Here is a 131,533-nt window from a genome sequence, read left to right as displayed (position 1 = left end):
TCTATTATGCATACAAATTACAAACTTTTCTCAAAGTATCGAGTCGTTTTGTCTTCTCTAATAAAAATTCAAGTTATTTGCATCCTGAAGTGTACAAATTTGTATTCAATCTCAGAAGAAGTTGGTCGTCGCTGGTAGTAGTACGCAATAATTGAAAATACGTTATTTTTAGAGGAGAAACCAGTATAGAATTGTATGTACCATGCGTATTGCACTTTCCAAGTTGGTTTCCATTAATCAGAAAATCAGACAGTGCAAGTTTCCTCTGTACAAAAAGCATTTATAACGCGATCCTTTAAGAAACAATTTAATTTGAGCATGTTTTCCTCATAATTGTACAAGCTTCTAAATAAGCATTAAAGGAAACATGGAAACAAATTGCACAAACTACTCTCATTTCTTCTAATTGCGATTGACGAGTTTTCTTTGAATGAAATGTCTTTACTGATAAGTAGAAAGTTGTTTGTTGTTGCTTCAACCGTGGATAAATACAATAGTTGTTTATATTGATTTGGTATGAGCAAGATCTACTATTGTTCGTATGAAGTTGTAATATTTGTACATTTATGTAGGTAATACGAAGAGCCTAAGTGATAATTGAAGATTTACTCGTTTTTCAGATGCTCGAATATTTATAAATAAATACGATTCAAGAACAATTTTATTTTAAACGATATAATATCCTGCTGTGAAATATGAACTCCAATTTTTTGCTAGCTTAAGAATTATGAACATCGTTCAATCTACCGTATTGCAAGTAGTATACGAAATTTATGCTAGCACGTTGCTTTTATTGTCTTCACAATACCACCTCCGAAGTATTGTATTTTATTAGTCACGAATGCTGATGCAGACATTTTTAACTTTAATTCATACCGCTATCCTTAACAAATTTTGTTAGACATTTGATTATAGTTAATATGTCAGCATTCAATGAAATATTCATAATAAATAAATATTTCTTACAGAATTTAACTCTTCACATTGATACATACATGACTATTCTTGATATTATTTTGTGTCTGATAGTTATCGATGAATGTCTGAAATTATCAGCAAACATGTGAAGTAGGAATCTTATGGAATTCTAAAAACTTCAAGAAAAATTGGTAGACTATTATCTTTTTACAAAATATAACAAAATGTGTTATTTAAAATTATTCAAAATAGTTTCTAAACAAAATAGTTAATAGAATAAATTTAATTATGTATTTTATATAATTACATAATGCATCATTTTTTGATGTTGACAAAAATGAAGCAGCACAATTTTACATAAAGAATTTAATATGAGTTTTCCAAGATAGAAAATCTGTTTAAATATCATTGTATATTGAACGCGATGTTTACCTATGTATTGTCAGATATTATTTTGAGACAAGTTATGCCGCATAATGGCGGGAAAAATATGTTTGCGATAAATGAGTTGCAAAAGAAATTATCCAGCAGTTTATTCCCTTCTGCCAATTTTCTCTAGTTGTTATTATAATAACAGAATTCATTTAGCAGTTAAGCCTTATCAGTTTTTAAAGAACGATTATGCCTCGTTTACCGTTCGAGTAATCGTTTAACTTTTACAAAACATGCAAAATCGTGTTTCGCTAGTTTCCGTGAAATTATATTTTTTCCCCTGATAAGAGTCCACGAAGTCGCAACCATTTGTGGCTGTTTCTTGCTATCGACCGGCTTATACTCGACTTTAACAAACTTGTAAGTACAGTACATCGGGAAGTTTAAGTTGATCCTGAACGTGGCTCGATACCAGAAGAGCGGCGAGTTGTGACAACTTCCTGGAAAAGATTAGGCGTCGTTAGCGGCCTTCGCCGGGCGTCGACCCTGTCGGTAGTCAGTAGTCTGTCTCAAGCTCGATGCTGCTTGAGTTTCAAGATGTCTAAACATCGGTTTCTTTCGCGTCATAACACCGCTTTACAGAATCCCGTCTTAAAATCTCGATTCCGCCAATTAAAATGTAATCAAATGCTTCGTTAGTCAGGTCAAATAATTCTAACGACGAGGGGGCAACCTTTTGAACGCGCCATTTTGGTACCGCTCGGTCATAGCGCGACAAAAAGATATACTATGCTCCGAAACTGATTTAATTTTTATTCATTAGACGTCACAATTCTTTTCTATATTTTCTTGAAATTAAAGCTTGTTTAGTTTTACTCAAAAATATAAAATTATAGACCAACTATTTTACAATACCTCCCGCTGAGGTGACTACTATTGAGTGTTTATTGAATCCTACCTTCCAATTTATATCTCATTATTACTATTTCTTAATAGTCACATTAGAGGGTTAAAGGTTGAGTTCTCTAATTTTACATCCCTCTTTTAAATTTCTTCGAAGATTCTTTTACGCTAGGTAGCAAGAACGCGAAGATGATTCTAGGCCAAAGACCAATATTTACATTTTCTCTCACAACATTTCTCTAAAATGTAAACTATGTATAATCCTTAGCATATCTGTCTTATCTTTTTGTCCCCGACTGTATGACCGGTAGTGCACGTCACAGAATATTTCCGACGGTTAGGCGTGGACGAGTATGTCACGTCGCTGTACGTTAAGCGGTTAATGATACCGGCTCGTGCCGTTTGTAAATTTCGTTCGACGCTGTTCAGATGCACTCCGAATCGAACTCCGGCGCGTCGATTGGAAACAAAATGTCGCCGGGAATGAGCAAACGAGCGCCTGTCGTTCGCGTTTGGCTGCGAGAAATGCTCGAATCCCTGTAAATCCGTCCGGACAAATTCTGCAGAAGAAGAATGAAAGTAATGTCGTAAATCCTTTTGCGGGAGGTTTTCGCTGCTGCATTAGCGGTGCTTGTGCAAGAATCTCTCGTAAGTCAATTCACTTCCCCTCCGATCGTTGGTCGGTTTCCCACTCGAGCACCGTTCCTCCCACCATGTACCTCCTGTAGGAATCCATGGAACGTTGGAAGGGATGGATCTGCCCTCTTTTGCTTCAGAAATATTTACTTCCATCGTCGAGGTGGAGGCGAGCCTTGTACTACAAGATCAGCAATTTGTTGTTTTACCGTCAGTGCACGCCAACGCAAAAACCTTTCCCTCTAACGAAACAACAGCTCGCTAAATTTGGTTTTTGCCCGCGTGGATATTATCAGGATTGACATATTTCTCGGAAGAACGTGGTCCTGTGGCCCTTCCGGATTTCTCTCGGACGTAACGCCGCATTTTTTTATTGGACAATTCGTTCGAACGCTATCGTTTCACGTGCATTCGACTGTGGTTAAACAATTCGGGTTACGTTCCTTCGACAGTAACATAGTTGTATTAGGTTCGGCGCAGAAGGTTCGTAACGGCATATTCTAAATAAAATTCTTCTTGCACGTTGGTGAACGTCTGTTCGAACCATAATTTACTCGTTCGTCGTCGTCGTGTGATGATTTCTTCATCAAGATCTATGTATTATTATAGTAATATGTAAATAATGTTACTGAGATACAGATTGTCCTATTCTGTTTGAATAGTGCGTTGTACTTTAATTTGTGTATAGTGAATAACTTCAATATTCGAATACCTCTTCTCGATCTATACACAACGCTAAAATAATTAATTATAACCAGAACACGTCCAATCATTGATATGAATTTCAGATATCTCGGTATTTCTAATTAAATTTGTTTATTTTTAAGTAGAAGGATGTTTCGCTTAATTTAACTGTTTGAATGTAGAAATAACGGAAAAAGGAATCAATTGCAAAAACGTATGTTTTAATTCATGTTTGGAGACTAGAACGTTTTACTATTTCTTGACCGTTACGCTAAAGAAACACTAGAATTGTAGAGTTGTAAAATATGAAACGACGACAACTAATGTTTTTCATTTTTCGAATACTTTAATACAATTCTTAAAGCTTATGATGTCTGTGCTGATCCAACAAAAAAAGGAAATAAATTTAATTATTTTTTTCCCCTGCTTGTAGACGTTTAAACGTAAATGTAAACTCAATATTAACGTTATTTATTCGCTATACATAACCGACAGTCCGAGTCGCTATGACATCAGAAGTTCATATGACGCAAAGAATATGCAAAAGTATCCAATGTGCCGCATCATATATAAATGAAAGGCGCTAAGGGCGCGTTTCTGCGTCGCCTAGTTAATTAGAAGAATTAATTAGCATCGATAAGTAGCATAATTAATATGCGCAACTGAGGCGCCTTCCTCCGGATGTCGATGCGGTGTCGAAGATATCGCGATTTTCGGCATCGCAATACGTGCCCCGCACCAGCATCTTCGACCACCTACGCTGATTCGTGCATTACATTAAATTAGCGGAATTACAACAAATATAATCGTAACACGTATCCCGAAAAAAGTTTCCAAGAAACGACAAAGGAAAGTTTCGAAATTGTTCCTAAAAACCTGACGAAATTCATACAGTCGAAAACATAAAAGAAATATCTTCTTTGACATTTTATGTGATGAAAGAAGTATACGATTATGGATTTTAACGTATATGGATAGTAATGAACAAGTTTAGATAATATTTATAACATTATTATAATATACAGATTGTAAGAAAGAACTTCGTTATAAATATGTCTACTAGAAATAGGATTATCGATCAAAATATCGATAAGATATGATTGAAGAAACTGAAACTATCGTTAAGGCAAAAGTAAATAAGGAATTGAGATATAAATGTATATGAATGTATCAATTATTATATGAACTAATTGCAGAGAAGATATCTGTATAATTTGCAATTGAATTTTTCTTCCAAGAAAGTATATACCTAACCATAGAAAATAAACGTTCACAAGGAATGGAAAATTTTTCAATTTCAATAATTCGATTATTAAATGTACACGTATTAAATAACTGACATTAAACACATACTATAAAACGTGTATTGGAATTATTGGACAGTAAATGTAGATCGAAATTCATAATCTACGTCAATTACTGAAGCCTTATTAAATAGAAAGACGTCCTAAGACTTTCGAGCCAATTTATTAAATACCACGTCTCGATTTCGAAACGTAATTAACGAACAGAGAGGAAAAACGAGTAGTCATTAGTCACGAGTATCTTTTGTACCTTAATTTGTAGCTGTAAACTTGAAAGTATCTCTATAACTGTTACGTAGGCGTAATATCGTCGCTAATGATATCACATTGTGTTGAATACTTCTCAATGACATTCCGCGCAAGTCATTCATCGATCCGCCTGTTGTCACACTTTATATTAGATTCTGCGATTGCACAATGAAAAATATGTTACGTCTATTATGTCCTTTTTAATTTCTAATTCCGTACAGTTAATAAAAACAGGGTTATTACGTACTTTTTGATCTGACAATGAGACGCGACGCAAAGAAGATCTTCCCAATCGTTTGGCAATATGTTGAAGAAACTGAATTGACATTATTAGTTTAAAGCAGCGTTGCCCAACCTTCTTCGCGTCACGACCTCCTTTCATAATAACCAAACAACCTTCAATCTCCCTACACCAACAAAATTCCATAAAGAAACGTTTTTAGTAATGCAACGAGAACATTAAATATACGTATTTCAGTACATGTAGCACTAGCTTAAAAATTCACAACCAAATTTTTGCTGAAGCCAACCTTACGCCTTTGATCTATCGAAAATCAGACGTTGAAACGAATAAGATTGAGAAGCCAGTGGTTTGGACTAAAGTAAGCGAACAAATCCATCATTCGGTACGTTCGAAATGATATTTTGGTATTTCGTAGTCTGCCAAAAGGTCTTCTATACGAATAGCTCGAATCGAAGGTCGTTCCGGTTAAAATACAAATTGTTCGCGATCGAAAGGTCGAGATAAATCTTTCCAATTAAGATGATCGTTTTAAATTGGAGCCTAATCGATGGTGATGGATGCAACGAGTGAACTTTTCAACGAGTAGAAAGCGATTCGGTCTGGCCGGCGGTTGCTCGATCTCTGGAGACGATCGAGAGTTTAATCATAACATTGGAATGAGCGCTCAGCCCGCGCGAATCGCGACAATCGTTTCCGACAGGAAGTCTGGCCAAAGAGGAAGCCCCGGACTGCGTCAGCAGACATCGCTCTCTACCGTACGCCTTTCGTGCTGGCTCGTGCCGTTTCAGCTGCATTCATGCCTTTTGCATTTGCTCGTGCAGGCTTGCCGACAAAGACCGCCGGCGTGGCACTCGCATCGCATTTTCGATTACCTGTCCGACTCCACTCGCTCGTGTTTCACACCCGCGTTCTTCCATTCTCACTCTCCGTCCTCCAAACGAATGATCCGTGTGCCAACGACTTGCCTAACGCTAGATTCACGGAACCCCCCAATTTCACAGATTTCAGATTCCTTTCTCGAAGGACGATGCTAAAAATCCTCCATTTTTCCCCTTTCTCGACATGTTTCCATTAAGATGGCCAAAAAATTCGTACGGTTTTAAACGTGCAAATATATAAGAGATATCTTCTTCCAATAATAAATTTTACGTTCCAACTTATAACCCATTGTTTAATGACCTTTCAGGAATCGAACTTTTGTCCATTGAGGAGATTTTACAGAGAGTGTATTTTAAATAAAATAAAAATGTTTGAAAAACTACTCTTGATTCGGTTTTTGGTGACGCTCTCTCCATACATTTTACATTTATAAATAAAGTAGTTCGTTGCAAACAAAGTCGTTAGTCCTGTTGGCACAACTGGTGTCTTTGGGAGACATTGCTAGCAGTTTATGAGATATTAATAAGTATGATTATATTCGCCTTACATTCGTGAGGGCCGTGCGATTCGCGATCGGCAAATACTGCCACACCCTTCCGTGCCGTTTCCGCCCTTCATTGAGCGAACTTAGGAGCAAATTGGAGACTCCCTTGCCATTCCTTTCAGTAATTGGCAAGCGATACACGGGGCGTTTTTCTCGGTCCGGCCCCGATCCATAATTGCATCCGACCGACGAACGGATCTGCTGTGTACTACACGCATAGATGGAGGTAAGCTATTCCCGCCAGGACTGGCTTAACCCTTTGCACACCTTTGTCGAATGCGACTTGACAGCGATTTTCATCGTAGGAACTTCTTACGTCGAGTCATTTTTACACATTCGTACACGTGCTTATTTTTTTTACTGGTTGAACCAGCCCCGATTCTTGCGATAAAACGAACTAGAAACTTCCAACTACACCGTTCGTTCATGATCGCTTGTCAAACGACGAGTCCTAATGGTAGCGTGCTTGCTAATCTCTAATCTTTGAACTTTGCGAAACGATAGTTACAGTATTCTTGTAGCCAGAAGTATCGATCGAAGAGCGTCCTTGCTACCACGAGAAAAGAAATTAACTGTTGCGCGTGAACTAGTTCTGAAAATAAGCAATATAAACCATGGCCACCGACGGCGGGAACTTTGTAATTCTGTTTTCGTTACCACCATTGGCTATCTATTTTCATTATTCGACGTGAAATTTTAGTTTTTAAACTTGCAATTCCTCCGCACGATGGTTTGATTAAATAACAAATCTGTCAAAGTCAGTCGTGGTGGAAAAATTAGTTTACTTTATAAATGGATTCAATTTAACTTCTCAGCGAGGTATTCAGACTTAGTAAGTATATGTTTGTCTCTCTAATTCGTGGTATAAGCTTTTCTCCATAAAATAAGCGCAATAAGTCGGTTAAATAATTCCTTTTCGAAAAGTTTCCCCCACGTGGAAAATAAGTTGTACAAGAAGAAGAGTATTTATAGAAATGTTAGGGAGAGCATATTATAGAAGACACGTGTCGATTCTATAAAATTGTATTTATGATGTATTCATCATTTTACTGTGCTACGTGTTATTATTCGTTCCCTGAATGGTGAAAATTAATGTCACGCATAAAGGGAGCAGAGTTTTAAAGAACATGTTACACTCGACTCGATTTACGGTCGTCAAACCTGGACTGACCTTAATTATCTCATAAAGACAAATAAACGAGGACTGGCCCAAAATTGATTATAAGGCTGCACCTAAAGTTTCTCATGCTCGTAAAAGTATGGTGGCTACGAAAAGAAAACGATTGAATCATCATAAAAACGTACAATTTTATGAAATTAACACATCGTGAGACACTATTTCGAAGAAAGCAAATATTTTCTATAATATGCAAAATATCGAAATGCACGTTTATGCAAAAATCAATTCTACAGAAAAATAACCAATACGTGCTAATATTTGAATCTTTGCATTCAATATAAAATAAAATTCTCACGAATTTACGGACTTAGGGTTGTTCCTGGCGAGGGTGAAAATGTTACGTCTGCACCTTTGCTAATTAAACGACCCTCGTATTTCCTAAAATAGCAAACGATATTTAATTAAAATTTTCGCTGCCGAACGCGAGGGGATTTGATATGTGCTGAACTAATATCTTCTTCTTTCTTGTTCGTACGAAAACATTGTAAAAGTGATTTAATCGTGCCGCACAAGTTGTGTTAAACAGTGCATAAAGAATTCCCTGGATTTTCAGGGGAACGAAGAAAAGGAATGGCGAGCAACATGAAAGTGGTGGTCGGAAGTTGGCAGTCATAGTTGCGCCCTGTTATTTCGCGACTCGTAAAGGCTGCTCCTTCTTCACGTTCTTCGTCCTCTTTATTTGGTTGATTCTCTTACTCCAGGATCGTCGGCCGATGACAGGTGAAGCCAAGCGGCAGAAACAGAAGGCGATCAGAACGGACCGTTCGACCGGATATAATTGTTTCGCTACTGATTGACTTTTACCGAGTACCTTTTGTGCGAACCTTGCCGCCTACTTGTCTTCTTATGTCGACAAGGCTGATTTGCTTTACCTCGGGCTTCTGTAATAAGCGTTAATTCGCAGAATAGCTTGAGCAAGTAGGCCGATTCACTTATTACCGGATAGTTCATTATAAAGGAAACACAAACGACGACAGAGTATTTCCGTTTAAATTTAACAAAGCTCAATTAAAAAGTTTTTAGATCCAAGTACCTCTCTTTCTCAGTTTTGCTACAATGTATTTACTTCGCTCGCCGATTTTACGAAAAATAATTCGCTTGTTAGAGTCTCTAAAATTTGTTTACAAGCAATACTAACAAAACATAAAATAATTGTCTTTCGTTTCGAGTTCAGTTTTCGAGAAAAGTTTGAAGATCCGTTTCGTAAACAATGTTTATGTAGGATTTACAAGCTATTGAATTCACGAAAATGCACGAAGAAAATATTTTATTATATCAGTTACCAAATTGGTGAAAAGATCTTCTATACCGATCAACGAGAAAAACGAAAACTTAATTTTTTGAACCCAGTTCTCAAGAATTTTTCTTTAAGAAAGAGGTATATTTGGGATCCAAACCATTCTTTATTATGTGTGAAGTGCAAGAAATTCAACAAATGCACTGAATAATATCCTATAACATCCTGATTCGTAAATCACGAACACCGTTTCTACCCCCTGACTCCACCATTACCAGAGGGTTATTGAACTCAAAATAACTAGCTCCCTCTTCGTTATCCAAGTTATAAAAGGAACGAATCTTCAGACGATTCACTTCTTCGTAACGATGTCTTCTCTTGGCTCTTAACGATTATCGATCATCTCTTCCAGGGATGCTTAATAGTTTTATTACTATCTTTCACTGTGCTACTCGAAGTATGTTCTATTAAATTTCTTTTCAGTGGATTACCTTTACATTTCACTGACAATTCTCATTTGTCGCTGTCGACTTCCGGTGTATCTAATCATTGCTTTTCATTCGATTATTAATAATATGTGTACGTGTCTCCCTCTAAGCAATTACTTCCAGTAGGTAGGAGAAAATCCTCAAATTAAGAAAAGTGTTTTATTTAAATATATGTATAATTTAATCCACTGTACTTGAATTGTTTCCTATTATTTCCTATTTTAGTGTACATAAATAAATGAGAAGGCAGCTGAATCGTAAAGAATACGAATTATTCGTCGATAAGCATAGTCGGTGGAACGATGATCGAGAAAGTAATCGTCGCGTCGGTGAGATAAAGGTAACCCCTTTTCAGCGTATTATGGACGCGATCTACTTTTGAAATCGTTCGTTTTTTAGATTTTCGAGATAACAATTCTCTATTCGCTAGACTTACGGCCTCCACTCGATCGATCGACGACATATTGCTTTCCGTTGAGCTATTTTCTTCGCGGAGTTTTCCTTCGACAGTCATAAAGGATATACACACCTGCAAAACTCGGAAATAATCATTTCTAATGATATCTTTCGAAGAAGTTTCGTTCATTAACAGCGATTCTTCCGACTACAAAGATTATTAGATCAATAACGCACAGAAAGTAGAAATACATCGAAAGTTTCCCGATGATTGAAGCATTTTCGATTACGATTCCTATTAATACATAGAGCTCTACAGAGCTCGCGCTATTTTGGACAAAAATTTTGATCGTGCAAAACTCGACAACCACTTAATTTCTTACTCTTACGGCGAAGAATTTAGATAAAGCAAATGGAATATATCCTTAGAGCAGAAAAATATTGCATATCTGTATTTCTAGACGTTTTTTAATCTGTCTAACTCGTTCCTAAATAATTTTAGCAATCATTAACAATCTGCCACTTACAGCATAGTTTTCCAGTTAGAAAAGCGAAATTCTTGCATGCGATCCTTATTCGATGGCCAAGGACTGTAGTTAAAAGAAGTATAGGGGAAGATTTCTTTGAAGTACTACTTTCATCCCTTTCCTATGTAAAATAGATTTGTTTGCTATGTTTTACCATACGTGAAAAAGTACATACTTCGGGATTATTGAAATCCATTTACACTCGTGCAAAGAAGTGAAGCTCGACACTTCATCTGCTACAGAAACACTTTTTTATCGAGATCAAAACAGAGCATACTTATGTTCGGTACTAAGACCCCTTTTGCTAGTTCAGATAACGGTCGAATACCGATAAAAATGAAAACGGTAAAAGTAAACTGTACAAAAAAAAACGAAACTCGTAACGTTTAATGAACAAAAATTAAATTAATTCCAAAGCGTGCTATCATTTCGTCCTGCAGCGTATCGTGCTTCCGTTATTCCTTGAATCATAATTTCCATCCAGCTTAGCTTAGACACCTCAACTACAATCCTCATTACAGTCATCTCGGGGGACTTATTTCGATTGATCAACTTAAACTATCGTACCGGTGATTAGGTATCGCAATGACAAAAATTCGAGGGGAACCAAGTAAAAAGATCACGCACGTGATCGTGTGTGCCGTGCCGTCGTGTGTTATTAGCAGGTAGCTTGTTAGGCGGTCGGTTTGTGGATAATGGCAGGTATTACAACACGCGACCGTTATTAACCCCTCGATCGGTCTCCCTTGCTCCATTACGACCCCTTTGAATCTATCCTTATTTCGCTCTTGTAGCGCGGCTTGTTCACTCGACAGAGGGGAACACCCCGACAGACAAGATATAAATCATTATTCATAATAAGCTGTCGCGACAAAAAACTTGTACCGACAGATCTTAGCTATGCTAAGTGATCGCCATCATAGTTCTCGCTCCATCGATTCTTTGGAAGACCTCGAGATGATCGCATCGCAATTAAAGAACGCCGGTTTCACTAACCGTACGACCTTTTCTCGGCTCAGTTTCAAATCTGATTATTAGGAGAATTAAGTGTTACGATATCCCGAGCAGATCAATCCGTCTACAGTATTTCCTCCTCACAAATTACGCTAACAAACAATTTCAAATGTTTACTGTTGGCTTACGAAAACTTAAAATGATGGACAGTGTGATTAATTTAAATTTATTTGCATTAACATCCGCGTACTATTCAAAAACTATCTAAACTCCTTTTAAAGACGATGCATGCCATGAAAAGCACTACAACAAATAATAAAGCTTCGATCGCAAATATCTTAATAACCATCGAGTATGCTATAACTATCGTGACGAGAGTGACAAGATCTACAAGTGTACAAAGTTTCAAGTATTTGTTAAGCAACCAAGCGAAGTGGCAAAAGTAGCCCCGTTGGTATGCAAATCTGTGATTAGGACGATATTGATAGAAAAGGTTGGACGAAATAAGATTGTCGAAGCATGGTGGAGTATGCGGCGAGGGCTATGCCCGGGGAATCATATCGGGCCGTTCGAACATGGTGAAGAACACGTCTTCATTTTAGCAGTTAGAAGGTGGCGGTGACATTCCAAGAGATCAGGACGTGGGCCGAGCGGAAAAGACACGATATTCCCGTGCACGAGAGGATCGATGTCCTGGAGAACGTGGTCTTCACCGTCTTCGTCAGGCAGCACTTCGTATCCCAGTGGTCTTCGTCGTGTGGGTCCGAGCGTGCCGGACATAGCACCGCGTCCCCGCGATCGCCAGGGTTTTGCCGTTGCGCGACCCGAGTTTTTCGCCCGACTCTCCTCTGGCGGCAACTCGAGGCCTGGCAAGCCGGGAGTGCATTACACGTAATTAGACGCCAGGGTGGCCCCAAGGTATGTCCGACAAACGGTCCTCCTCTTCCCTCCTCCGCCATCCACCATCGCCTTTTCCTTCTCCGGTTCTCTTTCTTCATCTCTATCCTTCTTTGTTCGTTTCTTTCTTCCTTTCTTTCACTGTATTTCTACCTACGTACCTGTTGCCATCTCTTTCCTCTTTCTTCTTCCTCGCTGCTCCCCCTGTCTCTTTACCATTTTGTCGCTCTCTCCCCTACCTTAATCTCTCCTTGCGTCCTCCGATACCTCCGGAGCACGGCTTGAGAAACTGACTTCGTGCCCAGCTTCGTTTCATGTTTCTACGCCTCGAGTTCCTCCCTTCCTACAGCTGTTCCTGTTTCGTCGTTTCGTCCTCCCTCTGACCGACTCTTTCATTTTCGAGGGACTCTTCTTCCAGGGCAAACATTGTGTAGTTACCTTTGTAACTCTCTCTGAAAATCACCATTATTAGGAACGTCCAGGACCCCCGTGCGCGGCTAGTTTTCTCCACCTGGACACCGAGGACACCGTCGACGCGACCACGACACTTGTCCACCGTCCTGAGATCGAACGATTTCCAGGGGGATCTGGCCCAAGATGGGATCATTGTTTAATCTCTACCTACGAACTGTGAAACGTAAGGAAAACAACTGAATTCTACGCGGCGACGATAGTCTTATTTTTTGAAATACAACAGCTGATGATTATCATTTGATGCAAAACATTTTACCAAACACTCGATCCAGAAACATTCTTTGCAATTCAGTAAAATACAAGTAAAATCAAATCGAGAATTTAAAAGACTGTCACAATAAAAATAAAATAGTTTCTTAGAAGTCTATTATATTTTTAATTATTTAATATTATTATCCAAATTTTTACCATTATTTCGAGTGTGAATAATAGTGTTCTCATAGAAACTTCGTCCACTGTATAATTTCGATTAACTAGTTCATGATTGCCGCTACTTTGAAGTACCGAAAGCAGAAGATACGTTCTGGAAGTGCTAAGGACTCTTATACAAAGAGTGTTGTTCAGCGACCTGAAGTTTTTAGGAGTACCTGGGCCATAAAGCCTACAACCTTCTGGTTCTAAGTCCATGAACGTGTTCTACCCCCTGGCGCTCCACTACCAGTGGGTTATTGGACTCTGAATAACCAGCCCTCTCATAAAGAGATGGGCGCGTAAAGTCCCACTTGACTCTAGTATGCAATGGTTGTAAGGAAGTTTACCCTTGGATCTTTCTTATTGACCGACTCTGGACAACTACGCGACCCTTAAGGTCATTTTCCACTGCCCAGATTTCACTAAATTTGTTCTAATCCCGTGCTGGACAAAGACGAGTCTGACGCTTTATAAGTTCTTCATACCAAACATCGCAATAACTGATCGAGAAATCTCATATATTAAAATATATTAAAAACCGAGGCATTCGAAAAAGGAATCTGTTTTCTTTTGTGAAAAATTACTTGTAATTTCATCAAATACTATAAAAGAATATATGTCATAAAGGCAATATAATAAATTGTATAAACAGTGTTTCGCAGGTGAAAATTACGATGCTGTATTAAAACGTCACGAGGGACAGAGAAGAACGAATTTCAAATTCAATTTCACGTTTCCATTCTCGGAAAAGATAATGATGTCTCAACGGTGAACTGTTGATCGCATTAATGACTATGAAAACTGTACAGAAAACCGGAACACGTTCGATTAGCTTGAATAGCACCTCCGACGACAAATACAATCGTGGTATGCGTGTCGCGGAGTGAAAGAGGCGAACGAACATTGTATCGCCTCGGTCTGCGCAAAAATTTCCAACTAATTATATTTGTGCGTGTGCGAACACGTGTTTCACGCTTGTACGGACAGTCAATGGAAACTGTGACTATCGTCGAACAGGTTGGCACACGGGCCTGTCGTTGTGCAAGAGACTGGTACACTTAAGAAGAAGGGAATGGGAGGAGATGGCGAGAGCAAGAAAAGGCTCATAGAAGAAGTGCTAGCACCGTTTAAAGCAAGATGCACCGGCGCGTTCTAAGTGTAATTACCATTGGCGCAATTAATTTAGTTAAAGAGCCCCGGCATTAATTTACAATGTGAATCTCCCTCTTTTTGATGTCCTTTTCTCTTCTATTTAATGCCTTCGCGAAGCGTACCGGCGTGTATCGACATTCCTTTCGAGACGCGCACGTCGGTGTACACTCGTAAATTTCAACTGGTTTTTAAATTATTTTGCAAAAAATAGGGACACCTTTGAAATGGTTTTACGTTAACGTGGTTTCGCCGTGTCTCACTGTACAGTTGACAAATTTATTCCGACAGCCGCTTTGCAGCTTTCTTTTAACATTAAATGCAACGAACGGAATTAAACGATATTCATTTTCAATTTGTTCGCTGACTTTATAATATCTTGATTTGAAATTTTAGATCGAGGAAAGGTTTTGTTTTTTGAAAACAATGTTGCCTTTTTATTTTTAAAGAACATGGTAGAAAATATATTTTGATTGAAATCATATAACAATTTCTTTCTATTTTTTTAATTTCCATACAATTGCTTCTTTCAGATGCTTTTATTTTACTAAAAATAACAATAATTCTTATATTTGAACAAAATTTAATAAAATCTAACTTTCTCAGTTTCATGCCTTATTAAAATTAATTGTAGCTTGATGTCACTCATTATAAATATGTTTTCTACTCTCCGCTATATTTTATTATTTAAAACCTGTACAAAATTTGAAACAAGAATGCGACTATTATTCTTTATTTTACTATCCCATCAACAAATGTATTTTCTTCAATATCTCTACAATCTAATCTAGATCTGTTTTATTTCCATCTATGATTTTTGTTTGTGTTTTTTGAATCTCCATTTTATTTCTAACTATTTGTACTTTGGTTGTATATTTTTCCACGTATTTTAGCTTCACTGCTATTCACTGGTGAATATGGAAACATCTATATTTATATTAGAACTTTGTAATTTATTTTGGGCCTCGTGCATTAGGCCCTGTGAATATGGGTCTCCCTTTTTGGGCCCAAATTCTGCGCACAACGTCACACCGGTGTAGTAACACCATCTAACGTCTCAACCGTGCAACAGCTGGAAACATATCGTGACAAAGAATGGGTAGAACAAATGAACATTAGGATAGTTTTGATTTCTTTTTAATGTATTGCTAAAAATTGCAACACCACACGAGAAAATAATTTCTACTAAATTTTAGAGTAATTGAATAACGGGAATTCGTGCAGAATTTGAGTTAAAGTTCTGAAATTTTAACGATCTTACGTCAATTTCGAATAAAACTATGATCAAATAGTTTTCATGTTCTACGTTTCTTTGTATGTAAGCGATTGAGTATAAGGAAAGTGGAGTTCTTCCTGATGGAACAACATTACAGCAACATCGATTTTGCCTTTCCAAGCTGTAGTTGTTTCAGTTACAAAGCCTGTTTTATAACATTGGAATGTTTGGAATACCTAACTACTTTGCTGCATTAATGATTCAAATGCTCCACATTCTTTTCTAATTGCTTTATTTATTATAAGTTACTAATTATAGCAACTACTTTGTTAGTTATTTTCCACCATCATTATGATAAATACGTATATTAATATTTCTAGCTTTTTCTTTATATATTGCCTTTTTCTTCAATGTATGTCTACTACAAATAAATCCAAGAACTCAAACTAAAATAAACTCTGATTAATCGATGTCCTCTCACGTTCTATTTTCGCTAATAATCAATTACTATTGCGATACAAAAATTTGTTAAATACGTTTATAAGGTGACTCGAAAAATTTGTAAGGAAATATTAATTTTTATAATAGTTTTAAAACATGTATAACTTTATGAATTTTTAATTGTTAATAACTAAAATACGTAGCCTCTAGCGCAATTTTGTCGCTGTTTATTCTCGCCTTATTGCGAACTATAGAATTTCCCTTTAAAATATTTACCAGCAGTAGGTAATCTCTCTACCGCACTGCAGACGAGGTATACGAGTAGATCTTACATCCAATGTATCTTTTTGGCCCATTTATATGGGGCTCTAGAGTCCCAAATCATTTTCAGAATAATTTGATACTTTTCAATTTCGCCGAAAAGTTTCAGCACCAACCCCCCGTTGATTTTTCTTAAAAATTCGTTTTTCATTTTTAGTAATTTTGTTTGACGCCCTATAGAAAAGTTGTCTAATATCTTTTTGTAGGTACCCATGAGCTCTACTTCAGAAAAAAGTTTCATTGAAATATATTCACTATTGTAGAAGTTATGGCTGTTTGAAACTTGGACCATTTTTATGTGGTTTTTCTCACTTTACCGGGGTTAAGGAACAACTTTTCGAACATTCTTAGAATTTCTAAATATTCTTCACCAAAATACGCGGCGTTTGCAATTTGAAACATTAAAATCCTCCAATCCGTTCAGAAGTTATGATTTTTTAAACATACGCATGAAATTTGAGGGAAACGTTCCTGGCCAGAAATTATATTTTCGGTAAAGAATTTTTTTCTCAAAAGTGCGTGGAATTTCGGAGGTATATGTTCTCACAAAAAATAATTGTAATTGATCCCCGCAACTAAAAATAATTTTTTCAGAATGATTTGAAATATTTTAATTTCGTCGAAAAATTTCTGCATCGACCCCCTATCGATTTTTCTTTACAATTTGTTTAACACTCTGCAAAAATGTTGTTTAATACGTTTTTAAATACTTCACTATCTGGTTTCCATACTAGTTATGCGCTCAGCTTTGTAGAGTAGTTACAGAAGGGGTAGTTCTTTTGCGCTTGAGTGGAACAGAAATGTAGGGGAAGAGATCACAACCAGCTCGCGAGCCTTTGCTCTACATACAATCGTACCTCGGTAATTCGATGTTCGATAATTGAATAACCTCTATAAGACGAAAATTTTGTTCACTTCCTTCCACTGATCTACGAAATTTCTAATCTAATTATTTAGTTATCAGTAACTCGTACTTGTATTTTTATATTCGCAATGTACAGCAAATAAAGATCTTCGGAAATTGAAGCACACTGAAGAAAGTCAATGTTGGTGGGAAGTGTTTGCGAAGGCTGAAATCATTGTCTATGATTCAACATCCAAGAGGTGCAATCACTAGGAGTTCATTGGCATTTGCTGATGGTCCAATTAGCGTAACATCCGATAAACGAACGCGCGACGGGGTGGCTGCGCAATTACAGGTAGGCCGTCATATAAATTTCTTAGTAGGAGCCGGTACGACCGGGCTAACTGTGCTGTAGACGTTGAGCTGACTTTCTTGCGTGGTCGCGCGATACTCTGTGAGCAGACGCGCTCACTAAAGGGTATTAAACGCCTTCCTCGTAGACTGGTCGATGATTGCACCAACGACAGTTACTATCTGGAAACTGCCGTCTTCCGTCAAACGGCAAGTAACAGAGAGTAACTATACAGTTAACCGTTGCACAACGACGAACCGCACTTTCAAACGACTATTGCAGCTTTGTGCAGCGCCCTACCCTTCCATTGCCTTCTAGTCGTGTTTTACCCTTATTTCACATTCGATATAATTTGCTCGAACCTTTCTCGGTCTACTTCCCAGATTAACCGTCTATATAAAACCCAGCTTGACTCAGAAGTGACTCTCTGGATGTAATCTTATATTGTCAATATGTTCCAATTAAGATTTTAAAGCTTTAAGCAAGCCATTAAAAGCGTCATCAAACACCACGATGTTGTTTTTTTCTTCTAACCTCTCCTCCTCTCTGCCTAACCCTAAACCCCTTTTTCCTTTTAATATAATTTGTTCTCTCTACTTTATAGTTTCCCAACATTCTACCTTCTATCTTACAACCCTTTTTTCTCTCTCTAGTTACAATATACTCGTACGCAAAATTACCTAACTAATGTTTTCTCTGCTTTTACTTGATCCGATAATTCTGGATGGGAGAAGAAAGACGAACTTGGAACTCGTGTATATAGGATCGAAACTGAGAGCGAGTGTTTGCGAGCATTATTAGGAGTTAGAAGACCTCTGTTGGGAGCTAATACGAACTACTGGTAATATACACGTCAAGTACGCGCGAAAGAAACGTTCGAGCGAAGCGTGCCAATAATAGATGAACGTGTTTGTGCGAAACAATTAATAGGGAAACGCTGGTCCATAGAGTCATCAAATTGCTTGTGAAGCAAATATCCCTAGGTCGAGTGACGGAAATCGCGTGCTGAACACCGGCTATTGGAAAACGAATCGAGTATTCCAAGTCGTGGAGATCGTGTGCGTCGTAACTAGTTCAGTACAATTAGACACGAAAAAGGAAAAGCTCAACAAAAACTGGTAAGGTAGTTGACCCGGTAATGGATCAGAATCCAGTAGTCGATCCTTCAATAAATAAAAAGATTTTTTTTATTAAAAAAAATTGTATGATATAGTAAAATATCAAACCTTGAAAATGAAATATCACACGTGTGATCAATTTAAAAAGCTCAAGTAGGGAACAAATTAAATTATTATCCGGTTCACGATTTTAGATGCTTTTGACCCTCATTAACAAGCAGAGCTAAAAGTCATGATAAATAAAAAATAAATTCTTTTTGGAGATGCAAAATAGTTTTATGAATTAAGTGAGTTCCATATGATCGAAACAAAGGAAATACAAGATTTATTTTCTTTGAATAATATCCACTATGTGATCGACAATACCGTTTCGTTTTTTACAGGTAATCTTATTCTTAGCCACACTACAATCAGAATAAACAGACTAATAGTAGCCAAAGATATTTTGTGCAGTATCTTCGATAGTAAAAACGTTGCGGATGTACAGAATAGCACTGATGAAATATAGAATAGCAGTTTGTGGGGTACTGATTACCATTACCACAGACGAGGTATACGAGTAGACCTTTCATCTAATGTATTTTTTCGGACCGTTTCTCTGGGGTCCCGGGACCCCATTTGCATTTTCGTGTCACTCGCAACGTTACCAACAGATTCAGAAATGAATCTACAGCTGTTTGCCTATCAATAGTAATTCAGTGAATAGTTTCTCAACTGACCGCCATCCATGTGAAGAGGACGCTAAAATCACCTCCGAATTTTCAGGTCGGTATGGCAGTCAGATTCGGCCGCGAAAGTCCATAAGGTGAAAGGTCTATTCATATATCTCGTCTGTGTTTCAAGCCTGTTCAAAATATTGTTGACGGGGGTAGGTGCAGAAATTTTTCTGCAAAACACAAAAAATTTCAAATCGTTCTGGAAAAATTATTTTTGGTTGCGGAGATGCACTCTTCCAAAGTGGAACAAAATGTTAAAAAGATCATGCATCAAATTGTAAGGGGCTCCTCGTAAAAAGGCTTTAATCTTCGTAATGGATCGGTTTTAATGGGTCGATGATCAACAATGACTAGCTTATGGTCACTAGTGGTCAACAGTGAGGTTGACATCGAGGTCAGCATTCCAGTGAGGAGCCAGAAATGATCAAGAGGTGGGACCAATCGAAATAGTTTCTTCGTAGACAAGCCAGTCTTAACTGTTAACTCCAGCTTTGGCTCTGACTGGTCTCCCCACCCTTCCATCACCTTAGACGTATAAGCAGGGTCACTGCGAAGAATTCTTCAGTCGCGTCGCGGATTCGGGAGTGTACAAATCGCCTGAAGTGAACCGGGGACCTCTGCTGGCCGCTGCTGACCACTACTGGCCAGCGCTGACCATGGCTGACCAGGGCTGACCAATACTGACCACTACTGACCACTACTGACCAGTGCTGGCTCGCGTTCCTGCCACTACTGACCACTGCTGACCTCTACTGACCAGTGCCGGACGGTGATGACTACGGTAAGAACTGTTTAAAAATTCTCTCCCCTCTTCTATTCTATCGTTTGATACCAATTTCGTTTGAATGAACTGATTTTGCCTTGCTTGCCTAACTGACGTTGCTATAATATGAATATTTTCTTACTTTACAGCTGATCCAGTGGTAACTACCCTATATACTGACAACAAGTAGTAAGTCCACTCCACTTATTTATATTTTATTATTTTTATTTGTTTGTTTGATGTGAATTCAACTTTATTTATGTATCTGACTGCTTTGATATGTATAATATTGCAAGATATAATAATGTAATATTATATTCTTGCTCGAATTCTCGTAACATTCTACGGAGATACTTTGTTTGATTTTTCCATTTCGTTTGATTGTTTGGTGTTGATTCAACTTGGTGTCTCGATGACACTGATGAATATAAGATGTTTATTTTTACGTTTCAGCTTAAATTCTTGTAACATATTGCCAATATACTCTGTTCAATTCCCTTTAGCTAGGTGATAGATCATTTTTAAGTGTTTAAGAACCTCCTTTTTAATACCTCAGCTTACAATGATGTTTCAGAGAAGCGATAAGTCTACCGGGCCAAACATGAACAAGACGTCTCAAAGATGTGATAAGTCTACCGGACCTATGGACCTTGGACCTTTTGGCACGCACAGTTGGAAATTAAATCGTAAGGCAAGGGGTTAAACAAAATAATTGCTCGGTACAATTAAACTAGATTTAAGCTTCGACTGGTTGTATACGTGCTACCTTTGGCAAGTGTAGTGACCGCGGGTATGAATGTTACCCGTGAATAGTAACACATGTATATTGTTTTATCTGAGTATCTTTTGTTTAAAATTATAATCTTCTTGCACACCGCGATTTTCAAGATGACGAATGTCATAGTAGATTCATTTTTAATTTGACACTGATTTTAAAATGAATATATAATGAGTACATATACATATATGAATAGTACAACTTCCTCTCGTTCGCTTGTTCTCTGGTTCTCGCTTTCCGAGATTATGTCTCGACCGAAAGGATCGGAGAGTTTTGCTCGATCACCTCTGTTTGATAGAATGAAACATGTGACGCCTGTGTAGTAGGTGTGATAGCTCTTACCGCTTCAACCCCGGTGCAGCTTGGTTCAGCTTAAGTGGGGCCTCGCCGAGCGCATATATTCTCCTCTTTATACGGAAAAGAGAATGACCTCCGGTGAGAGTTCTTGACCCATATCCGTTCTCGAGTACTAAGCGGGTCCTGTTGTGACCGTGTGTCCTCCAGGGCCCGGCGGTTGTACGTAGAGAGGTCCGATCGACGTGGGTCAGGGGCGCGACTTGCTTTTCTGATAATCAAGGCCGGGGGGGATCAATCTGATACCCACACTCACTGCACGCTTATGAGCACGTGTCGCGTCGCGTTTTATTCAAGCGTGCGATGCTTTTACACGCCGCAATTTTCAATATGACAAATATCGTAATATCGATCGAAAGTAGAGTCATGATTTTAAAATCATTTATAATACTTATAATTATATTAACTTTAGAACGAGTGTCAAATTAGTAGCTTCCGATTGTTCTTTACATTCTTCGATAATTAAATTCATTTTCATAATTTAGTCGACGACTTTGGGTATCTTCGATATCGAGGATACCCAAAGTCTTTCTATACTTATTAAAATATATCATTAGATTTACGTGCAAGAAGATATTTAGCGATAAATATATTTTAGAGTCAAAGTAACCTCGTATATTATCTACTATTTTTACTTTGTCACTGCACTTGCCTGTAGTTGTAGTATTTGTAGTTTTACAGATTCAGTGTTGTTCTCTTACTAATCTATTAAACAAGTTTCTGTTACAGAGCATATTCCTATGGAAGTTTTAGGTCTATAAAGGTAACAATTAAGAATTCTTACAATTTTGTTTGATATTGCTTTGTTCGTGTTTCAGGAAATCATCGTGGGATAAATAGAAGATAGAAGAAAGAAGAAAGAAGAATGTATTTCATGTATTTTGTTTCAAATTGCTCAATTTATCTTTTAATAATTTAGGTTTATAGTTAGGTAGAATGTAACGGTATGTTTCAGGAAATCTTCGTCGAAGGATCAACAAGGAAGAATATATTTACTATGTATTTTGTTAGATGATTAGATAGGTAGGATGTAAATGAATTTAGATTTATAGTTAGGCAGGAGTTTGATTTTCTATATTAATCATTATATCAGGCAGGCAATATTTTGGTCTATTTCTCTGTTTTGTTGATGAGGATTTAGAAACAAATTCTTTCTCAAAAATTCTTTCGTTGATTGTTTCCATCGTTGATTGCACTTTCGTTTGTTTCTTCTTCGACCAACGATTGTTGGTCACAGATTTTTATTAATGGAGGGTGGTTGGGAATCGGTTAGGGCGGGTCTCCATTCGCAGCAACCTCCTCGTGGTGAGACCTGGGTAATATTATTTAGCGTTTAATTAATAATCGTATCACTCTTAGCTGGGTAATGCAATTATTAATTAAAAACTAAATATTATTAGCAAATTGGCTGCGATCCGCTTTGCATAGGTCATCATAAATATAGAGCTTCTTCGCTAGGCTAGTTTTGATTCTCATTGATTCATCAAAGATTCTAGAGTGTTGTCACAGATGTGGTATAGAAGTAGATCCTTCATCCAATTTATTTTTGCGGCCTATTTTTGTGGGGTCTCGAAACCACATTACCATTTTCGTGTCTTTTGCAACGTTACCAACAGATTCAGAAATGAATTTTAATCTCTTCCATAGTCGCCTCACATGTATTTACGCAACCACAGACGAGATATATAAATAGACCTTTCACGTAATTCACGTTTCATTATGGTATTTTGCTTATACATTGTATACGCCTACATAGGTCGGAAAGTCAAAAATGCCTGGGCAGTCGAGAATCTCGGCTCGAGATTATGCGAGATCGAATTTCGGCTGTGTTAAGAGCAAGAAGGATAGACTGACATTCGCCGCCTTTCTCGAATCCTCGAAGAGATACGAAACGCCAGAACTCATATACAAGGAGGTTGGCATTAGTGTGTGTAAGTGGTGGGGTAGCTCCCTTTGGGCACGGGTCTGCCGTCTGATAATACTGCACTGTCTTTTTCAATCCCTCCCATAATCAACTCACATGTATTTACGCACACACTCAGCTGACTACCCATCAATCCTAATTCAGTGCCTAGTTTCTCAACTGACCGTCATCCATGAGAAGAGGTCGCTAAAATCAGTTCCGAATTTTCAGGTCGGTATGGCAGTCAGATTCGGCCGCGAAAGTCCATAAGGTGAAAGGTCTATTCATATATCTCGTCTGTGGTATATGAGTAGACTTTTTACCCAATGTATTTTTTCGACCCATTTTTCTGGGGCTCTAGAACCCCATTATCATTTCAGTGTCGCTCACAACATTACCAACAGGCTAGAGAAAGCGACCATAGCGCTTCTTATGGCAGGAAATGAAATTATAAGAGTTCTTTTGTTTCCCAACGGAGTGAAAGAAGACTCAGGTTGCAGAGATTCACAGTTGACTCCTGGACCGTACCTGGAATATCAAACGCGAAAAAATAATCGCAACACTAAAGACAATCGCGATCAGATTCATATTACTTGCAACTTGCAACGCGATTAATATTCGTATTTCGCAACGCTACTGCAAACCGAGATTAATGTTTACACGCAACTCTACCCTGGAAAAACAAACGCGAAAAATGTCATTATTCGCAACTCTAAAGTTAACTATAAAACTAATTATTTGCAAAAATAACTAGACAAGCAACGCGAATAACATTCATGTTTCGCAACTCTAACGCAAACCACGATCAGTGCTTACTCGCGACACTACTCTGAAAGCAAACGCGAAAATATTCAGTTCGCAACGCTAAATGGAATCGCGATAAGTTTCTAATATTCGCAACGCTATCTTGAAGGCAAACGCGATCATTTGTATTTCGTAACACTAATGCAAATCACGATTTGCCCAAAAATATTGGACGTTGTGGTACAAGTACCATCTGAAAAACTACAACTACTACTACTACAATTAGAGGCGAATTCAGTGACATTAGTAGTAACAAAGAATGACTCTCCATCCTCATCCGGAGATGAAGATGAATTGCCATTTGTTGTAACCCATTCTTGCGACAGTTTGTCAGGGTCTCTTCGACTCCATCGAGTCTTTTCTTTCTTCGGCGGTCCTGCCGAAGCCTGAAACTTAATACTAGGCTCGAGATTCCGTGCAACATACAGTTCTTCAACGATTCTAGGAATCGTTATCAGAACAGATGTAATGAAACTCGAGCGGGACGAGCGTCTCGGGGAACCTACCGCGGCAGAGAACGCGACCGCGAAGAGCGACTGTAAAGTCGCGCGATTCCAAGAATCGAAACTAAAACTAAAACAAACGGAACAATCCGTTTGGATTGGCTAACGTTTCGACTCCTCAAATCGAACTACAGGCAAGGGACCTGTACAGTCCTGACCTGACCCTACCTACTTACAACTAACACACATACCAGAAAGCAAGTTACCTACCTACTTAACCCTATATTTAAAAAATTGCAAAACTCATTCTCGCAAACATACGCTCCACGGTTCTCACACATAATGTCCGGGCGCAAAAGCCTACACTAGAGAGGACGCCCCGGGGTTCCTCCGACACCCGAACATTTCACACAACATTCATACTCTAAGGTACGTACCATTTACTGAAATCGTCTGGCAAAAACTAGCGACCATTGCGTGTTTTTATTATATGTATATATAAGCATTTATACAGAACGTTTTAATATTGTCTTTAATAAAATATGATATGTGTAAAATTGAGAAGTTAATCTATTAAGCATTTTATGATATTACTGTTGTGTATGCAATATCAACTATTGCCAAATAAAAGATAAATAGAAATTTCATATTATTATTATAATTGATGAGAATCTAGTGTTAGAAAATTCTAAATTACAAAATAATGAACTTTTGAAACGACGCACTTCCACAGCCTAATCACACACACATGTAGAAAGTACGTCGTGCACGATACACTAGCATTGCCAGCCGCACATACATAGATTATTGTTATAAATCTAAGTCATCTTGCACATTGCCTTCGCTCACGCAAGTAGCACCTGGGCACTTGGGTGAGTTTAGGCAATGAACACGGAAAAACAACCTGAAAATCCTGAACTAGACAAATGATTATAGTGAGTACTAACGAATAACGATATATGATTTATTTATTTCTTTTACTGGACTTTCTATTTCTGATAAATGAGAAACAAACGTTTAATATACTTGAATAATGAAAAATATTATTAGCAATGAAAATTATTGTGATTAAAACTGAATTATTTAAGAGAAAATAATTTAATCAAGACTTTACGATAAAATAATTTACTTTGGAAATTGAAGATAAATTATTGAAGCAAACTAATTAAAATGTTCAACCCTCGGACAATTCTGTCATCACAGCATATTTTTTAAAGATGAGAACAGTACATGATGCATGACTCAAGAATTTATCCGTCGCGAAATATTTTCTTATGCAAAAATTAAAACATATTTTTCAATATGTACGGAAAAGCTTTGGTATCTTTGATACAAAGTTATTAAATTATATTTACATGCAAGACACGAGCAATATAAAAAAATAATCAATATTCAAAATTATATATTCAATAATCATTCTATAGTAAATGAAATTAATTTAATAAAATAATTTATCATACTGTGGAGCATCTATTTGTCCAATTAGAAATCGCGGAGCACAAGAAAACGCTAGCCTAGACTAAAAAAAATATAATAATACATGTTACTACTCACGAGTATGATTCATACTCGTGGTCACTGTATTCGTCAAAGATTGCACGTATACAACTGATCACCCGCGTCGATTCGGACCTTTTTGTCCTACGACGTGAGTGGTGACCAGAGGAATAAAAATTGGCATGCAACTCACCAATTGTAGAATGCAGCCATCCGCACGACGATGTTGGCTAGTAGGAGTCATCAGCGAAGTCATCACCAAAATCAGCAACGTAGTCAGCAGCGAAGTCATGCAAGAGGTCCCTGGATCCATAAGTAGGTATATGTATACGTTGATGGGATGTTAGGATCCTGTAAAAAGATACCGCAAATATAACACTCTATTTCTTAAATTGTAGAGATCTTAATTTTAATAAAAAAACGTCTGCTAATATTGAAAATTTAATGTAGCAACATTTCAAAGAAACAATTCTTTAATCTATAATGAAGTTAAGTTTACCAATATTGAATTTCGTATTCCCTCCATTTGCGATTTCCAAGCATCAATGGCGTCCATCCATTGCATACCGGTAGCGTTCCTTCCAGCCGAATTGCAACAAAGTCTGTAACAGAAATAAAACAAAAATGACGATCCATTGCGTTAAAATAAATGCATCCACACCTTAATTATAGATCGACTGAACCCGAAATATGGTCTATGAATCGATAATTACGTTTGCAGATGTCATAATTGGTGTCGATTAGACGCGTAAGAAAACGCACGAAACTGTCGCGACTTTTTTCGCAATTCCGGCAGAATGTCTAATAACTACGTCTTAATATGACATGAAAGCAACAATAAAGATTAACGGAGAGTACTACGAACGATTCGGGACATTCAAATGACAATAATTAAAAATTACGTACCTAATTAGACCGCGAAACTGTCAACGCACTTATCTCCCCACTTTCAGGCCGAAGAATGACGAACAGGATCGGACACGTCTGTCGCGTGAGGAGTGGGGAGTGGGGAGTGGGGTGAGAGAGTCACGTACTCCATCTCGATTCTCGATGTACTTCGAAGGAAAGATCAAGCCTTATATTTCGAATAACATCGATGATATACATATTTAGGATTTGTGGCTGTAAAATAAATACAAAAAGATATCAGAGAAACAATTAATTACTTAATTGACGTTATATTCTTGTGACGTCATAATGCAACCTACTCATTGGCTCTGCTTGAACATCGATACATTCGATAAATTCGATAGTGTCTCTTAAAAATTACATATCGATGTATTATAATATTCATGGGTAGTTAAATTGATCGAAATGTCTACTTAATAACATGTAAATATATTAATGTTTGATCGAAAAATTAATCAATGCTTCTCATGTAAATTTTGTAGTTTATGTATAGAATACACAAAGACATTAATACATATTCTCAATGTTTGACTAAATGACTGTTCTAATCTATTACTTGCCTGTATCTATTTCTTGTGTATTCTAAAATATTTCTTAAAAGTAATTTTATTCTTACCATTGCTAGCATTCGCAAGCCAGGGTCAGTGATTCGGGACACTTGTGCTTTGGAAACCCGATCGGTCCTTGTTTATATTTTTGGTCGCCGGCCTCTCGACTTCACCTTGGAGCTGGGCTCATGTTTCCTTGGTCGCGTCGCACGGAAAACTGTGATTTTTACACGTCTGTGTCGTTAATTCGTGTGTCACGAAAAAGTTATTGCTGCTGACATCTGCCTGCCCAACAGATTACCCAATGGTATCGTCATAGAATCACGATAGGCTTTTATGTAGATCTAGTGAAAATTGAAACAAATAACTTTAAAAAATATACTATACACAAAAGGAACATTTATATAAGAAACTGATTGAAATTTAGGTTGAAAACTAATATTAACACATGATATGTTTCTATGATTAGAATTAATATATTTGAATCGATCTAGTAACTTGTGCATCCAATAACAGGTCGATATTCAAAGTTCAAGCAGAACCAATGAGCGGCTTGCATTATGACGTCACAAGAATATAACATCAATTAAGTAATTAATTGTTTCTTTGATATCTTTTTATATTTAGTTTACAGCCACAAATTCTAAATATGTATATCATCGATGTTATTCGTAATATAAGGCTTAATCTTTCCTTCGAAGTATACAATCGAGAATCGAGACGGAGTACGTGACTCCCTCACCCCACTCCCCACTCCCCACTCCTCACGCGACAGACGTGTCCGATCCTGTTCGTCATTCGTCGTCTGGAAAGTGAGATGATAAGTGCGTTGACAGTTTCGCGGTCTAATTAGGTACGTAATTTTTGATTATTGTCATTTGAATGTCCCGAATCGTTCGTAGTACTCTCCGTTAATCTTTGTTGATGCTTTCATGTAATATTAACACGTATCTACTAGAAATTCTGCCGGAATCGCGAAAAAAGTCGAGTCACTTTCGTGCATTTCCTTACACGTCTAATCGACAACAATTATGACATCTGCAAACGTAATTATCAAGTCATAGACTATATTTCGGGTTCAGTCGATCTTTAATTAAGGTGTGGATGCATTTATTTTAACGCAATAGATCGTAATTTATGTTTTATTTCTGTTACAGACCTTGCTGCAATTCGGCTGGAAGGGGCGCTACCGGTATGCAATGGATGGACGCCATTGATGCTTGGAAATCGCAAATGGAGGGAATACGAAATTCAATATTGGTAAACACAACTTCATTATAACAAGTGAGTATGTACCTATATATGTTTACCAATTTTTGGGTTTTTATCGATGAAATTTAATACTAAATCGATAAATAGACAGATCTGTGTGTTTACTAAATTATTTTTGATTTCTAATCCCAAATTTTCATTTTTTCTTTTAGAAATTTTGATGACCGCGCGCAATGCGGTCAGTAAATTCAGTGCTTGCGTCATTTAAAGTTTCTTGTTTTTTGAAACACAGTGGCTTCTAGTCAATTATCGTTTCGATGAATTGCGATAGTAGAGTCAGTGCATTATTGAGCAGAAGTACAATTTGGCGATGCACACAAGCAAAAAATCCAAGTATCTTCGTACTTTGTTCCGGGTACGTTTAGAAAAGAATTGTTTCTTTGAAATGTTGCTACATTAAATTTTCAATATTATCAGATATTTTTTTATTAAAATTAAAATCTCTAAAATTTAAGAAATAGAGTGTCATATTTGCTGTTTCCTTTTACAGGATCCTAACATCCCATCAACGTATACATATACCTACTTACGGATCCAGGCTCCTCTTGGATGACTTTGCTGCTGACTACGTTGCTGATTTTGGTGATCACTTCGCTGATGACTCCTACTAGCCAACATCGTCGTGTGGGTGGTTGCATTCTACAATTGGTGAGTTGCATGCCAATTTTTATTCCTCTGATCCCCAATCACGTCGTAGGACAAAAAGGTCCGAAACGACGCGGGTGACCAGTTGTATACGTGCAATCTTTGGCGAATACAGTGACCACGAGTATGAATCATACTCGTGAGTAGTAACATGTATTATTATATTTTTTTTAGTCTAGGCTAGCGTTTTCTTGTGCTCCGCGATTTCTAATTGGACAAATAGATGCTCCATAGTATGATAAATTATATTATTAAATTAATTTCATTTACTATAGAATGCTTATTGAATATATAATTTTGAATATTGATTGTTTTTTTATATTGCTCGTGTCTTGCATGTAAATATAATTTAATAACTTTGTATCAAAGATACCAAAGCTTCTCCTTACATATTGAAAAATATGTTTTAATTTTTGCACAAGAAAATATTTCGCGACGGATAAATTCTTGAGTCATGCATCATGTACTGTTCTCATCTTTAAAAAATATGCTGTGATGACAGAATTGCCCGAGGGTTGAATATTTTAATTAGTTTGCTTCAATAACTTATCTTCAATTTTCGAAGTAAATTATTTTATCGTAAAGTCTTGATGAAAGTATTTTCTCTTAAATAATTCAGTTTTAATCAGAATAATTTTCATTGCTAATAATATTTTTCATTATTCAAGTATATTAAACGTTTGTTTTTCATTTATCAGAAATAGAAAGTCCAGTAAAAGATATAAATAAATCATATTTCGTTATTCGTTAGTATTCACTATAATCATTTGTCTAGTTCAGGATTTTCAGGTTATTTTTCCGTGTTCATTGCCTAAACTCACCCAAGTGCCCAGGTGCTACTTGCGTGAGCGAAGGCAATGTGCAAGATGACTTAGATTTATAACAATAATCTATGTATGTGCGGCTGGCAATGCTAGTGTATCGTGCACGACGTACTTTCTACATGTGTGTGTGATTAGGCTGTGGAAGTGCGTCGTTTCATAAGTTCATTATTTTGTAATTTAGAATTTTCTAACACTAGATTCTCATCAATTATAATAATAATATGAAATTTCTATTTATCTTTTATTTGGCAATAGTTGATATTGCATACACAACAGTAATATCATAAAATGCTTAATAGATTAACTTCTCAATTTTACACATATCATATTTTATTAAAGACAATATTAAAACGTTCTGTATAAATGCTTATATATACATATAATAAAAACACGCAATGGTCGCTAGTTTTTGCCAGACGATTTCAGTAAATGGTACGTACCTTAGAGTATGAATGTTGTGTGAAATGTTCGGGTGTCGGAGGAACCCCGGGGCGTCCTCTCTAGTGTAGGCTTTTGCGCCCGGACATTATGTGTGAGAACCGTGGAGCGTATGTTTGCGAGAATGAGTTTTGCAATTTTTTAAATATAGGGTTAAGTAGGTAGGTAACTTGCTTTCTGGTATGTGTGTTAGTTGTAAGTAGGTAGGGTCAGGTCAGGACTGTACAGGTCCTTTGCCTGTAGTTCGATTTGAGGAGTCGAAACGTTAGCCAATTCAAACGGATTGTTCCGTTTGTTTTAGTTTTAGTTTCGATTCTTGGAATCGCGCGACTTTACAGTCGCTCTTCGCGGTCGCGTTCTCTGCCGCGGTAGGTTCCCCGAGACGCTCGTCCCGCTCGAGTTTCATTACATCTGTTCTGATAACGATTCCTAGAATCGTTGAAGAACTGTATGTTGCACGGAATCTCGAGCCTAGTATTAAGTTTCAGGCTTCGGCAGGACCGCCGAAGAAAGAAAAGACTCGATGGAGTCGAAGAGACCCTGACAAACTGTCGCAAGAATGGGTTACAACAAATGGCAATTCATCTTCATCTCCGGATGAGGATGGAGAGTCATTCTTTGTTACTACTAATGTCACTGAATTCGCCTCTAATTGTAGTAGTAGTAGTTGTAGTTTTTCAGATGGTACTTGTACCACAACGTCCAATATTTTTGGGCAAATCGTGATTTGCATTAGTGTTACGAAATACAAATGATCGCGTTTGCCTTCAAGATAGCGTTGCGAATATTAGAAACTTATCGCGATTCCATTTAGCGTTGCGAACTGAATATTTTCGCGTTTGCTTTCAGAGTAGTGTCGCGAGTAAGCACTGATCGTGGTTTGCATTAGAGTTGCGAAACATGAATGTTATTCGCGTTGCTTGTCTAGTTATTTTTGCAAATAATTAGTTTTATAGTTAACTTTAGAGTTGCGAATAATGACAATTTTCGCGTTTGTTTTTCCAGGGTAGAGTTGCGTGTAAACATTAAGCTCGGTTTGCAGTAGCGTTGCGAAATACGAATATTAATCGCGTTGCAAGTTGCAAGTAATATGAATTTGATCGCGATTGTCTTTAGTGTTGCGATTATTATTTCGCGTTTGATTTTCAAATAAATTTCCGGTAGCTTGGAATGTTTATTGTATTTTTTTTACAATCGCGATTCCTACTTAGGATAACCTCGACGAGAAAATTCGGAGGTGATTTTAACGTCCTCTTCTCATGGATGGCGGTCAGTTGAGAAACTATTCACTGAATTAGCATTGATAAGCAAACAGCTGTAGTGTTTGCGTAAATCTCTGAATCTGTTGGTAACGTTGTGAATGATACGAAAATGGTAATGGGGTTTCGAGACCCCATAAAAATGGGCAAAAAAAATACATTGGGTGAAAGATCTACTCGTATACCTCGTCTGTGCTCTTATATTGTTTGCAATTGTACTAATGTTCATTTTTAATATCTAGAGTAAATGTATTTCGTACTTTATCATAATTACAGCTTTGGGGAATTTGCAACGAATAGATGCAGCAGATGCATCCAATAAAGAATATCTGTAAATATAGTTCTTTCGTCACATTCAACTTGAACATTTCAATCTAGTTTAAATTCACACTAGACAACAGTGCTGCAATCTTATTCTATTCTGAAGATAATTGACGATCGCTACATTTAATTGTATTTCCTGCCGTTCCGTTGGCACCGCAGTCTTATTCTTTGCTAGATTGGTAACATTACATGCGACATGAAAATTGTAAGACGGCTATGTAGCTTCAGAATCATCTGACAATAAATGCATTGGATAATTGATGAATTATATCTAGTCTGTGGTACAAAAATACATACCAAGTTTTTACGTTTGTTATCTTTATCGACTCCGGTAATTAGGTTGAATATGTCCCTCCAACGTATTTGTTTGCATGATAGAGTGCGCTGCAAAGTCGTTTGACTTTCACGAGCTATATAGATCATTTATTTTATAAGTGGTGTAGATTCCAACTTTTGACGTATAGACAATTCATAATAAAATCTTAAAATATTCGCTTGTTTATAGTAATTAACATATAGTTAATAAATCGAGTTGCATTTTTGTGATAATAAATTTATTATGTATCTATGAGACGAAATCATAGCCCCTAGAAGATCGCAGAAAGTAGCATCTTGCTTGAAATATTAAAAAATATATTATAGCATATAGAGACATTTACAGTGGAAAAAATCAAAATATAGAAATGGTAATAATGTGATTCAAAATTGAGTAACCTTTGGAAATAAATGATATTATTGCTTTCCATATTGTGTGTAGAAATGTTGAGGATTAGAAAAATACATATTTCATATGGAACTTCTTAAAGGTCGATTCACACTAGACGTCAAAATATTGTGCAACGTATTTCATATCGTAACATTCATATGGGAAAAAATATTTTCACGTGACGTTGCCGTGCTGTCGTCTACTGTTTTTAAATTCTGAACGTCTTAACAGCTTATAAAACTGACGCTGTGACATTCGAAAATATTTATAAGAGCATATTTCGTCATCTCCTAATTTTCTAAACAATGAATAATCATTTCGCGCTCCCATTTTCTTTTAGTATTATAAAACTCCGATTCCTCCTTTTCCAGAATTACTGCAATCGTTGCTAGTTGCCTTTTAGTCAATTTTTGCATGTTTTAACACTAAGAAATATACACACGAGAAAATTCAACAGACAAATATAAATGTGACGTTGACATAGATCTAAAATAAAAATTTTTATGTGCAAGTTGGCGGGCCCCTAGATATCTATCTATGATCTCCTTGGGATCTACGGATCGCAGGATCTCAGTTTAAGAACCACTGCCTCAAAGGACATATTAATTAGTTCGTTTATATTCGATAAAAAGCTCGAAGAATCTTTGTTTATGGAGCGCATGGAAGACCTTGGGATATCAAAGAAATGTCAAATGGCCATGTTTCGCGCAAGAATGTCAAGATATGAAGCACTTCGTTAATGAACTGCATAACATTCAAAGATCGAGATCCGGACGTCGTTGGCGCGGTCTCGAGAGCCAGAGGAGTCCCGATCTCGCAGGATCACGAAGTCCGTGCCCGATCATGCCAATCGCCTGGCATTCAAATGCCAACTCTTTGTTTGCCTGTCTCCATCACGAGGATTATACTTTGCAGATGGCAACCGCACAGAAACAGAGGTGTTATCATCGTATTATATACTATGCTTTCTTGCACAGCGTATCGCTTATGTTGGTAATAATTAGATAGCGTGTGTAGTTTAGTACGTCGTGGATCAACTTGTATGGCGACGCGCTATTACCAACTCGAATTAGCTATCAGTTATTGTCTGACTCGGTAATTTATACGAGGGAAGCGTGAGAAAAAGAAGCTGTGCAAAGAAAAATGCAAATTACGTGCCGGAACCATATTCTTCTGATTCATCGATCGATGACGAGGACGTAATTTATTTCGATCGTAATGTACGAACGAAACCATACAATGCACGAAGGTCGTTGCGTCGATTACCTCGATAATTACGCGGATGTTAATTGCAACGAAAGGAAGGGACTTATGCAGAAGCACTAATGTCGTTAAGAATTATGATGGGTGTTAATAACACGTAATGACCATGACCGCGTTAAACGTAAAAATTACGAAGGGAACGATGATTACTTAAGATTCTCTTTTGTCTGCCGACTATTAACATTCAAGCATGATGGATAATTACAATCAACGTATGCAACTTATAATAACGCGCCGCAGCACCGACCATTATAAAGACATTTTAATCGAGCGTGTACGGACAGTGCACGTAATCTTTGTTGTCATATACAGGATTTTGTATAGTTCCCTTAAACAAAAGTATATTATTCTTCCTACAAGGTATATTTTCTCTCTAGAATGGAATTGTGTTAACTAGGGATTGCAATAACGGTGAACCGGTTTCCCGGTTTACTGGTAAATGGCGAAAATTCCTTTAAAATTCGTACCGGTAATTAGAGATTGCAATAGCGGTAAATGGGGAAAAATTTCTTCAAAATTTGTACGATTAATTCGCCACTTTTACGAGCGATTCGGTGTAGAAATTATGCCTATAACGTAGTGCATGATTAACTTTATAGCAAACAAATTATATAAAATGTGTATATATAATTATTGTGCCTAATAACTAGACTGACAATCATTATGTAAATTCATATTTTTATTAGTAGAATTAATGAAATGAAAGTTTTGTAGAGGGTTCACTCAACCCCTAAATATATTTGAAATATTTCTTATATTTTTGCATGCTAAGTGCATAGTTTATTGAAACTTTAAATTTCAATAACAATCACAATAACAGTCTACTGATCATTTGTTAGTTGATACCGGTCGATCAACACGCGTACAAAGGAGATCTGGAGAGAATGCCAGCAGATGGAATTTAGATTCAGCAATGAGAACTTCGGAGAAAGGTTATTTTACTATTGATCAGGATTTCGCATCGCAGAAACTAATGATCGTTGCTACAATAAAAACGCAATTTATGAAAAGATGGATCTCCTCTCGCGTTGCGCGCGTATTTCAATGGCAACCTTTGGAACACCTCGCAGTAAAATCTAAGAGACTTTAATTTAAGTAATTAAAGTAACTTGCAGAGTTAACTTTAATTTCAAAAATATTAACCGTGTAATTTCGATCATGCATTTATGTTCCAATAAAATCATAATCAACACTCGGGGATAAGCGAAGTTCCGATAGTCGACTACTTTAGTTATTGGCCAACTAGATAGTTTGAATTTGCAATCCCCAAAGGTAACGTGTTCTTATCTATAGATCACCATCATTCCGGGATGTAATTTTTAAAAAATGCATAATTGCGTTCGGACTCAGCATCGGTCACAATTAACAGGAATTCAGGATCGTTGAAAAACATTCTTTACGTACACGTTGAAAACCCTTGTTAGAGAGATCACCGACACATTCAGAGGTTCGGTCAGCCGTACATTCTTCGGTGCACATTCGCGCGAAACTTCGCCTTTTTCACGTTGATTCTCGGTGTCGTTATATGCGTTACACTCACGGAAATGCTTGAAACGTCGATGCAATCTTGGAAAGATCTCGTCTCGGTCGCAAACGCAAGAAAACTGGCCCTAAGATCTTCTTGCAGCCGCCCGAAGACGACTACGGCCAATTAAAATTGACGCGATTCGTCATAGTTGCATGGTGCACGTTTTATCGAGTCCATTCGCATAAATCTTACGGTCACGTCCGTAAACTTGTAAGCCCGATTAGATTATTCTTCCCAGCCGTATTTCATTTAACATGCAAGACATTAGCCTGATAGTTGTAATTAAATTACTCAGGCAATCAATTAGAACTATGTTGAGTAAATTGAAGTATCCATTACTTTTTGCTTAAATGACAGCAGTTGGTGTAAATAAGCATCATAATTTGTCAGTAGAGACAGGATCATTGCTAGGCGATACAGCACATACCGAGAAATACGCGAGAAATGATGAAATTTTAAGAAACATGCTAACTCGCGGTTTTCTGCGTTAGATTCACGATCATCGAACCAGCGACCATAATTATCTGTAATTGAAGAATTTCTAATTTTACGAGTTAGTTGCTTAAATCGTGTAAGTAGTCGCGTACGATAGTCCGATTGCGTTTATGAATTCAAATAAAAAGAGTTTCACTCACTTAAATTGTGAAAGATATCGAAAATTGTATTTGAAACTGAACGCTCAAATTTCACTGTCCGCGTTACGAAGAATAAATTATAAATAAAACCAGACGCGAGGAATAGTTTTAATTGAAACAGTAAATTACTAATATTTCAATTTTAAATTTATGACGACACAGATGATGTGATCTATGAATCCTCATGGATTCAGTACCAATTTATTGTATCTATAATTTCTGATATCCTTTATTAGCTACTTCGTAGAATTGATTCAGTTTTCAGAGCGCATTTCAATGAAAGTACTTAGAAGTATAGAAACATAGTTCTGTCGCGTATATTTGCTTCTACGATTTGACCTGTTCTCTCAATACCGCGGTTAGAAAAGGTTCCGCGGTTAAACCACAAAGCAAATAACACGGCTGACCGCAATGTGCTCGGCAGATGATCGAAAGTCTGTCACTACGCAACAAAGACATCAGAGGATTTTGTTTTTCATTGCTTCACAATGGAGCACACATCATGGTCGTTAAAGTATCAAAGCACGAAACGATCGATTTCTGCTCTGCCTGTAACTCGAGGGAGTGCCGGATGAAAAGGTTTTCTCCTAAATGCCGCCATTATTCTGTCCTCCGATCGGTATTCGCTATTGTGCTATATACACACAACTATCTTCCTTCCATTCTTCGCATTATTATACTCGATGCATAATTTGCACCTAGCGTAATAATCTATCATCAATTCCGTTCTTTGACGTCTTCCACACTCGCTGTCGATGGTTCAATAAGAATTTGCGACCGAACAATTTTTTACCGCGTGGAAATGGAAAGAAAATTAATTTTCTATCGAAATTTTTTCTTGAAACTTGAATAAATTAGATCGTTTATAACTTCTGTTTCTCGTTTATCGTAATTGGATAAAAATATTTTTGCGGACATAAATTTTGTAACGGAAATAATTTGAGAAAAAATGAATTTAATATAATGCTTATTAAACTTATTATATCTTCGATTCGATTGGTATGGCCGTCACGTATTTCCTACTTGTCATTTCTAGAACTTGTAGCATTCTTGTACACGTACCTACGCGATTTATTGTACCGCTGTGTAAGAAGAGTTCGAGCTTGCACGATTGTCTAGCAATTGACATGCGATACACGTTCGATCATTAAACGCGATTTCTCATTGCAGATAATTTGGCGTCTTATTATCTCGTTAACCGACCTGCCATCGACAATACTGGCCTAAGCGTTGTTTGCTCATTACATCGGCTGTATTAATTCTGAGATTCTGACGCAGTCATAAATCATTTCTTGTTAAATAGAAATTTATCACTGTTCCGTGAATTAATCTTAATTGTCATGTGTCTCTGCTTAATTTTGCAAATTACACGGTATGCAATTAGGTTAGCGGAAGCAAATTTCTCTTGAAAGGAATATTTGATTGGGCGAAGAAAATAGCTTAGAAAAAGTCATGCAAGTATAAATAGTAATATATCAAATTTGTTTCGAAGGATAGAAACTGTTCAAAGAGTAATTTAACAAAATTAATTCCTTTTTATGAAAATTATTAAAGTTAAACTTACGAATGCATAGGAGTACCTAAACAAAAAAAATGCAAAACTATGTTACGTATTTTTAAATTTTGTTACATGATTCTTTGGTGTTAAAAAAGACGACTTTGAAAATGTCCAGATTCGACGGATTTCGGTATTAATTGCGTACGAGTAGGATAATATTGCAAATGAGCATAAGACAGTCACTTTCTAACGTGCTTGTAAATACGAATACGAATACAAATACAGTTGGTTGAGAAGCTGTCATAAAGTTGTCTTCATCGCTTTCTAGAACCCTTCGTATCGCGTTAATTGTATCTTATTCCTCGACGATTCTCACTCTCGATCTCGATGCATAAGAAGACGAGCCGGAGAAATACCGTCGATCAAGCCAACTTGAGAAGTTGTTGATCGTAGCATATAGTTCGTTGAGTGTCGTTTCAAATAACGGTTCGCTATTCCGTCCGATACTCAGCGTAACCATGATATTTTTACGGATGCACTATCTCTACGTATAAATTAATATAGTGAGGCCGCGTTGAGAATGAAATTACCCGTGAGAATGAAATAGGAGTCTTGAACTGGTTTTACCTGTTTATTGTAATTATTGACTGAATTGTGGAATACGGAATAGGTGTGAACGCTCATAGTTATTATACCATAACTGTGGTTTCAATTCTAGTAACTATTCCTCTGATTATTATAATTCAAAATTTATTATTTATTTTATCAATTTTTTCATCTATAATTCATTCACATGTATTTTAATTAGCATTTTCATTGTTTTACTTAATAGAGAATTGTACGAGAGATGACAAATGTTTTTATTGAATATTTAAAAGTAAATGTTAGAAAACGAGTAATGAGGGTATCTAGAAAGCGATGGATCAGTTATACATACTACGGAAGAGGCAATAAGTTTACTTTCCCACATATCTATTGCACGAAACGAATGACGAACGTATGTGAGAATCATTTCAATGATGTAACGAGTAAAAGAAGTGTTAATTATTATTAGGTTACGATCGACAAGTGATAGTACCACCTTTGGATTCGCTGGTCTTGTAATTTTACGTGTGAAACTACAAGTGCGTTCCTACTCCAAATGGTATACAGAAATTGGCCATTGATCTGACCATTATATTTTTATGTTCTTTTATCGGCAAGTAAACAATCTTTGAATACTCTTTCGAATAAATGGAACATTCGATTATCATAAATTTTGCAACTGTTTTACCTGAAACTGACTGACCGTGTCCGGCCGTGCGTATTAGAGTGCTCCTTACAAGGGAAGTTTCCCAAGTGAAAGTCTGGCTTCTCAATGAAATTTATTATAGTGATAGAGCGTGGAATACTGAAACTTACAATTATGGTTTGTTAGATAAATAATCAGCATCTAATAAGATATTTAATATTCAAAATTTTGAGGTTTCTTATGTGGTAGAGTATCAAGTAAAGCACATCTTCCAAGTAGAAGTTTAGCGTAATCGATATGGTGCTTGTCTACCATTGTGGTGTTCGTTAGTTATCAGATCAAAATAAAAATCCTTACATTTATTTTTTTCATTTGATTTTTCCAACAAGCTTACTATATAGTAATCAGAGTCCACTTTGACCCGTGGAAACTTTATCTTAGACTCGTAAAATTTTTATTTTTATTAACACCAGAACTACCGAAGTGATCAAAATTACTCATTCGTAAGTTTTAATAAAAATTGTAAATCTCGTTTTAATTCACAGGAAGTGTGTTTTGATTTATTGTTCGTTTGAAATCCTTGTATGATCGATTAGTTATTTAGTATGACAGTACACTTATTAGTCAAATTTCTCTCAATAAACTTCTCCATGTATATATTTAGTTATGTGCAATGTTTGGGTCAACGGCATTTAACGTTAGGGGAATGCAATTCTGCACGTGGCGATGATCATGCGGTTCAACTTGGCACGAGACGTTAAATAAAGGTCGCTCGAGGCATTGCTTGTTCCCGTACCAATCAAAATCTCATACAATCGTGAATGCGACTGTATCGTGTCGAGGTTTAAGGTTCACCTCCGAGAAGGTGAAAGAGAAGAAGAAGGAGCGTCTTGGCATTTGGGACGGCGATTGCCAAGAATGCAAGGACACGAAGTTGGTACCAACCTCGCGTATCCTTCTCTCCTCATCGATATTATAATAAAACTATTGTACGCGTGTCGTTCCATATCTAAAGAAACGAAAACGTGTGCTACTCAAATATTCTTCGTAAGCGTTGTAATTTTTCTACTTTTCAATGTAATCAGCTTCGCTGAAGCCCTTGTTCCATCTACTAATTTTTTTTTTAAATTCGTTATCTTGCTGTCGAAGCCACTGTTGTTTCTTCGTCACTTGGAAACTTCTTTCCATACAGTGCATTCTTCTAAGGGTTGAATAAAAAGAAATCTGACGGGGACGGGTGTGAAAGAAATTCCCAGCTTAGTTTTTCGATGGTTTCGAACGTTAAATGTACAGTAAGATGGCGAATGTGATCTTGCAGAAAACCCACCCCTTTTCTCTGCAAACCTCTTCGTTTTTTCACTACGAAGAGCTTGTGTCGTTTACGAAGATAAAGCAGTATAGAAATTCTTACGATTTCAGCAGCGTAACTTTGATATAATTCGTTTATTACTAACAGAGATGCTGACTGATAATTTTGAAAGTATATGAATTCCTTTTCGAAAGATTTTCCTCCTCGATCTCGAAGAGAAACTAGGAAGAAGTGGTCGAAGTGTTTCTATGGCACACGACGAGTGGACATTGTCGATATTCTGTATGATTTATTCGCAATAATTTTATCAGTTGTTCAAATGTAATGAGAGTTAGAAAGCAAAGTTATCTGTTGCTATAACGTACAACGAGTTATCATCCTGTCCAGTCTTCTGAGAGTAAGAGGAAACGTTTATTCGTTTTCTTTGCTTTCGTGATCCATCTATTTTTCTATTTATCTATATGCAAGGTGTTTCAGCAACTTTGTTACAAAACAATGTCTCAGTTACGTTCATTTTGCTAGCCTTGAAAATTCTGTATTATAAAGAGTATTAATTCAGTTCATGAACGGTAAATTCCAAATAGAAATATGGAAAATGTATTATTTTGTCCAGTGCTATACATCACTCGCATGATTCGATCTGATAGTATGCGAGTTTTCGAGACATCAAATGGATGCCGTCCGTCTAGTCTATCGGCGTGGTCGCTCTTTTTATATTTCTCATTGAATTTCTCCAACAGTATTATCAAAGAGTTGGTGAGGTTTTCCCGACGAAAGTAAGTCCAAACATGAAGCGTTCTATTTTATAATAATCCAAACACGGCACAGGCTAGAATCATTTTAGAATCGGGGAAATCTCGCCGGTCTATTGGCAAGTCTCTCATGAAAAAGTAATGACGAGTATCAAATTTTCATTAGTGAATGGAATTCGCGATGCAACGCGCGGGAAGGAATGCTTTCGGCAGACAGCAACCGACTTTTGTCGGCGCCATTTCCAGTCAATGGGTATTTCTTGCACGTGTGTCAACACTATTGCCAATTCAAATTTTCTATATTTTTCATTGCATATCTGTGAAAGTAATATTAATCGACTCGTGAGTTCTTTTCGATAAAAATAAATCCAAACAGGATTTCGTTGAGACTATTTTTAGCTATATTCGAATCACTCCGAAAGACTTCCGGTTACATATAATTAGAAGTATTCTATATATGGTCGCGTTTAGATTTATTTTCCAAATTTATTTCTCTACGATTTTCTTTCACATTTTCCTTTTTTTCGTTACACGTCTCAATTAACTTACAGTCTTGACAACTTAAATTTAACAAAATAGAATATTTCGTTGCTACGAGACAAGACGATGTTTTATTTTTACCGACATTATAATCGAATTTTCCATAAATGTAAAAGTTTTTCTACTATAAAATTGAATTTTAATTAGAAACACATGAGTGATATTTTCATGATAAAATGACAGAGACAGAGAAGTGATTAAGAATATTCGCGATGAGAAAGGTTAAATTTTTCGTTAAAGATTCGTTCCGATTGACTTTTCCACCTTTTCCCGCGAACATTTCGTACATCAATGGCGGAATAATCGCAAGAGCGTTGAAGAGTAACACGTACACAATTTATGACTCGTTCGATAACCCGAACGTGCGGGGTTCCGCAGTAAAATTTATCTCACCGTAGCCCTGATGAACGGAAGATCGATGATTTAATGCAATTAGGTCGTTGCTGTTCCCGACAACGTGCATATTCCGTTCAGAATAGCCCCGAGTCTTGGAAATCTCGCACGAAGGAAGAATGTCATCTCGGCTCTTACCGGCGTATGAACTATTCAAAGTAGGGGTAAACGCAGGTGTCTTTGTAAAGTGATACGATGTGCCATTAATGCACTTATAGTCGCACTCATATATAGCCAGCAGATGAAGTATACAATGATGGAAGACCGTACATTGACCTATTCCGCATCGGATCCGTAGCTGTGATTTACTGCCTGTTCAATACTGCCGCTTAAATCTTTACGAGAGTTTGTTCAGGATGTATGCTGTTCCCAGTCACGTGAATTTAATCTTTAACAAGAGAATCCCTGTGTTTATACAATGTCAATACACGTTATTTCCGTAATTTTTTCCACTGGAAACTTTGGTCACCTTTTAACACCAAATCTGCCACGACTGGTCAAAGGACCGTTTTAAAAATTTCGTTTAGAATTTTTGACATACAATGTTATTTTAGAATTTCCGAAACTACTAGGGTTTTCTCCATAATTGAACCACAGTTAAAAGTAGCAAGGCCTCCCCTTTAAAATGGTCTTTTGTTTTTGTCGATTCCTCAAAACAGGTTCCAGCTTCCAGGTACCACATTTCCACACCTGAATCTCGAATATCATTCAAATGTTACATGCCTGTTAACGGTTTTAAATTCTTTACAGTGTTTAAGAACCTGTGTCACAACAATTGTCGAATTTCCACTCTAACATACAACATGTATACAAAGTTAAATCTGAATAGCTTCCAAAATAATAAAGTTACACGTCAAAGTGCTGAAATTTGATTTACAACCTAATGTTTATTCTTCAACGAGCAATATGATCCTTCGTGTTGCCTTCTCGTACGATAAATTTATGTTCCTTCGCGCGTTCGTTGTCTGTTCACAGGTCGTTCTGAGTTAGGTGTCCAGTCCGTTGAATACACGGTAAACATTCATGAATAATTACCACGAAAATCTTGTCGCGTAGAACTCTTGCTTATACATGCAGGCAGTAAACGCGTCAATACGATAAACAGAATTCGAGAAAGTAGTTTCGACTGTTAAATGTTCCACGAAAAAGTTTTCATCGCTCAAGTATAAATTGTTCACTGATTATGAATGCGGTATAATTATCTAATTGTCTACAAAATGTTTAAAATTGTCTCGCTGTGAGGTAGATGCCCCACGTTGGGAGACACTGCACCAGACACTCCTTTATCGTATTGTAGGAAGAAAGGAAGATCAACTTCAGGAAGTCTGGGGTTAAGGGGAAAGTGAACAGCGTCGAGTAGTTTTTTCTTAAATAGTCGCGAGCCTAACGAACACTGATTATAACAGCGTTTCCCAACATTCGTTGGCCTAATACCACTTTAGGAAATCACTTCTGTTGAACGCTTCTAGAGTTACAGTTTTCGAAAGTCTATGTACAATATCTAACGTTTCACTTTTAAATACAAAACAATAACGAAGATATAATATATTTATGAAAGTGTGTCTGGCAACTTTAAACGATTATCAACACTTTTGTTCTTGTTTCCATTTATTTACATATTGTACGAACAAAATTGAGCAACAGACAGGAACTTTTCGATTACAAAACAGGGTTCGTGAATTTCGACGACAGAGTAATAGATGTTTCCTTTATTATTCTACTCTTTGAAGAACGTATTTTTGGCGTATCAATAAATTATAATGAAAGAAAGTACCAAGCTTGAAAATAAATTTGTTAAGATAGACTTTGATAGTTGTTCCTTTTAAAATGTGGGGAACTATAATAACAGTTGGTTGAAAGGTTAGAACAGTATATTTTGTAGTAACGGTCGATTTTGATATATTTACACGCATTTATTTTATAAACATACTCGAGAATATAAATATCGCTACGTACGTTTTAAATAGCTAACAAAGAAGTACTATTATTTTGTCGTCGTTTTTAGAAATCTATTGCCGCTGTAAGATTTAAGACCCGATGTTCTTGCATTCGTTACAGAAGAAGAAAGTTACACGTAACCTTGTTGAGTAAATGACATCGATGACCTGCGACGCATCGGATGATTCCTTTCCGCGGTGGAAAGCAATCCGCAGCCAGTGAAAGCAACACAGTCCACGTATTTCACACCACATAACAGCCACGTGGAAAGTGGTTGGAAAAGCAAGCTATTCTATAATAACAGACATTAATCTATTGGCTTTCTTCTAGGACGTGATACGAAGAATTGTAGAAACAATGATCTCGTATGTAATTTACAAGTAACAAGGGGTCAGGCAGATTTACTAGGATCGCGATTGTAAGAATAGAATTTACTTGAAAAAACAACACAATTTGCAACAATATCTTTTTATGGTCGATCAGCTTTTGTATAGATGAACAAAAGGTCAAAGTATAATAAACTCTTTTATTCGTTCATATAAATGGCGATAAAAAATGTTATGAACATTGTAGAAGCTATCGGAACAATATATCTACGTAAATTGGCTGATTTCTTTCGTAGAATGTTTCGCTAAAAAAAACAGATAATAAATTAAGTATTCTTGCACACAATATAATTGTCTGTAAAATTAATTACAGTTACAGTCTAATTACTCGTTGTTTTATGGGCAATCAACGAGTCATAAAAACGTAAGCATGATGTAATGTATATAGATCAGAGTTACGCATATTATACTGCTCGATAATTGTATGTGCAACGCCGTACAATTCCACCGCTGACGATCGAAATTTATCGACTTTTGAGTTTCTACTTCCATCAATGTACCAACTCTCAAATTTATTGTTATTCATAATTCTTACGTTTCGGAGTAAGTGTGCAACGTGTGCTCGATTTATGAATCCCTTAACAATCCTGCTCGTAATTCACGCTGCTCCCGGTACAGTCATTGACATGACATAGTTCTCTTATTCAAACCGTTGGCATCGATGATTTATTTTACGACACAATCTCTGAGAAAGTATATTTTATTTCAGAAATACTTCCTAGAATATTTTTGAATAAATAATGGCATTTCCAACAGCTACTTCTCTATTATTAATTTGGCCAAGAACTCGGTTTTCAACATGTGAAAGCATCCCTCGGAATAATAAAATACAAATAACTATCTTTCACACGCTATGAATTACACGTTAAAAATCATAAAGTTTCCAAATTCGCATAAATTATATAGCTGTAATTAAATAAATAAAATCGTGAAAAGTACTGTATAGATCTACTTACAGCTTCGAGCATTCGCAAGCGTTGGTTGTTTTAATAGCTCGATTGCATTCCATGAAAGCTGGTATGCGCTTGTAAATAACTTGGTTAATTGATTTAACCAATGACACGTTCAATGTAAATATTTTGTGGCAAAAGTGTTAATCCAGCCTCGGCCACGTTCGTAAGTAGTAGTTAAGCACTTGAAGATACCTTCACTTTAAACGTTCTCGCCAGTATAGCAAGTTCACGCGAGGAAACAGTTAACAACGGGCAGCGTAACGTAACTTGCAATTAACTAAACGGTTTCGAACTGCGTATTCAACTTTGTTAAACTAACGATATTATACCGGCAACGTTACGAGAAGGTATGACGAAAGTGTACCGGTGAAACTGAACTTTATTGCCTCTCTTAGTGCCCTGAATCTTACAGCAGTTTCACTATTTCTTTCAACTTGTGTATGCCAATACAAACTGAAAAACACACATGGTGCTGTAAGTTTAATAACCCGACAAATTACCAACGATACAAAAAGCTGGAGGGCCATTATCGTTCAAGAGAATTGATATTTTGTAATTTGAAACAAGTTTAAGCACGGGGGTTTATTAACGTTTATAACCCTTGAAATAGTACGCTGCAAGGTTCTACAATATCTAGCTTATATTCCAGATTTTGTTCTATCGGATTCTTTTTAATAAATAAAGTGAAAAAATGACCAAAATTGGCTCAAACTTCGAGATAAGGAATTTTTTGTTGCTTGTAGTAAGAGATTATGTTTAAAATAGGTAGATTGTAACATTCATTGATTAAATTAGTAATTTGCCTCTTTTCTTATTGGATAAATTTCATACATATTAGTAAAATTTATTTGTATTGTGTAGATGTTTCCAACACCTTGAAACATCATGTTTTCATCTGGATTGAATGTGTTTATTTTTGTTTCATCCGACCAAACAAGCTTATTATTGTTTAAATTTGATGAGTTTGCTGTTTTGAGGAGTCCAGCATGGCATTTAGCGAATTAAGGCGGAACAAATGATCGAAATCGCAGTACGATAGAACGTCGATTCGATTCCGGAAAATATGTCGTGTCCACTGTTTGCATCAGTTGTAAAATGAATATAAATTACGCCATAACGATCATTTTGTAGGCATTAGGGGTAAACTGCAATATAAACAACCAGTTTCATCGTTCATCTTAGCGAACAGTAATTACTGTCGTAGATATCCGCATTAGAAAGTCCGTTGCAAAGAAGATCGAATGATCGCAAGTGGTTTATATAAAATCGCGCGACGATAGGACTGTCGTTGCAACAGTTCGATATTCCCTGTTTCGTATGGACTCGCTTTTACTCTCGTTTTCGTGACTATAAGAACCGGGCGGCCGCAATGGGGAAGATCTGGGACAAAGATATCGAATGCCGATTGCATTGTTCGAGGGAATCTTCTTCCTTGCTCAACCCTATCTGTAAAATAAATTGTTCTATACAGCGTCAGGCGAACATAACTTAAAAACGTAGACAATACCGATAATTTCTAACTCGTCGCGAACCGTGAGTCCACCGCCTCGATGCTACTGAAAATCGGGACGCGGGATACGAAATTTCTCTTTCTGTACAACTTTGCAAGTAAATTTAAATTAATTACGTCCTGTCCACCGATAGTTTCGAATGTGTTTATGAATACGTATTTGTCAATCGAACTAAAGCAAAATAATTTCACTTTAGATAATGTGGCTTATAAATTTGAATGTTATAGCATTCATGTCATTTTGCATCATAATGAAATATTTCTGTTTCTATTTAAAGAATTTGTTAAATGATTACGGATTTCAATGATATGTTTGTGTATAATTTCAGTTTCTTGGCTGTTAAAGTGTAAATGAGAAGTAGTTATTGCATGCAAGAGAAGGTTATTCAGTTCGTAACTGCGGCAAGATCACTTTTTAAACTTGATACGCTGGCAATGATTAGTAGAATGACTTTAAGGTTCGCCTGACCTACCGAACAGTATTTTCATCGGATAAAAACCTCTCGCAAGAAACGCGGTATTATCTATAGAATGCCGCCGTATTCGTCGAACGAGCGGCGACTTAAATAGCTCTCTGTGCAGCGTATCAAAATTCATTAGTATGCTATAGTCGGCTGTTTCTCTCCTGCGGGAGAACGAAATCGGGACCTGCATCACACGGAGGATTAATAGGTGAAGTAATGATCGATCACGGTAGATCGAACACGCGGAATGTCAATCTTTAAGAACGGTAGAAATACGCCGGTGGTATATCGATCAATGATCAATCCGCCGGAGACAGCAGTACACAAGAATTGCGGTTACAATTGCGCACAGCAACGAGTCTCATAAGATTTATCATTTTTACTGATACCCAACAAGGTGTCGAGAGCTAGGATCGTTATCGCGCTGGTCGCCAGGACGTGTTTTGAAGTCGATAGTGACCACTCCGGGGCGGAGGTATTACAATGTTCGAATATTCGACCAGTTCGAAATTTAAACCAAACCAGAAACCCGAAAGATTTGAGTGGTTCGAAAGAAATCAAGCAGCTTGATCGTACAGTAACTCGGTTCACGTGTTCTTTTTTTAAATACAGAATCAGATTGCATTGCTTAGAAGTACGAAACTTGAGTAGGTGTAAGCATAGGAGGTTACAACAAGCCAAGTAATAACGTTATTTTTTAAGAAGTATTACATTTTATTGAAAAAAAAGAATATACTAGACATATTGTTAAATAGCTTCCACAATTTTCATAATTCATCATTACAAAAATTTATGTATATTCTTTAAAGATGAATAAAAAAGTGAGGAAAATCTATAGCGAAAAAATTTTGCAAAGAAAGCGTACAAAAATATTCGTAGAAGACCTGAAGATATAATCGAACATGAAATCGGTTAATTGTGAGTGACTACCGATTTGCATAAATTCTTTTAACGCATTATGTAGAACGGTGATGTATCTCTCTTTTAGGCCGATATTTCACCGGAGTGAGAGATACGGTAGTGTGGAACGCCGTTTAATCGTTAATCGGTAATCGGTCGACGCTCGTAGCTTGTTATCCGCCTACACCCGAGGCGTCTAGATATTGCCACGTAACACTTTCGTATTGCTACTACAAAAGGAATAATTGCGTTTGATCGTGACTCAATCCTGCGGTACCTTAATAGACGCTCCGAAAAGCGAGATTCTCGACCAGATGCAAGAACTGCCGATTATGGAAGACCTAAAGGTTACGTCGAACAATGGGGCTTGGTTTTCACGAAAGGAACGAAAACGATACTTTTTGTTCGAACGTTCCTTATAGTTCACCTAAACTTTTCGTTTACCTCGTGCAGTGTAATCTTTGGCATGCGGTCGCGTAAAACTCTGACGGTGACATTTAAGGTATAATAATAATCCGACAAGCAATGCCATAAATGCGATTGCACGTAGTAACATTAGGAACATGCTCGTAAATCTCGAAAATGAACTGCGGAACATTTCGAAAGGAATGCACAAAATGATAAGATTCGAACAGTTTAAAAACTCTATTCAATTATAATCTGTCGTTCTGCAATGTTTAATTGCATAGTTCAGGTTAGAATTTCGATCAAATTTCCTATTTTTCACACCATTGCCCAGTAACCTGTACAAACTATTTCTTCCAGAATCATGATTTTATTATTTAATAATTATATAAAAATTAAATAAAAAATATCCTGTATACTAATTATTTTTTGTCACAAAAGTGTGTTGTTTATGTAAAAAAAGAGTGACTGAAAATATTAAATAAGTTCGTTGAAATATTTCGAACAAAATATGTAGTCTGTTTAAATACCAAACTCTATTTTTAAAACGTTTGAGATTTGTATGTTTTCGAGGTTGACGAACATAGGAATACGAGAAAGTTGATTTTTCGGTTTAGTGTCGCTAAATTTTTCGATCGTTGCACGCTATAAGGGAGGCCCTAATGTGGCAGAAAAATTGCGGAGACATTCTCTTAGCATGTAACGAAGGTTTAATGAAGTGTGGCGCTCACGGAACGATATACGATACGAGACGTGTATGTCCTATAGCCCAATGAACGTGTTAAATGTTTCGTAATGGAATGTTATTCGCCAACACGTCAAGTATTTTATGTTGTACATCCTATTAGTACTATCCTAAACTAGGATAAAAGATCCATTCACTGTCACCTACACAGTTACTGGCTTTTTAAACTGTTTTATTCGACATACAATAATTGTAAGCGTATTTTTGCCAGCGACAATAATCGAGTCTTCTACTCTAAATGCGAGCAACCAATTTATACAAACCACGAAATTGAATTTCTAGATCGTTGATTAATGGAACCTGCGTTGTTCGAACGCGTCGGACTACATCCCATTAAACTGCTTAAAATCGCGATATCGAAGGAAGAAATCTCGGGAATCGATTAGCTAATTAAGCAATGATTTATGTCTTTGGCGGAAACTATAAGGACGGAAAGGAAAGAATGCGTGGACGACAATTCAATCTCTCCTTTATCTCTTCGCGGTACCGTGATTAGCAGAGCACGCGGAATGCGATTCCTTTTGAACGCGTGCTCTATCTGATTGTATTATCGGTAGATTACATATATCCTGATTGTATCTAGAAAAAAGTGTGAAAAGTTATGTCCTCCCGGTCGGTTCTAGCGTAATGCACACAAGCAAAATTTTCACTGTGTTCCGTTCGTAGACCTCGCAACTTTTTCAGGTCGCGCGTTACCGCATTACTATACGATCTCATTGAGTTGATAGAATCATAAAAAATGTATTTTATGAACTGTAAAGACAGTCATTAGCGTTACATGCATACCTTATCGATATAAGATATCTATATTTCGTACAGGAATGCACTTTATTTTAAGAATAAAGCGTTGTGCCTCATTCTGATAGAGACGTAAATCATTGCACGAAGATTATAGTACGGTTCTATAAGTTTAAATAATCGACAATTTTTCGTGCAAAGAGGAAAATACTTAGTAACTATTAATCAAACTGGACAAACTGGAATTTTAATCTTTATTAATTATCCAGGAATAATATGAACTACCAGCGTTAACGTAAGTTGGAAGGTAAAATAAGAAAACGAGCATAGAGAATTCTTGGACTTATTAAAAAATGTATTATTAACTAGCAGATGCTAAACGTTTCTTGGACGCGGTAAAAAAGGACGGTATTCACTAAGGCCGTATTAATGAGCAAACATTTCGCCTATAACGAAGAAAGTATCACGTAAAATTTCATTGTGATATTAAGTCCCGTAATAAATTAGGCAATTTGTTTTTACAACTAAATACTCCAGTTAATAGTACAATGATTTAATGTACATGTTTCGTACAAAATTATACACGAATAAAATATAAACGTAGACAATTCTCATATTTCTGCGTCTCTCGTTTAGATTTTACTGCATCGATGGTATTTATCGAAGATGATCGAGCGTATGACAGAGTGCATAATTAATACAGCCGTGATATTCATTAACGTAGACAGCTCCCACGCTTGGAGGTGTTTCACGTCTGACCATAAAATACCGATTACACTTCACGAAACATTCGGAAGCAATCGGTTGGAAATGCAGTTTGTAATTATAAGGAGCATTGGCATACCTCTATCGAACAGCACAAGGCCTAGTGAATAATTAATGGCTTCGTTCAGGCTACATTGTTATGGGATCCTTTTGCATCGTTAATCGACATATGATATAAGACGGTGTCACGAAACAATGTTAAACAACCTAGTAAACATCTTGCGCTCGGCATTCAGGATAAAATTGTTAATGATACCTGCGGTGATAAGGTATGCATTCTGTTAACGTAACCTTGATAAGTCTTTATTGTAACGCGACGACAACTACATCATTTCGTTTGATATATATTTAATTGCCTCCGTATCTTTAACTTAGAAATTCAACTCATTCTCGACATTCTTTATTTTATTTCCTACAGACTAATATTGTATTAATGTGTTCTTTTATTATGTGATTTAGGAAGAATTAAAGAATAAAAATTGAAAATCAAAAAATGAAAAATTCTAAAAAATATCTGAGGTATTTTGTCGAGGCAGGTTTTATAGAATTTCTTCTAATTTTTCTTTTGAAAATTCAAGTCGTAAAAAATAAAAAACTCTTGACTGAGTTGGATATGAAAATTTGTTATATAATTTTTGTTTGAATGGCTCCAAGGGAGGATCAAAATTTTCACATTTGTCATGGACGTCAGTTTCACATTTATCCCGGAAATACTATAATCGCTAAATTAATCATCCAGCAAGCCATACATTTCTATATATTTTCTAAATTAAGTGACTAACCAACCAACACGCGTAACTTAATGATCATCGCTGTTACTTAATTGAATTAGATTTAATCGTGATTTGAATACAGATACTAGCGACTACTTGTTAGTATACACGATATACGATACACGTAAATTAGATCTTCCTGCTCGGTTGATGCCATACTTCTTTCAAAATTTAGTAACTGCTGCTGTATTAATTGACTGGTCGTCTATGTACGAAGTTATTGCAATAGACAATCTTGGTATCCTCAATTCCTTAATTTTTTCCTAATAATTCTCAATTAAGTACGCGTAATCGAATCGTTAGCTGTTTTATTAACTGCGAACGTGCGTACACTTCTATCTACGTAAAGATCAGTGTTGCAATAACTATAAAATACTACGTAATCGTTAGTAATTATACGACCTGAAAAACGTGCTTTCTTTCGCTCTTCCTCATCATCTCGTGACTCCGCAAACCAATTATGGAATTATATCTCTTTCTTCGGGTTACATCGCTTCAGGCTCGATTCTACTTCTTCAAACTCATTTGCCCATTCGACTTTTATGAATAATCACTTGATTGATTTTCTTTTTTCCCCACACACCTATCTCTTGCAATCTCCCTCTTGGATCATTGCAGCATTGTACAAGGTATCTGACGCTTCTATTCCTAAAATTGTTGAGTGTGCCAATATTGATGAAAATTACAAAAGATAATCTGGTACTTATTGTTTTATTTTACTCTATCACTGGTTTACTCCAATAGAATAAATTAAGCCGATCAAGTTTGGTGATTCATCTCGATGAAAGAAGATGAAAATTAAATAATTAATTTATACGAAATATTTTATTATTAAAATATACTGAAAACATATTATTTCTATCTTGAAGATTACACAGTTTCCAATAAAAATTTATTCGGCTTAAAAGATATCGCAATGAAATAGTAATTTTAGTTACCTATGCATCCACTAACTTGAAATATGACATCAGCTATTTCCATACACTTTAGTGTGACTCGAGTAGGTGATCTTTATCAGCGTAAATATCGAGCATCAGAAAGCATATACATATGTATGAACATCGATTCTTACGGCAACTAATGTAATAACATCAAGAAAGAAATCACGATTTAATTTCCGTGAACTTTTCCTACGAATAACAACGTAATACGTTCATGACTATAAATAGTCGATATAACGTAGCAAAGAGTATGACAGTAAATGCCTCGATCGAAGAAAGTCGCATAATGACTCGGGAAAATGGTGGTCGTTGTTCTCCGACTGCAAGGAGAAACCAAGGTTTTGTAAGCGGTACAAGATCTTACTAGTGTCGTGTAATATACAATATTTTTACAATTTTACTTTACATTAGCTGAAAAATACATACGTACAGTTATTTATACAATCTTCTTTTCCACTTAAATTCTTTGGGAAGAAACAAATGATTATATCTTTTTTAGGTGTACATGGAAAATTTAAGTCCAGTGCTAGAAACCAGTTCGTACTACAATTATTTAATTTTCTATTAAATAATTATTGATTCATAATAGTATTAATTATCCAAACTTTTCCACTTTTTTTTTTAATTTCTGGAGTTTATAATACGAAAATCTACCCTTTCTTATTACTGATTTTCAAAGAAAATGTTGATCTTTTTCAATTTTGGAAACAACCAGACGTCTGATGATGCCCAATTAGAATTACACAAAGGATCTATCTTTTTAATTAAAAATTCTTTTAAGAGATCGTTGCAACTCGTAGGAAACTGAAAGTTTGTACATTTAAACACCCGAGGTTATCAAATGCAGGTTAGGATTTGTTTATATACCCATTTACTCTCATAATGGCGTTTCTGGAGACCTTGGTTATCAATCAACTCTGCACATTATCGCGCAGAACCGTTCGAGTACCAACAGTGTTGTAACAAATGACAAATTGTTCGCGAATGATTAATGAAAACGTTATCCACGTTTCCAAAAATAGCCTGATTAATGGAAATTAGGTCAGGAAACGTTGCAACGACTAACACAGTGTTGTTTCCGAGGAGATTCACATCTTAATTATATCAGCCATTTCCTTCGCAGCGCGTTTTCTTGCGCAATGTCCACCGTTCTACGATTTATAATTCGAGACTCGGAAAGTGTCAGCGAAGATTTAGAGCAAAGTAAACCGTAATGCGGGAACAAATGCCACGTGGTGCGCGAGCAACGTTCCAAGCATCTTAAATTGCGCCAAGATTCTTATTGTCGAGTCATTAACGACGAATGAAAACTTTTACAACGTTCCCGATTAATAACGAGAACAGATACTCGCTTCGCTGAACGTTCATTCGGATTGTGCATCTCATTGTAATGCCTAACGCAAGGCATTAGGGAATTAAGGCGTTGGGAAACTGAAGCAGGATGTGCCTGTGCATGCATCTGCTGAAAGTATACTGGCAGAGAATGCGAGTTGTTTCACAAAGTTTAATATCGATAATATTATTTCTATGGGAAATATCGTATAAAGCTAGCGAGTAAACGCTTTGTTTTAGAGTTAGAAACAATATTACTCGATATTTACAAGTGTGGAACTTTGAAACGAAAAGTTCACTCGAATTATAAACGCTGTTATTGAAAGTTTAGTAAAATACTAAGGAACTTCGTAGAGTAATAAATTTAATTGTTTATTGATATCGAGCTTGGATTCAAACATAAGGAAATCATTTTGAAATGTAATTTAAAAAATATTTTTCTCCGTCTCTGAGATAAAGCGTTTATTAGCAAACTTTATGTAACATTTGTTTCACTTTTTGTAATATTAGCTAAGCGGGAGACTTCGTATAGTGCAATCTTTTAAGTAACCGACTAAATTAAATAATCTCTGACGGTGAGAATTCATTAAAGAAGTGACAAGAGCGTAGAGCAATAAGTAGAAGGAAAGTGTGCCTTTCGTTTTACTGCCACGATGACTTCCACACTAATTAAGATCATGGTCAAGTACTTTGATATTCCGATAATTACAAAAGCGTGTATCTGATTGTGAGCGAAAGGTGTGTAATTGGGAAGACACGTTTTAGAGATGAGACCAAAAATTTCGTGAATGATTTCTCACGCAGCCTCTAATTGCTGAGAATAATTATTTCATCCGAGATTAACGCCACGATATAGATAAATACATGAATTAGTTATTTAATTATATGTTTATATATAATATTTGTTAGACAGATACAAATTTAGTAGCAAAAATGCTGACGTAGAAAATTGTTCAATTAAAAAGTAAATATCACTTCGAATAAACAACATTTTAATTTACTACTAATTAAACAAATAAGAACATTATTCGAAATGATTATTTTTAAATTACCATTTGAAAAGAAATTCGCTCAGACCTCGCAAGTCCCATTATTTACTATTTGAAAGTATTTGAATGGATAATAGAAGGAAAAGAATAATGTTGAAATTGGAAATTATGTTTTGAAGATAGAATTTAGTTTAGATAGGAAATTTCGTAATTGACAAAGCTAAGAACTGAAAATCGAAACTCTTAGAAGTTAAAAACATTTGTAGTTATTTTCAAAAATCAATTTTGTGACTCACTATATCGAGATTCAGTACCCCGCGAACGATATTTCGTTTGAATTGCATCGGCGGATCTCAGAACACGAATCTCTAATAACTTAGTAGGTATTGCATGGAAGTAGCATTGCGTAGAAAGTATTGTTATTCATTATGGCGTGCATTGTGCAATTTAGGGTATTACAAGAACGTCTGAAAGTATATACGTTGGAAATAAAGTGTGCGTTAGGTACTAATTAGCGTCTTAATTCGACGCTACTGTAAAACGGGACATATTTGTCAAAGTGTTCTGAAAAGGGTTCATCATTTTTTTGTCGGTTCTCTCACCTCCGTGACCTAATCTCGAAACAACGGAATGTACATGACGTTGATGTACGATCACGAAAGTGACCCCAGAATGTTGCGCGTTATGAGTTAGACTGGAGCACTTGTATTCGCGCGTTAGGCAATACATATAAAACGTACAGCACTCGGGAGGATCGCCAAGACTTTCGAAACAGACGAACGAATTATGTTCAACAAGCAAGGATAATAATCTCAGGCGCAATAATGTTCCATCTTGTGAACGACCGACAAGGTGCAACGGACAATGATTCAAACGACTCGAAGACCGTTCTTTGGCTCTTGTCAAACGCACACCAGCGGGCAAAAGTTAAAAGGTACGAGAACCCGCGTGTATTGCAAAACAATAAGACGATCTCGATGGCTTCTTTTTAATTTGCTCGGTAGCAGTTTGCTTCTTGTTAAGAAAAGTTACGACAAATTAAAGTAAACTACCGACACTGACCTTACTTATTGCGGTGTAACACTTTAGAAGTGTTATGTTTATTGCGGGTATGACATTTATTAAACGTTTTATTACAAAGGCTCATTGTGAAATGACAGTCTTTCCCGCAAGAATGGAAATTTCGTTCCATCGTTTCTATAGTTTATAGGATGTGTTATGAATTATTCAAATATCGTGGAATGTCATTAAATGGATATTTTGGTTGTTAAGCTTGGAAATTTATAAGTATTGCGTAATTAAAATTTATTTTACTCAAAGGAAAAGGTATTTGTCTTCCAGTAGTAATATTTTAGAGTGAATTGATGGTTGTCAATTTTTGAAGTATTGCAACTTCGTAAAAAGAGTTTGTAAAAATTCAATAGAATATGGAAAAAATTGTTTCCGGTATTTGACGTGGCCCACCTGGTATTCAATTTTTCCTAATAACAAATGCATGTATTCTATTCACATGCATAAACATGATTGGTACACAGAAACGATATCATCGAAGATCGATTTCCCGTTGAAAGAGATAATTTCGCCTTTTACTCTAACTCGCGTCGACGATTCAGATAACGATACCACGAAAGTAAACGCAGAATGTCAAATCAAAACATTGGATCGCACGAGCTTAACCATAATTCACGTCGGCCAAAGCTTAATAATCGATCAACGCGGCAGGAAGTAGCGCGATTGTTAGTACCAAGTAAGCGGCGATAAGTCGCATCAAACTGGTATAAATTGTTAAGTGAATAAAACTGTGCCCATTGAACTGTCCGACGCTCCGATTTTCGTTATTTTACTCGAGTAACTTCGTATCTTATCCGTGAATCAGTGGTTTCATGCGTTTTCATTCTTAAGTATACAACAGGTCGAAAGAATTTCCACCTGACTAGAATTTTTTAGCAAATTTATTCGAATTTTATCATGTAGTTTTATATATATTTGTGCAGCACACTTGTGATTGTCAGGGCCACCCAAATTATTTTTTTTCGTCACTAAAAATGACTAGTGTCTACTTCTTTTAATTTTTTGAGTTTTACGTGTTTACATTTTTGTAAAATTTACATACACTTAGGCTTTTTCGACGAATTGTCTTGCAATTACCTTGAAATTTGAAGAAAGTTCCATTTCGTTTAGTTTACTCATAAGTTTTTCAACTTTTGAAGACATTGTACACAGCAGAACGATATCTTTATTGAATAATTTAATAATCTTTTATTCCAAATAAATGCATTAATATTGTTAGTAAATGGTAGTAGTCGAATAGATAGCTACAGAAATGGCAAAAAAAAAAAATAGACTAAGCATCTTACAATTTTATCGAACAAAAACCAGTTCATATATAACTTATTTTTCTTTACCTTCTGCGTTGCATTTCCTTTGAATTAAAGATTTTGTATAATCGTTCCGTAGATGATACGTAACACATGAGATGTATGAAATGTACATTGCTTCTTTTCATTACACAGTGGACGAAATTTCTATTATATAAGAACCCATTAAAGAGTTATCAAATTCTATAAGGTACGAGTGAATCTAAAAATGAAGTGTTTTTGTTCTACAGATTGAATCGAAAAGTAATTAATAAATTATTCACCCCTATCATTTGGGTTGTTACGAATTAAATAAGGTTACCAGTTTTTAACATACTTGTTCCAAATTATTCTAAATGTATTCTAAATGCACGTTCTCTATTGTCAGAATTTTTGCCCTTTTAATACAAAATAGTAATGTTCTTATAGAAATTTCGTCCACGAAATCTAGAGATGTACGAAGTGTCTTATATTTTTGTCCGGTATTGTAAATGATAATGAATCGTGGTAATACATTTGTGTGACGTATCAAAGAGTCGTGCAGGATCCCCCCTTCCAGAAGAAGTGCTTTCCTGCGCACGTATAAAACCGGTGAAAGCGCCTGCTGGCCCTCCAGAACATCGCGTAGTACGACAACAGCAGGAGCTCCGACGATTACCGTACCATCAGACATCGATCAAATAGATCAACAATCGACTTAACCTTCCAACAAATCCAAAACATCGTAGTCGAAAGTATTCGTTTCCTCGTCACGTGCAGTTGCTCGCGATTCGGTACCTCTCGCACTCGTCGGTTATTTGTGATTAGACTATCAATAGATCAGGAGTGACAATGAAGATGACAGTTGCCAGAACTCTGATCATCGTGTCTCTAATTGGAACACAGGTATTAGGATATCCTCCGCAAGGGAGACTCATGCCTGGTAAGTGAATTCATTTTCGTAAACGTTTCAGATACAATTTTACTCGGTGTTATTTTCTTTTAAAAAACTAGTGCATTTGTCAGAAGCTATTTCAAATCTATATAGTTGGATAAAAATTGTGAAGTATTTTTAAGCAGATAGGTGCTCTAATTTGATGTCGTTTATGTTTTTCTATGTTACTTTTCCCTTTCATTGTTATTAATCTTTTGGGTAATGTAGCACTTGTGGAAATGGGGTTGTTCTTCGTTTAAAGAAAAGAACTAAGAGTGACTAACAATAAGTATCTATAGAGTTTGTGAATAATGTTTTTCTTTGATCTTATATTCGTCAAAACGAGTTGCGTTCTAACCTCTGGATAGCTTGTTTGGAGTAAGAATAATGGGGATTTCTTTGTAGAAATTTTTGACAGAAATGTTTATGGTTAATATTGAAATACTGGTATTTATGCTGATAACAAGATAGTAGAAACGATAGTAAGCCTCACTAATATTTACAAATGATTAAAAGAGAATTAGAACCGGCCTTAACGAAGTGCATGCGCACCTGTCGAATTTTCAAAATTGATTTTCGATTTAATAGCACATTGCATTAACAAATTTTAATTCATTTTACAAGTTTTAGTTCAGATTTTAATTCAGATTACAAATAACTAGAATGTTAGAACTACGAGACATCTCTAAATCACCAGACTTACATTTTGATTAATATCGACTGTACTAAAGCCAATAAAAGTGTATTAAATATCGAAAGTATTTGAATATTAGCATATCAATATGGTGAAAGTACGAGTATGCAGGATGTCTTATTTTAATCGATATGTGTTACACAATGGGGGCGTTTCGGACAGTTAAATGTCTCAGCTAAATTTTAAACGAAATGATATATTCTCTTCGTGCAACATGTTTTCGTGAAAAAAAAAATACTGATTTGCATAGTTCGAGGTCATTCACGGTTACTCTGCCAATTAACGTGGTACATAATAGGCTACTCTTAATCTTGATACTCGAAAGAAAGTTCTTCGGTCTATATAGAGTTTCGCATGATATGTCAATTACAATTTCAAGCATTTGATTAGGGATACGTTGACAAGTGTCAGGTATCCTCTACTTCAAGTTGTCAGGAGTGGTAGGTTATTCGCGATACCCTTTGTTATTTAAATAACCCCACTTTCGCTTTGAGTGTAATCCGCATTCTTAACGATTACAGAACTATGTCGCTGAATCCGCTTGATATCATCTTTAAAATACGCCAATATTGTAAAATAGATACCTTAAAGGAATAATTTTCACTCGTTTGTATAAACGTACAATTTCTTAAATTATTAAATAAAATTATTTTTATGAATACTTACCGCTCCTAATACTTTTTCAAAGCCCTTGCACTGAAACGTTGTTCAAATAAAAATAATTAATTCCGTTGTGATTTTCAAATATTCTAAACACCGATGAATTTTACATAAATTAATTACAATAGTATACGCTATAGGGAATTTAATGTAATCTTTAATACGTTGATTTTATTGTTCAGCGTTAGCAAATACGATACAGCGCATAAAAGGCCCTAATCCCGTAAAGCTTACCACCTTCGTTCGATGCAATTAGTTCGCCAAGAGCGTCAATTTTGGCCAATTTTCTTTCTTCTCTTTTCCTTTCGTTTCTTCTTTCTTACGCTCGCCTTCATTCCAGACAATTATAGCCCTACCCGTTTTCCATCCTTCGTTTCTCTTTCGCTTTCATGAAAGTAGAACACTTCCTTCTACAGATGCTAATCATGGTAATCTCACGGTGTGCCGGCCCTTCGCTACGTGACAACATTCAAAACTGCTGTAGTACTTTACAAACGTTTGTACAAATTTCCTCTGTCCTTCAACAATATGTTTTCCATGCCGAACCTTGAACGCGTTAACCTTCTTCTGGATCGGCCACGTTTCAGAAACAACCGAGTCTCTCCACCATTTTTATTCTATATTACGTAAAAATATATTCTATGTACAATTTAATTTATATTGAAGTTTAAACTCACGTTTCTTGTAACCCTCTATAACTCAGTGAGACTTTGAGGTCACATATCCATTGTCTACATTTTTTAAGTCTAATTTAATTATATTATTAATATATATCGATTGTGATTTTAAAGAAATAATATGACCAACGAAAGAAATAATTTGTGTTTATTAAAATTTACTTTTCAATTTATTTCTCATTATTAGTATTACCAATGGTTTCGTATAATCTTTTTCAAAAGTCAAGATTTGGGTTATAGAGGGTCAATATAAATTAAATTATCGCATAACATCGCGAGCAGAGTATGGACAAATAACTTCTATGGAGGTGAAAGTTGCTGAAGCACTCAAAGCCATCGACGAGTTAGGGATTTGTATATCCAAACAATGCTAAAACCGTTTATGTATATTGATTACACACGCGTTCATTTAAACGAACTATAAATGGAGGGACATATTTTACCGAGCATTCTCGTCGGTAATCGTACCAGATTTCCATTGATCCGTATGGGTTTACCGTTACGTTTGGATCTTTACAACGTGTTTTTAATTGGCCAGGTTACCATGAAACGAAGGTTAAGAGTCCTTTTGAGGACGTTTAGTTTATTATCTTGCAACAACGGGGACCGTATCAACGTGTCCAGTATTTCCTTAGATTCTGCACGTATATTTACACATCGGGAGTGAAGCATCAACGGCGATTCTTATAAGCGATCATTGCAAATACCTACATCGACAATAATATTATTTTTTCGTTGGCTCTGCATCGATCGATAAAAATATTTTTCACGAACGAAGGAACGTGCAAGAATGTAGAAACATTGACGAATACCATTTGCATACTAAGAACAGAATAATTATCCAAGAAAAAAATAATCTACCAAGAACAGAATATTTTTCCAAGAAATAATTGATCAAGAATGTTAATTAAGTAGTACAAAGACAAGTAGAAAATTTCTTTACACGTAACAATGGTTTAAATTTGGAATGGTTGGAACAAGCAGAGGATGTCCTCCCAAAAAATTGATAAAAAATTTTTTGTTTGATTTACATATTAGAAACTTTACATCTTCAATAAAGAACTCGTAATTAAAACAGTAACAATCAGTAACAAATTACATTGTGCAATTGCATAAATAAACTATACAATTTCGAAATAAATAAATTTTTGATAGAAGTATCAATAAAAGAACTTCGTTTCTATGATTCGTAAGTAGCTGAAACGTGAGGTCTCCAATATAAAAGAAAAGAAAAATCGTTTTTCGTTTCTCAGAGAAATCTGTCGGTAGAAAATGGATTTTTCCAAGAATTTAATCAGACTCGAACATTTCTACACAAAAGACAACGTTCGTATCCGTGTATTATAGATTTAGGCTTGCAAAGTATTACTCGGGGAGCACGTGTCTCCGATCCCCAATGCAAAACGGGTTTGAAGGTCGGCTTGCGGCGGACTATGTTGTACAAGAGTCGCGAAGACGACGCCGTGGTTAATTGACAGGACGACCGGTCGCGTGAATCGAATGGAGTGTCTGACACGTGCACGTGACTCGGTCATGCTTTTCCTTCGATGGTATTAACCCGTACGAGGAAAGGCGTATGAGCCGTGACTTTCTTTCTCGCTTGGTCGTTCTCTGTCTGGTGTTGATCGGCTACAGTTAGCACGTGCAAAAGCACGTGGAATCACGTGCAGCACGTAATCCCGACGTCAGTGTGCCCGTAGAGGAATTATTATTATCCTTGGTTGCCCCACATCATCGCTAGTTTCTCCATCAACACCAGTCACCCGAGCTTACGTCCGTCTTTGCTCGTCGCCCTTGCTCCTGTATCGATGTTTCCTGGCAAAAATCCACTCGTAGTCCTTGTTCTACGGTACGCGACGCCAACGTACCTAGAATGAATCATGAAAGTATTCCAACGCCCACCATCACAAATTTTAAACAATAAATACATGCCTGTTAAACTCAAGTCCTGAAAATAATTTGTTAACTACTGTAAGATACAAGGGTCAAGGTTATTCAGGATGTTTAAATATTTTTACATTTCTGTGCTACTGTACAACACGTTGACCAATAAAAGTTTGAATTCATCTTTTTATTTTTATCTTGTATTATTTTTAAAAAACTTAATTTCTTTAGGGAAGTGTTTTCATCCTTAAAGTTGTTTTATTGCCACAATAAAAAATTGTTTTCTTAATAGAGCCACTTGAACTACATGTCGATGTTTTCTTCAATGGTTCTTCGCAACAAATGTATCGTAACTTCTAGAAATATTATTAAGTTTGTTTCAAATTTTGCACGAACAAACTTGATATTTGTATCTTGTAATAGTTGCATTACTTTCAGGGCTCAAGTTTGATAGGTATATTTTTATTTTAATATATATTTTTATGTAATGTTTTAGTTCGAATACTTTCGCGATTCCCTATATAAACGCAGCGGGGTGAAACACAACGGAACTTGTTTGCAGAGACTGCACAACTTCCTCGACTTACGTAGCAGCGGTTTCTTCGTGTTAAAGCTTTGCACGCGAACGTTATCGACTGCCAGATAAGGCTGCCGATGAATTAACCGAGTTCGGAGTAAATTGAAAACCGGAAGTCCATCGAGGGAACGCGTGTCAGTTTATGGTATCTCTTAGAAGCACAATAGCAATCTATATCACGATCGTACAGTAACCGTAATTGAACAATTATTCGGAAGAAAATTCTTTCCTCGAGATAGGCTTTTTTTCTATATCATTTTTAGAATCTACAATTCATATTAGATTATCCCACAAGTCATGGCATTCTTATAGCGCTTTAGATGAACCTTTATATGTTATTTATAAAGGAATTTTCTCAGTTCTTTGTGTCATTAATCCAATTTGTCAATTCATTTTAGAATATAAAAGTAGAAGTGGTCAATTATAAAATTAAATGATTACTATTAGACTATCTTAATAATATTATAAATTCGTGGTATTAAAATTTGTTTTTATAAATGATTAGTCGTATATAAAAAAAAGAAGTATATGAATTGTTTTATGGTATAGAACATTAAAGCATTACGTTGTGAACGGACGTTGTAAAAGTATAATTAATTTCCAATTGAATATCTACAAGGAACTGAGCTAAAAACATAAAAAACAACGAGTGGGCGCGTACGTAGATGCAGTAAGTTATTATTAGTGAAATCAAGGTACATAACTAAATGCGCGGAAGTGAATTTACCGTACATGAGCCTTCAACGCTCTGGATATGCAAATTTCCTATTACTACTGCTCACTTACGACAGATACAAGTCCCCAAGGTTATGAGTATAGCAAGGTTATTTCTTGATTATTAATTTGTGTGTCACATTCGTAATTTCAAACATTAGAAATCGTTACTTTCAAGATATTTTAATCGACTCTGTTTTTTTACCACGCGTACGTTTTGTTCATTTGCAAACATATTATCCATTAATTGATTCACTTTACTTTAATACTAGTAAAAAGCATTCGTCAAAATACTTTCATAAAGCAAAAAATATTAGAAATGCTCGTGAAAAACGAATCAATTAATATTCCTCGAATAAGCCATATTGGGTACTTTTTTCCAAATCCTGATTTTTACACGTCTCGCGTTTTCACAATTATAATTAAAAATCTGTAGATATCAACGGTTCTAATCTATCCTGTATGGAACTCGAATGATTTTTCTTTGCTTGGAGGCAAATTAAACTCGAAAATATGAATGATATTTCTATCGACAGCGAGTTAACTTTTGCTAGGTCATAGTATATAATAGATACCTTCACCCCGAGTCACATTTGGCTCGACTCGAATACGTCAAAGACGTAAAACTGGAAATTTGCAAAGATTGCTAGGTTGCACTGGCCGCGTTTAATTACGCGCGCACTTTTTGCGAACAGCAATATCCAAAGCGACCGAACGAACTGTCGTAAGAGCGGCTATTCTTCCTGCTCGTGTTTTCGTGACTCGAACACGATCCCATACCCAAGGGATTTTTCGAATGCGTGGCAATGCTCGAGCGATCTTATTGGCCACGGCAAGTGTATTGACTTAAACATCAACTTTCTACGATACAGAAAATGTTATTAGTTTCGACGTGACTTGGAGATTTACGGGAAAATAAATGCGTACGTTTATTGTACCGTACGAGAAAAAACCCCAAAGGACCATGTGGCTCGAATCCGTAGCAGCAATTAACATTGTTCGGTTGTCGTTATTATAGTTTTACGGTGATTTATTGCAGCTTTAGGATGGTGGGTTCAATACAGGTTCGTTTCGTTCGATTGCTAATATACTTTTTACCTTCTCGCGAGTACAACGCGTTCGTTAATACCAAATATTACAGTACGATTGGTACACTGGAGGCCATATTGCCGCGAAGCTGCTATCTTCTCGCTCCTTTCTTTTCATTTTTACTCGAGAAACTACGCCAAAGAACTGATCCTTAATTCTGCGGCGAACAGAAACCATTGAAATAGCGGAAATTCTGTTGGTCGAATTGCGTCACACGATGTGGTATTTCTTACTTCTCAAACACGTGAATTTCTTTTGTAGCTTATATTAATGAAAGTTTCCTTGGATTAAAAGTGTATTTTTTCTGATTCGGTGCCTAATTTCTATTTTATATCGTTTTTAAAATTCCTTAAGCTTCGATCTCTTGTTTATTGAAAGAAGCATGAGGGTAAAGTAGAATCATTCTCAGAAAATTTACACATAATAGACCCGGGAGAAATGACTGTTGTATGTTTGTGTACATCTAGCTTAATTTAAAAACAATTTTGTTAAATCTGCTTTGTGTCGAACGAAATTTAAGTAACTCCTAATTAGTAATGTCCAGTTTCACAGCCATTGATATTTAAAAATATCATTCTAAGCAGAAAATTTAATAGTCGTAACCGCTGAACAAGCAATTAAACTGTTTACTATCGTGCATTATCTTTGCCTCGTAACGTTATACGATTAGCGTTAAAGTGCAATTCTTACAATTATCTTCTGGTGCATCTAGCCAAGGGACCGCCACAGACAGTTGTTATAGAATTTCTGATAAAATCTCAGCACATACAGATCTTTAACACGTACTTACCGAGATGAAACACTGCCTAGTTAGCAGATCATTTCTCCCAATCTAAACGGAAAATGCCATTTTAAGATTTTCTTGCGGATAACCTCTGAAATACGAGCATTCTCGGACGTAAATTACGTAAACGAAAATTGTTCTGTACGTAATATGTATTGTGTATCACGGTACTTTGGGTTAAATTTGTCCGTCGTTAATTAATCGTTGGAAAAGTATCGTTTTACTTCTTGCAGGGAGAAGTCTCAGAGTCGTTCGCTTTTCAATCGCATTCGCATAGTTCTAAGTGTTAAGGAACTGAATTTTATGGTAAAATTGGTCATTGTTTACGGGGTATTCAAGATTAAAGTTTTTCCAGGGTTCATTTTATGAATTTTAACTATATACGTTAGATATCCTTTCAATTTTTTCAATTACTTTTGAAATATTTTTTTCAACCCTTGTGTCAATAATTTAAATATTTCTGTTTGTTCAGTGACCATAATTCGATTACTGATTTCAATCGCCAAAGTGATTCACAAAAAAACGTGCTACATTTAGGGTGACAAATAAAACCTAACCTTAACCTTTATTCTATAATTACAAACTGTGTTCGATTTTGTTATATACGAACAAAAATATTGAGTCACATGGATCGAAAAAGATTGGTTTCGTAAATCAGTGATCAGTCAATACACGACTCCAATCGCTATATCAATGTGAAACCGAGATCCTTGGAATATACCTTTGTCCGGATAAGAATTTATTCGTTGCTCGATAGAACGTTATCGTTGTTTGTTGTTGTTCGTTGGAGGGAAACGTGTTCAACGCTGACTATGGTTTCGGGCGTATACGTTGCCGAGGTTTTTTCGCCGTTCGTCTTTTACGATCGTCGAGCCGCACGGGTTCAGGTTAGACTTGATTTCCGTCGAGCTATAAACGCGTTGATACTGTTGCACCTTTATGTAGAATTCACGTGCACGAGAGCGTGGCAGCCAGTGCACTGTCCGATGCACGTGACGAGAGGCGCATTGCGCCGGGCACAGTCACGTGCACCAGTCAAGCACTCCGGACTCGCTATGGTAAGGGAATGTACAGATTTGTCGACGTATTCGACGCACACGATGAAATATACATGAATCATATGAGACGTTCGTGCGTTCGTCCGTTTTGGTAAAATCCGTTCGCTGCCTTTGTCTCAAATAGCTGACAAACTGGTAAGAAAAGAATTTCAGAAGAATTCGGCGAAAAATGTGTTTCTAGAATGCGGTTACGCGGAGGTAACGGATCCAACTGTATTTCAAACGGAGCACGATTATATTAACATCAACTTTGTAACGTTATACTTAGGGGTTAGTATGAAAAAACAATTTAATAAAAGAAAAACTACTTAAGATAAAAAAATAGTTTTAAAGATCTCGACAAAATTTAGCAATAATAAAACTTTCACCTTTTGCAGTAAAAATATATTTTGATCCGTTAAACATTCTTTCTTGGTTCTAATTTTATACTCGAGCCATAAATAAAGATTATACCTGCTCTAAGCTTGATTTATCAACGTGAATGACTATCCGGCTTAGCAAATCCAGGCTATCAAATTTCAGAATTTATGTGCACGAAAGGGCTTCTGAAAAATATTAAACGCCAATTTTCTAAATTTAACAAATAATAATACAAATTTTCATAGATTTTTTGGAACTGGAAATCGGCTCGGCTCGTTGTAAAAAATTCATTTCGATCGAGAGTATATGGAGAATTATTAAGACAAATACGTAAAAATAGTCTCTCTTTAATCACTGTCAACGTTGTGTAATTCTTTAACTATATTCCACGCATGCAAAGTTGCGTATGCTCGCAAATAGGGGAAGTTGGAGCGTAATATTTCGCATAAGTCAACGTCATATCCTATACCAAACAATAATGGTGCTATTAACGTTTTTTTCCCCCCCCGTACGTGCGGTTAAGAAAATACGTGCGCTACCGGTGTATATGCGGTAACAGTAGAATTCTTGCACGTTTTAGTTTTTAATGTGTAAATCTTTCTACAACAACCTGCGGAACGTATACGTACGTTACATGTTTATCCGTGTAGACCGCCACGGTCCAACGGGGTTCTAGAGCGGCTAATATTGTCAGCTTGGACCATTTTCTAGGTCAGCCTTGCTCTACGTCTAATAAGTAATTACGCTTATTGACCACTTATAAACCACAGGACGCATGACTCCTTGCCAATCGGAATCCGGTTCTATTTTGTCACCTTGAATTTAACGTTCCGTTAATGGTTGGACAATTCATTTGTGAAAGATTAGAATTATATTCGAAGGGGGTCCACCTCATCACCGAATTATGGGAAATTGTGAAAAACAAAATCTTTGGTTTCAAAGGGGAAAAATATAATTGTACTAGTTATACTATTCGTTGAGAATTTTTTAAGTTATTTGGAGGTCTACTTTATTTTTTTAAATGTAGGTTTATATTTCTGTTTCCTGTTAACTTTGATCAGACTTTGTTTGAAGATATATTTATTAAAATGAAGCCAATAAAAATGAAATTTCAATATACAATAATATAAGCTGCAGCAGATGAAGTATAAATTGATGTTTGAAACCTATGAAACTTATGGTTGAAAATTGACGACCGACTCTTACATTATTCCTTAAGATTTGTTCGACAAAGTTTCTTGAAACAATTCGATTCGTCAATGTTTCGAGGATCAGAGATTGTTGTTCCTTGAAACACATGAATTTTGTGTTGACACCGGCTGAAACCGTGCGGGTGAAACCATGAAGTTTCGTAACATTCGCACGTATCAAATGCTAAATGGAATAGAAACACGCGATCTAAGAGACGCGGACGGACGTCGATCGACGAGTTTCGTTTCAACGTTTTCCATTCCCGGAGACGAGAATGCGCAGACAGCTAGCTGGGATGAAAAAAAAAGACTGTCGTAAGGATAGGTTTTACAACACTTCTCTTCGAGTGAAATTGAGAGATTACGTGCATCTCCTTGTTCGTCCTTGTGCACTTAGGAACGATCTTCGCGAACTTCCTGCATTCGTGCGATTTTTCTAAAGTGCATTAGCGATGGCGAGTTACAACCTGCATTTTTTAAATTTTCCATAAAACGAGTTCGTTTCATTTCCCTTTTACGGCCACCTCGAACGAAAAGGCACTTATGCTTCAAACGAACCTATGATTTCGTTTTGATTTTTTTTGGGGCGTTATAGTTCTTTAAAAATCAATTTTGTTTATTACCTAATTTTTGAAGTGTACAACCTTGCAAAATATTGTAGAAGAGGTTGAAAAATTAAGCAATATCTATTGTAAAAAAAATTATATTGCAAGAAAATCGTGATCTTTTGAAGTTTAAAATAAAAATATATATATTTTGCCTAATAGATTTCTATTATTTCTGTCGTTCGGTTATGTTTCAGTAGATCTCGTGCTACCATTTTGAAACGTGTTGTGCCTTGAGCATTATTCAGTGTTCGAGTGTAGTCAACAAGTTGAGATTCCGGGTCGAAGGATCACCACTCGTGCATGTCGAGCGTCTATATTGCAGTCATCCTTGAACGTAAAGATGCAGTCATGCTTAGTTTACAGTTAGTAGTCGAGCAAAGAGGGAGAAACAATGAGTAATCTCTCGGGCATTTAAAAAATTCACACCTACGCTCTCCCTTATCTTTGTCGCCGATTGTTTTGCTTTAACCTTTGCCCAAGTAAATACGTACGCGTCGATTAGGTTGCAACACTGTTTGTCGGCGTGTCCGGATAAAAGTTTTAACGAGTACGTTTACGTTGTTTTCGTTTTGTCATATACTTTCGCTTAATTAAATTTAACGAGCTAGAAAGGATTTTTAATCTCCACCCAAGGAAGGAAATTAAAAATCGTAATCGGTGTAGGTAATATTTCGTTGCGTCGTTTTTTCTTGGGTAATTAAAAATACGAAAGCAGAGAAAGCGATTTTACGGTGCCAAGATTGTTTACAACTTGCTGCTCGTACGCATCTTGAATTGCAACAAAATTGGCAACTTTCCGAATTGAGCCATTTCTTCGTAGATGTCGAGAAGTATCAAGGAAGTAGATGTAGAAGGAAACGATGGCGCGAGTAAGGGTAGAAACAGGTTTCCGTGGTTTCTCTTGGTAACGAGAATCAGTTTGGTAATCAATGGAAATGTCCTGTTTGTTATTGTTGCTAAATTTTTATTTATTTTTATTTAAATATGAGCCTGAGAGTAGAATGACTGAAATTTTTTATTTTTTACAACGGGATGAAAATTCCACGGGGAAAGAATTTTGTGAATAATCTTGTTCGTGCCAACTTTAGTTTGTATAGAATGTGCCAATTACTAAACTTAAAGAAATCACTGTAAGTGCCGATCTTAGTTACTTTTTAAGTGGTTGTATAACAAAGAAAGCGGATTGTTTAATAATTCAACAGTTCTTGTGGAAAGTAGCGCAAGTGCCAAATGGTAAATTATTCAGGACGAAGAAAAAACAGGATCCGGCTGTAATTATTGCTAAATTTTTTTTTATTTCTTGCGTAAATGCGTGGCTAAGGATTGAATAACTAGAATGCATAAGATCCCCTTCGACTCGAGGAGAAGACTATGTGCTAATTACTAAACTTCAAGAAAACACCATAAGTGCCGATTTCATTTACTTTTTAAGTGGTTGTATAACAAAGAAAGCGGATTGTTTAATAATTCAACAGTTCTTGTAAAAAGTAGCGTAAGGGCCAAAATCAGGATCTGACTAAATATTTCTAAATTTTTATTTATTTTTACTTGAACCGTAATGCATAAGAAATTTCATATTTTTCAAATTAATTCGATGAAAATTTCATAGAAAATGAATCAATTTTGTATAAAATTTTGTGTGTACCACCTTTCGGATCTCCTTTATTTCTAAAGTAGTTGTGTAACGAAGAAAGCTGTTTTTATAATCACTCTTTTAATGTCATCCGACGTTCACAAATCCAGAAAAAGTCAAATTTGTTGTTTTTTTTAATGGAATGGTGAATTACTTGAATAGTTCTCCTCTAATGCGATATTTTTATTGTCTTGCCAAAGCGTGATAATCAAATTTTTGTCGATGTAAGTAAATGGAAAACAACTCGAAGATTCTATTTAATCGTTTCCGTGCATACAGAGCAGATGTAAAGAGAATTATAAGAAAAGGAGGATAAGTTCCGCGCGGTATCGCGACTATGCCGAGTATGCAGGTAAATATAAACCCTATTAGGCCACAGGCTCCACGCTGAGTACAAGACCTGCTCTCGTTGTTAATCTCTGGTAATTGAAAGACATAAACACGGGCCAATCTCGACCTAAAGGTTAAGTCCTTTTCTGACAATCACCCGCTTGGTGCACGTAAGAAAGAATACCTTACGCCGAGCGATATATCTTTATCAGGATAGTCCGGTGACAAACATAATGGCTATACTGGACAAGGTATCGAATGTTCTCCATCCCCCCTCTGTCTCTCTCTTCGATCCAATTAACGACTAGATTTACGAAGCCCGTCAATTTAACTTATTTCAGATTTCATACGTAAATTCACGGAACCGATATTATTTATACATTATTTACTAGCAATTTCTATTCAATTTGATCAATGTAACCGATACGAATATACATATATCCTAATTAAAAGAAAAGCTGCACTTTAATACGACCGACAATATGACGGAATTTGATGAAAAGGTGACGTACGAAACGCAAGTAATTTTTGAAAATTATTTCTGGGATAATTATTAAATAAATATTAAATTCATACAGACCAATGTATTTACTAATTAGGGACGAACGTTTTCAAAATAGAGTCAAAACTCTCGTCTTTGGTGCGTGTTCGTCGAGGTTTCTCTCGAGAAAATCATCAAATTTTGAGTTTGTACCTTAGCGTACGTCGGCAGATGCGTTCTTCACCTACTTCCACGTATGCCATCCCATCTTTCCCGTCTCTCGTTGACTCATCATTGTACCGTACACGCGCACATTCACCAGCCAGAGCAACTCCGGCTGAATCGTAGGTCGCATGCGATGCGGTCCCTGGCATCATTTTCCGAGAGAAATAAATTGTACCAGGATCGTATATCTGCGAGGAAAGAATGTTGAATAAGAATATTTTTCTACGGCGTTTACAAGTGTCAACGAGGCTCCTTGTTTCGTAGACAACCGATTTCTGCGACAAAGAACTCATATTCTTCTCGCCTTACGGTCATAAGCATTTGGATAATTGAGAGATTCAGATAAAGAAATTAATATCTCTCTTTCGTTCGCGTTCCAAACTATTATTTATGCGTTCAGTTTTTCTCCTCGATGTCTTTGCACTAAATAGGAATCCGCGTCACGAGGCTTGACCGAAAATTAATTATTCAATTAGTAAAACCGATGAGCGAGAAGGAGAAACGAAGTTCGATCAACTAAGGATCATGATCAATTTAATTACCTGAAACCGGCTGCGAATTTTTTTTTACGTAACAGCGCATTCTTCCTGGAGAACGAAGGTAAACGTTTGTGATACCTTAACCGGTGGAAAATTGTCTCTTATTTCTCAATTAAGAAGGAAACGGTTTGAAGTGTATCGCGTCGCTTGGTCTCTTTTTACTGGCAAAGGCTTTCGATATTGGGACAGTGAGAGGATGAAAGAAACGGTAAGAGGTGATGAATGAGCATGAAATGATATGGGCAGGTCTAAAAAACCATTACGCGTGTCGTTGACCGAAACGATCGCATAAATTTGTTGACATAGCATAAATTCGCGTGTCAAGGCGTTCTGACTGCACATGCTCAATAACCTTTCACCAAGGTAAATGCGAATACTCTTTGTACGGTGTATAGTGGCCGAGTGATTTAAAAATATCGACGGTTAAAAAGCGAGATAGATCATGATCAACGAATCGAACGATTGGGAACTTTGCCAGCATAGATTGACTGTCAAAACTGTTGCACTAATTGACATCGAGGATTAAACGTTAGATAAACACTTCCAGTAAATGTTAATTTTATTGGGAATTCAAGTAACTCTGTTACATTCTTTCAAAATCTCACTTTTAGAAAAGAGGTTGGAAGCTTAAAATTAATTTAGTCAAATTTCAAAATCGTACATATATCAAACACATCAAAAGTTTACTTCTGTCAGATACAGCGAGTTACAAGATTATTGGCACAGGTTTTTAAAAAAGAAAGGGTGGATGAAATAATTTACAAAAGTAATTTTTCTACGTCGTGCACATTTTGTACCCGTAACTTCACCATATTATTTCTTACAAGTAGTATATTCACCGTTGAGAAATTATTGACGACACACCTGTGCCATCTTTTTGACCCGGACTGTATTTTCCAATGCGTCGGGACGCATCGCTGAATCGGCATTATTTATTACGTATCCAGATTAATAACCGCATCGGAGATTGGACGAAGCTGTCAGTTCTTCGTTCGATGTCTGAATGCATCTCTTGGGGGTTTCGTAAGGAATTATTCCCGCGCATTGACGCCTCTATGTGCAAACGCGATTGTTCAAGATGCATAATAGGCGACCACCGAAGGAACGCGACGATAGAAATCTAAGAATCCGTTTATACGGGTCGTTCATGATTAAAGGATAAGATCTACGGCAACGTTCGAGGCGGACACAATGACTGGAGAACCGTTCTACCGTGCTCTTCGTCACGAGACGAAGTGGCGGCAGAGATACGCCGCGGTTTTATGCAAATGCGGCAATGTGTCGAGATAATCACGAATACACTTGCAAACTGCATCCATTCTCGAGAAACTAGATTCCCTTGATCTTGCGCGCTGAAAGAATTATTCCGCGCCGCGGCACGATATGGCGCGAAACAGTAAAAATAATCACGCTCCTATATATTGCCGTTACAATACTAAACGGATACCATTACACCCACGATCGGTTAGGTTAGCACCTCCTTCTCGTTCCCTTTCAGATATTTCCTTTTCTTCTGGCTCCGCGTCTCTCGATTAACGACGATATTATTCTTATTATCGAGTGTGCGATCCTGTATTAAAACAGGACGAAACGATTATTTCTTTTTTACGACTCCCATATACTTCCACTCGCAAGTGTTAGGACATTTGCAAGAAATGTTGTCAACCTTAATGAAAGAAAATAATCTTGGGTTGTTTTAAAGGCTCCATAAGTTCAATTTTCTCAAAGATTTATTTAGAGTATGAGGTTGTAAAAATCTTTGATATATTATAATTTTCTTCTTGTTCCACTATATATTCATTATATGTAAACATTTAAAGTTTGAAACATATTCTAGAGAGAATTAAATTTTACGTAAAAAGTTAAATAAATATCCTTTCTATCCTCTATGATAAAGAATAATTTAGAGTAAAATCGGTCCAGGGATAATGATAGCAGAAAATCGCGATTGTTATCGTAGCATGAATTGGTATACGGGTTCACCAGGACCTAGCAACAAGCTCTTAAAATAAAATTTATGTATTTTTCGTCGCTATTATATATTCAACTTATGGCCCGATAACAAGTAATGCTTTTGCTTTAGGATTTCACTTTTACACGCGATATCAAGCTTAATCGATCGTGAATTCGTGGTAAATCGCGAAACAGCGACATTTATTCAGAAAACCGGAACGTCAACGGAAGAAGAGAGGAAAAGAAAAGAGAGGGAGGAGTTGCTTAGACTGGAAAGTTAGAGATCGCGGAGTCACGATTTTACGATACAAATATCACTGTCCAGTATCTTTATACATTTCGTTGGATCGTTTCGTAGATGTTATACGGGGTATATCCGACGTGCCCGAAACTCGAGCCGAGTGCTAACAAAATGTTCTTGTTAGGATCTGTAAATCTTGTTTTCGAGATACGAACTCTTCCAGTTCTAACGTTAATATCTTGTTAGTTGGCAACCAGTACAGTATACGTAGTAAATATTAAGAATTTCTTATAGGGAGTGACCGTATCAAATTATAAAGGCGACTCGATATTTTTTTTTGTCGATATTATTTAATACGTTTATTAAAATTGTTTCTTTATTCTTCAAATATTTGATTACGTGTATGTTTCGTTTGTGTACAGCTTTTGATATAATTAATATTTTACTGAATTCTGACCTAATATTGTAGCTCGTTTGAACAGCTTTTGGTCAGCTTTCCAGAATTTTTCCACGTTTCTAAAATTTTTAACTCGACTTTCTGGAATGTTGCGACTGGTAGCAATAGGAAGAAAAAAATTCGAGCGAACGTAGGTGCGACGCATTGACAGCGGTAGCTCGGACTTAACGTGCCTTCGAACGCGGCTGTTCTTAGTTCTCAGGTGCTTCTAATTGGATTGGACGAGAATAATGACGCGACTCGTAACGAGCTACGGCTCGCCTAAGAAGATGGTAACGCTGGTTGGCTGGTTGGCTGGTTGGCTGGTTGGCTGGAGGTGCAGCGACGGATTTCATACTCTCACGATAGCATTCACGGTGCACCGGGAGTCCGAGACTGTCGTGAACTTTAGCACGAGCTAAATAGTCCTTGAATCGAGGCCCCGAGATGCAACTCGATGCATCGTGCCACATAGCGTATCGTGCATGCAACTCTCGTGACTCGATCGGCTGACCGTCGGGGAAAAGTCATTGTGATGCTCGACGATTTACTCTTTTCTTTCTCTGCGGCGGCAGGCCTGCAAAACTTGTTTTTCATAAACTTCCTCGGGCTCCCACGTAGCCTCTTCGATCGTAAAACGCACGGGAAACTTCAATTTGTTCGTCTAAATAATTATTCTTGCAACCGATACTTTACGAAATTATGCAATGATCTTTTTAAACAATTCACTACAGTTACAAATTATAAAATTAAGAAACACCCATTTTTGTAACAGTTTTCATATTATTAATAATTGTTTTTTCTATTTTGAGAGTCTTCGTCAACGTACCCTCATAAAGATTTTGGATTTTATCTTGTACTGAGCTTTCATTCTATTATAATGCATCACTTTAATATGCAAGTGGTTTCGAATTGTTTCCCTCTATTAAAACTAAGCGTTCCATAAATAGATTTTGCTCTGAACGTTTTCCTATTTTAAATAATTAATCCTATTGTTAAAGCATTGCATACAGTTTTCGTATAAATATCTATCAAACAATATTATTATCAAGAACTTTATAATCGTGATACTCTTTTTTAATACACTCATCTTTGCATAATTTTAACAATAAATCTAATTACAAACATATTTACTCGTTTTCGAATAAAAAATTTCACAGAGTCACACAGCTATGTCGTTACAAATATTGCAGAAAATTATGTCGGTTGGTAAAGTGAGAAACGTTGTCAGAAATGTACGCAATCGTTTAATTCGTTTGGATCGTGCGTAATGTTTAATTATAGCAGTAATAAAGGAACGAGTTGTATTATTTATTGATCGTACAGCACTTTAATAGTATATACGCGGGGTCACGAGACTTACGTAGGTCTTTTAAAAGTGCCTTGCACTTTTGCATGATAGACCTTGAGTCGACGAGCCCCTGGAATGCAATTCACTGGGCATTGTTCGCGGCTCGTGCTGTCCACCGACGTAGACTTTACTCGAATATATAGTTGCTCCTTTGCTTTCCTTTATACGTAGCTATTTTCGTGCTTGCCGATTAACAACTTAATGCAGACAAGAAAAACCAATTACTTCTTCGTGGACACACAACAAGAATGCCTCGGTTCTATCGTAAACTTGTTACGTGCATGCATGTAAAGCGCGTCACAGTTAATACATAAAACATGTATATAAAGTGCATGCTATTCATAGTTTTCAACGCAACAAGAGTTCATTGCTTCATTGTATTTCGTCGGCAAATTGAAAACCATTAATGGCATAAAAGCAGCCACTGGTATTAGTATTCGAACTCAGAACTTGTATTTATTGCTTCGTATACAAAGGAATGATTTAAATATCGTGTTTCTCATTTTACGATACTATTAATTATTCGTTGCACTTTAAAAATACTTAAACAATTTTTTGGTAGTAATAATATTTAGCTGTAGAATAAATTGTAATCGAGAAAAGATCAAAACCAATATCCAACAATATCTATTCAAATATCGTGTACATTTCCGACAACTATTTTCTCTATAGTTTCATGGAAGTTCAGCTTTCTAGTTTCCATGAAAACATTTAGTTTTTGATTCAATGTCCCATATTTAATTTTTTTCGTTGCTCCAGTCGCGTTCCTATGGTCGGAAAGTGAACGCAAAAACTTTTATGCTCGAAGAATAACTTGGACCCGGCTCGGAATTGGTTAGGTTGAAATTCGACGCGATACATTGGTCGAGTAAATTCGTCGTAAACGAGTCGACGACAAATTTATTAAAATTTCTTACCGTAATTAGACGTTATCGCGACCTCCTTAAAAATGGCAGGTTGAATTTAGCTGTCGCCTTTCGACGAATTGGTAAATTACTGATAGACTCCGTGGGGCGATTACGAATTGTGGCAATATGAAAGCGAGTTTATTAACGCGTTGATGCGAAGTAACGATATCATAACCCTATAGAGTATCGTTTATACGCGACGGTGCTCGCAATTAACGATCGGTTGTTCAACGACTCGCGTTCGCGTTATATTTTATACCGGTTACGCTCGTACTTGTACGAAGAGCAAAACAAGCGTGATAACCGTGGCTGCAGAATCCACGTTCGGATGCTTAAAACGCGGTACGATTTCAGAGAACTCGCTGGTCACGTTTGATGTCACTGCGCTTGGTTTTTTGATTTAGCAACATCGAGCACGCTGCTTTTTATTCTTGAAACGCGTGCCCATTATTTCGAAAGCGGTTGAAGTTTCTATGCCGATAGAACGACCCAACTTTTTCTTTCCGTGAACAACCTCGCGAGCTGCCGGTCGCAAGATCTAATAAAGTTCATTGAACACGCGAAGTCGCTTTAAGAATGCGTAACACCAAAATCACGGTAATCTTTCACGGAGCAAGAAGCATTTAACAGCGAAGCAGAATCGAACCGCATTCTGGACAATACAGCACGAAGCAAAACTCGAACATACACGCGGAATTGTTTGCACGTTCGATCGTTTCGAATCTTAGAATTCCTCGAAAGATTTGAATGGTCGAAAATGTCTTGTGATGTTTAAAACTGAAGATATATTTCTCATCATTAATTTATACGTGGTAAAAACGGTGGTAGAATATTAGAAGCATTATTAAGGCTCGTGGACCAAATGTTATATTTGCAAAAATTCAATTTGTCGAGACACGAAGAAAATTTGCATCGGGAAAGAGTGATTTTAGTAATAGAATATTTTTCATAGAAAGTTGAGGCATTCTAGATAATGCTATTTTGTATTTTTATGGTCTGTGCTCCAACATTTGATAGAATATTGCTTGTGTTAAAATGCCACGTGTATTTAGTTTTGTTGCTTCCTGTATGTCGACTGGTTTCTCGAATCTCGTAAAACAGTCCATAGCTTTGGGGTTTCGCTTTTGCGCGCCATAAGTACGGTATTTCATAAATTCAACCACAATTTGGCCAACCGATTGAATTTCACTGCAATTTCTTGTCGGCGGTTCTTCAAACTCTGTCATTTCGCGTGAGTCACTCCTTTTGAGAGAATTTTTAGAAACTTGTAAAGAATGTGCATGGCCCCGAGAAATTGTTCTTTGTAGAAATTTCAAACGAGAAATATACAAATGCTGAAACAATCTAAAAAAATAAAAGGATAGTTAAAATTGTTTCAAACATATAGATTAATGTAAAAAATACACACAAAAATCAAGTAGAGTAAATAATAGTTTCAATAGCATAATTTATAGTTTCTCGATCGTTAACATAAAAACGATTTAGTAATAGTCGCGAGTGAAGTTATCGATTGAAACGCGTTGCACCTCTGACAATTCAATTTGTTAATCAACAGAAATACTGTCGGAGACTTTTATACTAGTCGACACGTGCTCAACTGGCACGTGCAGCCCGTAATGTAAGTACACTCCGCGACAATACTATAAGATAGTATGTAAAAACCATGCAAATCCGTGTTTTAATGTAAAATTTGTTCCCTTTTAAAATGTAAATTTTCTCGTTATAATAAAAATATCGTTCCTCCTAACTTTCTTACAATTTTTGTTTCTAAAATTATTGAATATTAATTAAATTAGTCCACTTGAAAGTTTTACAAGAAGAAAAGGAATTATATTTTTTTGATCGATTTTTCCAAAAGAAAAAGACCAGTTGGAAGATAAATTCATATGATTTTGCATAGCGTTTGTATGCATAGTATTGTCGCGTAATGCATACGTACAACTGGAGTGAAGGTTTCCTTGGGCTAAAAATGTAATCGCGCACCATTTTAATGCGATTTTCGCTGTCGGATGAAAAGTTTAGGTCGCATAAGAGGCGTGTTGCCAATCGAACGAATTCGACCTGCGGTATAATTAGGTAACCGTCGCGCACGGCACCGGAATAATTACACACGAAAATAATACCACGCACCTGATTTTAAAACGATCTTATCGCCTTATTTACATAAATGGTCGTGCACTTCGTATCACTTTGCTGGTTGTCGGCGAATAACGCGACACAATCACCGTTTAACGCAAAATTTTTAAAAAGCTTTACGATACGATCGTCGATCACGCGATAGACTCAACGCCTGCGGCGTTTTATATCCTGCACGAAGTAAATCTGCTGGAACTTATTGAGACGCACCAACGGCGGCGGCCATTTTCTTACGTACTAGTCACATTTTAATTTTTATACTTGGAACATTACCTTGGAATGCTCGAAAGAATGTCTGAAGTATATTATTATAGAATTCGATCCTTCTATTACGAAGTATCGATGAAGATACATATATATGCAGGGTGTTCGGCCACCCCTGAGGAAAATTTGAGGAAAATCAAGAATTGGTTTCAGTTCAAGAATGTTTATGAGTAATTTGTATTTTACAATTAATAATTATTAACTCTGAATATAAATCTGTATATAATTAATTTAGAAGAGAAAATAATAACAAGAATAATCGGTTACCGATATCGTGTGCCAGGACAAAAAGTTTTCGCGTATTCAGTGCATCTTAAGGAATCAGGAAATAATAGTTATTTAATTGGAATGTGATGGGAAAGTTGTAATGAGCACGTGTAAATGTTAGAATTCGTATTGAACATAACTCAGCTAATTGGATGCCTCCGTGAACGGTCGTATTGGTTGTTGCTGCCCTGTAGCAATAGTTTTATGATTCCTTGGTCTTGCTAGACGTACGACCTTCCACTGATTTTCTGAACAAATATTCTGAATAATTAGGTCGAAAACAACGTCATCCGAAGAATATGAGAACAAAATACATTAGCTGGACGAGTTGTGCTTATTATGAATTCCAATAAAAGCAACCGTTCCACTAATGGGACGATTATGAGAAAATAAAATAGTCGTTCTCATCGTTAACCTGTTATTACTATTTCTGCAGTATCTTGTTGGGTCCGATCGATTAAAACAAGTAGAATTAGTATAATTCTATTCGAAACAAATTGACTTAATTAGATAGTATCCACGAGTGGATGCACTAAAACTCCATATTAAGAAATATATATTTCTTTGGAATTGATACATTAGTCTTTAAAATTCGTAAATGTATTAAGTAATGTTATAAAATTATATTTTAGATTTATTGACTTCGATAAGATATTAATATATCCTAATTCGAATAGAAAAATAATAAAACTGATTAAATAATGTATCGATTCGAAATCCTGAACATCAGAAGTTAAATTCTTAGATTTACCCTCGTAAATATGGGGTAGTCCACCGCCATTACGAATTCATCTATTTAATAATTGAGATCGTTAAAATTAGCCACTGGACGACCGCGCGTAATAATAATACAAATATTATATTAAAAAAAAAATAATTATAATCGAAGATATATCGTAGCGAGTGGTGGAATAGATGTGTTCCGCAATATTGTCTGAATCTTGCTCGGGAACGTTGAATATCGTTTTCGTCGAAGGCGCTGCGGACTCTCGCATTGTCCGTGTTGTTTATCTGCGCGGATTAAAAAGATTTTTTTTTTTTCGCAAGTTTGCCGTCTTATGAAACGAGAAAGAAAATAAATCGGTTAGTTTAACGTCGCTCCGTTTCAATAAAACGAGCACGCAGCCCCGGATTTGTCTTGCGTGTATAGAGCTTTTCACTTTGCACGATCGGTTGACGCGATTAACTCCTCGGGCAACGTTTAATTCGACTCTGATTTCGTTCTAAGCAATATTTTATCGTTCAGCGACATATCGACCGGGCACATTCGAATCTGGATCACCGATAATTTTCCGTGGCGAGCGCCCGCCGATTGGAAGAGATTTGCATTCCTTAGCTCGAATTACCGTCGAAACGAATCTAACAATAAGAAGTATAGGCGTGCATGATTTCGCCAGGCGCTCCGTGGCTCGATTTCCGGGTATGCACCGAGTCTACGTTTCCCGTGTAATCGAAATTCCGTTATGAAGAACGTATCTGCGCATTCCGACTGGATGCAAATTTAGCTTATCGAGCTTCTTCCGCGTCAATGAATTTTACTTTTTATTTGCTCGGCGTCGACGGCGTTCTAATTATTTTTCCATACGTTACGAATATTTACTAAACGATTTCCTAATACGGGCGAAGAAAAATTCCGGAAACACCCCCGGGATCGCGAACTTTACGATCACAGGTACGTTGTGCAATACACGGGCACGAGGATTTTTCTTATAACGAGACAGTATTATATTACAGGAAATTGTCTTCATATATTGTGATTTTTTCATTGACGATTGGATAGACTTTGGTATGTTATTTTATACGATAGAATAAATGTTTTATCCCAGTGATGAAAAAATATTTCACTCAATTACGAATGCAAAAAGATAATACAGCAAAAAATTTCAATATTACGCACCCAACATTTAAGTAGCGTAATCTGTACCAGTTTAAAATCTACCAGAACGCATAAAAGTTTTCTCAATTCGAGACAAAAAGGCTATTATCCTTCGCGGTGTTACTAAATAATAATTTTTTAAATTAATGATAAAATTGCACGCGTGAGGTAGAATTTCAGTAATATGACGTTCGTATCGAGCAGTAAATATTGCAGAGAAGTGGGCGCTATTAAACGTCGGGAAAGAAAGCACGCCGTAACGAAGGATAAAAGTTGGAAATCGCGCGATTCGAATTACGCGAAGAATTCCAATAGTCTCGCCACGGTCGCGGAAATCGGATGGCTCGTTCGTTAACAGTAATCGATTACGAAGCGTCGAAGAAAGCGGAATTCGCGTGTTTATTGAAAATGCACGAGGAGCCACGAATCGCGCGCGGTTAGGGAAAGCGAAATTGTAATCGCACGCTGTTACTCCACTTGTCGGTATTCCTTTGACTTGTGAGATTAAACGATTACACTTCACGGAAATTTACCGTAGTCAAGCAATTTTGCCAAGGATTCAGGTGATTACCGTAAGTCCTCGGAATATCTACCATTCTAAAGCGATGAGAGTTGGGCAAGATCGAGTCTACGCTTTCCGTTTCATATCGTCTCCGTGATTTAATATCACGAATCGAAACGGTTCTCAGCTGCCGGGGCAGAAAAGTACTCTCGATTTAGTATCTCCACGGCTCTTAATAAACTGCCATGACGTTTAGAAGACGAAGCCACTGGTCACGCTATTATACAGCGCTGTTCCCTCGAATAGCCTCACATGTTTCAAATATATTGTTTTGTTTTTATTACACACTAGAATGGAAATATAGTAAAATTACATAGATAATCTTCTTTTTTTCTAACAATTAACAATTTTGATTTTTTAAGGAGGTATTCTACTCTAGAGTTTCATTTTTTTCGATTTTTCTAGAGATTTTTTTTGTAAAAAAAGTACAAGTTTCTTTCAAGTGAAAATAGTAATAGCTGACTGAATTATATACCTTTACTCGTTATGATGTCGAAAATTCGACATTGATCCTATAACGAACGAAAACGAAATTGTTCAATAATTTATTCATGCTAATTTACTGCCGCTAATAAGAATTTTTATCGCAACAGAAGTAATAAAATTGTATTATACATTGAAAAACATGTTATATATTTCTCAATAATAAAAAGAAATTCGAAGGGAGAATTGAGCAAAATAAATTGAGAATCACTGATCGAATCCTTGATTGCACAGGATCTGCTTCGGTGCATGTACAATGCATGAACAATTATCGGAATAGGAAAGACAACGATGTGTTCGAACACGAATGAGTACACTTGGTAGGCGCATAGTTGCATTTCCTAAGGGCACACGAGAAAAGAAGTTTCTCACTCGGTAGAGTATGTGCCAATGACTTCTAAGATAATTACGTCAATTATCTGGATAGAGAGAAAAGCGCCGGACGAAACGTAGTTTCACTTTGATTTCGAACACTTGATTAAACAAATTCGACCTATTGTGCGCTATTATTTGCACGCTTACTTAATTGCTTTCTAACGTAGGAGTTTCACTCTTCCGAGTTTCGTAATTAACCTTAATACGTAAGTGTTCTTCTTCGCTCTTTTAATTGAAATAATATTCCTATCCGTCGCAATTACATTTCATTTTTCATCGACCGAGTACGTAGTAATTAATAGTATTGATAGATAACTCTGAGCGACTAGCAACGAGCATGATCGAATTCGACATGGGATAGAGATTACTAATTTAGCGTATTGTTCGGTGTTTTCTAATCGTACGAAAAGTCGTGCGTTGTAAAATGGTTCCTCGATCCAATTACGTACCGGGAGCGTAAATTGTCGGTTTCATCGTGCTTCACTAAATAACGTCGGTGTTTAATAACAGAGTCCGGTAGTTATGACCCCTCGGTAATATCAGCGTCGTTGCAACATCCAGGCCACGCTGGCATAAAATTATTATCGATAGCCAACAATGGTTGTTGCAATTAGAAGCGAGCGCAAGTTATTGGGCGAGCAGATAGTTTCTACTCACGATAAGAATATTAATTTCCGATGGTTGGGTAAAAATGTTCGCCGAACAACGAAATACGAAAAACCACCGTCGATGGATAAACGGGGAAACGGAAGAATCGCCACGATTTTAATGCGATAATCGACGTGGTCCAGTGAGCGTAAACAGTTTCTGGAAATCGATCTTTCTTTCGGTGTCGCGGTTGGCTACCTGCTACGAAATGCATTTTCGCATTTTTCTGTTTTCTAATTCGATTGCAATCCGCGCGCCACGCTATCGAAAAGATTAGATATATAAACAAGCGGGCATAAATTGTCCTTGTCACGAGGGGGGAGGTAAAAAAAATCTTAAACTAGTCAAGTGTTACCGAATTCAATTAGATACCCGTTGCCGTATAAAATTAATTAAAAGTTCATTAGGCCGCTATTGGGAACTGTACAATGAAACGCGATTCAAACTAATCACTGATTACGTCGATGACAATCAAACGCAGCCTTGGGCGTTGCGTGTCTCGAGTATCAACCTAATCGTTAGAAAACCGCTACCGTGCCCAAGTATGACATTTTTTCCCCAATGGTTATCGGTTTTAGGTAATTAAGTTCACATTCTTTGCGTTCGCAGATTGCTTGAGATTGTATCAAAGAGCCGAAACTCTCAGATCTGGGCTTTATTTTAAATAACAGAGATAATTTCATTATTTGAAATAACAGGTGTTTCCCCCAAAAGTGCCTTTAAAATTTTATGCCCAAATTAGCATGTTAATGGTTATATAATTCACCAACGACATTCTTCGCGGTTGTATAAAATAATGAATCGTTTTGTATCGGGGTGCAACGAAAGAAATGGACACAATCGCTAATAATTTTGTCGAGTTAATGATCGAACAGATTCTTCTAATTTGTGCCCGTTGGTACGTTGAATTTCGTTATTACGGAATAACGTTCGCAGTTGCAACGTATTCCAGATTCTGAAATGTTTCGTAGTGTCATTATTGATCGCCCATTCGTTGCGATTGATTTGCGATTGCACTGCTCTATGGCGCGTTCGTGGTTCTGGTGAAAGCTAATTTTTTTACGAATAAATCGTTACACGGCAGTTTGAGCGCCAAACATTAAGAAACGAACGAATAAACTGGCTTTTGTGAAACTGTAATCGGGACAAATAAAGTGTGTCATTGCGATTCGCTTATGATGTATTACTGCGTGCAAAATGGGCGTTTCGAACAGAATCAATTAAACGGGCATTACTATCGGTAGTTCGACGTTATCGATCAGTTTCGTAATAACGGATAATTGAATTTTTCGATTGGACGTGAAACTTGATTAAAAACGCAGCCAAGGAGAACCGGGTCCAACAATGCAACAGCAACAAAACTGCATTCTGAAATTAATCTAATCAAGCCTGACACGCTGCTCTTTAACAACAAAATCAAAACCAATATTCAATTTTGAAGCACAAACTCGAGAAAAATAACTTGCAAATATTATGTAGTTAATATTTAACGACACAAACGAATACAAATGACTAAATTGAGAACGCTAATGTAGTCACTGATAATCTCGAAGTTGATGAGACATTATAAATAAATTTAAAAAGGATATAATTCCTTACGTAAAACTTGTTTTGCAACGAATGTAAACGTAATAGCGATTGATAGAAAATTTCAGTTTAAATTCGCACGGAGTCGACTTGGAGAAAAATTATTTCTAAAAATGGACACAGTGGGAATAATCAATGATTTGCATCGATTATGTGTGTCGAGTTAACGATCACGGACGTCAAAGAAGATTTCTGCACATCATTTGATCTCTCAATCGTGAACGCGTTTTCTTATTGCTTGACTGACAACTGTATAATTACCAGGTTGGAAACTGGTCTTATGCTAGTTTGTGCGATATCGTGAGCTATGTAAATGTAACAAACCTGCTCGTACATCTTCATCGATTTCGCTATCCGATCGTGCTCGAATCTGGAGTCACGTTTCTCGTGCGATCGAGAAATTTGACTTGTCACCCCCGCGATCTATGAATGGCCTACAAAAATCGTTCCGTCTACGCAAATAACAAGTTAATAGTATGGAGTTGAATTTGGTAATAATATATACTCGCGAGGAATAGTTACAAATTGATCCAAAAATCTGAGTAGAAAAACTTTAATTATACTTTGTGGCCCAAACGAAGCGTTACAATTGTTGAAAACAGAGATCTCATCTTTTTGTTTTAATTAAATGGTCCAGGAGTTCTTTCTTTGGACAGTTCTTACCAAATTGAATAACATTTACTCGAATCGCTCCTTTTACTCTCCGTAATTATACAATTGGGTTATCGTTAAATCTGAAAGAAGTTTCTCAAGCAAGAAAGTTACTCTACTCAGTTTAACGAGGCTATTGAAATAATAAAAATTAATACCATCTTCCATTTAAAAATAGCCAATTCCCAAAAGAATTTGCGTTATACGTGAAATTAGACCTCTTGAACTATTCAATTAAACAGATACGAAGTCGATACCTTCATTAATTTCGTGATGGATTTTATTGGTACTCTAAGAAGAAATATTTCATATCTCTCTTTCATGATGTCAAGTTATGAATACGATTTATAATACGCCAGAGAATCGAATGAGAATTCGATTGGTTCATACGGGCACGATTAGGCAATATTTTCCATTAACAATTTCGAGCGAAGAAAAATGGGAACGATCGTCTGGCTTCCTGATATTACTTTCTCGGCTAAAAATACGCAATTACTCGTAGCGGTAATCAATTATTTTCGAGATTATTGCCCGCAGTCGATTCAATTTTCTCTGTTTTGAATCTTTGCCTCGATTTCACGGCTGCATATCAGATCAGAATAATAAGTTCCAGTCATCTATGAAAATTAATATAATTACGCTCGTTATTATCGCGCAACGTTTCCTTTCTAATAATCTTCTTTTGAAATCGAAGAAGCGTTGTATCATACTCGATGGTTCTCCGCGCGTTCGTAAAACGGACGAATGTCGTCACGCGAGGAAACAATCGGAAAATCTTAGTGTTTAAGTAATTCCCTCGCGATTCTGTGCAACGGAACAACCGTATACAAAATTTCATAAGTTCGATTGCGACACGAACAGAAAGCTGCCGCATAATAATTACCAGTAACTATATTAATCACCGAGGTATCCATAATCGTGGATTTATAAAACCTTGTACATTATTAATCCCTCATAGGAATACATTCTGATCTCACTCCTCTCATTTCTTTTCGTGGTTCTAAAGAAGTTCAAGTCTACACTGTATAGGAGAATATTTAGAGACCAACAATCTTTATCCTAAAAATTTTTGTTAAAAGGAATTATTGACAAAAAGGTTTTTCAAACTTGAATCGAGGACAATTTGAAACAAATTTTTCTAAAAGAATATAACTAAAGAACTTGGATTTTTATCATAAAACGAATTCCATTTGTGTGACGATTAAAATAATAAAAGATAATTAAATTCCTAGAGTTGAACATTTAAACGAGTTTAAAAATGTCTTACGTTGTAATTTGCTTAAAAAAATGTGAAATTGTGTAAAGAAACACTATATAAAAAGTAAAATAGTAGCAAATTAAATACATATAAAAATATATAGAAGGAAGTTAATTAATTTGCGAGAACGCGTTAAATATTATAGATAGTAGTTTTTGCCGGATACTTTCAGCCTCTCGCAAGAATTTTGCAATATTATGTTGCGTTTACGTTCAATTCGTTGAAACTGCGCTTCGATTATATCGATTTACCACATTTTCCTCGCCAACAGAAACATATAAAAAGTGTATTTTAGAGAAGTTTTAAGAATTTCCATCGATACGGAAGCATGAACTTTCGAATTCCTTACGTGATATAAGCTAGTAATAGAAAGCAATGGCATCTGTCGAAATAAATTTCTTCCACGTTGCTGTGAAACTAAACTCCTAAAATAATGTCCTATCTATTTCTGTCCCTAATTTCTATAAGTAGAAAAAATGACAGACGCAGCTAATGAATTGCAAATTCGCAGCGCACGTAAACGCGAAAAGATGTATGAATAACATAAGTTTTAATTCTTGGCGAAACATCTATCCGGACAAGCTTGTTGCATTAAAGTTGACCGATGTTCGAGGGAAACTTTTAGACATTAAACACAACGATCACTGTTAAATAAATCGTACACCATTATACGATATACGTCAGCAACATACTGTATTTCGTCATTAGAAACAGGGAAAGTTTCTTTGGTGAAACAGGGAAAGTTTTTTGTCTCGCGGATAAACGCCGATCGATCTTTCTCAATCTGTCAGACGATCGACCGAAACACACTGCGACGATCGAACTGATTTTATTTTATTTAATAAACTCGTAAATCTACGGGTCCGGACAACTTGATCGACAAACGTCTTGTCCGTCGACCTGCTCGATTCCTTTAAAGATCATCGAACGTACGCGAGACAGACGTTGATAGAAACAACACGATAAAACGTCAATTCCATGATATCGTTAATTGATACATCGTGTAGATCGAATGCCTTCTGAAATCGAACCATGAATCCGTACTCGTGCATTTCAGGATCGTTATAATATTTCGCGATAAGATTACGTCACATCGCGTGCCGTTTATTTGAGCTCGATAACCGCAATTACGATACGTTGAGCATCCAACGGCGTTTCGCGTCTAATTAATGCCGATATTACTCGACGAGTATCAAAATCGAGCGTAATTAAATGACATGGTTCTCGAACAGCCTTCGATGATCGATAAATTGCAAAACTCACGAAGGTGGTTTCGTACACGTTGGAAACTAGTCTTCCATGCGATAAGTTGCTCTCGCATTGTTGCTCGATTGGCATAGAACGAGCATCCAACCAGTGCTTTATGGTGTAGCACGAGAAGCGTGCACGTTACGATGTGCTCGCTCCAGTCAGATCGATTCGCTCGTAACGTAAAAGCAGAAAGTGAATCGACCAACCTGGCTATGGCGAGGCTAAGAAAAAATGGAGATTACCCAACGATGCGTTGATAAAGAGATTCTTGCATTTGAATAAAGCGGAACGTTTCCGCAATTAGTACGCCATCGTCGGGGAATCCGGTTCTTCGAATACTTTCTACTAATAATGATTCCGTTCCCATCGTGAGTCGAATACACCTGCCAGTGTCTACCTATCGGGCACCAGGCTGTCGTTGAACGCACGCTGAATTATTATCGTCCTAACTAGCAATCATGACCTGCCGCACTTGTATCGCGACGCGTAACAATCGGGATACGCAAGATTAAGGATCCACGGATCGTTATCGGATTTTCGCGCGGAGAACAGATAATTAAATCGACGTTTTGCATAATAGAACCGCGGAGATGCTGGAAACGTATGTTGTTTTCAAAAAGAAATTTTGTATGCATGATTAAATGGTAATTTTGTACACCTAGCCTTTGTAAATGAATTTAGTTAAACTTTAACGCGACCATTCGATATAGTATAATAATTCCAATACAAACACAAAAATATACATTTGTATTTCACAAAATTTTGAGTATCTTTCGAAATTTGAAGAAATGGTTTCTCTTGGAGCCCGTAACGAATCGATTTACGCAATTTATCTATGTGCAATTCGACCGGAATGCAGTTTAGAACAATAAGGAAGAATTGTGTGAAAGAGCGTGTTCGTATCTTGAACGCAACACGACACGAAACTTCAATTAGAAGTAAATTTAAAATGGTAGCGGTTACTATTCCAGTAAATGTTTAAAGGTTAATTGCGGAGGAAACAATAAGATGTTTGGCGGGTTTTGCGAAACGTTTCCGCGGCCGCGTATACTCCGTGTGTTTATTTAGTTGCCCGAACAATTATTTAGAGTAACGGGACCACCCACGAGTTCAACTTAGCGTGTACCCCGTGCAACGTTAATGCAATAATCGTGTAAAACCTGGCTGCTTCGAACAGAGGCGAACGCATCAGAAAGCACCGATCATCCATCTACTTCCAGCAATCGGAATGAAACTAAGAAGTTGGTTAATCGCATCACAGACACTAGCTTCGTTCGCTTCATTGTTGGTCGAGTACAGCTAGTTCCGGGATTATCATTGTTATTCTTATTCCGATTATTTGGAAACTTTACTACAACGTATAGTTAACTTTTATCGAAGAATAAAATTACTATAATCTTCGTAGAGAAATTAGTAACGGAGATTTTTACCCATTTGTGTAACTTTTTGGAGTAACCGTACGTTTTCAACATCTCCCGTTTTATAAAAATAATATAAAATATTTCGTTAAAAGTTAGGTCTCGACGCGTTACCTGGCGAGTTGGTAGTTTCTTACGATTATCCAGGACGCAACGGTGCTGCGCAACGAAAGATGCAGAACCAAACAAACTCATTAATTTCGAGTGTGCGTGTATACCTCAGGCCTAACCTGTAAAAGGTACAATTATCTTCGAACTTAAGGCAAGCAGCGCGCGCTAGGCTGAGCACTCTTGCGACACGAACGCCGTCGCTCTCCATTCCGATAAGCTCCTTTCGTGTCACAGAAGAGCGTCGCCTATTGCAACCGAGTTGCATACAATTCCTGGCTACGGCGAGCCCTGTTCGCTACGTATCCCTCGCTAACGGCCGTGGAAACGTTCCGTTCCGACATTGCCACTTGTATATGCAAATCGCGGCTGGCTGGCCCGACAAATCTAAACGGTGAAACGCGCAAGATGTAATAGAGACACCTGTCTGTCTCTGTCGTTCTTCACTGTCGGAAAGTAGGCTCGAATTTTACGTCTAACGACCAGTCGGCGTACAGCTAGGGACAAAAAGATAAGATCTACGTACGTAAGTCACAGGACAGTTTGCTCGTCTTGGAAAATGCAAATTAAGGTTCAGACGCTATTTTCCGAAACGACTTTATTGTCTTCTTACATTTAGTCATTTTAACCTTACTAGAAATTTTATAACGCAATAAGCATTGTACGAAGAAACAAATTTTGAAGATAAACGTGTTTTAAATTGAAGTGAATTATACGGTTTTGATCTGTCAGTGAACGCGTTAATAACAACCTGGTACTATTATAAAACTAAATTTGTCAACGATGCAAGAAGTTTACCCAGTAAAATTAATGAAATTACCAGTAGAATGGACACGCGTCTGCACAATTTTGCCCCCCGTCTGCAAAGTCACCAGTTCGAGTGACAGCGATAGTACGCTTCGACGCGCGCCGCTGAACGATTCTTTCAGCGTTCGATGGACAATAGGACGAGGAAAAGCACGTGGCTGTTCGGTCGGTTGATACATATTACGGGGTTTTGAAGGCCACGTGGGCGTCGAATCGAGCCAAAACCGTCGGCTGAACGGACGAGCGGAGGGTTTGAAAAATGTTTGCGCAATTTCTGGCCGATTACCGGGCGCCCAGCGAACCGAGGTGCACGCAACTACTCCGGAATACCATTTCAATTCGTTTAATGCGATTACGTACGCGCTCATCGCTCTCTCCACATGTTACACGCCGACTTTATAATATTATTCGGACTGGTGCAACTGGTGGCCGTTTACGCGCCCATCCATACAATCGTGCACGCACCGTTGCTACGCGGTGTTTACACGTGGTTCTCCACTTTACGAGCTCGTTCCGTTCGCGAGCGTAAAGAGAAGTCGACGAGCTAATCAGAGTATGACGTTCGTGCATAACTATCAGTTTGTGCACTGTAAAAACCGTGAAGCTCCGGACGCCTGATCTCGATTGGCGCCGTTATTCATCGGCTCTCCGCGGTAGCACGTCCGCGAACCGAGTTTAATTAATGGCGTGGATATTAATGGGAATCAACTTCCGATGAAATTGCTTTCTGTTCGTCTTCTTTCCTCGCTTTTTCTTTTCCGCGAAGCTCCGGTAAATCTCTCAATTAGCGCGCGAATACACCTCGCGCTAATTACGCCGTTAAGTAAGAACAATGTATAGATTCGAAGACGGTGGAAACGTTTGCGTAATACTCTCGTTCCGAGCGTTTCGCAACCAGCGTCTTTGGCATTGAATCGAATCTTCTTATCGTAATTTAGAGTCGTGTCGGGATTTTCGAAACGAAATTTAATAATAATTTATTGTACGAGTAAATCAAATAGAATTACAAATAGTATGGTTTGTTATATGGTTAACGAGCCTTTTCTCAATCGAAGATATCTCTGAAGTTCGTAGATATTTAAATTAAAAAGTAACAGTTTTAATTTACACGCTGAAAATTGAATTTGCGAATTTATTTGCTGGAACCTAAATTCTTGACTCGATGACTGTGAGCCATGAGTAGCGATGCAAAAAATAGCGTAGAAAGTATCTGGCTCTTCGAATGCATTCGAATTAATGTTTAACGCGATTGCAAAGCGAGTCGCAACCGTTTGCATTTGGTTGCAAAACATGCATCGAATTTGGCATACACCAGATTGCTAAAAAAGTGTATACAAATTCAAAGCTTTTCCCGTCTTTGGAGAAATTACAACACCTAATTGGTACCTGAATTTAAAGTTCTTTCGAAGTTTTTTATTCGAGAAGTATATTTGATGAGGAAATTAACTTTATACTTGGCCAAATAATATTTTTCACCATTTTTCTGTAAACGTTTCAAACGTCGAGCGATATTGGAGTACCCTCTACGATTGACTGATTTTAATCCCGACTAAATATATACACGTTCGGTAATTAGCGTAATTTTAACCAGCGTGGAATTACAATAACGAATAGAAAATGTATGTCAAGCGATTCGAAGCCAGGAATTTTCGACAGAGTACGCAATTCTGTAATTCGAAGATGCAGGACACGTGTGAAAATGAAAGGAGGACACATAGAACATTTTATGAACCTCAAAAGGAGATTATTGGAAGATAATAATTCGTTTAAATTGCACTACTATTCAAATAGCGTCAAATAATAAAATAAATATTGAGAAATGTTTCTAAGGAAGTTGAAATATCGTTAAAAACTACGACGGGTATTAACCAAATTCGAAACGTCCAAGAAGAATCGGAAAGACACAGAAGAAGAGGAAGATATTAGAATTGTGATTATTTGTCGGAGAAAGGAAGAATAATAATAAATAATATGTGAAAGTAGAAGAGAGTATTCGAGTCGATGCAGTTCCGTGTGAGTCTGGTCGGTGAACGGCGTAATGACATTGACTAAATAGGATTGGAAGCATCCTTGAAATATTTATCGAACACTAGGTAGATAGAAAATGATGAGAAAGTTCGGAAAAGTGAAAGTTCGGAAGTGTGGCATCAGAAAAGATATAGGAGATACGTAGAGGCGAAGTCGTGATGTCAGTACCGTAACTGTCATAGGATTTCAATTATAGTTATCTATTTATGTAATACTTTAGTACTGCATGCAATACACGTACTTTAACCGCTAGTATATTACTTCTGCGAATATTAGAGTTCCTAGAATGCCACACGTTACATTTAGAACGAATAATTTCTTATATAATTATTATTCTGTTATATAGAATCCTACAGTATTTGTTTACTTATCCGTTCAATCATATCAACTTGTTTATGGACAATAACTACCGACGTTAGATCATTATACAAACACGGCAACTCACCTGAGACGATTTACTGTTATTAAAATTGAATTAAATTATGGAGGCATGCAAACAAAATTTTTAATTAATAAAATGATAGCCGTTATGTTTATGACAAGCACTAAATACAGAATTACATCATATTTTGTGGTAATTGATTAAAAGGTAGATTCACCTTTGTTACAAAATAAATATAAAATTGATACTCCAGACATCAAGAAATTATTGTTCTTGCAAAATTCATTTAGAGTTTCACGTGGTTTGAAATATTGCTATAACCCAAAGAAAGAACAAATGTATGATAGGATCCATTTATCTGCACATGAACCCCGGTTATTTGAACAAAAAAGGAATAGGTATATCACTGGGAGTACTGGTAATAATTAGTTAACTATTATATAAATCATTTGATTATATGAACTGTTCATCCCTGACGGGTTTAGATTAATGGAAATCTACTGTATACTCGTGACTGAAATGGATCCTTTGCTACATGAGCAGAAGAAATATGAAACTAGTAGTTACAGTCCGATTATTCATCACTAGTAACATAGTAAAAGTAACATCTGATACGATCGTTAGATGTTGTAGCAATGTAAACTTTTCTGGAGATTGATTTAGCGGTAGATTATTGACCGTGTAATTAGATACCGCGTAAATACGCAAAATAAAAATGTCGGTGTAATCGAATAATATTGAGATAAACAATTAATTAACACGTTTAAAATTACTTCGAAACAATTTAATTTTGGATCTCTGACTCACGACACGCTCACGGTAAATAATTAGAACTTATGGTACAAGTTTACAGAGGTTATTGAGTCAACATTAACATAGTCTATTATTGTATGTTTGCGTATCGTCGTTAAAGAACATCATTTTGAGTATTTACTAAGCTGAATGATGTAACTTAATAGTCTCTCATTTCGTAATGCACACTTTCTCCTTGAATTTTCAAGCACAAGGTCATTTCAAGGACACTTCAAGAACCAGTAAACTCGTTTTAGCGTTCCCTATATCACAGTTGAAAGTAGATACATTTTCCCATTTGACAAGACCATAATCACAACGAAAATTTCGTGAAATTTTATTTGTACGTCATATTTGATCTTTAAGGAAATTCTAATTACTTCTAGACTATACTTTTCCATCTTCCTAATTTAAAAAAAAACCGTTTTCATCAATGCTTCGGAAGTATGACTCTAGTCTAAGATAGATAATACTTGTATTGCGCTAAGCACAAGTAAAAATTAGTCGAATTTCCGGTTTCTCAATGTCAACTGCAATATATGTATATTTACGTTTACGGAGATTTCTCTACTTGAATGAACGGCAGTCCAGCAATTTAATATGTATAATTATGCGTAACAAGTGCGTACGGTAATAGACACACGGATAATAGTATAAACGTGTATCTAACGTTTCTATCTTGCAACCCGTTACCTTGATTCGTACACGAGTATTAATCATTCGTATGCAACAAGTAACGTTGTATTTAAATTTCACATGGAATGCTACGAGAATGTACGTGGGAAAAAATTGTTTATATATTTAATATTGCTAAAAGTCCTAAATGTTCAATGCTCCTTATATCTTAATTTGTGTTTTAATATTATAACGCCACTTAGGCGCTTATAACTTTAGAAATTTTCCAAATTTTTAAATTTTACTTTGACTACAATATATTAAAGAATCGAAAAATAAAAAAAGAATTAATTCTGCTCTTCATCATTTGATAATCATATTTAAAGAACGGAGAGCGTCGATATGTTTAGGAATTAATTCGGTACCACGATTTTCACTATCTACAACAAAACTTATGTTTCGTTTACATTTTCGTTCGTCAAAGGTGTTCGTATAATTAGCGGCCAGAACAAGTTCAGTAAACCGAGCATTGATAAAGATTTCGTTCCAACAAATGGAGTTCCACTGTAGTTGTTTTATCGCGTCAGTTCTACCATCGTAAAGTTCAGAGTATCTCTAACGAACGTGATCCATGTCTTGTTCAGGACATCCTCATGCGCGTGGATCTTCTACTATCTTAACGAAAATTCTGTACCAATAAATAAAGTTTCACTGTAGTTGTTTTATCGTGTCAGCTCTACCATCGTAAAGTTCAGAGTATCTCTAACGAACGTGATCCACGTTTTGTTGCTATTATCTTAATGAAAATTTCGTTCGAATAAATGAGGTTTTACTGTACCGAAGTGCTCTGTTCGTTTTTTCGAACATTCGACGTCTCTAGCGAGCGAAAAGTCTGAGGGCGAGGCGGAAGACTCGACGAAGAAAAGAGTACACCGAATTCTTTGTCGATTTCTCCGTTTCAACGGTGTCCTGACGGTGCGATCGAAATGGTGAGTGATACTTGACAAAGTAGCCGTTACAAATAGCGCGTCCTTATTTACGTGAGTTGACCAGCGAGAGAATGTCTCACCTGCCATTTTCGTCGGTCGATCGAGCGGTTGCCAGAGCTCGCGAACGTCCATCTGATCCTGACATAAGCCGCGCAAGGAGGTCGGCGAAAGAGACACCAGCGGCGACGTTACTTCACCAGATCGGATCGCTTAAAAGGTGCGAGATATGAGGAACTCGCTTTACCCGGCATCCGTAGAAACCTCGGCGTCCGCCATTCTTTCCTACTCTTTTACCGGTTCCTTTTTCTTTCCGCCGTTCTAGACAGAAACGTTGACACAACCGGGTCTCGAACGTGTTTCTTTTTTACCGCATCCATTTGCATCCGAGCATTACAAGACTAAACGATTGCTAAACTTGAACGTAGGACTACTTCGTATTTCCACTACCAGTGTTCCTCGTATTCGTCAAACACGACTAAATAATACCAAACATTCTACTTATCATTTCTATCGCTTCAACGATTTGTTAAACTGGCTCGAAACACAGCACAAGTATTCCAGTTTTCAACCGACATTCGTTAAACACGACTAAATAATATCAAACATTCTACTTATCATTCCTATAGTTTAAACGATTTATTAAGCTGTTTCAATATAATTTCCAACTGGTATTCGTCAAACATGACCAGACAGTACCAAACATTCTACTTATCGTTTAAATATTCAATCCTCAACAATTTTTTCCTTCGTATTACCCAACCAACACGCGATCAAGTCATGTTCCACTTTGTAGGTGTCTATTTGTAAATATGAAAATATTTTTTATTAGAAAATCTTCCATGTGGAATGCAACATGTTAAACTTTTCTCTTTCCACTCCACATTTGTTTCAAATCTCTTTTTCATCCTGCTATAAGTCTCACGATAGGCCAAGTGAAGGAGGGTAGTTCTAAAACTTTGACTCGTAGATACAAAATTAGGATCGATAATACAAATTCTAGTTCAGTTCATTTATTAACAAATTTAGTAAAAATCAAATTTTTTTGAGACTCAAAAAAGACAATAGGTAAGGGTACCTTAATAGATCATTTCTGTCATAGATACTATATAATACTTTTCAGTTAAAAATTTTGAAACAGGAAACGGATGATTGTTTAACGACGACCGTTCCGTGTAGGGGTCAGCAGAGTATACACGGCTTGATTTATTACTGCAATGGATGTTGCTACCACAACAAATCTAATTTGAATAGAAATTTCTATGAATAATTGCGATTTACGCAATTGGCGTAGGAACTGTTGAACGTAAAACCAATATGGCGAGCGTAAAGTGAAACCCAGGCAATTCCTTCGAGCTGGTCATAATTAAATTACCGGCGAACTATTCGAAAATTGCGCGTACGATTATTTAGATGGGAATTTCGCGCGAATGATACACCCGTAGTCGTTTACGCCCGTTCGAACGGAAGGCGGACAGGATCGCGTACCTACCGAGAATCGACCGGAGACCGATTTCGTGGACGTTGCAAGCGATTTTGCAAAACCTTAGAACGACTGAAACGTGCGTCGAATGAATGTCGTACAAGCGCACCCACGATTGGGCAAATGTTAAGCTCGTTAGTCTGGCATTTGGCAGGTTTTCGAAATTGCTCTTACCAGCAATTATGAGGTGTTGTGTCTTTCGAAAGTATGCATAGTTGGTTGGAAACGGGGAATAGGCGTCGAAATCTCGGGAACTTGTGGAATTTCGTCGAGAAGTTACGGTCGCAAATTAGTTCCTGACCGCTATAGGAAGTTCATCGTTAAGGAGCATTCTTCCAGTTGTTCCGATTTCATTTTACGATTACCAATTACCGTTTACAACCGGTAGAAGCTCACCGGGCTTCATCCTCTGGTCTTCGAAACGAACGTTGCGCAACGCCATCAGGATCGTAAAAATTGTTCCTGCTCGCGGTTAATTAAACGACAATGTTCAATTATTCGCGTTCGTTTGAAAAAATTGTGATTATTGCGTTAATAGAGATCATCGAGTGTTGTTATTAGAAAATTCTTCGCCGACCTCGCTCGTTTTCCTTTTAGGATGAGAGCGAGCCTCCGCAGAGAAAACCGGAAAAACGAAAGGAACCGTTGCAACGGCCGCGAAGTATTTCTGGTATTTAATTAAGAATCATTTTGCAAATAGCTAGTTAAGGAAGACATGTTATTACGAAGCTTTCTACCTTTTACGTTTCATCGCCTTTTACGATCAGGAAGAGTTCGAACAACCCAGTGAACTGATACGTTATCGCGTGCATCTTTCGAGGCATAAAACAGTTCTTTCGCTGGAAATATACGCGATACAACGTACACGCGCAAAATTGATGTGTTCCATACTCCACTACCCCATGAGAAAATCTAAATAATTCGAATTTATATTCTTATTTTAAATATTACAACCGTCAGAATTGCAAACATATAATTAAATTCCTTGAAAAATAATTTTCCCTGAAGATCTCGACTACGATACTACTAGCAAACATACTTGGTCTTGCATCGTCGCGCGGAATCGCGCGTTTCGATATATCCGCGACTTTTAACGAAGTAAAGGTACGTAAAAGATTATCCAATCTGCGTCATACGTGGGTTACGCATTATCAATTACAGAAATAATACGCGATCTTGATACCGACGGAATACTGTAACGATGTTGCAAAAGATATAAAAGATTTGATAGCTCCTGATTGATGGAAGTGTTCGCAGTCTGTTGAAATCCAATTAGATTTGAACTTCCAGCAAAATCAATTTTACGATCGTCGTTGCGCTGAAGCGTGATAATGAGGGGTCGCGATTAAGCTGTAACGTAATTTAGATTAATTTCTTGCTAGGCCACATTGTTATTTCTTCTTCGAACGTCCGTATGATTAATTTTGCGGAATCACTTATTGGAAAGGGTAAACGTTTGAAGCAACTATAAATCGATGGATTATAGAATTTAATCTCGGAAATATATTTTATTTTCTTTCGTACTCTCGCGTTATCTAACGTTTGGCTTCGTTTCGCCTCTTTGGCAGCGAGAATAGTATAATCGATGATGTTCGAAAGCCAGGCATAGTCTAGGGCTGTATTCGTCCCGTTTTCATTCAGGATCATTGGGCATTTGTCAACGTAACGAATGGCTGCACGGCAACTTTCATTCAACGTCGGTTTAATCGACGACTGTGGCCGGTTAATTTGCTTATAAGTCATCGAATCTTCCTGTAAATACAAGTAAGGCGCTCGACAGCGCTAAACGCGTCTTTACGGTCGTTATATCCGTGTATTCGTTCGAGCAATCGTAACGTTCAACTTAAATGGTAGAGAAACAGTTTCCAGCTGGTTGTCTGTGTAAGGACACGTAATTTGTAACGGTCAGTATGTGAAGTATCACTCGTGCGGCTACGAACGCCACCAGGAAAACGAGGAAGTCTTCGTCGAGACCTAACAGAGCCCGAACAACGGGGGCAAAAAAGTGGAAATTTCACCTTTGGAGATCTTTCGACGCCTACTATAACTTACGCTCGTAATAAAACAATCGCCAGAACTTTGTTCGAGGAAGAGCCATCGCGAAACACTGGATCGACCGTTGCAAGTAACGTTTCGGAAATTAGGGAGACGCGAAGAACGTAAATATTCTATTGTAATAAGGGAAAGTCGAGCTGAAAGTCGAACGAGTCGACGTGTTAGAATTATTACCGAATCGTTTACGTGTTTGGAATTTTTGCTGGAATAGTTCGAAAGAAAATACCCAAGTATTATCAAGTGCTGGGCAATAATGTGCAAGAGTTAAAAAATGTAGGAAAACTGAAAACTATTCGATACGTCGAGTAGTAGAAGAAAATATGTACCAGTTTCTTGAGTCCAAGAGTAAACATTTTATGAAAATTTAATATACTTTGTTATATAAACTGTTTCTTGAATAGTTTACAAATTATATAAAATTCACGTTTTCCCTCGCGTTATACTGTTTCACCAATCGTTTTATAAGGTTTATCATATTTAAAATTTTTTAATGCTTGTTATATTTATTTTCTATGGAAAAAATGTACTTGCAATAATTAACATACAAACTTTGAACCACAATTATCTAGAAGTAAAAAAGAATCCTATTCTTTCCATATATAAATGTATTTTATGCGTTTCAAAAAGGAATCGTGATATTCGCGAAGCGTATTAATACAATAACAACACGCTGGATCGCCAGCTGAAATAATAACCACGTCGATGTGTTAATATTCAAAGTCATATCGGTTCACAATTAACAAGTTCGCGACCCTCCGCGATCAGCGCGTCGCAATTTATCCGAGCAGAATGAGCGATGAATATTCATACACGCGCGTCCATCCATCCTATTCGCGGATGCTCGATCGTAGATCATCTCGTAGGGACGAAATGAGGGCTGATGATGAATTCCTCGATTACCGGTCGCTGGCGACGCGGATGATCGCGAAGAGAATCACGAACACAAACCGCTTTCTCCGCGCCTCGAGCGAAACGGGATTATTTTTCGCTCTTCTTGCCGGGAAATTATTCATCCGCGAGTATTCTTCGTTATTCCGAACGACAGAAGATCGCTCGAGGGAAACCTGCTCGCCGGAGACGTTCCGCGCGATATCAGCCGACCGATTCCAATACCAAGATCGATCGGAACACGAGTAACCATGGTCAAGAACTGCAATAAATTTAAACGGCTGTTTCTTCCATCCCTTCGTGTTGGCATTTGCTATTGACTACAACCACCAGGCATCTCGTTTTTCCTGTCGTTCTAAGTTCATTACACCCTTCCACCGGTTGGATCGGTAATTCTTAATTTATTGCTGTTATTAGCGGAGCACGTGTTGTATCTAAGCGTGGGTGGCGTATCGAGATTCTAGATTCGGGATCTGTGGGCTTGAAATCGAGTCAGTCAATGATAATAAGCCCACAAATTTTTTGAATGATTTTTCAGTCGAGTTTTCCGTTTAAAGTTCTTAATAAATTAAGTAAATTTGTACCAATACTCAATTATAAGAGTCTTGGATACTCGAACTGTATCAATTTTCGAAGTTGCTATACGATTCGCGAGAACGTCAACGTAAATGGCGACGCTCTTTAGTGATTTCAGCGTATCGACGCTTTCAAAGTCACGGGCGTACGCAGAATCGACGAGTGAAAGCGATTTGGTTATTTTATTGTCGCCATAAACATGCACGCTCCGCGGGGAAGAGAATTGGTCGTGCAACTAACAACGACTGGTCACCTTGGCCATGAAAGATGCACGAACGACTGTTCCAGGTCGTGGACCCTTTGAAAATTTATTGCATCGTACCCAATGTCGGCTGATAGACTGTAATCTGTTCTTTGCAAAGGACATTGGTTTTTAGTATTGGGTCACCCTGAAGGTTTCCGTGATTTTGAGCCATAGTATGCAAAACTAAATGCTAACTGCTCTTACGTGAACAATTTTATCTCCCAGTTAGTACATCCTTAGTCTCTTCCATACTATAATAGTATCAATAGTATTATTCGTAGTAGTATCGTTCCTATAAATTCACCAGTGCCCCATAATTGTGTGTTGATAGAAGTCGGGTTATCGTAGATTGCGTGCAAACCGTGGTAAAGAAAACGGCAGCACAATAAACCGGAACGAGGAAAATTCACGGTTCATAAGCGAGGGATATATCTTGTCAAACGATTGAAACGTAGACAGAAGTTGGGAGACCCGGAAAGATGTGCTAATAAGAACTGATTAGAATCGACTTCGTTATTTATTCGGGCTGTAGGAAGAAAGGCTCCGCTTATGCTATTACCATGTAATTGGGAGCAATATACGCACGCACACGAAGGAATACCTACACAACGTTACAAAAGAAAGTGTTCGCCACGATCGGTCTCTTTCACAGGATAATCAGATCATTTTTCGTTCGCTTTCACCGGATCTTTGCAGCGGCACTCTTAAATTGCAACGTTCATCGAAATGTGGGTCCTCCAAAGTCTGGAATTGTCTGGACTTATCGTAAATCTACGAAGTTTAAATATAAGATGATATGATAGAATATAAAAATGTTCAATATTATGTCTGCGTAATCATATTTGTTTAGAGTATTCAAAATTCGAAGGATCTTACCAGAAATTTGGAATTAAACCTATCTGTTGAAGTCGTGCTTAGAGATGTTCAAAGTTCAAATTTGAGTTTCTTTGTAGAGTCACGATATTGACGAGGAGTCTATATAAACTTATATATAAATTTCATTTTTCAGAATATTTTGGAGGCTCTTTTTATTTAAAGCACATTTAGATAGACAGAGAAAAAGAATTTGTTTTATCGTCCAGAAACGATAACGATCTTTTAATATCCTCGATTTGAGGGAATTAGCACTTTTTAACGTGACCATAGAAGCAGGTTCACTTTTCTACCGTTTTTATTTTATACGTAAAACATTCGTTACATATCCTACACTTTTTCGAAGCGTATTAAAGTCATTAGGCTTATAGATTATCATTTTGTACGAATTAGTTCTAAATTTGGAATAGTCCAATACTTTCTAATGTACTTAACCAATTACAAATCGAATAAGTTTTACGAATTGCTTTAAACGGATCTTTACGGATAATTTTGAACAATCTAAATTGTTCTTCAATGTTTTGTATAGTTTCCAGTCTTTTCAGTCTTTTGCTGTTCGTTCCGACGTTGCTTTGATTACTCAAGTGGCCTCGACCAGGAAATGTGTATTATGTAATTTTCGTATTTATCTTTTTTGAGGTACCGTGGCAAAAAATTATGCACGAAAGAAAATATGGTATTTCAAGTTGTTTTTGGATTCAGTTTCTAGGAAATACTATAACGAACTAATATTGTCGTTATAAAATCATTTTTTTGACTTTTAAGTTAGATAAACGGTCAAATATCAGTATCGATTGAGACATTGGATTAAACATGCCAAAAAATCAATTTTTGTTTAAGTACAGTAGTGTAAACATTCTGGAGATGGAGGGCACGAATTGATGATAAAACGTGTCTTTTCTATTATTAAATTAAACAATATTTTTTGCTCTTTAATTCCTTTTCTTTATTACAAATTCTTCAATATTCTTAAATATAGATGATTTACGGAAAACAGGCAATTTCATTCTATAACAGGTTTTCCAAACCTTTGACGACGATCAAAATAATGATAAACGAACAATTTGCAATGTATTTTTCTATGTAAATTTAATAAATATTCTTTAAATTAGCGAAGAACCAAATAAAATAAATTATTTAAATCGATTTATTTGAAATACAAGTTGGATCATCCTATCGCTATATTGCTTTGTTACGAACGTTACAACGTGTCGAATTCTTTGTAATTATTTCGGTAGTTCGACGTGCCCGCGATATTTAACGATATATGATCTTATACCTGTTTCGAGCGATCACGGACTTTCTACTTCACGCAGAAAGCTCACACCGTGAACGCCGTGAAAGTGCATTAATTTGTATTGTGCGCAGCGTTTGTTTCGCGATATAACGATAAAGAAAAACAACTTCGTACGTTGCCTATTATTTAACTCATTTGCATCATACAAAAAAGTAAAAGGAACTCGAGCAATTATCCCAGTTACGAATAACCATCATGTTATAAATAGTCGGAATTTTATTTTGGTTATTCATCGACGATGACAAATATACACGAAACATTAAAGACTATAAAAATGATTTCCTAGTCTTTTCACACTTTTAAATTGGAGAACTTTTATCGTTAAAGACGGGCACAGTTCAACGAACGTTTCACAACATGGCTTCCTATAAAACTAAGAAGTAAAAAATGATTTCACCGCGGAACGCTGACAGATACCTTTGTTATTGCCTTATTCCTTAAATAATGGCAACCATAGCAAGTCGTAAATTACGACCGGTTCTCTGAAAATTTGCATATATATCGTGCAGCAAGGTCCACAATGGCGAGTGTTTGAAACTTTAACACTCTCGAAATTATACTGCGCCGCATACCAAAGACGTTATGGAAATCGCTTTGTCGGATGGCGGGATGATTGATACCGAAGGAACAAATTGGTACATTGCCCACGATCAATGCAGTATAAGGAAAGTGGATCGATATTAATAACATTTCGTATCAAAGATATATCCAAAACTTCTACTTTAATCGTGTCTTGTCGCAATGAATACACTTTATATCGAATCATTGAACAAACTATACCTCAGGATCCCAAGGGGATTGCAAAGAGTTTATTTTGGTGAAGAATATTTAAAAATTCCAAAACTGTTCGAAAAGTTGTTCCTTAACTTCGTGAAGTGAGAAAACTCCCATAAGAATGGTCCAATTTTCAAGCAATCATAACTCCTACAATAGCCAATGGATCTGATTTCGTGGATATCTACAAAAAAGAATTAGAATTTTTAAGAAAAATCGACAGGTGTACGTGCTGAAATTTTTTGGCGAAAAAAAAATTTCAAATCCTTCTGGAAAAATTATTTTCTGTTGCGGGGCTCAATTACAATCAATTTTGGTGAATATACATATCCCTGAAATCCTGCGCACTTTCGAGAAAAAAATACAGTAGGTGGAGAAATTTTTCGGCGAAATTAAAAAATTTCAAATCATTCTAAAAAAATTATTGCGAGTTACGGGGGTCAATTACAATCATTTTTGGTGAATAGACATATCCTCGAATTCCTACGTGCTTTCGAGAAATAAATTCTTTACCAAAAATGTAATGTGTAACCAGAAATGTTTCTCTAATTTCATTTTCTGTCTCACTTCCTCTTATGTTTATTTGTGTAACCTGTTGGTAATGGAGCGAGTTCTAGATGACAATGGAGGTCTAGAGCCCCAGTAAAATGAGCCGAAAAAATACATTGCATATAAGGTCTAGTTGTATACCTTGTCTGTGCTTCTGCATTAGAAATGGCACGAAACGGTGGTCGATTATCAGAAGCGTCACGTGAATGTAAGAATCATGCGTGACTCGTGAGCCTTGGCACGCATTCTGCATACATTATCCTCTAAGTAACAATCGATAGAAACACTCACGCACTCTTATGCACTCGTGAATTCTCCGACGCCCACCTATCAGATAGCCACAATGCACCACCTACGTCGATCATTCAACTTCAACGTATAATGTTGTCTGTCAGCTGCACCCACTTGTTGACACGGGACAACGTGTCATATTTCTTCGCGGTAGCCGTACAGTCACGTTTTAATGCGAAATTCAAAATCTTTCAACGCTTAAACCTCCACGAAATACAAATTTTCTACACGAGACATACATCATTTCGATTGCTCGATCGATCGTACTAAGTGCAATGCAAGACATTTCGTGTAAACAATTCGATACTATTATAACCCGATATAACTTCATTTTAAGTTTACAAACTATGGTAAACTGTAAAAGAAACTAAAACAAAAAGACTGAAAGAAAAAATGAATACAAAAGTTACGCAAGAAAACCTAAATGGTCAGTTTCCTCTGTCCAGTTCCATTTTTTAACCGTGGACGAAAATCGTTGCACGTTCGATTATGTAAATTAACGTCTGCCGCGCAAAGACGCATTCGCTCATTACCCTATTTAACCATTAACGTATCGCGAGCGTGAAAAATTTCTGAAACAGCGACCAATAGTTGCGTTATTAGTTATTACTTCACAGTAATAACGCGATAGCTATTTGCATTTGCTGGTCGGTAGTTTGTGCCGCGGTAAAGTGTCTGCGAAACAAAGCCAATCAAGATCGGCCGATTGACATTTACAAGTCCGCGGACCGTAATAAAGAAAATAACCGAGCAAACCGACACTGCTTTCCATAGCGTGGGACGTGTATTGATGTTCAGAATCGGCCAAAGAATTGGAGCAAACGAATCCCGGCGTCTAATGTCGTGTATAATGGCCGCTGACCATTGAACTTCTAATCGTAAAACCAGTATCGCCCTCCGGTCGTCGGCTTCTACGGTCGGGGAGGAAGCAGGTACAGGTTGTTACAATAAAGCCGGCAGGCATGACAAATAAGTAAATCGTTTCGCTACCGTTAAACACGTGCGCTGCATTAATGGCGAACGTTGGTCCCACATAGGCGAAACACCCGGGGCGCGATCGAAAAGATGACAGGAACCGATCAATCTCAACCGATGCCCTAACTGCAACTCGACGATACGCTGACTGTTTCACCGACATCAAATTCAAAAAAATAATACTTCACGATTTACGTAATATTAAATATTGAGAGACGATTCGCACCACCAGATTATTCTCAGTATTAGATATTTCCACATATATTAAGCATTCTGTAAAATTGATAAAATATTAACAAAGGCTCAGGAGACGATGATGTTCCTCCAATATTACTTTAACAGCGTATTTTCTTAGAAGGGTTGAAATCAACCAGTGTACAATACTATAGTTAAATCGGTGACTCGAAGGTCTTGCACTCTCCTTCTTAGTAAATCATTTCTATCAGAATTTGAAAGGTTGTAAAAACTTTTTTCCCCGGTATCAACAATTTAACCTTGCCCGCACAACACGGTGTAAAACTGTATCAGTGAGTATTTCTGGTTGCAGACAGAGGGGGGAACCTTGGAAAATTATTTACGATTTTATCCACACGGGAATGTTCGTGTTACGTTTATCTTTTTTGAACCTTGGGCGTTAATAGCGATGAAAAAATGATTTATAAGAAACTCGGCGGAGTTATGTGTTATGTTCTTCGTTGTACGCGCGTAGCCACGTTCATCGCGATGATTTTCACGCGTAACCGCGTATTTTTGTGCGCATACAAGATCGAAGGCTCTAGTCATAACCAAGTCGTCCGCGACCAGGAAGTCAGTCGCCTCACGGCAAGGAGAGAAAGTCATACGAACATCATGACTCTTGTAAGATTCTACTGTTCTCTGAGGAAATTATACTGATCACGAGACTCGCGACCGATGCTCTGTATCCAGCCAATCTTTCCGAGCTCTTTCAGTCCTCGTTCGGTGATAAATTGCGGTACACTAGGAAGTACGCTTGAAAACCGTCGCTGAAGAATTTTAGAACCGTCAATTAACCGACACGTGTCTATCACAAAGAAATAGAAGCGTCTTCCCTCGTGCATTAACGTCCAACGTTTAAAATGAAACCAATCCCCACGGCGATATTCCAAAACTATAGTGTTGCGTTACCTCGTCGGTTCCATTGCGCCACGTTTGCTCGTCGAAAGTTTATAATTCAAAGTAGAAGAAGAAAAAACATAAAAATATTTAGTTCATTTTGTGACTTTATTGTTCTTCCAAATGTAATATAACAAATCTAAATAATTGCAGAATTCGTACGAACGTTTACCCACTTGGGATTCTTTGTATTTGCTATAATTATACATTCCAGTCTATTCGCTACAATATTTGCAAGATTCTTAGTCGATGATAAGACGTAATTATTTTTTAACTTTTTATAGTCTCGTTCAAGGGAACACGTTCGACATTTTCGTTGCTTACATAATAATTGATAAAATAAAATGTATCTGATTATGGACACGTTATCTAACGTTTAATGAAAGGTATAATAAAATACGTTGACGTGTAGTGTCTAAAAAGATTGTTATTAAAATCGATAATGTGCGTTGAAAAGTATTTGGTTCGATAAGATGTTATTTGATATTCGCGTTCCGCCATAAATTAACCGCAGAAAATTAAAAGGCAATTAATAGCTTGCGGGGCCAGGTATTTGATCCTTAATTAAAGAGAAAGTGTCGTCAGATTCTCGTAATTCACACTCGAGTAAAAATACGAAGCGACCCCACATTTCTGTGTAATTGACTGTCGATATTCATCCTAATTTGAAAACTCATCGTTGACTGGCGAAACACGCCTCTTCTTTCCGCGGAATGGTTCATGATGATTGTTACGTTATGGTTATGGTTTATTCAGTAATACTACCGCTATCGTCTACGTTTCTGTACAATTATGTGTAACGTATATCTTTAGGAACTATACATTCATTTCATCAGATAATAAGCCGTTGTCATATTATTATATGTGTTTAAAAGATGCTGTGTATGGCACAATCTCAGTTTTTATTACTCTAAGTAAATAAATCAGACGTGTATAATTTGCTGAGAAAGATTGCTATAACGGCATGGTAATTCTACGATTTGCTTAAAGGTAAACCGTGATTTAATTTGTCGAAATTTCTTTACTAAACATTCTTCGAAAACACAATTTTATTAATTTGTTTAGCCGTATTTTTAGTAAAATAGAATGTATTTAAAAATATAGATATCAAGTTTCATATTTTTACATGATTTTAGAAGTGTTCATCCGATAGCGAAAGTATCATCGAAGTCGCGGTTTTAATACCGAAGCGTATGTTAAACCGGGTGTGCTGATTTAACCACATTGCCAAGGCCAATCTCACTTAACGACAAAGACAACTAAAACATTAGAGATACCGAACCTGATACCGTACAATCGTGTATGTGTAACTTTCATCTCGCTATTGATCCATTTATAATCACTGTACGCTATACTTCAAATGGATGAACAAAATGTAGCGTGCATTTCACACAAATATGAAACGGAAGTGTGTGCGTGAAACGTGTTCTTCAACTTCATTATTATTCAAAGGCATTTTAGCCTGGCACGTGTCGATAGCAGCTAACAGATTTATATGTTGTTTTCAGTCTCCACGTACTATTTATATACGTGTGGTCGTAGTCGAAATAATGCAAATTGAGATAAAGTAAACAACCAAAAAATGAACTAAAACATCGTACGTTTGATGTATTTTTTAAACTCTATATTTTATCATTCTGTTAAAAAATGAAAATATTATTCTTATGAGAACGTTTTTTGTCTCTTTTGCACAAACTAATATTTTATAGTTCTTCGGAGTATTTGAAAATAATGGGAGAAATTGAAACGTACAAATTGCTCGTGCAAAAAAAAATCAAAAAGTCTTCTACCATTTTGCAATCCGAGGCTTTGTTATCGAGATTTAAACAGTTAAAGGTAATGAGCAGTGAATGGTGTCTGCGCAGGCGCGAGATCAGCTGACTGAAATATAAATGGCGCTCGTCATGAATTACTTCGATAAACTTTGACCGCTTGAATTTCGAAAACGATGTCTCCGATTGCAAAATGGCAAAGGACTTTTTGGTCTCTTTTTGCTTCTAGAATTTATCAACATTTCGAAACAGCCTGCAATTTATTATTTATTATACCTTAATAGCATTTTTAATTAACGTATAAAGTACCTGTCCAAATAATCGGACTTTTGATACAATTTTTAATATTAAGTAAACAGATTATATTTGACGATATTTATGAGTAATTTTATTTATTTCTGTGCTTCTACAGCGAAACTAACTTTCTAATTAAAATAATTTTTTAAATAAAAGCCTATTGGTTCCATTTGATTTAACTAATAAACTGCAGAAATGAACGTGGCTAGATCGAGGATGAAGACTATTTTATTTTTCTTTAACGATTATTGGGACAGTTGCCCCGAGCATTTGAAAAAATATCATTTTTAAAACGTCCCGAAGTATCAATTAAAAAGTCCAGTACATTAGTTGCAAACCGCGTCTTAAACATTTCTTACGGTACAAGCCGTTTCCGCAATTTGGTGTTCGATTTATTTACCTGCAAATCAATTGGTGAAACCGGCAAATCTTGATCGCGGACCCTTGCAAGTCGTTTGCTAGACGCACGAATCATGATCCGCTTTCCATGTTAGGATACGGAAACCGGGTGCATCCGATCGTAGATAGCATGCAACGTTATCGTTCAAGCGTCAAGATTTATGAGAGCACGAGCATCGATGTGACCCGTCCGATTTATCAGGTTTCAAATTTGATCGCTCCGTGAAAGTCGGTAGGCAATTAGAAAGCGTGATGTATGCGTCTCTTTACCGATATAAAAGTATATTTGCCACCTTTATTAATCTTTCACGATTATGTATTTTTTTTTTTCAACTAAATACTGGTTACTTCATTCCAAATTAAATTGCATTGGGATATCGAAACCGTTTGACCATATCAGGGGATCGAGAGTCTCGGACCAGCTTCGTTCAAGTTATTTCTTCTCCTCGGTCGAATCGTTGTTGCACGTTTACAAAATACCCCGGACAAACTATGATAAACCATTGCGCAAGCAACCGAACCGTTGCCTAAGCTAGCTTCTGTTAGGCTATATTCTATTGCGTTGGAAAACGATCGTTGATTATACACCGAATCTTATTATAAGAATTGTTTTGCTCGGAGTACGGTATCGGTGTCGCCCGTAAATTATGCATATATGCATCTATAATATATGCGCACTCTTTGCAACACGATTCCACGTACAAATTTGTCGATTTGCGCTCTTGCGTCATTTCTTTTTAAATAACAATAAGTCGAGGTGATTAACATTTGAAAGCAGCGCAAGTCCGTGTTCCTTTCTTTCGAGGTGATTAAACTTTGCCCCATTTATAAATATTCGCACTTGACAGAATGAATCTCGAGCTTGCAAAACATACAGTTAAATTATGGAAAATTTAAAGATTTATATAATTCATTAACTTTTATGTTTAAAATGATTTTACATCCATTTACACCAATAGAAACACGTGCAAACTATGTAGGTCCCATCAAGATGTTTGAATCCTCGAAACCACAATGCTTTGTTCTCTTCGAACAAACGAAAACAGGCTCAAACCACTTTCAAAGTCAGTAGTCTAATTCTAGCGGTTTCCTCGGGCAAAAGTGCGGGTCTCTAGATGTTTGGGCCCAAGTCGACATTACATTTTCCGGTTCTCCAAACGTCGATTAATAACGTTATAAAAGCGTTGCACGGATAGTTCCGGATGAAAGCAGTCGGAGATAGAAGAAGTCGAGAGTGAAAGAGGCAAAGTACGCGCGCACGGATTTTTCCCTTCGAGAGAAAGTTCTTGATTGAACCCTCGCGTTCGCCATGATAAATTAAACGAAAGTTTAAGTCGTCACGATCCCTAGGAGACGATCGCTACCTCGTGTAGCACGCCGACGATCCGTAGCTGGAGGAGATGGTGTACATGTACCGCACCATGGTAAAGCCGGATGCTTTCACTCTCGAGAAATATTTTCGAGGGACGAGATTCTTTCTCTCTCTCTCTGTCTCTTGCCGGTCTCTGTCCCTCTCCGATTCCCTCCTACCATAGTCTTCTCGCGAAACGTCCTTTTCAATGCGATCTTCCAACGATGAAGGTGTGGCTGCAAACTCCCACGTTCCGTGGCAAGTGATTCCCATGATACCGAGCTTGGGCCCGTTAATGTTGCGCATCGATGCGCCTTCCCTTTTCTGCGGTTCGTGTTTAACATTGTTTCCTTCGATACGTTGAAAACTTATCCCATCTACGCGAATTGTTCTTACCAAATCCTTTTTTTCTAACATTTTAACAGCGCAAATAATAGTCAATTCAGTCAATCTTGACCCGTGGCAAGATTTTAGAAATTCGCGTTCTTGGTAAGGATCGAGTTGAGGACATTTGGACAATTATATAATCAAAATTTCTGGTCAATTTGTGCTTTATGCCTTGGATTTTAATTCGTTTGCAGTGGAATTCCGTTTATGACAAGTAGTGATAAACTGTTTTAGTGATACATGTAGCTCAACCAGGATTATACTACTATTTCAATTTTGATAAGGGCTTAGAAATGTTTAGTTGAAGAGTGAAAATAACTCGTAGATGCATACTGTGTGTTTCGATATAATGGTGCATTTCTCTCGGAATTACTCGTTTAGCTTTCTACGAGTACATTTCACTTTTGATAAATAAATTTTCTGCATAGCTCCGTTTGACCTAAGGGTCTCGGAACGTAACCGCGCGAACCTCGGACACTTTGGAACGCAACCAATTGAAATACACGGTGAACGAGAAGTGCTCTGGAAGCTCTGGAGAGCCGCAGTGACAAGATCCTTCCTACCTGCGCGAAGATTAATGAAATAGCATTCAATTAAATCCGAAGCGGCGCCCCTGATTCAGCGAATAAATGCAGATTATCGCACAACAGTTATGCGCGTCTCCCAACGTCGGTGTACTTTCAATTACCCCCGGATTGTTGTGTTGGTGTCGTTGATTCTAGATACGGATAGAACCGCACGAAGTTTGCGATCACGATGGCCAGGATTAACGAGGTAGTCTCGCGCCTGGTAACGTTAGTTCCTGGAACACACCGCGTTCGTCACTTGAGATGAAACCGTTCTCGACTAAATTACGTTTCGAAATCGTTAGCGTATTCGGAATACCGCTTCGATAGAGTGCTTGTCTCATTAACGATTATTGATGGAAAAGTTCCAGTAAGCACGTTGGATTTCTTTCGCCCCAGAGGCACTTTATTACACCTCTGTTCGTCTATTGTACTATCGTTTGAAACGTATTTAGAAGTACGTACATCTTCATAATGCAATAGGTTGCTTTCCATTGTGCCAACGAACGGTCGTTGAATTTATTTACTTTACGATAGTAATCGTAAAAGACGAAAAAGAGTCTCCTTAACGAACCACGAGTAACGAAAGTATTGCAATCGCCGGTAGATTACACCCCTTACGTTTCATATCTTTCGGTTATCATCGTTTCTCACAGTTTGTTGTATCTCCGGCGGGAATAAACGTCAATTAAGGTCGAATTGGCAAACTTTTAATTAATTATATTTAAACATTTATGAGGGAAAAGATACGTTATAGAAAAGTTACATTATTCTCACGCTATACTTCACTTTTTCGACATTGTTTCATACATTCTTTTGACGAGAATTCATTTAACATGATTCACATTTCTTAAGTGGAGTACCCAGGACTTTTTGAAAAGTTGACATTAAACTGGACCATTTTCAAACTCGACAGAAAATATTAATAGACTTGCCATATATCAGAGATTTTTGTAACTTCATTATATTTTAAATAGTTTCAATGATTATCGTGTCGAAATTGGAATTTATCCAGTGAATAGAAACAAATACAAAAGTCTAATCGTATCTTGAAATAACAATATAATTTAAACGTAAATGAGAAGAGAAACGTGGGCATAAAACTATTATATTCCATTTTTATAAAAAAGTGTAAAGGAGAATCCGGTCGAGAGGACATTCCTGTCTCGAAAACTTCTGTATTTTTAAACATCATGACCACATTATTGTGACCAGGTTTCTTTCTCCGGTGACTAACACATAATAAAAACTAATTTATCACAACTAATTTCGATTTCGAGTGATTTCGATTTAGACTAAATCATTTGATGATCTAGTGTTTCTCGGATGTTTTCATTTTGTATTTCTCATACTATTGAACAGAAAAATATCGTTGACAGTATCTTAGGAAACAGGAAACGCGCGTTCCTGTCGCGCATCGAATCAAAGAAAATTTATAATAACACAACCTCGTCTCCCGGACGTGTCGAGGCCAAAGAGAGCTCTCCACTTAATATGCTAAATGCAAGTATATTAATTATGAAGTGGTTAGCGATTTTCAACGTCCGGTTATGCTTACATTCACCGGGCGATAAAATATTATCAAGATATCACTCAGGAAGGTCTCACAAGCATCTCGTTACGTTATAATACGGCAATGCTGCTGGCTCACAGTGGAATTTTTCAAAAGGATCTGAAATCTGAAAGTAGGAAGCGCCTAATTCGCGATTTCAATCGTTCTGGCACAAATTTTCCTGTCGTTTCGCGGTGGGTACGTAATATTCCGAGTCCTTTCTCATTGCGACCCAGGGCGAAAAAAGGAACGAGAGAGTTTCGTATTTCGAACGATGGTAATCACTTCCTCGTCGGTTTGCCGAACGGTCATAAGAATCCGGTTTGATTTGCGATTTGATTATGTCGTTCGCGAGCGTATTACAATTTCAAAGTAGCCACGTCTCGCTGGGAACAAAAAACTACATTTTGTCTTTGTGATGTACCGCGGGTGAACGAGCGATTCCTTTCGTTGACGCTGAAGCCACGTTCGTCGCTCGAATTTTCGCGTATCGGTTCTCTCTGTAAGCTCCCTTCGTATTCTTGTGGAATTTCAAAATTTTAGACACCATCGAATTTAATCTGCATCTACTAATAATCACTCATCGATGCTTATTCGAAATTTTCTAAACCAGGAAAAAAATCTTCGTTACATGTTCTTCAAACGTTTGGACGGATGGAATTTTTTTAAGTTAAATAAAATACTTAATCATGGATAAGGCGTAAGGAGCTCATGATTGTGAGAACATGGGACAATAAGGTTGATATGAACCGCGACTTTCCAGGTCGTCAGGTCCGTCTTATTATCTGGTTGTAATTGTACGGTGCACGACACTTTTTTGCTAAAAATTGCGAGAGACAGAAGGAACAAAAAAGCGTCACCTCCGGCCCTTGCCGCGAACAATGGCGTAAACAATGTCGAGAGCGCGGTACAAACGGGACAAGTTCCCGTCGGGATGATCCTCATTGTTGTTGACTTCAGAAAGTATCGCTCAAGACCGCGGTTACGTAAACGGTAGATTAACATTTGATAATCGCTACTGTCGCACAGTAGAAGAAGAACATACGTATGTCCTAAAGAAGCGACGCGTCACCCATACGTTATTACTCAAGAATACGACCACATATCTTTCGACATCGACCGACTGATTGTTCTCTTGCACGGACGCTACTGGCAACACATCTTTAGAAAGTGGTGAGGTATATCGATGGGTTTCGAAGACTGATATCTGTGTCATCGTGTAACACAAGGTATGATCGATATAGAATGCGCCAGCACTTTGGAGACGAATGTCCAAAACGGTGTCTATCGATTAATTGGATCTTCAACGGGAACAAAAGACGCGAGCAAATTCTTAATCGTTCGATTAAGGATGGGACAAACTAGATTGACTCATCATCCAGTAACAAAAGAACCTTCTTACCGGGGAAATCGTAATTAAGTACTAACTGTCGAGTGCGTTGTTGAAGCATTTCCAGGGCAAAGAAACGTATGCAAAGAACATATGTCAACGAAGGGAATGCTGTATCAAAAACAGGAATCCACGATGAAATTTGATTAAATAAAACATTACCTTACTAAATTAATCGATTTCAAAAGGCAAATACAAAAGTAGATCATTGACGTACGATTAAAATACGGGGTTTATATTAGATGTTAAAAGTGTAACACTCAATCGATAGGACAGACATTTTATTTTGGTGGTCCACAAAATAAAAAATATTAAATACATCGAGACTTTAGTAATAACGAACATGTGCACACGATTTAAGAAAAAGTTCAAGTATGTTTTTTCTCTTTTTGGACCGTAGATCTCTGTCAGTTCGTAAACCATTTTCAGCTATACTGTTTAAAAGGAGTTTAATGAGTTGCGAAACTGCATATCATTCTTCGGTGTTGCAATACTGTAATTCTCATAGTACATCGGTGAATCGCCTCTAAATGTTTAAAGTTCATAGGAACAGCGTACACATGGTTTGCTGCAAGGGTAAATGTTATTCTCATATTCAATACCTTCATTGTATTGCTGTAATTCCAGAGTTACTGAAATCAAACACTACGTTACGCTAATTATTCTATAAATATTTATTATCAATCCTCGTATACGATCACGCTGTGTAAAATTACCTTTTTGGAAAATTGTAATTACCTGCCTCTGAATATGGCATATATATTTTTTCTTTTTATTTGGCAAATAAAGTCGAATGAAAAGAAAGAAATAAATAAAATAAAGTGAGTCAATATTTTGTAAAACGGATGATTAGGGAAACAACAACAATCTTTAACCAACGATAAATTACCGGAATTTCACAGATTTGCTGTAACAAATTATTTGCCAAACAGTTGGAAACGTATTACATTGCGGCAACCATAATTGATGTTGTGAAATACCGCCGACAGCCAGCGGTTTAATTTTATTTGAGAAACGTTCCTTAAATAGTCTAACTTTATTCAAATAAATATAATAGTCTCAGAATCATAATTATTTTTTTTTAAATTAAATTCTTGTTTTAAGAATTTTACAGTCTTTTCATTAACAGAATGAAATAGCAAAGTGACCAAATCTCGATTTAAAAAAACAAATCATAGCACTGTATGCTCCACTTTACACAAACTTTTGTTTCACACAGTTTTCAATATAACAAACGCTTTTCAAGTAGTTCAGATGGATCACCCTGTGTAGTGTGCAGTCTAGCATATCAAAGGGAATCGGTAAGAAGTTCGGTTGAAGTTTCCTTATCACTCGTTATCTTCGATCACGTGAAAGTTTTATCCAATTAGAAGCAACCGCAAGGCAGGAATAATTTCCCTCGAATTTTGTTCTTTGCGAACTCTCGGACGAGGAGCAAAAAAAGAAGCCGCTGGTAGGAAATGCACGAGGCGATTTTAACTGAGTATCTTGTCTTTCAAACTATACTTGACAGGTGGAGCCAAGGGAGTGACTGTACCAACGTTTTAACTTTGAACACTCTCCACGAGAATCTCCGGAGACGTCGTCGCTAAACGTTTGCGGCCTATCATCGCAGTAATTGACTTTCTCTCCTGACAACGATGAAAGAAAACTGTCGTAGTTGCTCGAATAGACTGCGTTAATTTATCTTTTCAACTTTTACTATAATATAATAAAATGTTGCTTAGTCACCAATAACGTAACATTCCTATAGTCGAAGAGTTTTTAAAAATGGACCCCTGTGCGTCGACCTAGCTACGCTACTTATCGTATTTGTTGGCCCCACGAGTGGCCAGCTGTAAATACATAAATTATTATAATTGAAAAGAAAGGTGAATACAAATATCTGCTAAACGGCAAGGTGGTACACGTGCAACTTATCGTTGACGCACATTATAAAAGGAGAATATGTCGGAAGTAATATATTTACCTCGAGGATAACGAGACCGAAAGTAATCACGCTGTTCATAACGGTGGTCGGTTCGCCGAATGGCGTACCAGGTGTGTACGTTCTTTTCTTAAATCGGTCCACAAAGTATGGTCGTTTACGAAAACACGTCAAGGTCCGTGAAATTTCAATAAATTTCAAACCAGTCGCGCGTTATTCGATTGGCAGGTAAATAGAATCCGTAAATATTCATTCTTAAACATTATTTCGAAACTATAATTTGGGTAATGTTTCGACTATTCTAAATTTCTAGAATTTTGCTATGAAAAATTCTTCAAAACATCTGATAAATCTAGGAGCATATAAATTGTTTGTCCAGTGGACGTTAGAAATAAAATTTTTTCATATCCTTGTACAAATTATAATTTCTCAGTTTTGTGTATTTTTATTTGGTTTTTTCAAACTATATTAAATGAATTTTGACTGAGAGTAAGTACATGTATTCTGTCACTTTTCAACACGTTTTTAATTTTTACATTTAGCACACTATTTTGTAACGAATTGCGTTATCCTTTATAAAGTTGATCTCGTTTCTAAAGACACGTATTTTGTTGCAGACGGAGCACCGGTTCCTGAGGATGCAATCGAACACGAGGTGAGAAAAAACAGCAATGAAAAACATGAATGATCGACCAATAATTTTTAGATTCCATTTTACAAGGAGAAAGTACAAGACTTGATTTACTTCAGGAAACGAGATCGGCGATTATTTTTTGTGGCTCAATTTGTACAATATGTTCATCTACCCTCATTTACGGTTACTCGAACGAAATTCATACGTGAATATTTCAATCGCGAAGTTATTTTTAATATCTCCTACTATCTTGTTTCGCGATATTTTACGAGCTTACATATGTTCCATTTAGAAAATATAACCACATGTTCGGGACGAGATAAGAAGAAATATATTTCGTTAAAAATGTAAATTGCACGAGGTAATAATTTGAAGTGCATTCGTAATATAATTTTTAATGCTTGCTCCCTCTTTTCGCTGATATAAATTTAATACAATAATAAAAAAGCCTATTTCGTTTAACTTCTTAATGCCAAAATTTATGAAACGAATTTTATTTTATTTTAAACGAAATATATTTAATTTGAAATTATAAATTGCGCTAGGAAATACTTTTAAGTGAATATCTTCCTAATGCAATTTTTAATACTTGCTTCTTCTTTTCCCTTGGTACGTCATTTGTATGTGGTACTTGTAGAGATTAGGTCAGAACACATAAAGAAGTTTCTTGCATACTTCCTTCTTTTCATTTAATTTAAGGAGGTATTCTTTATGGCAGGAGATAATGATAAAGATTAAAAACGTGCTCATTAAGCCTTTATGTAACGGTACCAGACTCGTTTAAAATTCTCCTTAGCTTAATAGTTCCCTGTCAAACAAAGCCAATCAAGAGTAGAATTATGATTCTCGAATATTTTGCAGCATTAAACTAAGCACGGATGTCGAAGAAAATTTTTGAAAAATTTTAATAACTGTCGCTGAATCCTTAGACACGAATATATATGTGTACTATTAAAAAAAAAAAACACTACGCGATATAAGATCTGATATATAACACTTGCTAAAGGGGGGAATAAATATTGACACAATATTAAGGAAATTGGGAAAATATATTTATAGCAGCGTTTATTACGACGAACGACGTTATTAGTCAGTCATTACGTGGCGATCTAAGGCCATTAAATACGCTCGATATCGTCCCGCTAATCAGGAATATTAAAAATCCAGGAAACTATCGATAATTATAATTTCGTACTGGTTCGGTTACATGATTCATTTTATTCGATACAATATTACGGCTACTATGTACTTCGTTTAATTATTTAATGTCTTTCAGGTTTCATAAAATCGTACGGAACGAAAACATTCAAATCTGGCTTGTAATTTTTTAAATAATCACGCTTGATTCCGAAAGGATATCGTAAATTCGACATATCGTTTCCGATAATTAAAGGCTGTTTTACGATGTGTAAATAAATGAAAGCGTATCGGTAAACTTTCGTAACATATACTAATAGATTAAACACCCATTATTTAAATACTTGTTCAAATTTAGCACGTTGACGCCGGTTTTCCTTGTTTAGGGATATCTTTGACATTTTCAAATTATAGTATCGCGAATAGAAGCATTCGATAGCACACTTGTTATTTTATCGTATTTCTAATGTCAATGATAAGATTAAAAAATTTACATAGATTAAAGTTCAGTTACAGTGAATGTTTTATGGTGGTGCAATTGTTGCTAGCCTCTTTGCGCAATATCAATTGTTCTATTCAAATTTCTATGCTGACATTATCAATAATCGATCTAGGATATCTTCTATTTTATCTTGTGTTTCTTTGGTTAAAGTTTATCTGGAACTGTAGTTCTAAAGTTGTCTTGAAACAATAAAAATCAAATGTTAAATTTTGGCAGTGCATCGAATTGATGAAGAAAACAATTTTGGCGTTCGTAATAGTGATTTACGTTAATTTAATCGGAGTATGTTTTTCTAACAAAGTGAATGGCTATACTAAATATGTTCGCTTTCGTGGAGCACCATTCGATAAATTCATTCCTTTCGAACTTGTTATTACGCTTAAATTATTATTAAATGATTTTATATTTGTAAAAAAAATGACTAAAAATTTGTTTTTCATTAAATATTGTGGTTGAAAATATTTAATTTTCTATGGTAAATTAATTTAAAGTCTCTTTCAGTTTCATTATTTAATATCAGTTTCGATCGTTTAAATTTACAAATTTACAAATTATTAATAACGCAAACAATCTCTAACAGCGTCCGATTACCGACGCATTTAGCTTTTTAGAGCCGGTAGGTTTAACGCGACTAAAATGCTATCTGCCAGCAAGGTGTTCGTTGGACTTGAGCGAGCAAGATTTATGCAAATGCTTTTTCATTCCACCTTGCAAATCGAACGATGGAATTTTAATGAATCGTATAACTATAATGCAGAACGTCAGTTTCATTTGTATAAATGGAGAGACTCTCTTATTAGTAGTCGATCAATCACTCTTACGATGCGATGATAGTTTTGATCTAGAATGGGATCAAAATGGCGTAGGTCGATATCCCACGATCAGACGAAGCGACGGAACGGTTTTCGCCCCGAGGATCGCCGCGATACTTTCGCGTCTATCGTCTCTGGATCCGTAATAATGCTTCTACGTTTTCTTGGCGGCGTGATTATTTCTCTCGGCACAGTGGATCATCTATCCTGTAGCCTGCAGCTCGGTAGACTGATTGCCCTTAATACACATATAATTTATGCAGCAAAGGGGGAGGATTGGACGCTGCGGCTAATTGGATTCCCCGCGTACAAATGTTGAGTTAATATAATAATCATCATTGCGTTGTGTTACTTGTACGAACGAGCCGCAAGATTAATTTGCGTTCTGTAATCGCGTGCTAATAACGGCTCCTTTTCTTTCTTTTGCGGTCAGCTGGTGCCACGATCTATCTTCTTGTGTCCTGTATTACGATCGCTGCCGAGGATGCCGGGAGATTTGTCGTGATTTTGATCTCGTTCAAGCGAACGACCCTTTCACTTGTTACTTCATTGCCTTTCTACGCCGTTTACTAAAATAAAAAAAAAAAAAAAATAAGAAATGGGAAAACAAAAAGCGACTGTTCCTAACGGGTGCTCGACGAGAAAAATATGTTAAGCGATCGCTCGGGGTTCCAGCGGAGATCTAAAGGATCCCGTCCACGTAACGCGTGGATGCCCTTTTGCTAAACTTTCTAGGAATATTATTCGTCATCTCCTTCGTTAGTGCCTTTTACCAGACGTCCTTTTATTGTTAAGATGAACAGTAACGTCGATTGTATAAATTAATCGGGAAATAATCCATTTTTTGGATAAGCAGTCTAAGAAAGTCAAAGTTTATGAAAGAACATTTGGTAAACGTAATATAAAAAGTATATCAATAATTCCTGGATTCAGTTAAGCTTCTTACTTTTTCTAAAATTAATGTTTTAAAGGCATCTATTTCAGTTTTCATTTCTATGTTGCTTTTCTAGTTGATCGATCTTCTAAGAATAATTGTAACTTTAATCACTCATCTTTTTTTTAAATTTTAATAGTTCAAAATTTATTTTCCAATTTCAACAAATAATTTAGTGTTTAAAAGTTACGATTTAAGTATTTCTTTAAAATAGTTTCTAGATTCGTACGATGTTGAATTTGTCAGAAATAACTATTTCATGAATCTCTTTTTCTTGTGTTTACCTTTCGCCTAATTATATTCGATAAATAATTATCAGAAAAAATTCCGTTAAGATTTCAGTTTTCAGTAAAATGGATGTTCTCTAAAAGAAAAAAAAAAATAGAAAACAATAAGCATTTCTGATTTCGAGGCCCGATAAGTTTCGAGAATCCAGAAAACCCAGGTATCGACTCATCTCTAATTTTAGCATTCGCGATTCCGATGCTTCGAACACAAAGGATGATCGATCCAGGGTTTCGTAAGTTTTGTTCCAACGTACGAGCATTCTAGTCGAAGATTATCAGAAAAAGTCCGTTCTGCAATCAAAATTCCATGCGTAATTACGCTAATTGAAGTCACCGTAGGATTGTATCCGAGTAATTTACCGCGACATTTCTTCTATCGTGATCATGGTCAGAATTGTTAAAACAGAATCGGGGTCATCTGTTATTACGCGTTCTAGCAGCTCATTTATCAACTTCATTTACAAGACCAAGAGGCATTTGTTGTCTACGAATCTCCAAATAACATTCACTCATGGTTCATTTGTAAAAGAACGCACGAATACATTAATCCGGCGTCTGTTTGCCGGAAAATGTTCTGCGCCTCATTGATTTATAACTGTTTCTACATTCGTAACCCATCAGAAACTTGGTAACTTTATTTATGTTCTTACGCTTAACAGTATGTACTTCGCCGCCATATAGAAGAAAATACGTTCTATTTTAGAGAATGCATAAATCCTATCTTGCAATCGTAAATTGTGGCAGATGGTACGTCCATACTTTGTTACGAAGAAGGAAAGAATCGCTGTAATTATCAAGTGGAAATATTACACACTTCCAATGAAAGGTGCATTGTAGAAATTATTTATACCGACTTTTAAAGGGATACGTAATTTTACGTTAGGAAAGCATATATCATCTTTAACTACTCGATACTTTTGTTGCTGTTATATTAAGGATATTGAGCCTTTCGCCCCCTTCTCCTCGAGGTTTCTTTTGTTTAATCTATATTACAGAGAAGAATGGGAAATGTTAAACTATAAAATATAAAAACTATTTTTATTTTCATTTTTTCCTTGTACATTTCAATTTTTTATAATTCTTAAATTTGGAAAAAGACTTTACTTAACTTGCAATATAGCTAACGTTAAAGAATATACACAGAAAACATTAAAATTTGCATTACTTTTATTACGAAACTTTCTCTTCCATCAGTATTAAAAACAGCTTCTTGAAGGTTGAAACAAATTTCATAAGTTTACAAAATGTTAACAGCTATCGATTAATAACGATTAACCCACATTTCTCTGTTTAATAAAAGCTAAATCAGTAATTAAAAAGAACCAGCTTCCAACCTACTCGATCTGCACGCGTACGAGACGATAAAACTCTGAAACCGATATCGATTTTACCCACGCGCGATAAATATTTATACACGTGACAAATATTTTCATTTACACGTACAGCTACTCGTAGCGCGGTTGTATAACCACATACACGTGTAACCGAATTACCATACAATCGTAAAACCCGGCATATCTTACCTCCCAGTAAATAACCAATAATCGAATCTCCAATGGGTATCGATCGTTGCCTTTAGATAGGTTCAAAAGCGAGCCGGCAGAAATGATTACAGAAGCAAAGAATTATACGAATACAGAGTAGGCAGATATAGTTATAGCGGTCCCCGGTTGACCTGACATATTTGTAACAATGCTAGGTGTGTCACTGGCGTGTTGCAACTGATTTCAGCGTCTATCGTCTGTATTAACATTGACGCGTGAGCATTGCACGCGTCTGCACGTGCACGTTCCTTAACCAGATAACAGTGCACGCGTAATACCGAACGGGATAGATATAGGTGCAGCCAGTATACACGTCATATGCATGATACAAGCTATATAACTAGTTTTACAGGCGGTCGTCGACACGAAGATGTCTTAAATGTCAAGGCGAGGACAACGGCATAGTTGTCCTAGTAGGCAGACCCTAGCCTTTTATGAGATCGGTCAATGAGCTCCGCGAAAGGAACTTAAACGCACTTCATCTTGGCATATCTTTTTACAGGTGTAGGCCAATACGGAGCACCCGATTTTTAAACGCGGTGGAATGTTCATACACTGACGTATCAAATGTACGCGCATACCGCGACGATATTAGCATCTGTGCAGCTAGAACGAATCCAAGTTTCGTAAAAAAGACACTCGATCCACTCATAATCTGTCTTTGCTTTCGAAATGTATCTTGAGACGAAATAGAGGACTTTAGGTAATGATTTTGTACAGGCAAAGCAGCAGACATCTTGGTTATTTCAGTTCACTCTTGCTAGGTGCGATATCATTCCAATAGAAATAGATTTTGTATAACAATTCATAATAAAAATGTTGCTGGACTGTTACATAAAGACTCAGACCATTTCCCAGTTTGTTGTTAACTGCTTAAAATTTACGTTCCTTGTTCTTATGAAAATAATAAAGAAAGTACGTTTACATAAAGCCCCTGGATATGATGGAATACAAAATATAGTACAACATTTGTTAAAAACAAATAGAAAAAATTCACTACAAACAAGTTTCTTTTCATTTATAGCAAGTCACCATTATAATATATAAACACAAATTGGGAGTAACTGTATTTTTCTTTCAATCACGAAGGAACCTATCAATGAAAATATTATTCCTCAGTAACAATCCTTGTAACGTTAATAAACTATTTCTCTGTGCCCTAGGATTCCATGGCGGCTGCTTCGAAGGTGGACGAAGAGTACGAGAACGACGACGATTCCGACCTGTACATGGAACCAGGAGCAACAGAGCCAGACGACGAAGACAAAGACGAAGAAAGTCAGAAGCAATCGACCGAGGACGAGTCTGTCGAACAACCTGAAAATAAAACAGTGTCAACAAGCATCGTCCCAGCGAATAACAGTTCCAAGGACCAGGACGCCCAAAACACCGACGAGGCCAGTCACTCGGAAACGCCCGAGTCCGAAAACAAGAGCTTGGAAACAGACAGTCAGAATTTCTTCCCCTCATTCGCGGAGCTGTTCGCGAATCACAGACTGCCATTCACGGAACAGCGATACAGGCCCAACAGGTTCCTAGGATACTTCCAGCGTGATCGTAGCGGCTACCAGAGCGCAGCAGCGACCCCGAAGGACGTTCAACATCCACTTTTAGGATCCGGTAACTTCGGAGTGATTCGAGGCGGCACGTACTATCCGGAGGAAAAGGAAAACGACGAGTACTCGGCGGACGATAGTCTCTACAATCCCTACTATCACGGCGGGAATCGTGGCCGGGCAAACTATTACAGGAACCCTAAACCGCAACCAGTTCGCGGCGGCGACTTCTTCGCGAACTTCCGCGACTTCGCCGACATCACCGCCCCTCCCAAGTCCAGTTTCTCGCATCTGTCGGTGGTTTACGCGAACAAAAACGGCAGCACGACCGGCCGTATCACGGAGCCGAGGAACATCATCGAGACGCTGAGAATGCTGGAGGAGGAGGGCCAGGTGAACTCTGAGGCGACCACCACGACGGAAGCGCCGAGGAAGAAGCAAAGCAAGGGCAAAAGGAAACTCATTAAGATAAAGCAATACGAGGACGACAAGGCCAGGAGGTCTCGCATGACCGTCGAGCCGTTGTTGGCCCTCAGCTGAACGTGCACCGGGACTCGCGTTGTACGGTAGTGCGGATGCTGACCACGGGACTCGTCCCAAACGCGGAATCTGGCCAACGAGATCAGAACCAAAGTCTGAAACGTGTCGTCGTTGTCCCACTATCGGATGAAGTTCGAAAACAAAAGGGACAGTGACAAAACGCTCGCGTTCCCCCGCCTCTGATTTGTTCGGGGAACAGACGGTCTGAATTTTTCGAGAAATTTATTTTGCAAGAGACCGGGTTACATCGAACGAGAGGGGCTCGCGGACCGCGTGAACGACGTTTCTCGCTTCGTACTCGTCATTTTTCCCAATCGCGAACGCGGTTCCGGGTTCGGTGTAATTTTCGATGCTCGTGGCGATCGAGGCGATCGCGCGGAAACGGGGCGGATCGTTTACGTTGACCGTGAGAAATGATAATAAACGATCGATGAAATTACTACCTGCGCGGCGTTTCGTTTTCCGGTTCGGTTGTCTAACTCGTTACGAGGGAACTAAACACGCGAGGAGATACATACGTGGATGCTGGTTAAAGTTTATCGAAGTCGGAAGATCCAGGGAGGGGAGTAAACTCTTTTTCTGTTTTATGGTTTTGTGAAAAATTATTTATTGATCAAGGAGAAGAGCAATCGTTGGGTAGAGGAAAATTATTGTTAAACTTGTTGCTACGATTCTGGAATTGGCAGAATTCGTGTGAAATCTGTGAAACGTTTCAAAATTTGAGAGTGACAAACATTATGGCTTAGAAAAAGTACCCCAAAAACGAACCCCCAATTTACTTATATAATATTCTTTATATTAACGTTGAAATTAATTTCCCAGCGGCGAAGTATCATTGAATTTGCTGTTATGAACCTGTAATTGGCAGAATTCGTGTGAAATGTTTCAAAATTTGGGAGTGGCAAACATGATGGCTTAGAAAAAGTGCTCCAAATCTGATCTCCCAGTATCAACGACGTCGCTTTTCTCTACTATTTCACGATCGATTAAAACCAATCATCAGTCCAAAGCTTAAAACAATCGACATTCTACGTTGTATAAGTGAGTTCAAAGGCTGTAATTTGAAATCGAAATTCCTAGTTGCAAGGAAGATACGAACGTCGTCGATCAGTTAATTAGACAATTTTTCCACGCAAGCTGTCATCTTGACGTCGGAAGAGTATGTTAAACTCGTCTACCAGCAATTCACGGACACGTTTCAAATTGCTTGAATGCACTTGCGTGTGCACTTTCGTTATGCTAGAGTAAGCCCCGGTCTGGCACGAGTAAAACGTACGTATGTGTTACACTAACGTAAATTTCTTCACGCAATCTCGCGTTCACCGCGATTCGAGCGCGAAAAACATGAAATTCGTGGCACGCGTTATCATCGGGCGCGAATTTGTTCGCGCAAGGAAAGTTCGCAGAGCGTTTATTTGCGCGTACCTTTTTTTTGTAAGTAAATTGTGCCGCTCTGCCTCGCGTTTTCTTTAGTGTTTTAACTAAAGCGGAACCGGACTAACATTTGCGCCCTCATTCGATGAACAATTCGTTCGTGGACCTCATTCCTGTGTCTAGCTAGTAGGTTTAAACGTTAAGACCAATTGTAAATAAGTATTTTTCTTTTTCTCTTCTCTTTTAAGTGCAGAGTGTGTTTTTGCTGCGTTCGTCAAATTCACGAAGACTTTTATTAATCATCATCGGTTCAATCCTTGATCCGCGAACGCCGGGTCGCTTTGACCAAAACATACCTCTTCTTCGCGCAAAAAGAAATCGAAAAGTCCTTTGCCATTTTGCAATGCGAGGCTTCGTTATCGAGATACGAGCAGTTAAAGATTGTCGTGCGCTGACTGGGATATTAAATGGCGCGCACCAACAATTATATCGCTAAACTTTAACTGTTCGAATCTCAATAACGAAGCCTTCGATTGTAAAATGGTAAAGTACTTTTCGATTTCTTTTTGCTCGAAGAATTTATATGTCCATTTCCTTTTCATAAATTAAATTTATATATTCACGGACACTTTCATTTGTATCAGCTTTGTACGTAAGCGATTTTTACACAAATATCTTTGAATTATACAGTGAGTCCATCGTTTACGTGATTACTTTTAAAAGATACTCATAACTAGGTAAATTAAAACAACCGTAATAAATAAATTACCATCGCATATATTTAGGAAAGGAATTGTTCACCACGATAACGTATAATACCCCACACATAGGAAGTAATTTTGTGTAAAAGAATAAATACGAAATATCGAATGAAATTTTTTCATTGGAGACCAATTTATGTATGTCTAGACTAAATTAATAAATTTGTTGACTTGGCTTTTTTCTTTCCAGGACTGATCTTTCTCAAAATTTAATTGAAGTACAAGTGTTGGCATAATCGTGTAACTCGAGGACTCACTGTATCTTTTTTGCGTACTTGGAAGCATGCATTTCAATCGTGTTTATCTTCCTCAAAATTCCAGAACCGTTCGAATATCGACGAAAGTCACAGCGAAGATTCGCGGCTGCGTTTCATAAAAGAAAACATTATGGAACGAGCTGATTATGCGAGTCCTTCGCCGTAGATCTCGGCAAATTGTTATTACAGTTGTTGTTGGTTATTTTAAGCGTATCGGTAGACGTAACGGTTAATCGTAAAAGCACTGTCAAAGATTGCGTTTCGTACTGTTCACGCTATTGCAAAGGACACGATAAAATACTGAAATAAAATATATTTTTCATAAACCACGAGAACCTGAAACGCCAGGATTTCCACCCACGATTTACGAACGAAGCGTTCGCTCTCTAGGTAAGTAAACTGTACTAACAATAAACGAACGACTAAATTGGAAAATCGAGAAATTCAATTACATTTATATACACGTAATTGTTACTGTATTTCGAGCAGTTGACAAAAGTAGTATCGTCTAAAAAATGTTACAGCATAAAACTTTTGGTAGTCACGGACATTTTTGTTTTACACGATTTCATATACGGGGTGACAATACATATATCGTTATTGATTAATACATTTTCCTAACATAGTGATTAATTTCCCAATGCCTGCGTGAATTTCTGCGTAAGATGCGTTTTTATACATCCAGGCTGGTGTACTGAAAACATTGTATTTTTTACATCGAGTTACATCCTTCACTCCTTTCAATTCTATCTTGGCTCCCATATTTTCAGCCTTTTCAATAGCGTCAGCGTACGGCCAGTCTTCTTTCGGTGCTGCGCATGAAATTACGTGTTATTAAAAATTATGAGTAGTTAAGTCGTATTGCTCAAACAAATTCCTAAATATAGATTCTAAAAGTACACAAAAAAATAGGCTTCCTATCATTCCAGTTTTTAGAAATTATTGGTAAAAGAATAAGAAAAAATTCTATTTTGAATACTAATTTTTAAATTTTGTGATTTACATTTTAATATAGAAATCGGTTCTTCATGAAAAGGCCTCAATCGTACCACTTTGATTTTAACCATTTTATGTAGGATGATAGACAAATATTTTTAACAATTTGTGTGAAATATTAACCACAGTTACTCGGTAGTTTTAAAGATATAATTGAGTGAAGTTGCATGAACTGAAGGGTTTAAAACAATATGGTGTATAAAGATCTGTAAGGTGGTCCAGATAATAAGATAAATAACTAAATAGAATTCAGTATACAGTGATGAGCAAAACTAGGATTTTCAAAAATATTAAGACTGATTTAGATACACGACCAATACTCAAATTTTGAGAAACTCACATTCTTTTCCCAGTGTAATTTTAGCACCTTTTAACACTTTAGCGATTAGAACACTGGCTATGCAGATCGACCCGATTGGCTTTTTCTCACAATAGAAATCTTCGATAAGTTTCTCTAAATCAGGATGCACGGTGCAATTAGCACCTTTTTCCGCGAAATCGCTCCTTCAAGAAATGATGAACAAACATATAATTAAGAGTTAATGAATATAAATATTAGATAAATATTATCTATTATTTTCTTTTCACATTTCATTGCAATTCTTTCATTGTAAACTACGCATAACACATACTTTCATTATTATTATTATTATTTGTTACTCTGAATCTGGTCAACAGCATAGTTTATTGTCAATTTTGTATAAAATTTTAAGAAAGATGAACTATACAAAATATTCCCTTTTGTAATAATTTTTAAAGTATCTAAATCTAAAAACATTAATAAAAAATATATATCGATGTTTCATCAGCTTTTAGTAAATAGCTTCTAAATAGTTTCATGATTCTTTAACTTTATACTTTTTCTGCAATGTTTATTAAAAAGGCGAACAAATATAAAAATTAGTAAACTGCCACGCGTCTTTTCAGAATTTATTTTAAACTATTTAACAATTCTTCTTTATCGAATGATATTACAAAATTTCTAGACTTTTACTGTCCGATTGTCTTCGTTGAAATTATGATCGATTAAACTTTTCATATTTTTATACGTATCTTTTGGGATAATTTGAAAGCAAAGTTAACGTGCTTATAACTTCCGTTCCCTAGCATTTACATAATCGTTGGTACAATTAACAATCGTAATTATTTCCAAACACAATAATTTTCGTAAGCAGTAGCTTATTCACTGACATAATAAAAATCGTAATAGTCTTTAATATCGTCAAGAATCGGGAAAGGTAGAACACAATAAATAATTATAATATGAATGATTTAGTAGAGCACCTGTATATATCAAGAACACGCTTAAAGAATATATTGAAATAATATACGGTATGTGATTAACAACAATTATTCTTTTAGTTATCTTTACAGCAAAAATAAGTTGGAGTAACGAGAATCGGTAATGGGAATAATAAAAGAAAAAATTTCTTTATATTAAGTTCCTTTCTATTAAAGATTCACGTATAATATGTTAGTATACTCACTCCACGTAAAAAGAATTGTAATTTGTATACCAAGTGAAAGCAGCAAATAATTTAATTTTATGCTAATTATTACGTTTGAATTTTTGCCGAAGGAGATAAAAAACTACATGACCAAAATTGTTATTTAAATATATGTTAGTGTTTTTCATATCCCTTTCCTATGTATTCGTTCTTTCATGAATGGAAATAACCACGATAATAAAATATTTAGAATTATATACGGATAATGATAAACTCTTATTTGAATTAAATTGCAGGATAATTAATTAAAAATCCGGAACATTCAATATGGGCAAAATTAATTTTCCAAGTCACTGCACAACTCGTATAATTGATGTACGAAACGATTCTTCTTTCGAAACTAGCCGTGTTCTCGTCGGATTCTATTATAAAAAGGCATCGTTTAACGGGACTTTAAAGGACAGTTCTATGGGAATGGGAAAGAATTTGAAAATTTACGTCAGCTGAAACAATACGTCGCAACAGAATGGAGTAGTTTATCATTATCCTTCCAACGGGCGCGCCTGATACTTTAACATGAGCGTGTGTCGTAATTTTCACGACCACCACATAGTATTTTATGTTTTAGTGTGTTACAACTGCAAAAAATAATCACACAGGCACGACAAATAAATAAGCCGTGACTTATTTTTAAATGAAACCGAGAATTATGACCAAAGTTAGCAACTTTGTCTCTACTCGTTAGGAATTTTCGTGGGATTTCTCTTTTTGTCTCTTTTCGAGATTACAAATTAACTTTGTCTTTTTCTACTTGTATTTTATACAAATTTCTCAATATTTTTTACAAATAATTTTACGTTAGATTAAAGAATGTTCTTTCTTCGGTAAATCTTAGCAATAATAATGATGTATATTGTTCAGGTGTAAAGAAATATATAACGTTAATCTTGAACAAAAATTATGCAGGCGGAATTGAAATGGAAAGTATTCTTCTATAAGCATTTATTTGAAAAAGTATCGTAATTTCTCGCTTTGAAATGTTATCGTGCTTGTTTGGAGTATCCGTGGAAATACTAACAGCGTTTTAGCAGCGCCGAACCCCCCAGGGATGACGAGTGCCCCGTGTGTGCAAGCTTCGCATTCGCATAATGGTTTAATGGACGACCTAGCCAATCTTGCAGCTTCGACGAGCGCGTTTCTACCACTGCACTGTTTGTCTGTTTCTTTGGTAAGATGATCGACAATATCGCAAAGTTCTACGTCCGGCGCGTAGAAACACGGCCTCATATCTTTCTGACATAGATGTATCGTCGCTGAAATGGCCTCCGAAATATCGGTACCGTCGAGGTAGCCGGAACCACACAATATCTACCACAAAAATATTCGAAATCGAAAAGATACATCAAATAATAATAACGTAAAATCTCCAGACGAAAAGATGCAATAAGTATTACCCAATTCCTTCCCCTTCTACTATACTAAAGAAAATTATTAATATTATACGAAATATAGAATTCTGAAGAAACAAAGAATATTTATTTGGTTAAAAAATAATTACGAGTGGAAATAGTTAAGGCTAGGAGGTTCACAGTTAATCCATAATATTCTTTTGATTCCCATTTTAAAACGAATAGAATTTAATAGTATCGCGAGTACTTACGATAGCTATGGGTATTGGTTCACGACATTTTCTTCGTTCCCTGTATTTTCTGTTAAAAATTCGTGTCGTTTGGTCGTTGGACAACAGAGCTGGCACAAGTGCAGGGGAATCATTTTTAAGTAGATGCATGAAACGAGTGCGCAACATAATGCGCCGCGATAAAAAAATAAAATTCTTATCCAAAATTCAATTCTTCATCGGGACTGTGTTTGACGAATAATTTTGAACGACAAATTCTTCCATTTTGCTCGTACGCGGTATTCGCCTGTTTCGTTCAGACACGTTAAAAAAAAAAACGATTTTTGATAATACTGACGTCACAGTTCGCGGAATTGAACTTTGACTTCCGAGAGTTGAGAGCAGAGGGCAGAATTGTTCGGAATAACAAGAGGAGTCGTTCCATGGAAGGTTCACGAACTATATCGAGGTTGCTTCTGCTCCATCGATATGTTCGCGTCGTATCCGGCGGTATCGGGTTAGAAACCATGCTGGGCGACGTAGAAACTACGGAGAAGGGCGAAAATATTGGATAGAAGGATGGCGTGGCAAAGATAAAATAGTAGAGACGTAAGAAAAAGTTCGAAGTACCTCCCATGCTTAAATAAACATCGGCATGGTAGGCTGAACTTACTTTATGGCTCGTATAACCTTCATTGTGCTCTTGGAGCAATTTTCGCTCAGACTATGAATACGAAACACATAATGGGGAACGGTGGAGAGATTTAACAACACCATGAGAAAGAGTGCACGCGATAATAAATCTTCCCCATCTCATTGAAATATACAATGAGATTTTTGGGGAAATAAGTAACGACTGCTATAACCGAAATAAAGGAGAGCTGTAGCATAACAATTATTTCCTCGACCGAACTGTCATTAATTACTGATATATTTTTATTGTCACTGATCATTTTATATTCTTAAAATTTCTAACTTACAGTGTTACTTTAGCGTCATTTAATTTCTCGATTATTCTTATAACATATGTAAAATGAATTTTTCGATATTCATTTCTATTATCCACTCTCCGTCTTACAAGCGTCCATCAACGCGCATTAAAAATATTAAAACTTTAGATGAGTGCAGTTCCGAAACTACTAGTGTTTTATTAATTATTGAGCCATTGTTAGAAACGGCAAAGCCTCCCCTTTAAAATGGCTGTTGGATTTTGTCGATCCGACTTCCCGTTTTCGAGATATCGCAATTTATGTAAATAGGTAATTTTTAAGAAATTCTCTTATAGGAC

At 36.7% G+C, this 131,533-nt stretch overlaps 2 protein-coding genes across 2 annotated transcripts; one reads left to right on the top strand and one right to left on the bottom strand.

Moving 5' to 3' along the window:
* The first annotated feature begins 58,097 nt into the window (after window positions 1–58,097).
* On the top strand, window positions 58,098–123,791 carry LOC122401465. Its single transcript, XM_043403611.1, has 3 exons — window positions 58,098–58,188; window positions 116,463–116,500; window positions 122,859–123,791. Exons 1-3 carry the CDS (start codon window positions 58,098–58,100, stop codon window positions 123,789–123,791), a joined length of 1,062 nt encoding a protein of 353 aa, XP_043259546.1.
* A 2,989-nt stretch (window positions 123,792–126,780) lies between these two features.
* On the bottom strand, window positions 126,781–129,914 carry LOC122400599 (glutamine amidotransferase-like class 1 domain-containing protein 3A, mitochondrial). Its single transcript, XM_043402133.1, has 3 exons — window positions 129,706–129,914; window positions 127,520–127,683; window positions 126,781–126,995 (listed from the first exon to the last, which is right to left on the bottom strand). The coding sequence occupies exons 1-3, from the start codon at window positions 129,912–129,914 to the stop codon at window positions 126,781–126,783; spliced, it is 588 nt and encodes a 195-aa protein (XP_043258068.1).
* Window positions 129,915–131,533: the final 1,619 nt, after the last annotated feature.

The sequence above is a fragment of the Colletes gigas genome, unplaced genomic scaffold (assembly GCF_013123115.1).
Source record: "Colletes gigas isolate AHSC1104 unplaced genomic scaffold, ASM1312311v1 Colletes_gigas_Sc00002, whole genome shotgun sequence".
In the NCBI taxonomy this organism is placed as follows: Eukaryota; Metazoa; Arthropoda; class Insecta; order Hymenoptera; family Colletidae; genus Colletes; species Colletes gigas.
This window is presented reverse-complemented; position numbering and strand designations above follow the sequence as displayed.

Excerpts from the sequence above, each read along its gene's own strand:
- LOC122401465 (XM_043403611.1), top strand. The coding sequence starts at position 58,098 with ATGAAGATGACAGTTGCCAGAACTCTGATCATCGTGTCTCTAATTGGA. Across the intron at positions 58,189-116,462 it reads GCAAGGGAGACTCATGCCTG|ACGGAGCACCGGTTCCTGAG; the intron begins GTAAGTGAATTC and ends ATTTTGTTGCAG. Across the intron at positions 116,501-122,858 it reads AGGATGCAATCGAACACGAG|GATTCCATGGCGGCTGCTTC; the intron begins GTGAGAAAAAAC and ends TCTGTGCCCTAG.
- LOC122400599 (XM_043402133.1), bottom strand. The coding sequence starts at position 129,914 with ATGAGGCCGTGTTTCTACGCGCCGGACGTAGAACTTTGCGATATTGTC. Across the intron at positions 127,684-129,705 it reads TTCGGCGCTGCTAAAACGCT|GAGCGATTTCGCGGAAAAAG; the intron begins GTTAGTATTTCC and ends CATTTCTTGAAG. Across the intron at positions 126,996-127,519 it reads AATTACACTGGGAAAAGAAT|CACCGAAAGAAGACTGGCCG; the intron begins GTGAGTTTCTCA and ends TTTCATGCGCAG.